Source organism: Zosterops lateralis (genome assembly GCF_965231275.1).
Source record: "Zosterops lateralis genome assembly, chromosome: W".
In the NCBI taxonomy this organism is placed as follows: domain Eukaryota; kingdom Metazoa; phylum Chordata; class Aves; order Passeriformes; family Zosteropidae; genus Zosterops; species Zosterops lateralis.
In genome coordinates, this window is record NC_139801.1 from 13,481,480 (window position 1) to 13,616,138 (window position 134,659).

A 134,659-nucleotide genomic window follows, 5' to 3' on the forward strand; every position below is an offset into this window, starting at 1 on the left:
CTCAGGCCAGCATGAAACAAAGAAAAAGAGTGCAAAAAAGAGGAAGCACTCCCTTGCTTCTTTGTGGAAGGTGTGGACGGCCGAATCACATGGCAGATGTTTGCAAGGCAATCCATGTGAAAGGCCAACCTCTGTCAAAAGGGCAGTGGGGTGCAAAGAGGAAGCGTGCTCGGACAGAAGAGTCTTCCCAGTCCCCACAGCCGATGGAGGTTTGATGGGAAAGTTCAGTCCCACACCCACCTCTCCCTGTCAGAGTCCCTGAAGAGACCAGATTGTTTAATTTGTGTTTGAGTTTTCTGTTCACAGGACAAAGAGTCGGTGGTGAGAAGGCAGTTGCTCTGAAGTATTGAGCTGCCTGGATTTCACTGGACTGTTGCTCTAATCAGAGACTGTCCTGGAACGATTTGGAACGGACATTGCGATTTTTTCCTTTGCTGTTTGGCAGCTGGAATGGACTGTCTTTCAAGATCCATTCATCGCCCTTCGTGACTTGGTTTGGGAGCTGTTGGACCAGGATCATCTGGAAATTTCAGCCAGTCCTGGGAAGTTCCTGTGTTCTGTATCGGAACAGAACTCTGGGGACTGGAGGTTTTTATAACACTTCCAAAAAGCCAATCCTCAATTGTGAATCTGAATGATTGTTTTCTGTGATTCATTTGTATCCTGCAGGTATCACTGGCTGATGAATGTCCAATTCCCTTGCATGTTCTGGAATGGGTCATTTTTGCCCCATCTGCCACAAGGCGGCAAAATATTGTTTGAAAAAACAAACAAAACAATAATAATAATAATAAAATGTTTTGTTGAGCTAATTGCTCGATTTCAGCTGCAAAAAATGGCAATCAATCATTTTTGTATGAGCTCATTGCTCGATTGATAATGCAGGCAACAATGCTTGTGAATTTGATGGGTGCAGATTTTTGTAAAATTCATGCTCTCAGTATTATGGGAGGAATTTGAATGGAGCTTTGCAAGCAGTGTTTTTCTGCCAAATGCTCTGGAGCCATGAGCTGTTGCGAGTGGCAAGAATCCTTTGGATTTTTTTTTTGCGGCCCAAAGATATTCAGAAATTTAGTGCAAGAACCCACTGTCTTTACAGGCAATTTGGGGAGGACGAGGTAGGCCAGTGTTGCTTGGAAGGATGATTTTGAGGGCAAAGTTTTGGAAGCCCCTGAGGATGGGCAGCCCATTTGGTTGTATTGGGGCTGCTGTCATGGCATTTCTACAGTTTTCCCAGAAACCTTTTCATTTAGTCACGGACTTTAATTTCTGTGGCCGACATGGCACACAGATGGGTTGTTCAATTTAAAGGGAGTCAGCAATGTTGTTTTGTTCCATTTGCTGAAAAACCTGCGTTGGGCCACAGAGGCCTGGTTCTTCAAAAACAAAAATGGGGAATGCAGGGTGAAACCCCGCAAAATTAATTGGCAAAGGCTTTGCATGCCATAGAGCACCTTACAGGTGCCACAGAATTTCACTAACCCTGCAATGTGAAAAGCAAGAAACTGTGACCGAATGAAGATCAACAGTTGTTCTGGTTTGGGTTGAATTAGGGGAAAACCTTCAAGGAATCCCCTAATAACAAAACCTCTACCACCCCTCCCCCCAACCCTGGGTTTGGGAAGGAATTTCTTGAACACAAAGTGGAAAAAACCGGTTTATTAACAAATGAATAAACACCCCCCGACACAAGGGAAAAGAAAGAACAGAAAAAGCTCAGGTTACTGTGAGGGGGAGGGCGCGCAGCTTCTTTTACAAGCCCTGGCGATCCTTTTCGGACTCTTCCAGCCAGATCAGCTCCGGGTGCCGGTCCTAAATCTTAAAAGGGGGGGGGGGGGGGGGGGGGAAAGGGAGAAGAGGAAAAGGAAAAAAAAAACAAACAGAGCACAGAGGCGGCAGAAAGAAAGGAAGAAAAAAACAAAAGAACGAAAGGGCAAGAAACTAGCAGAAAATTGCAAGACAGCAAGCGCCTAGAAGCAGAAAGCCAAAGCCAAAGCCAAAGCAGCAGCCGAGCAAGCCAGCAGGCCAGTGCCCGCCCCCTCTAAAGGGGACGGAACACCTCTTAGACATAACAAGGGAGTCCACGATATGGGATTATGGGATAGAGAGCACTGTCAACCTAGGACAACAGTTCATTTTCTTTTTTCCTTTTTTCTTGTTTTTTAAGGTAAAAGGGTGAGATGTCACCCCTGCATTTCTTGCTTTCGGGTGTTTGAGTCTTTGCAGCAGCTTCTCACACTGCTTCATGTAAACAATATTGTGTTTCTAGAATTTATCTGTATGTTTTGCATTCTTGTTCTCTGAGAGAGAACTTGACTGATGGTCATATTGACCAATGGAGTCAGGAGGTTGTAACCTCCTTGGGCCAATCTTGGCCCTCTGTACAAAATGTATATAAGCTATTGGAGTCAGATAATAAGGAGCCTTCCATGTTTCACCAAGCTGCTGCCTGCCGTCCTCTGTGAGGGTCCACACCATGTCGCAACGTGTTGCCCCTCTAAAGGCAGGGGTAACACGGACCCACAAAAGACAGCATTGAACTGGCTATGCCCTAAGGTGTTGGCAGACAGTTTCCTGCATCTCGCTGTAACTTGGAGGGTGCCCAAGAAGGGGGGGATACCCCTGGATCGGGCCAGCCTGTGTGAGTTTAAGGACACCCGGGAGGGTGAACTCCCGGCTCTGCAGTAACAAAGGCAACAAAGCCGATTGTTCCTCCTCCTTGACGGTGGACCAGGAAGAGCAGTGGCGGCTCAGACCATCCCTCGAGCTACTCCTTGAGAGCTGATCAATAAAGGCATTTAAAGGAGGAAACATTGTCTCCTGCCCGTTATTCTTAACACCCAACACAGCATAATCTATTGGCATAGCTGGATTCAGAATGTCCATCCCAGACCTCACAGAGCCTGTGTAGAAGATGACGTGGTCTCAGAAGGATGTTGGGACAACAGGCAGCTCTTTCAAATGCTGTTTATTGCATAGATGATGTAACAGCAGTCCTGGGTCGTGAGTGCCAGAGCCTAGCCTAAAAGCTGCCAGCTACAGCTTATAGGCAAGCCTGAAGCCCCCTTAGTTTTCGTTATAATGCATTATATATTTTTCTCTACAGGGCATCTTAATACATACAACCAATCAGCATCATACACAATACCTTTACCATACCTTCTATCCTAGCTATTATCATTACCATACAATAGTTAGTACTACCTGTGAAAAACGAGGTTCACGTTTTGGTAAATTTTAAGAAATATGTTTAATAAAAAAATTAAGACAATTAGGAGATAAAAAAAGCAAAGTACGGCCAGCATTTGACTTGGCATTTAGCCAAGTCCACAATCTGCTCTTTCAGAGACATTCATTAAATACCCTTTCTATTGTATCAGTTTGTGAATATTCATATTCTTCCATAAACTAGTTTCCATATTCCAGGAACTGTTTTGCATGGTCCCTCCTTGAGTCCGCCTTTTTAGAGCATGCATGTTTCTTGGCTGTGTCTTCATTATCACCTCCAGCTTGGGCCTTGGTCCGTGCTTTCTTCAGATGGTAGATGCTGATAGTTGGTATATCAATAGCAGAGTCTTCTTTACATGTTCACTGGATGTTATCCCGACCAGACAGTTTAAGCATACTTATATCAACTACTACCACTATGTCTAATTTTCTTTACTAATAGCAGAAATAAAAAACTTATATCCTATATTCTTACCACAACGTTATTAATCATATAGCACACATCTTGCAAAAAGCCAACTTGATAATATACATTTATAACATACCCAATCACAAAAGTTAGTATGTTACAGTTTAAGCTTAAAGTTGTTTTTCCATTTTCTTGCACTGGAAAATTCCTAAATCTTTTCTCTAGTCACTACATCAGCATGTCTGTTTACCTATGGAATCTCCTGCTTTTCTTGGGAATTGTCTTTACTTGGTGTTATAAACGAATTAGACAATTTAATAATTAAAGAGAATTTATTGAATAATCATAGTATAAGTTTTGAAAAATCCACAAGCAAAACAGTGCCGAGCCTGGGGTCAACACTGGATGAACAACGATTTGGACTCTATCGCTCTGAATTCCCCCATAGTTCACAAATTCTGCCTTTGCAGGGTTCTGTTTTTATACATTTTTCTGCTGAGCAGGGGTCTTCTTGCTCTTTTGTTGCTCTTATCCTTTTAGCATATCCATGTATTTTCTTTTCTTGCTGCTAGTCTGACAAAAAGTTTTCTCTGAAGGGGTGAATAATTAATTTTCTTTACTGGAATTCTGTTTGTGAATAAACATCTTTGGCAATGAATAGTATCTTATCGTGGGTGCATATTGAATGCATATAACCAGGGCCTTGTCAGACAAAGAAATCCTTTGGAATAAACATTTTTGGAGACAGCTTATCCTCTCTTGGTACCCTCATTTCTCTTCCCTTATTACCTGATGCAAAACACTTTTCTCCTTCACCAGCATTGGTTATACAAATGCTGTAATTTTAATTCTCTAGCACAAAATATTTTATAACATATATTACACTTGGTAAAAACATCTATCTTTGTTTGTGGTCAAACATACCTATGCTCTAGCCAAAAAAAACTTTCAGCTCTACTTAACCTTTGCTTCTTTAGGTTATCCAGTAACTGCTACTTCAGCAGTTTCTAGCTTGAAGCTTCTTTTATTCTTCTATATCAAAACTGGCTTTCATTTCTAAAGAGCCTTCTGCTAAGCATTCATTTCTGTAAAACTTTCCTGTTAAACTTTCATCCTCTCCAACAAGCCTGGAACCTGAGATTGGTTAAATATAAGAGGGTGGGTTTTTTTTTTTGGTTTTTTTTTTTACATAGGTACTGTCTTCAAACACACATAAACCACAAAATCAAACAAGTACCCCAATCTTCCTTTGTACCATAACTAATTCAAGACAAAATAAATATTTTTGATATCTGTTCATTTTATTTAGCAATATGAATTGTTCAGACTTTGAAACAACCTGCCCTAATTTATCTTCATCCTGCTGCTTTTTTCAGTTCCTTAATCCTAATCTCAGCTGTAACATTACTTGTAACAGTAGTCACAAAGCTAATACACATTCATACCTTCCTAAGAACTAACCCTGAAATATTCCCTATAACTAACATCAGCTTCCATCACATTTTCCTGAGCTTAGCAAGATTCTGCAGTAAAATGAGCTTCAAACCCCTGGATCTTCCTAAATCTAATATTAAAGTATAGCATTAAAAATAATCTAATATATTTCAAGGAAAAAAAAACCAAAAAAAAAAACCAAAAAAAACCAAAACAAAACAAAGCACCAAAGTTTGTCCCTCCCTTAAAACCACTACTTAAAAATTTCTATTGTGCTCTTCAGGCTTTACTCTCACTAGCCTTACTCTTCCCCTCCACTCTATTCAAGTGAAGTGGTTTAGTGGTGGACTTAGTAGTGCTAGGTTAATGGTTGGACTTTGATGATCTCAAAGTTCTTTTCCAACCTAAATGATTCTAAGGTTCTTTATCTCTATCCTGCTCCCTTTCCCCCCCTCAGTTGCTGTTCTTCTCTCCTTTTCCTTGTCCCTGTGTTTTCTGTTTTTCTCTGTCCCATTCCCAGCCTTGTGCTTTCCCTGTACAACACCACCACCAAGCTGGTTTCCTCTTTCCTCTCTTCCTCCTCCCCTCATCACAGGCCCTGCTGCTTGCTCTTGATGGACTCCCCCTCTGTCCAGCAGCCCATTGCTCCAGGAGCTGACCAGCTGTCAGTTCCCCTCCAGACTGACCACTGCTGTTCCACAACCATGGAGGTGTCCCATGGGCAGAGGCAGTGGCAGGGCCCCCAGGTGAAGGAACTTGCTGAAGGAACTTGACATGAGCATGACAGGATAAACCCTTATCAACTACTCTTGCTGTCCCTTTGCACTGGGCAAGGGGCTGTGAGGGAGCCCTGGGCAGGAGGTGATGCCCAAAGAGAATCAGACAATGGCCTCCTGTTCCTGCTGGGCCCCAGCTGTGGGGCCTGATGACATCTCTAGTCCTGTACTCATGGTTCTTAGACAGATTTTTATGTCTCTGGGTCACATTTTTGTTTTGGTCACACAAATACAGATACATAGGGGCTTGAAAATACAAATACAACTTTTGTACATATAAATTATATAAATGAAACTGAGAGGAATGACAGACTTTAGAAACAAGCAGTGGGTCTGCTGGTAGATAAAACTAGCACTGAGAGATAAAAGAAACAATGGGAAGGATTCCACTGATTGATGAATGGAAAAGAAGATATTTGCCTTTACAAACAAACTGTAGGTTTGCTGATAAATGAAATTGGATATTGAAAGATGAAAGAAACAATGGAGAAACCCCATAAATTCCGTAAAAATTAAAAGGGGAGTTATACATTAAAGGGGAATTTTAGGTATTAGGCACTCTAGGAAGTCTGTAAGTACCTCAGCGAATGGGGAAAGGGAGAGGGAAATGCAGCCGGGAAATTCAGTTAAATAGGAGGCTGCACCCTCCAAAATTTGAGAGACCCCAGGGGAAATGCCCCATGGCCTCTCCCTTTATTTGAATAAAGTAAAAGGACTCTGGCTCCTTTTTGGACATAAACCTCTGGTGTTTGTGGATTAATTTTCCTAACGAAACAATAAAGGGCTTGAAAGCAGGAGAAAATACGTTCTCTGTGAAGGCAACAGGAATAGCTCTGCGTGTTCAGAGATTTTGTGTCACTGCAAGGCTGAGCGCTTGTCTGGGCCCTAGATCGCTGCTGCCATCTGGTGACAGCCCGCAATACTGCAGCCTCCCGTGGGGCTCGGTGCTGCCGTTGACAGGCCAAAAGTGGCACTGCAGCCGCGGAACGCCTCGCGGCTGCCACCTGCACATCAAAAGTGGCTCTGCAGCCCAGAAATCAAACCCAAAAACTGTGCGCGTCACTGCGACCTGGCAGTGCCCATGCACGCGCCAGGCCTTTGTACACTTTGTACACTTCGTACACTTTTTACATTTTTTAAACCTTTTTTACACTTTTAAGCTCAGTGCCGCTGCCCGGAGGGAAATCCTCAGTACTGCGAGCCGGAGCCGGCGCTGTCCATGGCCACCGCTGCCTCCTGCCGGCCCTGCTGCCCGCCCGGGGCCCGGGAGCAGCGTGGCAGCACCGCGTTCTCCCTGAGCAGCAGAAATCCAGCACTCAAAACCCACAACCGTCTCCCCTCCGAAGCCAGGCAAAGAGTGACCACCCCCAGTTAAGAAACTGACAAAACAACCCCGCTTCCCTCTCTCCCCCAGAACCATTTCAAGGGTATGTCAAGGCACTCTTTTGTCTCTTGATCACTATTTTCCATCTCCCTGACAACAAATGCCAAGAAATTCCCTGGAAAACCCCTAACCTCCAACACACAGAAACTCAAATAGAGAAGTGGCATAGCTGAGATTTTTTCCACAGCTTGAATTCAGTGTGTCACATCATCACTGCTTTTCTCATTCCCTGTGGCTGGGGAGCTTCTTAAAGCAATAATGACATTTTCACTAGATGTGAACAACAACTGTGTAAAAGCTTTTCAGTTACACATGATAGGGTAAGACTCATAGCTTCCATAAGTGAATATAAATTGGTCCCTCCCACTAGACCTGGTTGTGCAGTCAGGGACCCAAACCACAGGGACTGTCACCACCAACAGGACACTGAACTGTCACACCAGCCTTTGCTTCTTCCAAACAGCTGCTGATATGTTGTCTGTAACACATCTTACAGGCTATAATTTATTACAAAGTATTATTTTATTAATGAGCAATGCTGGGAGTCTTTTTACTTGATGTCTTGTTAAGAGGGAAGTTATTTTGCTCATTAATTACAGGTACTAGATGTGAATGGGAGGAAGGGCTTTTGTTTTCTCTCTGTTCCAGCTAGCGAACCACAGTATCTAGTGAGAAGAAAAGGAAGAAGAGTCATGCAGAGGTAGATCCTGGGAGATTGAAACTCTGCCTTGTGGCCTGCCTTGAAGATGCTGGGGATGCTGGTGCACCTCATGCAGAGAGCATGCAGCACATACACAAACTCTGCCAGCAGATCCCAGTGAGTCCCCATTTCACAAGCTGGAAAAAGGAGCCATGCCTTCCCACCAGGAGGTCCTCCAGACTAGGCTTGCAAGTGGCCTTCTGTCGTGGTTTGAAAGCAAAATGAGTGAGAGGCTCCAAGTCAGAGATATAATTTAATAAGAAAAAAAGGTAAAAAGGTAAAAATAAAATAAATGTGATAACACAAAGGACCACTGACAGAGTCAGAATACAACCTGAGCAGGATGATGGAAGCAGTCCAGATGAGATGGTCTTCCTGAAGCAGTGATCCTGTAGAAAGGTCTGGTAGCTCTGCTCCTCTGGGAATCCAGTGGGTCAGGGCTGCTTGCACTGTCCCACATACCAGCTTATATCCAGGTGAGACTGCTTGGCTCCTCCCCCTGGGCAGAGCATCTCACAATGGGATGAGGAGTGTGAAGTGGGTCCTTGATGGCCCATTAAACAGAGATAACTCCTGGAGGGAGTTACCTGTGAGTCATGGGCAAGGCATTGATGGGCCATTAGCAGAAGAGGCAGGGGCTTGGGAAAACACTGCCCCACCTGGTTTCAAAAGTTCATGAAGATGGTGATAGAATAAATACTTTGTGTACTGCCTACACTGCAACCCAGGACACCTTCAAAGGGAGAAAAAGGAAGATGGGACCCTGTTGAAGGATGGAAGGATGAAGGCCAGAGCAGTTGGATGTTCTTCAATTATGTCTCAACCCGCCCTCACCATCACGCTGGGAAAAGGGGCCCTGGGGTTGGTCCTGGGCAGGGCTCATGTCCTGGCTGCCAGAGGGATTCCTTCACCCAGACCACAGCACAACAGTGCCCACATCACTAGTGTCTACTGAGGATGGAAGGGTTTGTCCTGTGGCTTCTGATTCCTGCCCATGGCTGTGGCTGTTTTATCCCTGCCACCCAGGGCAAACCTCAGGCAATTCTGTGATTTCATTCAGACACATTTATTCTAAGTGCATCCTCATGCCATCCACACTCTGCTGAGGATATTTCGTTTGGGAATTTCTCCTTTAACTCTTTGAATTCCTCTGTAAATAGGTAGCTGCCTTTACTTAGCAACTGCCTGAGTCATTTCCTTCCTAAGCAATCCTCTGGGTTCACTCTGCAGTACTTCCTCTTCACATTTTCTACATCTTTTGATATTTTTCCTTTTTTAACTGAGGCAGGCTGTTAAAAATAGCAACAGGATTTCACAGTGTATTTGTAAAGTCGATACTACCACCCCAAAGATCTCTATGCCCCTTCTCAGAATAATTTCCATTTTTGGTTGTATAGTTATTAAGTCTTGAGGCAAGAGAAAGGTTGCATCTTAGTGGTCCTAAAAAAAACCCCATCTTAATGAAGATAAACTGCTTCAATATAATACAGGTTTCTGTTTTGAAATATTACTGAAATAGTATTGACATAAACAATCTTGTCAAAATAGGAAAAACAGATTTAAGGGATGAAAGCTTTTTGCCACCTTTTCATTTTCACCAGATGCCTGGAGGATATCAGAGAATCATAGAGGTTGGAATTTTTAAGGTTGGAAAAGACCTCTAAGATGAGTTCGACTGTTAACCCTGCACTAATCCATGCTTCCAAGTGCCACATTCACACATTTTTTTCAGAACTCCAGGGCTGGTGACTCCACCACTGCCCTGGGCAGTCTGTTCTGGTGTCTGACAACCCTTGCAGTGAAAAAAAAAAAAAAATAAAATTTCTGATATCCAATCCAAAATCTATATACATACATACATATAAATATTATATATACTGGTTTTCAATACACTCTTCTACACTAGTTGACATAAACAATCACCTAGAACTGTCTTAATATGAGTTTATTTTTCACTGTAGAGAGATACCAAATTTCCAGGATGTGAAAGCCCAAACCCTGTAAGCCAGTGGAACAAGATGTGCTGTACTAATAAAGATAATTTCAGGGAAAAAAAAATTTAAAAAAAGAAAGAGAAAAAAAAGAGCCCTGGTTTTAGATAAAGGAGGAGTTTGGGATTTACCAGCTGCAGTAGCATTGCTTTAAGAAAAATGTGTCCCTGTCCCATTTCAGGGCAAGGACCTTGCTGAGACTATGGAGAATAAGGCTTAAATATGAGACTGTGCAGGTCCTGGGTCTAACCCATCCTCAGAAATGGTCAAGGAAGCCTCTCTGTCAGAAGCACCTCATCCAGTCTGTCACTGCTTTGGGCAGAAACAAGCCATGGCCAAAAGTGTGTCTGGAATTTCTGGGACACAGGAGATGCTTAGATCTAAACCTGGATCTGATCCCTGCTGAAATATGCACCTTTGCAGCCCCTCAGAATGTCCCATCTGCTCTGTTCAGAGCATTTGGGAACTGAAGCAAGCTTTTAATTGTACTCTTCTAGCTCACTTCTACTTAAGTTTTGCTATAATGTTTGTACATGAGAAGGAGTGATAATTGAAGGGGTGGGGACCCTGCTCAAGTCATAAAAGTGTATATTCAGCTGATTTATAGCAGGTATTAACCAGGGCCTCACTAGATTGTTCCCATTGTGTCTTAGGTTGTAATGCAAGATATAACAAAAAGTATGTATTCTATTGCCATCTGTTAAAACAAAGTGGGGCAGTGTTCTTTATCTCTTCCATGACCCATCTTCCCTTCAGGAAGATGTTGTTAATCTGTTGTTAATGGGGCATTAAGGCTCACTGCATGACTGATAAAATTACATCATCCCATTGTGAGATGCTCCACCCAGTGAGAAGAGCCAAGCATTCCTACCTGGATAAAATCTGAGACTCAGAACACCAGGACAGCCTCTTTCCACTGAATTCCCAGAGGAAGACTGGACCCATCTCACCACCACTTGGCCTTCAGAGGAAAACTACATCCTTCTACAGGATCATCTCTGCTCCAACAGAACCACATCTGTCAGTCCAGGAGGACTTAATTGGACTGCTACCAACACCCTGACCAATAGGGTGTCAGGTTGTATTCTGACTCTGTCAGTGTTTTCTTTTTTTGTTTGTTTGCTTTTTTTGTACTACTACATTTTTATTTAAATTTTCCTAGTAATTAACTGTTATAGACGGCCTCACATCAATCACCTTTACACAGTCCATGCAGGGACCTCTTGTTACCTGCCTGTTAAAAACTGATCATTTAATAATAGTAATTTTGATTAATTAAGTCTTTTTCTTAAGTGGAGAATATGTCCTTTTTCTCTGGTGTAAAGCCTAATTCTTTTGCAGCTCATAGCCATTTGAAATGTGTTCTGCTAGGAAAGCTAGAAAATGCTTTCTTAGATTTTAATTGTGAAGACTTCACAATACTGACATTAAATAAAAACATGAAGCCAAAGGTGTTGGAGTCCAGGGCATTCCTTTGGTTTCCCTGGAAGATCACAGACCTTGGCAGAGGGGTCTGGGACCTGAGCAAGAGGATTTGAAACCTGGACAGGGGGGTCTGTCCAGGGGAGGTGCCTGGCACAGAGCCCAGGAAGACACAGTCTTTGATTTCAGTCTATGAGAAAAACTTCCAACGCAGAGAGAAATTAGAAGTCACAAATGTGTGACAGACAGTAGTGTAGTTTATCACCGGGTGGAAAATTTTGTAGTTTTGGGTTCTTAGAATTGGGGAATAAGATGGAGGATTTAGGGTGGAACCCTGGGTTCTTCTTGTTCTCCCTTGGCATCCATCTTCTGTAGTGACGTGGGCACAAGGTAGTTTGAGGGGATTGGGTCAAATAGAAATGACCCTTTTAGTATAGGTACTAGGCATTGGTATGAAATTGTAAATAATAGACACATAGTTATCTATATAAAAGCAAAGCAATGCCCCATCATGGAGAATTGCATAGTGTCTGAACTGCTGTGAACATCTTGGTTGGGGACAAAGAAATTGTAAGATAAGAAATAATAAACATGCAAGAAACCAAGAAAAACAAGACCTTGAAGACTCAAATTCATTCTCGCACCAAGCACAGACTCAAAGCCCTCAGAGGGCAAAAAAGACTCTCCTAAACCACCACCAGAACCATCACCTGAATCTTGGGCAAAGAAAACCTAAACCTGAGAAAAGGAACCATGGAATGGCTAATTTTTGAGGGAGACACAATCAGAAAATGCTCAAGGAGAAACATCTGGCCTTTCTCTTCCTGTTCCATGACACCAGTCAGAGGTTTTTATGAAGAGTAACCCAAATGGGAAACCTGCCCTGTGCTAGACTCACATATGGGCCTTTATGGTGCAGCCCCAACAGCATACATCCAAGAGCATCTTTGACCCTGGGGAGAGAGGAAAGCAAACTGGAGGAAGTCATCCTAAAACACTTGTTAGTCCCCACTCCCCCTACAAGCTGCTTGGAACGGCAGCTAGAAGGCATTGGGATAAAGGAGAGATTTTCAGGTAAGTAGATGCCAAAATACTGCAGAAAGTTAAAATTTGGATTAAATTAGCTTCAGCTATCAAGTGTATTCATAAAATTAATATTAGATTTTTGGTGGATTTTTGCTGCTGCTGCTGCTGAAAAGCCATTTCTTTGTCCTCTCTTCCTTTGTGAGTGGGACAGTGTAACCATCATTCCCAGGGTTCTCCTTGGCTTGAGTTTACTTTCCTTTGGAATGGGAATGGCTAGCCAAAGGCAGCACATTGCCTGTGCCAAACCTCTGCAGGGAATCCAGACAATGTAACAAAGCTGTTAAATCCAGGCCCACCAGGAAATGTAGGGAAAGCAGGTGGCAGTCTGAAGCAAAGTCTACACACAGTCTGGGAGAGGGGAACTATTCCTGACAAATCTTGTTCTTACTGCAGGCAGAGCCACTCTTCAAACCCCAAGCAAACATATCAGCTTAGGGAAGCAAATACTTCAGACCAAGTTTCTTTCTGTCCTTGTGCTGAGAACCTTCCCCATCATCACTACAATCTGCTCTTTATTCTTGCTTTTTCCAAAGGCAGTGAGGCAGTTACCAGGGACTCTCCTGTTCTCTGCCAAGGAGCTTTGCACAAAATAAAATTTGCATGACTGGCTTTTCTTCTATTTTGTCCAAGGAGACTTCCTGGACAACCGATCTTTCAAAAGCAGCTACCTTCAAACTGTTACAAAGAAAAACATCTAAGCAGTGCTAAGTTACTTAGAAATATTTTCATGCTCAAACAACTGAAAAATTATTCTGTATTCTCATATTTCCCATAAGTGCTCACTTCTAGGCAGGAATCAATCAGATGGATTTTTAGATCATTACATAGATTTGAGAAGTCATTTAAGAGTCTTCAAAAAATGTCTTCTCAGTCAGATGCACAGTACTGCTAACAAAATACTGTAACTTACATCAGTGATTTATCTCAACACCACTTGGAATAATAAAATATTCATAAAAAGCCCTACTGAAATATATTATCTCATCAGCACATGGTGATAAGATTAAATTGTTTGGCGTTAGAAGTGATAAGGATTACCATAGCAGTGTTTAGCTTGTTGAAATCATATTACGTAGTATCATTGATGGTAATCACATCGAAATTCTGGATAATTCCAAACGATTCAGTAATAATTACCAGATTGTGCTGTAGGCAAAGGGAGATGCTGGAATCTGCACAGCCAGTGACAAATTTGTACGATGACTCAGTGTGATGGGATTTGTACCTTAAGAAAATTGACTGAGCCGATTTCCCTTAGTCTTTTCTTTGGGGAATGTACTGCTCCCAGTCAGAGCAGGACAGGAGGGAAACAAGTATGGAAATTATTTTAAAAGTTATCCAGCTGCTCTACACTTCCTGTAGCAAATTCAGGACCAGGTTTGGCTTCTTTGGGGTAGGGAGCAGCCTACTGTGGTCTGTGTTTACCCATTATTCCTGCAGGCTCCCAGACCATGTGGCAACACAAAAAAATAGCCAGTGATGACACATGCAGTGAGAACTTGAGCACAGAGCATCTCAGTTTGGTTGAACAGATGCAGCTTTGACACACACTGTTAGGCAGCCACTTTCACAAGAAGTGGCCTAAGAGCTTAACTTTTATAATTTACTGTTATTTGTTTACTGTCTTCAGTGTGCTCAACCTCCCAGACATACCCATACACATACACAATACAGCAACTGCCAAACTCAGAGAGCTTATGCTTGATGGAAAGCCACTGAATAAATAAGTAGATACATAAACACTGAAAAGACAAGATATGGTGAAAACAGACTTAGTTATCCCTATTTTGACCCCTGAAAGAACTAAAATTTGTATGGGAATATGTTTCCTAAGACAAGACAGGTGTAATTCCATGAAGTGAGAGCTGGTGGGCAGGTACAGGATGGCAGATAGGAAAAGAGTGGATCAGTTTCCATATGTTACATGTGCATGTTCTTTCTCACTTAATTCCATTCTGTGTAAGTTGGTCTCCTGCTCTTACTAAACTATTATACAGAAAGGATGATCTCAGAGACAGAATTGGTGTCAGGCACTGAAGCGTCAAACCCTTTCTGCCAGCCAACCAAGCAGCCACATGACCACCATGTCTTCCCTTGAACTCATTTATCTTTTGTCAGTGCTTAGAACACTCTGTCTAATTTTAGAAGGCAGTTCTGCAACCCTTGCAGTGAATAATACTTGTTCTGGCCAATAGTCCCAAAATGCACAAGTAGGAGTGCCAGAATCACAGAGCTGAGACAGAGCTCAAGAGGTCATGGAGTCCCTCTGATCAGACCTGTCTTTCTGGGCTGACACTCACCCAGACACAGAATCCCCATGCTGCAGCTTTACTTTTCCCCAGCAATCTATCCCATTATTACTTCCCTACCCCTACATGACAATATTTTCCTTGAAATCAAACAATCTTCCCTGATTAAAATCATGTCAATCATCTTTTATTACCTATTTCAAAGAAAGCAGATTATCACCCTTCATTTACCTCTTCATTAGACTGAAAAAAAATCCAATTCTTTAACTTTCTTCATTCATCCTCTCATTATTTCTTCTGATTTGCTCTAGATGTTCCCCAGCTGGCTTGTACCTTCTCAGGCAGCATATTCTCAGGCTGATCCCCAGCACTGCTGAGCAGAGGGGGGCTGTGTGTCCCAGAGCCCACCCTCTGTCCCTGCTCTTGGGCACTTCTCTTTTCACAACACCAGGCCACTGTTGACTCATGCTCAGCTTGTGACATCCCAGATTATTTTCTGCTCTATCTGCTGTTTAGCAAGCTGTCCTCTGTCATGCCTTTCCACACTGAATTGTTCTTGTCTAAATGTTTTCTCTTGCATCAGTCCGTATTTACACACATCTTCTCCTGGACTGTATCTCTAACTTTCAGGATCATTCTGAATTCTATGCTTGTACTCTACCATATCAGCAGTGTATACAAATGATAAAGGAATGTGTCCCATTCTATCATTCAGATAACTAATAAACATACTGGGCCAAGGACAAACTAACGTCTGGATTCTGCATCTCTTCTATTAGGCAATATTGTCTAATAACTTCACATCTAAGGAATTATTCACCCAGATAAATACAAGTGAACTTGAGTCAGAGCTGAGAAATGAGATCCTAAGCATACAGATGTATTAGTAACACCAAAGTTTACAAGTATTTGTCCCAGCAGGAGAGTAATAAACAAGAATATGCAGTTAAAGCCCATTAGGAAAGAATATTGGGTAGCTACAGTAATTTTCATGCCATCAATTTTCTTTCCATCAGCTATGACAGTTACATTCACCACAGGAAACCCACTATAATCTGTTACAATACAGTCCTTATACTTTTGGACTTACAACATTTTGAAATACTTGTTCATAATTTTTCAAAATCCTACACATGGAAATAAATATAACAATACATTTAATTTCCCTGGTTTCTTGTTTTAGCTCTAACTCAGCAAGACTGACACAAATAAAGTTGAATACACATGAACATTTTACTGTTAGATACTTCAATGACCAAAGGAATTAGGACCCGTAATCTCAGAGAAAATCTGGGGGCTGTTTTCTTGAACTAGAATATAAAAATCATTATACCAGATTTCAGACTGAGTCCAGACAAGCACAACATCTAATATTGTATAACAATGTGTACTTTGGGAAACAGGGTAAGGAATAAATTAATAGGTGGGTGCTTCTTCCTCTGACAACCTCCCCAGATCTATCAGTGGCTTAGGTATTTTCTGAGCATTTCTTTTTGCATCTGGGTCATCACATGAGCAAGTTTCTACCTGACTAATTTCAGCCACTATTATTCCAACTACTTTCAGTATTCCTTAAACTGAAATGGATAGTATAACCCCCTGGAATCTCACATTGCATGCAGTGCCAGGGTTCTATTGATTCTGAACTCACAATACCAATATGCACCCATCAGTGATTCTGCTTGAAACAGATTTGAAAGATTTGTCAGAAACTATCACTTGAAAACTAAAAAGTCAGAAGAAATGACTGTAAAATCAAATTATTCATTTATCCAAAGAGACATGGAAAAAAGGGTAGTCTTTAAAGGTTTAGGATAAATCAGCTACTACAATCAAACCTGCAAATTCTGCAAAATTGAAAGGTGATTCCAAGTGCTGCTGAAGTCACGTGAGGTCAAAATTTTAATGAAGTTCCACAAAAATGCATAAGCAGTAATTGCATGACTGAACTGAAAATCTGAGAACAAGGTCTAAAAGAAAATAAGATGAATGTTACATTTGCATTGGTGCAACAGTAGCTCAAACATTCCTAAACTGCTCATCAGAGAAAGATAACACATTTTCCACATTGGGGCAGATTTTCTCAGCTCAGTTCCTGTGAAACTGTAAAAATAGTAATGTAAACATACATATAATTAAAAATAAAAATAATATATATATATATATAAAAGAAACATAAGTAAAGATAACATATTTGCTTATCAAGCAGTATGTAGATACACGGAGAGCAGGGAGGGACAATGCCCCACTTCTACCTCGAGTCCTTTAATGTCTCATGAATTTCTATGTGCTCGGCCTTTTTATTTTAACTTCACAGCCTCCACTGCACCACCACAAACATCCTGAGTGTGCAACACTTGGTTTATTTCCCTTCCTGCATTTCATACCTTCTACTCTGAAGTTTTGCATGTGCAGAATGTCAGGCATGTCAAATTACAAGCAGTGAGACCACTCATATATGTGTCGGTTGAAATGGAAAGAAAAGAAAATGCAATCTCATTTGAAAATGAATTTTAGTTGCCCATCCTGTTTGCAAGCATCCCCTTCAGTGTGATTGCTCCCATGCCAGTTGTTTCATCTTTCTCAGAGGAACAAAAATGTATAAATAGACTCTGACCCCATTTATTGCACAGTGTGTTAAAGAAATGGGAAAATTAAGGAAAATAACTGCAACCTAATAAAAATTCAGAGGCACCTCAAAACATTAATGACCACTTTATTATTTCAGATATGGAAGTTACAGATATGGGAAGTACAGCCCCATAACTAGAAATTACTTTTGGGGCTCGCAAAACATAAAAATTACATTCTATCAGTTAGTAACACATTAGTTTAGGTTGGAAGAGACCTTAAAGACCATCCAGTTCCAAGTCCCTTACAGTTATGGAATGACATTTGCAGTTGTGGGGACACAAATTACCCCTGGCCTGTGAGGTATCTGGGGAGCTGTCCCTTGCCCATCCAGCTTGGAGTCAGCCAGCAGTGCCAGGCTCCCCTCAGCACCAGCCATAGAGGGACCATGACGGCTCTCATGGGGCGGCCAATTCTATTGGCCCCTTTGGCAGATGTTCATAGAATATTCAAAATATTCAACCCCTAAGCCACTAAACCAAGAGCGTATTTAAGAGGTTTCTGGATCTGGCACTGGGTGATGTGGTTTAGTGGTTGCAGTGCCAGCGCTGAGCGGATGGCTGGACTTGATCTTGAAGGCCTCTTCCAGCCTTGACAATTCCATGTTCCTAAACCACATCACTCAGCACCAGATCCAGACACCTAAGCACCTCCAGGGATGGTGACTCCACCGCCTCCCTGTGCAGGCTATTCCAATACCTGACCACCTGAACAGTGGATTTCATTTTTTCTAATCTGAATCTCTGCTGTCGCCGTTTAAGGCCGTTTGCTCTGGTCCCCTCCCTGCAGACACCGCAGAAGAGACCGGCTCCACTTCACTACACCCTCCTGTCAGGGAGTGATGAGGTCCCCCCTGAGCCTCCTGGAGCCCTCCGGCTCCCTCAGCCGCTGCTCATCAGACTCGTTCCCCAGTCCTTGCAAGAGGCTCGCTGCCCCTGGCCGGACCTGCTCCCGCAGCCCCGTCCCTGTGGAAGCGCAGCCCAAGGGCAGCGCCCGACGCTGCCGCGGCCGCCCCGGATGGACGCGGAAGCGCTCTCGGTGCCGGCAGGGCGGGAGCGGGCGGAGCCTGCGCACTGCGCCCCGCGGCCCACCCGGCACTCCCGTGGTCCGGCGCTGAAGATGGCGGAGGGTGGTGTGGCGGCTCCGTCCTGCGCTTCTTCCTCCTCCTCCTTGAAGGGGCTGCGGGAGCAGATGGGTGAGAGCGGGCAGGGAGGGGTAGCATGGGGGGTGTGTGTGGGGGGGTCTGGCGGCCCAAGGGCGCGGCTGGCGCCTGCTGCCCCCCCCCCCCCCCGGCCGCCCGGCTGGACGTCCGGCCCCATTCCGGGGCGGGGAAGGGGCACCGCGAGTGGAAGCCGCCGGGGCTGGCCGGCCCCAGCCTCGTTCCCCGCCCGGTCCGTGCTTTCCCGCAGCTCCAGGCGGTGATTGCTGGCTCGGGACCTCCCGCAGCTCGTGGGCAGCAGCAGAGGCGGCTGCGGGGAGGCTGCGTTACACGAACCGTCCGTTTTTTACTGGTCCTCGAACTTGTCGGTGTCTGTGGTGGCTCTTGCTTTCAGAAGGTTTGCTCTAGCGATGTGTTCGGTCCCAAGTACAGAAGGCAGAGACAGCCCCTGGCATTGATTTCTAATCAAAGATTGAATCATGCCATATTTTATTTTTTTTACTGATGTTATAAGAGGGCTAAAGAAGCTCCGCTTTGGTTTTATCTTTGGTTGTGTTTATGTGCCTATTTATACTTAAGGTCCTTAATAATATATTCTGGAACGAGTATTGTGCATGCACGATGTGTTTGCAGCATAATTTCATAGTACATCTCCACGCAAAAGCTTTGTGGGTGAGCCATTAGAAAAGATAAACATTTTCTTATCCCAGTCACAAAAAAAATAAGAGACTTGTCATTTGATCTAAGCTAACTAACTAGGACTAGATGCAAAAACTACTCTTGAGAGCCTCTTGCATGATTGTTTTCAGTGTATCTGTGTAATTACATAAAGAGGAGTGCTGGTAAGGGGTCCTGAATGCACAACTCTTATCTGGCATTCTTCTTCAGTGTGTTGGGTGTTGGAAATACTATTTAATTACCTGTTGTTTCTGTTTCAAAATTAAGACAGTTTAGTGCTCCAGAACGATAAAGATCTGCCAAAAGATAGCACTTCTCACCTGCACAGGTTATGTCTATTTGAACCTTATTCTTCCTGCTAGAACTGCTGAATTTTATTTTGTGTATTGGATGCACTTACATGGTGGCTGCTAAGTTTTTCTAAGGATGGGCACCCATATTTATTGACAGCTGTCATGACCTAGATTTAGTCCCAAAATCAGAGAGGAAATGCTCCTTGGGCCAGACAGCTCCATCCCCCTTCATATAGGCACATGCTGTAATATGCACATCATGCTGCAAAAACAACCCCCCTCACTAGATCCTGGAAAGGCTAGACCTTGAACTTTTTTCTCTGAGGGGGTAGAAGTCACTGAACCAGAATCTGAACTTCAGTGTACATAGTATGCATTTGTGGCAGTTATGTGCTCAGATAAACTTAGTGATAATGTGCAGTGAATCAATGCTGTCTGTGAGCTCACAGGCCCTCTGCAGCTCTGTTCCTGACTTCTAGTCAGTAGCACTCCCTGGAGAGAGCAAATGATTAGAAATCATCCTTGCAATCCAGTGGTTGACAGTGGAATTTGCAGGATAATTTGCCACAGTATTTGCTGCTCTTTGGAGAAGTTGTGAGCAGCAACCAAGTCTGGTATCACAGCTGTTTGGAGAAGATGTAGGGAAAAAAAAAGACACCTGAAGGAACCTCAGTGTTCAGTCCCACGCTATCCTTCAGTGTGTTTGGGGAGGGATGTAACTTCCCGCTTCTCTGAGCTCAGTTGGCTGTGTGGAGGTCTCCTCAGTTCCAAAATCCCTGCTAACTAGAATGCTTGCACCCAGCTTCTGCTGCTCTGTGGGCAGTTGCGTGCTTTGCTGTCTTAATCAGTCTGGAGAACAAACATCTATGCAAAATAAATACAGTGTTGTGTGCCCTCAGCCATTTGTTGGTGAACCTCTGCCTGGGAATCTCACATTTAAAGACAATAAATAAAGAGTATCTTGCTGAGAAACCACAGCTCTTTCTGGCAGCCTGGCTAAGAGGTGTGCATACATACTGTTTGTATAGTCACCTTCTGCATGGGTACCTTTGTGAGTCTTTATTAAAAGACACTTCTGGGTTCTTGTTCTGTTCACTTCTGCTCTCTGTGACCAGCCTCTTGATACTGCTTTTCTCTGTGGGCGATTGGTGTTTGTTAATTTTTAGGCCTTGCACACCTAGAATCCCATGGTGCCACTTGTAACTAACTTCCAATTTCGTATGTTTGGCAAGAAAAATATTCTCTTAAATTCAGTCTAGTACTGAGGTAAAGAAAAGGTGTTTCTCCTTTGAGTATCAGCTGTAATTATGATTCTGCAGGCCAACTCATGGCTGCAGTGCCAGTTCTACAGTTCCTTTGTAATAATTTTCTGCCCTGACACACTTGTCCAATCTTATTTCCTTTATGTGGATGACAAAAAGCAGAATTTGCTACTACAACTAGAAGGCAGTTAAAGGTACAACTAGAAGGCAGTTAAGGTTTCTGAACATCACTGAACATTAAAAATGAATTGCAGTTGTACACTGAACCAGCAGTGCATAGATAGCAGTTACTTGCCTCATTTTTGTTATCCATGCTTGCTGCTGTCATCCTTCAGGGATGAAAAGGAATTTTTGATCCTGTTCTAATGCTATAAGTACTGCTGAACTTGTTAAGATGTGAGAAGAAGAGAATAGTTAGGTGCATGTGGTTTATCCAGGGAGGTTTTCCTTGAGTGGTGTGGGTAATCAGAGGAAAAATACCCGTAATTTAAGCTGCCGTAGCCTACTTTTATTGTCTTCATTTTCACTGGAATACTGAAAACTCCTGTCTTTTGTAGTATGGGTGGTAGAGAATGTTGGTGGGTTTTTTTACCAGAGCTTGGTAATCCTGTGCTGTTGCCAGGATTTCCACTCATGTATTGAATTGCTGTTGCAAAGGTTGTTCAGAACAGTATATTTAAGTGCTGTTCATATATATTTTCCTTTCCAAGACCTGCATCATCTTTTGGGAAACCTGTCTCAGGTTTGGGGAAAAAAATAAAGTGCCTTTTTCAACAAATCTAGCTGCAGACATAAATGCCATGACCTGCAGGTCCCAGTTTGATTGGAAGTTTTCTAATAAAACAACAGCTTCATTCCATGTAATCAGTTTTTTCTCCCTGTGTAAGTGATACTGTCTGGCTTTGTCTATTTTGCCCAGACCACAGTTCTTAGCAACAGCTTTACCAAGTGCATGTACACAGAATTGGCATGAAAAGAAGGATGGATGGATGGATGGATGGATGATTAATAGTGCAATTTCATTGCTCAAGCGAGTAGTCAGGGACATACACAAATTTATCTGGTCTCTAAGTAACAGTTATAAAACATAACTTAAGAACACAAGCTTGTACCCACACCTGTAGGAGTACTAGAGAACTCTTGGGTACAGTCTTTGTCTCACAACAGAAGATGGTCAGAGCTGTCTAGAGGAAATTATTTGGTATCCAGAAGCATCTGTCAGTCAGACAATTGATGAATTGACCTGTGCATCAGAGCTGCTTGCTGGATGAGAGACAGAATTTACTTACGAATTTGGATCCTTGAAAGCCTTTGGGATTTGCAGTGTAGTTGTCAGTAGAGGTGGGCTTCAGATCTTGCCTGGGAAACAGCAAGATAAGGAAACCATTCCTTTGCCAGGTTTCTCACAACGTGGGAGTGCTACATGAAAAGCATCTTGAGCATTCAGTTGTTGTCCTACTTGGTGATGTTTGAATGAGTGACTGGTACAGGTTCCATCTGTGGAGCAAAGGCAGCCCATGACTGGGGTATTCAGCTGATGATCACTGGGGCTGGCTTCAATTTCTTGTTTTGTCAAACTCCTCAGAACTTTGGAGAAAGTTTTAATGGTTTTTTTGTGCTTCATCTTTTTTCCCTGCATGAAAGACTGATTTGCACAGATCCAAGGCGATAAATGCAAAGAACTGCACAAAAATTGGATTTCATATAGATCTCAGTGGTGGGAGAACATTCCCAAATCAGGCTAAGAACTGAATGTAATTGTGATGGCTATAAGCCCTAATTTCATTTTTTTCTTGTTCAGGGAAATACAATTGTACAGGGTAGGGATAATTTCATGCTGATTCATAAAGATGAATGGTGTGTATTTAGGTGCTTAGCATTCTGAAGATTACTTCCAGTTGTAGGTGGTTTATAAAAGGTTTTATTCAAATTTAAAACTTTAAATTCTTGAGATTTCTCTAAATGCATTCAGGAGAGATATCCTCTTTGTTGTAAGGAGAAAAAAAGCAAACAAACAAAAAAAACACCCGAACCATGTGCATACACAGCATATTTTTTTCAGTTTCTTTTGTAGTGTTCCATTCTGTACATATTTCTTCATGTGTTGAAATTGCAAAATATAAATTTGGCTTCCATGCTTCAATTCAGATGAAGCTATTTAGCAAATAATGACTTGCAAGGGTCATAACTCCAATGGTGAGAGCCCAGAGATGCTGTGGCTTACACTATCCCCAACTGTGCGTAGTCTTAAAATGTGACTGAAATTAAGGACTGCTGCTTCTTCATACACTTGTGTTTTTCAAAAAGAAAACGGGAATATTTAGAGTACTGATATGTTATTATTTATTTTCAATTCTTAAAGGTGATAAGAGAGTAAAGAAGGGTTACTATGGGTTACTATAAGATAAATGGAAGAAATAATCTAGGTTAGTCATAATAATAGGGGTATCAAAAGCTGCTGGTTGTCTTTAAATTTGATTAAATAATTGAAGATGTTTGCAGTCCTCTTGTGAAAGGACATCCTGACAAATAAAATTCTGAGCATGCAATTTTAATGACTTCTGTGAATACGACTTACTGAATTACTTGTAGTACTTTAAAATCCAACTGGGACTGCAAATTTCTTGTCTGCCACAAATGAATTAGTGCCATTTATCTTCCAATTATGCAGCTCACAACCAGGTTAATCTTAATTGATGATATACTTTCATTGTGTTCGCATATGCCTTTCCAATAATCAAAACCTTTCTAGGTGCTGGTGTTCAAGTTTTTTGCAGTGTGGGGTTCATGGAAGAAAAAAATGTTGCTCAGAATTGCTTTTGCGTGAAAGAGACAGAAACCTCCACTGTGCTGCATAATGCTTGTGCATAAAGGGACACAAGCCTTTGCTTTTAAGGAAGGCTGGCCTAGTTGCTTGACATTTGTTTTCATCTAAATTATTTTTATATTCCAGTCAGTTTGGAAGTTCCACTATCTAGGTGAAGGATCCCCAGCTGATGTTGCCTTTGAAGAAAACAGTTACCACTGGCCATGCTCAGAATACCTCTCTTTTCTCATAGTGTTTTTTGCCTTCATAATTCACAGGGAACTTCTAAAATACTCTTTTATGAGTACTTAACTGACTCTTAATTTACAGACACTCTCTGTTGTTTAAATGCACTGACCTGAATCTTGGGAGGGAGCATAGATATTGTAGTGGCTTGTTCTCTGGACAAATGTTTCAGAGTTCCAGGTGCTAAAATTCCTCTCCCAAGCCCAAGAGGGCTTGGCTACAAGAATATAGAAATACTGTAGGGATCTTTATATTTAAAGAACATAATTTAATAGAATTTATTATTTTCAAACCTTATCCTCTGTTTAGTTTTGCCAAGAGAACTTCTTAGAGGAACATTTTTGCAGCACAGAGTTGATCAGTAATATGTATGTTGTGTTCTGGACATTAAAACCAAGGACACTCATCTCCAGACCAGATCAGTGAGTGTCACCTTACTCACCTTCAAATTTCTTTAAAAGACTCTCTGCTACTGGGTAATGGATTTAGAAAAAAATATAGTCTCTTTATATGTCTCTTTAGATCTTTTTCCTGCTTGCTTTTTTTGCACCCATTTGCCACTTTTCACTTATCCTTCAAGCTCTTTGGGACAGGGACTGATTCATGGTTATTTTGCTGTGGTCTTACATTGCATGTAATGGAGTGTCCCAGAGCCTTCATTTTTTAATTTGCTGGGTGAACTGTACAGCTTTAAGAAAATTTGCAGTTTATTTCTTTTTTACATTTTGTACCTCCCTGTTCTGCTTTAGACAGAGGATTTGCTGCACTTAACACACTGTGGACCTGTCAGTGTCCTGCATCACTTTTCTGTATTGCGTGATTTGATTTGAGACTGGCCTGCTGGGGGTAAATGCCAACATCAGTCTCTCTTCTTCTGAAACACACAGACAAGGTTTGAATGAGCTCTAAATTTTCCATGAGAAATTCATCAAGTGTAAAAGGCAAAAGCAGTAGTTTTCACTGCTGTCTTGTAAAGGAGCTGCTATCCTTCTACCAAGAGAAAGCTCAAAATGGTGTTTTCACAGGGTTTGTCTCAAGTCCGTTGTGACTCGCAGTGCTAGGCTGTGGTCTGGGCTGGCATTGTTTGGGCCGGGTGAATTAAACAATAGCCACAGCCTGCAAACAAGAGGACAAAAGCGTTTTCAAGGCCGTGCTTCTAACAAGTAAAAAACCCCCAGACTGTTCAGGAAAGAGGGAAGTCGTGAGGTTAGCTATTGCCAGTGTTATGGATAGTGCACTGTAAGAGAAACAATACAATGAAAAAGCAGATGTGAAAAAAGAGAAGAGAGCAAGAGTTTTTCTTGAAATTACTTTTTGCCATGGCTGTGCAGGAGTGTGAAGAGGAGTCAGCGTTAGGCAGGCTCTGGAGTTGGAGGAGTAAAGCAGAGAGCTGATTTCTGTCTGTAGCTTTTGTCAATGCTTGAGCTAGAATTCCAGTGGCAACTGAGCTGTGCAGAGGAGGTTAAAGTGGGACTGCTCTGGCATCTGTGAAGCCAGTCCAGCATTGAGGGACAACATATGTACTCCTGAGGCACTGGAAAGTGCTATTAAATAGAGAAAATTATTTGCACAGCAGACTGGTTACTGATAATTTTCCACTCTGTTTAAAACTCCACCCTTTTACCTTTTGGGTCCTTCTGTAGCTGTTAAACCTGTGTCTAATTCTGTCCAGCTGGGAGTGTTAAATCTGTATACACCTATATATAAGCATTTATGTCACATAACAAGTAAATTTCACAATTAATCCACTTGAAATTATTTAAGGATGTATTTATTGCATAGACTGCTTTCATTTTAATCCTGTGTATTAGGATACTTTGGAATTTCCAGTATGCAGAAACAGGTAAATATTTCTGCTAAACTTTAAGGTTCACAAGGATCTTTGTGAGAGTAGAATTTCTGCTGTCATTCCACTTAATTTCTCTCAAGAGATGAATAATAATACACCTCACTAATAAAGAACCCCAAATTGTGGAAGCCAAATGTCTTTTCAGAGAAGGGGATAGATTTAGTTTGTCAGCCCTGTGTGTACAGTGCAGACAGTGCTTCTTATTAACCATTTGATGGCTTCTGCAAGAGTTGGTGACATGTCTTTGATTTTTCTGAGCATTGTGCTGGCAGTTGCTTTTTCCATTAAATAGCAAGAAGCATAACTCGTGGCTGAGCAGTGTAAGTGAGATTAAAATAAGAAAATACAGTGACAGTGGGAGTCAGTGAGACTCCACAGGTGTTTTCAGTAGTGTTCAGACAACTGAAGGTAGTAAGGATGATACTTGTCTAATGTGGCTGTTGAGCAATGGTGTAGCATCTCTGACTGTAGAAAGTTTCTGGAGATGGCTGCCAATTCTGTTAAGGACAAATTTCAATGCCTTGGTCTGTGCTTGTATTACAGTCAAGTTTGGTTTAGATTATGTGCTTCCCCTAGGGCAAAGTGTACGGAGATCAATGCAAAAATTAACTAGCAACTTTCCTGGTGCCTTTCTGGTCATGCCCTAGGCTGAATGAGTATCATAATATGTCTTTGAGATTGCTTCAACTGTATCTTTGCATGTTTCCTTATAAGAAATAAGTAATTTTGTTAATTATGTGATTAAAAAAAAATATTTCCAGGTCTTAATCTGAATGTGGATGTTTAAAGATAAGTAAAAACTTAAGTTCTTGCAAATATGTCTCAAATACTTATTGATGGAGCTGCTAATTCATACACTGCAAAGGAATGCTTGTGTTGGGTTTTCCAGTGGGATCAAAACTTGTGATGAACTGAAGAAATCACTCTGAACTGCCTTGAACTTTGGGAGCAAAACCAGATTGTTGTACAGAATTAGCTGCAGAAATGGTCTTAAAGGGAGGAAAGCACATAAAGGCAGTAAAATAGGTATCCCATGTAAGGAATAAATATAGGACAAAATTTGCAAATGGAGTCTGGGATAGGGATAAGACAACAGGAAGCTCTTGTAGCCTGCTGAAGCTGAGTGTGCACTGCTTTATAGAGATCTATGTGCTTCCCATCTGGTGGCTGCCCAGACAAAACAGAACCATCTGCCTTCCAGCTGGTCTGTCAGAAGGTGCCTACCAGGAAGCTCACGTGTTTTCTTGCAGAGCCTACCAGTCCTCACAGCCCATCTTTGGGCTGTGAGGATCAACGGGGAAAGACAGAAAAGGGGAAAACAGAGAAAAGAGGAATGCACACAGAGAGGGCTTTCTCTTCATCATTAGAAACTTTCTGTGTTGTCCACTTGTTTGCGTGATGGTGCATCCTTCCTCTGGTGTTGTCTGAACAAGGAGTAGTGGTGTAAAAACCAATACCTAATTTTTCTTAAAGCTTCAAACATATGATCTTGCATCCGTTTGTCTTAAACTATGTTAATTAATGAGTGGAAATCAGCTTAAAAGGCAGTGCATGGAAATCTCAAACTTGAATGCTGACTTTCCTCATCTTTCCTGAAAGCACGTACAAAACTTATTAAAAGGATCTGAACACTTATTGGCAAACAGTAGCTCTGTAGTGGAGCATGACAAAAATGGTGTCTTGCAGATTTGGCACAGTTTGCTATAAAATCAGAGATATTTTGCTGGAAAGTTCACTTTTGATTCATGGATTGCTTCTTATTGCCTTCTTGTTGCCTGCTTTAAACTTTTATGGACACACTTAGAATCATAATAATGTGTAACATTCAGGAGCCCTCCTTAACCCCCCCCCCCCCCCTCCCGTTTCAGAGGCTTAGTCTGGGATTTTTTTGTCTGCTTTGCATAATGAGTCATTAAATCATAAGAAGCAGAAGGATTGCTGTGAAAGTCAGCACATTCTGCTCTCCTCTGTAGTTCTGCAAGGGAAGGGAAGAGTGAGTGGGGCAGCCTCCAGCCAGGTCACGGACACTGAGAAGGCGATGGGATGGAAGCCCTGAATCTCGCTGGGTAAAGGGATGGAGCAGCTTCAGTCCCTAATGAGGTTTACTAAGAACAGCAGTGAATTCTTTGCCAGTCTTGGCAGGGGCCAAGGGTATTAGCCGTGTGCAGGGGTTGAAATAGAAATTAAGGTTTCTTTTTAGCACTGGTCTCTTCAGGGCATATTGGAAACCTGATCAGGGAAGGGAAGTACTGTCATGCTCAGTATGAGGGAGGCACTTCAGCACCTGCACTGTCAGTGGATCGTGAGCTGGAAGTGAAATTTGGAGAGTTGGATTTATCTAGAATGTCACCTCCTGGTGCTTCTGTGGGTTGGTTTATCTCCAATTTGCTTGGCCAGACCTGGGGTGCTAAATGGTGATGAGGGTGCAGAAGAAAAACTGCTTCCCAAATTACCTAATAATTTCATGGTTCAAATAGCTCTATTTTATTATGCATGAATGCAGATGATATTATTGGCCTCATGCATGGCTTATATTTTTATTAATTTTACCTGGAGCACATAAAGGTAGACTACTGTAAAATAAACACACACATTATGCTGATCACAAAATATTGTTGTGAAAGATTACTGTGGGAGGGCAAGCTCAGAATAGAAATGAGATTTAATTTGGCTCTAAGAGAATTTTTCTTCTCCAGGGAGTTTGCTGAATATGTCCATGAAGGCACACCCCCAGTAATGCAACATGTGACACAGATTCTAGTGAAATGGTTGTTAACTGGTTTCCTGTTCTGGGGTATCCTGATTCATTACAGAAGTATTAGGCTTATTTTACAGAGATATATTTTGTGGGAAATTCTTTTCCATGAAGCTTCGCTCCATAGCAGACCGCTACATTCATTATGGAAAACTAGGCAAAGAAATTATAGGTATCTGTGCCAAAAAACATTTAAATATATTAATTATAAAGGTTTCTTTTATCATATTAAAGCAAAATAAGATAGATATTTTTTAAAGATTGTGTGGTGTAGCAATATGCAATGCATTTTCTTTTACTGTAGTAAAATGTGGACTTTGAAAATCACAGTTTTGTACTGTAAATTTACCATGAAATTGTCAAGGGCCATAAAACCTGTCTGTTGACCAGGGACTTGGTGAAATTGAGCTCACATATCTCAGGGATGTATCTAATGTGATGTCTGTTCCCCTTTTATTAATCCTTTGTTCAGATCCCCAGTTCACATTTGATTCTGGGTTTCTGTTGGTTAAATGGATCACATCCACGTGACACGAAGCTGCACACCTTGTGCCTTAAATCTGCTGCTTTCAAATGTGCAAGCACATTGTTTCTATGCAAATAATGAAGCATTGAAGGAGTGAACATAAAATATTTTATCTGACATACAAAAAACCTTGATGTGCAAAGTCCTCTGGCTGGGTATTTCTAGACATTTTTCTCCTGTGTCCTCTGCAAGCTGAACTGTTTCTGTAACCCACTTTCCTGTTTTATAGAATCTCAAGTAATCTTTTGCAACCTTAATTAATTAAACTGACTAATTGCTTTGCAGATGTGACACATTTTTAAATCAGTGCCTTCTAATAATGAACATTATTTCAACTGTATGTTTGTTTTTGATTGAGTAAATAAATACATAATCCCCCATATCCATTATGGCTGGTTTGTTCTACAAGATTTCCAATAGTAAAATACTTCTGCAAGTAAAATAAAATTATATTGTACCTGTTTAATTGCAGGTTGCTTCTTACTATAACTTTGTTATGGAAATTTGGATATTTAAACTTTGAGAGTTGAGGCAAAATACCATTGCTGGTCTTAACTGAAGCTAGTTTAGGTGCAGAGTGAATTTGTTCTGTTGGGATAATTTCCTGCCTGGGTTGAGTTGGCTCAGGCTGCCTGGGCACCCCTGTCTCCCCTTGAGGAAAGATGTACCTGGATTTCTGTATTTGTCTGAAATCTAAGTGGTATTTGAAGAAGTTTATGTTCCTTCAGTTTTTGTGATGTACGAAGGTGTTATTGGATATGAATGCCCTGGTTGTACATTTCTGCTCTTGGAACACCTGCAGTGGGCTGCTTTTCCTCTGGCTGTTTTCACTTCTATTTGTGTTAGAATAGATAATTCTATTGTTCTCCGTTTGGTGGTTTTTTTGGGCTGGATTCCCATCCATGTGACATGCAACAGTGTACAAAAATCAGATTTTTGTCTGACTTGCCTGATCTAGATAGTGAAAATGCAGTGAGCCCTTTTCAAGCTGTTTTTTTGCCAATTGGTAATATCTGGTATATCTGGTCTCTGACTTGTTTGAAAAGAGCCTCAGAGATGTATAGGATGGGGTTGAGGAAGACTTGTTTGCTGCTGCAATGAAAAATTAATTCAAGACAAGGCAACGGCTTTGGGTGACAATTTGAAGTTGCTGAATAAGTATTGTAATCAGCATTTATCACTGAAATCACATGGGATTAAACACTTTGAGGTGATTGTTCTTGGGTACAGCCTTAGGGAGGGTTATTACCATGACACAACTAGTTGTCATGGCAATGCATGGAGAAGAGGGAGACTTCCTTCCTCTTTTGCATTCAGCACTACTCTTATTAAAGGGAAGTCAAATCATTGACAAAGTTGTAGTCTTCTTTTTAAAAATATAACAGCAAATTGTACTATTGGTCCTTCACGTTCTGGTTGAGATCACAGCATGTTATGTGTTCCTTTTGTGGATTTGCCTTTTGCCTCAACTTTCTCATGTGTGGGTGGTTGTATTGTGTGTTCCCTTGCTTCCCCTGAAGTTGGGGTTTTCCATGGAACCCAGCTGAGCTCCCAGTGTCTGTCAGCCAAGATGAGAACAAGGTGGCAGTGTGTGAGGACACTTCTGTTTGAGCTGTGCAGGGCACTGGGGTAATGTTGTCTTACAGGTTGCCCTGCCTGCTTTCCCTGTAACATTTCACCTTCACACCCTGCAAGGTGATTAGTGAAGGTTGATACCAAAACAAAGAAAATTTGGGAAAAGTGATACAGTAAATTAGTCTCTCTGACTTGTTAATGGGTCTTGTTATTTAGCAAAATTAATATTGGTAGCATTTCCTTTCTGTGTGATTATCTGTGAGTTGTAGCCTTGTGTCGCCCTGATTTTTCAGCCTTCTGATGTTTTACATTTCTGTACTGGAGTTTCTCACACATTGTAACATAAACAAAGAATGATGTTTTGTAAACTGCGCATTCCTTCTTGGAGGAAGGACAAATTGATGGACTTCTGGTTTGACTAGTGGGGTCAGAGGGGTGTCAACCTCATCCCCCAATCGCTGATCAAACCCCAAAATCTATTTAAACCCAAATCCCAAATAAACTTTCTTGTTTCTCGTCTCACAACCTCATGGTGTGAGTGTGATCTTTTCGTGTCCATCTGGCAACGGCCCTGCATTTTGCTGAAGTCACCTTGGTGAAACTCAGATGTGGTGAATGGGTCTCTGCACAGATGCTCAAATTACTGTTTTGGAGTCTAATTTATAACTAAAATTTATTTTTGAAGATCCAGTTTCAGAAGTATGTTGTAAGCATCCCTTAATGGTTTACTTTATGCAGCTAGTCCCCTTTCTCTTTCATGTCATGAAGTAATGACAGGTCTTCATAGACCTCTCCCTGCTTGGATCCCATCAGAATATAATTCTAGCAGTGCTAATGGACTATTACATACGTGTGTCCAGCCCACAAATGCTCATGTGGTAGCAAAGAGTTTTTATTATTAAGTGTAAGTCAGACAACTTTGCAAAATAATGGGGTTTGTCTTAGAAGAGTTATTAAATAAGTTTGATCTTTGAAACTTTATAGTCTTAAAACATAAGGTTTGGTAAATGTTTTTACAATGAAAAGCTATGCCAGGTCTCAAGTCTCATTTGACAAGTTTTTCCTTACAAGTTGAGCAGCCCCCGGTTAGTTTTTTAATTAAAGCATCAGCACCCTCAAATAGAATTTTATGTATTTATTTTAGGTATTTATTTCATGAGTTTCAGGTGTAGAGCTTTTCATGTGGATTGATTCTTTCTCACAGTTGCTGCAGCCCAAGCCATAGCAGAAGAAAGAAGAAGCCAAAGTGGCATTAGCCCTCTTTCAGTCCAAACCTCAATAAAGACAGCAACTAAACCAGGTATAATTACAAGTCATTGCTCTTAATGAAGTGCTGGGCTCACAAGGGAGAGTTAGTAGGGATTGAAAAGAACATATTTAGAGAGGTTTGGTGCTCTTTCTTCAGGAAGCATCAGAGCACCTGGTAGATGGTTTGTAGGTCTGGTTTTGATGACAGTTTTCTGCTTTTGACTGGCTCAGAATTCAGTTGAAGTTGCCTGTCTTGTAAGCAGGGCATGACAACAAAGATAAACGATGGTAACTGGGCAAGTTACCGGCTCACTTCTTGCTGAAATTCAAGTTTTTATACCTGCAAAGACTGCTTAAGTCTTGATTCTGCTTAGTCTGCAAATGAGCTGTCCTACAGTGCTCTGAATTTATCATGACAGGTGAACTATCTGTTCCCAGATGACACTTTCCTAAATTCCTGTCATTCTTGTTCATGGGAGTTAATATGTACAAGAATGAGGATCAGAGCTGAATTTGGAATAGGGTATGTTCTCACATGTCTGACTTCTTAGGCTTTCTTTTGACTATACATATTGAGCCTTTAATATGATGTCTGCTTTCTCTTGCACCTATTAAAAATAGTATTGTGAGGGAATGGAAAGGGAGAAAAGGAGGATGTTCAGCTTTCTATGAATTTTTCAGATAGTATCTTTAATCTCTATATAGAGTGTGCAGTGATTTGGTGGTGTGTGCATCTTTCAGGAAGTTTCATTCTCCTTTTGATAGTAAAGACTTTTGACTTTCAATTTAAATTTGAATGTTCAAATTCATTGACAATTATGTGTCTTTGATTTTTGTTTTGACAGTGATAGATGGTTCCATGCTAAGAACAGAAGAAAGGCAAAGACTGGCCAGGGAGCGTAGAGAAGAGCGGGAAAAGCAACATGGTATTTTCATGTTTCACGTTTCACTTAAAATATAATTTTCTAAAATATTTCTGTTAAAGGAATTACTGTCCCACTTACTCCAGGTTCTGTCACTTTTTGTCAGTATGCTGGGGACAAGACACAAGGTCTGCTCTTGGTCTTGTATCAGTGTCCATCTGTGAACCTGAATGAAGAAGTTTTGGATTTGAGAGGAAAACACTGTAGAGAGCTGTAGCTTGTTGAAGCTCTATGTCACTTCTGACCTTCTATTTCCTAGTGATTACCCAGCAAATTTAGCTGATTCCTTATTGAAAGCCTTAACAAAAACACTTTCAAAAATAAAACTTTTAGCTTAGAACTCCTTCCTATAGCCCTGAAGACTGACTTTTGGAGAATGCTGATTCAGAGAAAACCAAAAAATATTTAGCTACTTGCATGGCTTATTTGCCTTGAACATTGCTTCCCTTGTTTCCCAGCACACTGAAATGACTCCTATATTGAAGTGTCAGCAATATAAACTTTATCTTAGCAGGGAATCTGAGACTAAAGAACAGCAGAAAACTATTGCCCAGCTTTATGCTGTTTGTGATGTGAATCAGTGCATGTGTGTGTAGCAGGAGATGAAAGGCTCACAGTGTGCCCTGCAGTCATGGATCTTGGGCTCCCAGCTTGTGAGGAGAGATGTCTCTCTCAGCTGCATGTTTGTTTCTCAACATAAAAGCAAAGACCCACAACAACAGGAATTATTGTGTTATCCTAATATGGGAACAGGGTAGTATGATGCATATAAAATTCAGAAATATTTTGGGGCCCTGTGTGTAGATGCTGCCTGTGCATTGTTGGTGTGATTATCTGGTCTCTTGGTTCATTTCATCTGTCTGGCCATGGAAAATACCCTGTGCATTCTAGCTTTGTGTCACAGGACCTGAGGCTTCTTGTTGAACTGTACACAGCTGTTCCTTGGTGGAGGCTGCAGAGAATAGTGATATAACTATTTTGAACTCCGATGCAGGAACTGTAGGGTCTTCCCATCTTGTCACTCAGTGCCTTAAATATTACTATATTTTGTTCTAAAAGAAAATGCAGCATAGAAAATTCTACTTTTTGATTTTTAATTTACTGCTTCCTTACAGAGACATCACTATTATGTTGATAAGAAAAGTGTATGCTTAATATAGGGAATATACATATCCTGATATTCCTGTCTAGACAGTAAAGCCTAGTGGCAGACAAAGTTCTAATTCCACTTCCAACCTGGGGACAGAATTAAAGATGAGTCTGTTGTCATGTGTGATGTCATCCACCTCTGGAAGCTCATCTTCCTGTACATTTTCACTTCACGTGGTAAGAATTCTGCTTGGATAGTCTCTTGCTTGTGAGTTGCATTGCAATATCAATGAATGGCTAAGTTTGATTTTAATTTTTTTGTAAAAATATTCTTGCAGCTGCCAAAGAGACACAAATCCTTGAAAAGGAGAGAAAAGCAAGAGTCCAGTATGAAAAACAGTTAGAAGAAAGACAGAGAAAGCTAAAAGAAATGAAACAAAAAGAGGAACAACGGAGGGCAGCAGTAGAAGAAAAGAGGAAACAAAAAATAGAGGAGGAAAAGGTAACACATATCAAAGTTCTATAGTTTAAAAGAACTGCATTGTTTTCCTACATTACCGTGCTCTGGAGTGGTGTGAATGAGAAACTTAGGGAAATGATGAATGTGTTAGAATATAAAAGTGTTTTCCACATCTACAGTGGGCTATGTAGGCATATGTCCACCTTCCCTGTAGAGTGTTAGCTACAGCTGAGGCACTCAGGACTTCAGGAGCTGTGGCTTTTTGACCGCTGACTATTTTTCACATGAGCAAAACCCCCACCCCATATTCCTAGATTTCCAGATGCCTTCAGAGCACTTTGTAGAGCCTGTCTGTAAATCAGCATGAGTGACAGGTCTTAGACTTCTGTTATTTCTGTGTCTTGCTTCCTTGGAGCCCTGCTGTGGCCTGAGACTCACATTCTCTTAGTTCTTTTAAATCAGAATTCATTCCTGTATGATGAAAGGTGATGATGTTATCTGTGTATTTGTCATTTGCTGCTTTGAACTGTGTAGTGACTGTTCTCACTGGCCTTTGCTCTGACTGCACATGGACAGGCAGAGCAGTGTTTGAGTTTGGGACTCACTCAATGGATAGAAGCTGATAGCAGAAATAAATACATGAAGTTATTCTATCTTTTGACAAGTAGCTCTGTTAGTGCATATTAAATGTGCAAATTCTGAAAGGGTTCATTTCCAGGGTGTCAACAATGAAAGCATCACACATCTGTGCTTTTGTAAGCTGGTTGTAAGAACTTGCTGCGGGTCATTGGTGAAGAGCCTATAAGCCTGGCTGGCTGTTGCTTTGGAGTCCAGCGTTGTTATACTGTTCTAGCAATCCATCTTTGCTGCCCTTTTTGACTGGCAGTATTCTACACTGGTGTTTGGTTTTCTGTAATCAGCTCCTGGATATGATCAGATTGATATTACATTTGAACTTTATGGAATAGTTTACATTGCTAGAGAACAGAAATGTTTGGGTGGGCTGTGACTGCAGTCCAGTGCAGTGTCATTTCTTTAAGCATCTACCCTATGCAAAAAGCATCCCTTATGCTTCAAAAAGGTGTTACCTTTAAATTTATTACATTTATTCATGTAGATTTGAGGATGGTAGATATGTTTTAAGTGGCCACCAGGATGAATAATCAAGGAAGACAAGGACTAGCAATGAGGTGTTAACCTTGTCTTTTACTCAGTCCCTGGAGATGACCTACATAGAGTTACACGTGCAGAATCTGGAAGATGGGAAGACAGTATGGATTTGACCTGTTAAACCTTGCCTTTAATCAGAAAGTGAAAATAGATCTTGACTTTGGTACTCTGACACGAGGAAAAGATACCAGCAAGATACCATATACAGTTGTACATTTGGTAGATAGAAGTACATCAGAATACATAGTCCCCAACATTATTGTTAACTTATTCAGCCAAGTCTCGTTTAGTTAATCATCTAATAAGGTAGAAGCAGCAGCACAGTAGCAAATACTGTGGAAAAGGAGGTGGTTCTAGAAGACTTGAAGACCAGTAGCCATGGTGAGGATTCAGATATTTGTCTCCCCACACCTCCTCAGTTATTCTGCACATCTATGCAGCTCACTGTATTGAGACCTTGAGCTCATTTCTGTCATTTGTAAAGTGAAGCCTGTCTTTAACTCTGACTGAAGAATTACTGCACTGCAGATACCTGCACAGAAATACAGTCTACAGATTACATAATCTCTGGGTACTTTGGCACCTTGGGTAAACTCTAGTTCAGGTTTCTCTAACAGAGGGGAAGCTAAGCTTTATATTTCAAACAAAAACTTTTAGTTTTATCTTTTGTCAGTGAGCAGAACCCTCCCTTCCTTCCAGATTTACATTGTGTGTTTTTCACAGTGACTCTTTTAGTTTGTGTTGTGAAATGGTGTTGAAAGAAGGTGAAAGGCTTGTGTCCCCAGGTGGGAGAAATGGCTGTATAATGAGTTCCCTTGACATCCTACTGTAGTGTATCCGCAGCAAATACCGCTTCAAAAGATCACTTGGGATATAACTATTCCAGAAGAGAAATGTGTTGTTGACACGTGTGGAAACCTGGCTGGCAAGAAAGAGTCTAGCATGGTTACAGTTCATCATTATGCACAAGAGCTAAAGCTCCCCTGCTGGCAGTTACTAGTTCTGGAGACAGCAGCAAAAGCTTCTTTCAGCCCCCTTTGTCCTGTCAGCAATGGTTGCTGAGGCCTGAAGATGATTGGTCTTCTTTTGCAGTTTTGCCTTTATGTCTTGCTGTTCCTGGTTTCATCACATCTCTCATGTCAGTGTCTGTTAAGACCTGGGTCATTGTTTATATAGTTCTTTGAAAACACAAATAACTTTATACTTGGTATTTTATAATGGAGAATTTTTATCACCTTTTAGAAATAACTTCATCACATAAGTAGTTTCAAGGGTAACCGATTACTTTTACTCAGTTTGAGGTTCATCCCTATTTAGAAAATAAGTAGTGCTGTTTACTGAATAGGAAATCTGTTTGGTGGCTATTTTAAGTAAAGAGTAGAATAGATTATCTGTGCTTTAGCTCAACCTAATCATGTTTGCAGTGTTTTGAAGCCATTAATTGCCTTCAACATTCTTTGCATGATAATTTTTGTAACAAAAGCTTGGTAAAACAGATTATAAATCATACGAGGGGGAGGGGTCTGTATTTCGTTTCCTGGTGTGGCTGTGGTTAACAGTTACAAGCTTCATGGTGATGTTTGGTAGGAGCGCTATGAAGCAGTTCTGCATCGCACCTTGGAACGGAATCAGAGACTGGAAACACGACAGAAGAGATGGTCATGGGGAGGGTCTGTAACTCCAGACTCAGAAGGCAAAACAGGTAAGCAGCACTGTTTCTAGTAGGACTAAAATCACAGAATATTCTGTGTGAACACTGGCAGATGCAGCACTATTCATAGAGACCTGGGCATCCTTTCCTATCTTGGATCTTAAAGCAGGATCTATGGGTAGCTCATGGGAAAGTGTCATATCTGTACTTGCCCTGAGATGCTGCTCAGACTTAGAGCTATTTTTGACCTTGGGAAGAGCTGGAGAGAAGCTCCACAGGAAATACGGCACGTGACAGCACTGCCAGTCCTCAAACATCAGATAAGGGGAATTATGATTTGTAATATTAAGATAATTCAGAGTCCTTCAAATGCAGTTCATGTAATGGAGTGCTAAGACTGGTGAGAAAACCAAAAATACCCAGTTGTACTCTAATATCTCATCTAAAATGTTTTAAACACACCCTTGGAGTTACAGAATGCTGACTGATTATTTGAATGCCCAGAAATGGGTAAGGAGATGCAGTGGACAGTCCAAGCTTCTTGAAATATGGATTCTATTCTGGATTAGGTGATGCATTTTAACAGTCTTTAATTTGAACTCAGATAATTTCCTGTTTCACAATTAACTGTTTCTGCTTGTAAACATCCTGAAATCAGACCAGCAAATAAAGATTGCAGTGGAAGGGATCTTTTCATCCGCCATTTAACTACCAATAAATAACATAGGTTATTGGCCAGGAATAAAATAAATCAAAAAAAGCTTCAATTCAGCCTATCTTCTGTATTGGTGGAATTGTACTGAGTGTGGTACTGTCATTTTCTGTCAGGTTGAGTGTGTGTTTGTAACGTGTTTGAAAGTGCTTCGGTATTAGTTGTCATTATGATATGCAGCATCCCCATTTTTTGGTTAACTTGCATTTTTTTGCTATTTGACCTCGTGACCTAGCTTACAAACCTCCTTTTTCAGAACAACAGAGTACAGATGAAGGTGGAACTGGTGATATTGATTTCTAAAATTTTCTTTTTCTGTTGTTTTACACTCACTACTAACCTTTTAAACTTGAGTTCCTTGCACGGTAAGGAAAACCATCTTATAGATCTTTTCCTGGATCTTGGCCAGCTGTGCAACAAATGTGATCCCTAAGTAAAAAGCAGCCCCCCTCATTTTGGCTATCCCTCCCAGCTAATTCAACTACAGCTTAAGTCATGGCATCCTGAGGGAATTTTCAGGGAAAGGTTATGTGTATTTAGGTTTTTAAAGAGGTCTGGATACAGCACAGGGAAAAGAGAAATTCCTACTGGCAAGTATTTGAATATAAATTAGTTCAGTGGTCTAAGATTTGGAGGGTTTAAGGGCAATTTCAGACCGTTTCATTGCTTCCTAATTTGCAAAAACTACATGGTAGGGCTTGGTGTGTTTCCTTCTTGCTTTGATTTACCAGCAGTTGAAGTAACATTTGCAAAATCAAATTATATTTTGGTGAAACTTTGTGAAAGGGAATGGGTCTCTTGCGCAATTTGATACTTTGTCCGTGAAGGGTTTTGCAAAATCAGAGCTGTCCCAATTATCTAAAGATAATTCTATACATGAAATGTGTTTTCATTGGATTTCTGGCACTTTCCAGTGCACAGACTGAGCCATTCATAGAAATGCTTTGGATCACTGATACATTTGTTTAATAAGCAAAATTGTTTTTTGTAGCTAGATTGAGATGAAAACTCTCAGCTGAGACTCAGCTGAATCTGAATCCTGAGTCTGTGCCTGCCCACAATGCTACTAATGCAGTGCATCTGTCTGTGACACAGATAAGTGAGATTTGAAAATGCAGTGTAGGTCTGACTGAGTATGATTTAACTACGCTGGCAACACAACAGAAGCATGTGTATGATACAGGTTAGCATGTGGCCAGAGTCTAATAAGCCACATGCTAATGTATCAGTCTTTGAGGGTCTAGCTTTTGCAGAGAAGTGGCTGAAATTAATTAGCGAGATGGCTCTTCAGAGGTGTTTTGTAAATCAAAAAGGTTTAATAAAGAAAAATATTAAAATAACAAACGTTATAGAAAAGAAATGAAAAGCCGAGCACAGGTGTCCGAGAAAACCTGACACCCTGTTACAAACACTCCAAAAAGCCCCTCACTCCCTTTGGGTTCCTTCTTAAATACTGAATGTTCTAGGAGAGACAATTTGGCTTGCTGCCAATAAGATCACCAAGAGGCTTTGACTTAGACTCAGAGCCCAATCCATGCCCTTGTGCTGGCACTGAGCCAATTACAATGAGAAAAATACAGAACTTTCTAGTTAAACTTCCTAAAATGTCTAAAAGTAAACTGAAACTCCCTATTTAGAAGCACCTGCTAGGTGTGAGAAATGCATTTCTACATGTGTATTTTAGTTAACTTTTCCTTTACCCTGTGATATATTCCTTCTCCTGCCCTCATCCTGGGGGCTTTTAACTAGCTCAGTTATTAGGAGGATTTGGAGAGAATTATATCAAGGATGAGGTGAGATATCTCAGAAGAGGCCCTTTCCCCGGGACCTTTGTCCCAGACGTTTATTCTTCGAGTTTCCAGGGGGGAAAGAGAGCGAGCAAAGGAAGGGGAGAAAATTTATAGCCTCCCAGCTCAGAGGAGAGATAGCTGGACCACAGCCAATGGGGTCAAAGAAGGAAGTAAGGGTCACTCTAAGTGGTAAGGAACTCTAGGGGGTCAGGAGGGAGAAACCATTTCCCTAGAGAATTACAACAACCCTGCACATCATGAGCCCCTAATTTTGTCCAAAATCAGCCAGTTTGGCTGGGTTGGTTTATCTGCTTTACATGTATTCCTTGGATACATATATAAATCCATTTACTGTATCTCACACTACCAAATATCATTTAACCTTAAAACTGGGAAATCATATTTGCCTTACATGTTTAAGAAAGCACTGGGTTTTATTCTACTAACAAACACAAAATAATGTTCTTTGCTCTCCTGATTTATGTGAGGAAATGAGCCTTGTTTGTCCTTTCTGTTGTGGAGGAAGATCTTCAGTGCTGCTGACGCACATTTAAAATAAAATATCTTCCAACACAAATGTTCCTGATATAATAATAGGTGCTTAAACTGTGGATTTATTTATTCATTATTTAAAATCTACCCAAGCCATGTGAATACTGTCCTAGGGTGACTTTATGATGCTTGTATCCCCAATCGTCTGTTCTGTTTGTGCTGTATATTGTGTTCTGTACCTTTAAGACTGGTTCTGAGAGCGAAGCAGGGAAAGAAGTGCGCAGTTTGTTTGAGAAAACAGCCTTCACTCCTACATTCTTTTCTCTGGACTCTGTTGTGTTCGTCGGAGGTACAGACAGTGGTCGGAGAGAGAATTTTTTTTTCCTTTTAGTTAGTTTAGCTAGCTGAGGCAAAGAAGCCTCCTGGACTGTTTTTTTTTCTTTTTTCTTGGGACCGTTTAAATCTGCTCTGGACTGAAGAACCCAGAGGACGACTGGGATCTTGCACCTGTGGCCCACCGGGGCCTGGACCTCGGCATTTTTCAGTGCCGAAGGGACTGGGACTGATAAGAGACTGAGACAGCTGACCTAACTAACAGCAAGGGCTTCTCTCAGTTTTTCCATCTCTCTTCAGAGCGGCAAGAGGTTTTGTTGTTTCATATTATTCATTCCTTATGCCTGTGGGCATTTTGTTAGTTAAATAAATAGTTTTTTCCACTTTTCTCCAAGGAAGTTCTTTTCCCGAACTGGCTGGGGGGAGGGGCCGTTAGGGTTTGCTCCCCAGAGGAACCTCATTTGGAGGTTTCCTCCCAAAATTGCCCTAAACCAGGACAGATACTTAAGTCCAGCTGGCTTTCTAAAAAATCCTTGTATGGTCCATTTTGCTTTATATTTGCGTATTTTCTGGAAAGACAACAATTACCTTTTTTTTACTCTGAAAAATGACACCATATGAGTTCTACTCCATTACATCATTGTGGCTGAATAGTGCACTTTCTCTAACTGCATGTCTGGAGTAATTTTCAATGTAATATTATATTTCCACTATCAAATTCTGTGGTAGATTTGGGATTAAAGCCCGATTTCTTAAAATGAGAACCATTTGGGGAACTGATTTCAAATATTCTTTAATAATTTTAGGACAAAAGGAGTTCTTGTCTATTGTAGTGCTGTGCAAAAAAAATGCAGAATCAGATATGTCTTCCATGAACTGGGTGTGTCAACAGTAATATTTAGGAACATTGAGTAGCAGAGCAGAGGTTTTGGGTGATAGTGATCTCTGGAAAGTGAAGTCCATGTAATAGAACATTTCCCTAGCCATCAGCAGTTCTGTGGGATGCTGAGTGTGATTCATGGGACCACAGCAGGGATCCCACTGATGGTGAAATATAAAAATGGATGAAAGCCCCAGAGTCACGTCTTACATTAATGGCATTGCTGTCAGTGCTAAGATGCAAGCAGGGTGTGGGTCTGCCAAGAGAAATGTCCAGGCTGTGCAATAAAGCATCCTTGATCACAGTCCTGGTAAAGGGGATGTTTTAGTCGTGCCTCCTGAGCAGAACTAGAGGTTCAGGTGCATCAGGACTGGAGACATGCTATTAGAATAGAACTGGAGCTGCCAGAGTCTCTCCTTGCTAAATAAAGATCTTCCTTGTCCTAGTAGAAAGTTGGAAGGAAGTGAGAGACAGCTAATCTTATTTCATGTAGCCTAATGTTATCCAGCCTCAGGCAATGCTGCAGCACCCTCTCTCAGTGAAACTCTGTGAGGATTGAAAGCTCCTCACTGAGTGATTTTCTTAAGATCCCATGTTTCCCAGCTCCTTGCCCAGTTCCAAGTCCTGCTGCATGACAGACATGCTTTCTTCAGCTCTGCTGTTGCAGTTTGCTTTCCCCTTCCATTAGAAAAATAGAGAAGTTGGTGTCACGTGGGCTGTGTGCTTCTTGCATTTCAAACCCCTTGATGGAGGTTTTCTAACTTTCCCCCAAAGAAGATATTTGAGGTACTTTTTCTAACGGTGTTTTGTAAATAGCTGCATAACCAGACTGACTGGCTCAGGAATATCCTGCCTGTCTTCTAAAGCTTTTTTTTCTAGAGAAAGGAGCTTTAAAGTTTGCAGAGGCTATTCTGTGAGTGAGGTAAGGAAAAAGTTGAAGCCATCTGATCATGCAAATGTATTGATCAAAAAAGCATTGACCTCTGTACCTGGCTCCCAGTAGGTGATAGACCAAATCTCAAATTTCATGCAAGTGCTGAAGGGCTAAATTGAACCAAGAGAAATTTGCATGAAGTGTCTCTGTGATGTTTGGAGGCCTTGGACTCAGTTGAGTTCAGGCAGGAGACAGGATTTCCTTTTCGAGAGCAGACACTAGAGGGTAGCCTTCCCCTTCAAAAGCACCCAAATACATGAATTATGAGCTTCCTGATTACCATATATAAAACCTCTTAAGACTGTTCAGTTATCCCAGTTCTCAGACTCCATTCATAAAATGCCCCTTTTTTTTTTCCTTCCGTTATGTTGGGAAAGCATCCACTAAGCTCAGATCTTCATTTCTAAACTAGATTCAGATCTCCCTCTTATCCCATGGGGACTTTGCTGTCACAAGAGCTTCCCATAGGGGCTGTCCATAGGAATCCTTATGTCCTGGCTCTGGCTATAAGGGACTGTTGTAGCATGCTGGCAAAGGGAAAAGATGTTGCCTCTGTAGTGAGTAGTGCTGCTGTGTCCTTTGGTACTTATGCACTAATGAGTTCAGATTAATCATCTTTGCTGTCTAGAATGTCAGTAAAATCGATTACTTGTGTTAGATATATAGAATTTTGTGTTTGTTGTGCTGGTCTGCACCACTCTGTGTACATTAATGTTTTCTGCTTACTGAGTTTCTATAGCAATAGGTATGTGCTTTTCCAAGGCTTTCACATTCTGGAGTAGTGTTCATCCTGAAAGTACATTATTTGAAATTAAAAAGCAGGTATTTATCTGCTTGTAATAAGCTTGCAGTTCTGCCACACGAGATGTGATTTTTATGTATGTATATGTGTCTGTATACACATACCAAAAAAAATTAATGTCACTTGTGGCAGTTTTTTTTCTGAAAAATTGCAGATTTGATAGGAAACATTAACTTAAGAGTAGCTTTTAGAGAAAAATTGGCAAGTTCTAAAATACAGCAACCTTTGTGAAGCAATCAGAAATAGGAATGCTTTCTTGCCTTTCTTTAGGACTTGTTTTTATTCCTCCAAAATAATTTGGTTTGGTTTGGATTTATTAACTAGTGATTAAAAAACTGGTTTTGACATACCTATGTGACAGGAATGAAGAAAGAAATTTTCCAGATTTTGTTGCTATTTTCTGCGTCTTACCAGTCTGGTAACAACAGACAACCTCAGTAGCTTTTGTCTTTACATGTTAGGAGCACAGGGTTTGAAAATTCCTGGTTTGCACATATATGCATAAATCCTGGCATGACTCCACTAAACTCTACTTTTTCTGTGCCTGTCCCAACTGGTGCTAATGGTATCAAGCCTGTTTGAAGGAAAACAAAATCATTTGTGTTTCTCATCAAACAAAAGAGGAAATAGCTTTCAGGATGTAATACTTGGAGAGTGAGCTCTCAGCAAGATGTGAAAGGCTCAGTATGAAGGCAAGTTCTAAAGTTATCACTTCTCTCCACAGCCAGCAAACGCTCACCCTCCACAGCCAACCTCAAACAGGCAGAGGCTGCCGTGAGCAAATGCCTGTTGTCATCTGCAGCTCTTCTAAATGCCTCAGATCGAAGTAAGTGTGGGTGTGAGGCTGCTGGGAGCAGGGCACTGCTCAACTGTGGCTGGGGAGGAGACAGGAGGTGGAGTGAAACTCCTCCCTCCTCCTCTGCTGTATGACTCACTTCATATTTTGATCTCAGATGCATTTCATGCAATTTGTTAATTCAGCTTGACTGTTCAGGGCTTTGACCCAGTTGATGTGATCTCTGTTAGAGGAGAAGAGCAATGGTAAACGCTACTGTTATTTTATTTTTTATTTCTGTAATTCTGTTTCTAAAGTCGAATCTTGGTGAATCACAGATAATTTCCCATAATCTCTATGGATTTGCATGCCTTAATTCACACCCTAAAATTTCAGCAAAATAGTAATAGTACAAAAATAAAGTTTGCCTTGTTCTGTTAGATAACTTCAGTCATTTGATTGCCAATGGGAAGGAAAAAAAGTAACTTTGACAAGGAATTGTCCTAATATACTTGTTAAGATAAATAAAAACTATTTGTAAGAGCACATATTTTGGCTTGTTTTAGCATGAGATTTTGTTATTTGGAATCTTCCCAGAGTTTCATAGGAACCTGCCTGTATCGCAAATATGGAGGTTTTTGCTTTTGTTTTTCTGTTTGTCTAAAATGATGAATAAGCTAAAAGCTGTTTAATACAAAAGCAGATTCAGCTAGGTCTGTGCTGCAGTGTTCTGCTAGTCTGCAGCCTCTGATCAAGCAAACTGCTGAAAGAATCCCTGACACAGACACAGCTAAAGGTGGTTTTGCTGGTTCATTGGAAGGTGATGCAGCAGAAAAATTTGTGCTCATACACTGTATGCCTGGTGGGGAAATCAGTGACTATATTTATACTGGCAGAGGCTCTGAGTCACTGGAGGCTGCTTGTGATTTTAAATTATATTTATGTATTATGTGTCTGCAGGGTTCAGCTCTGGATATGAGTCAGAAGCAGGGCTGTAAAGTACAAATTAAACCTCTTACAAAGGAAGTCACTAATTATCAACTAATTGGGATTGCTTTCAAACTTACTGTCATACCCTGAAATCTTTTGTGAATTCTTAGTCGCTTTGGAGAAAATATTCTCAGGTGGCCTGAAATACAATAAATTTGGACAGGATTCCAAGTGATCTATGTGGTCAGGATGTAGAGGTTGACTTAGAGTGATCCTGTGCTCTCAATCTGACACTTAGGGAGAACTGTTTGTTTGGTAAAAAGATGGGTAAATTCACAGGACATTAAATACAGTCACAGAATGAACCAGATTGCTTCTGTTGTGCATGTGTGCCTGGGAGGGTGAAGGAGCAAAATGTGGAAATGAGATGATGCTTGTCCTGGATCAGTGGAGTATCTCCACTAAACACTGTGTTCTGTGTTAATTCTAGGCTCACTCATACTCATAGAGAATGTGAGCAACTGTCTTTTAAAATTCTCATGTATTTTAAAAGGTGTCCAAGGATGGCCTCAGTAGTTCAAACAAGAATCTGTTGTGGCTGACATCCTGCTGCTGTGATCAGAAACGTGCAGAAATAAAAGAAATAATGCTTTATATAAAGCAGTTCTTCACTGATCCAGTTTTTCTGCTTCTGAAGAATTCAGTATTATAAAGCAACTTAATCATTCCTCTCTCTGTCTCAGGGAAGTGGGGCAGGTGCTGGAGGGGACCTCTGGGCTTTTCAGCATAATTAATCCATGCACTTTCACTTCCAGGTACCACAAAGAGAAGTGCCTCATTAAACAGACTGAATAACAAAGTCCCTCCACATTCCCAGCAGTCAGCACCCAAAGGTTCACAGGTGGAACAGAAAGGTGCTAGAAACCAATTTGTTTTGAGAATTTGGAGGCAGTAAATGGGATATTTGAAGATGACTTTAAACCATATCCCAGTTCCATTATAAATGTTTTCACTCAGGCCTTCATGCAGTCTGTGCACTGTGCCATAAATATTATGCACATTGCAGTGCCAGATATTGGGTAACTGTCTCTAAACCAGCCTTATTCCTCTGAAAAGTGGAAGGGTGGGGAGAAAGTAGACAAATGGTAGCCAAACCATTTAACTCATGAAAAAATAGTGCTTCGTAATGCTACATTGATGGTTTTAGCTGATTAGTAAAAGCAAAGTATGGGATGGCAACTTAGAAAATCATGTTAAAAATAATCTTCCTTACGCTTGGTCTCTAGGAGGAACAGAAAAGAAGAGGAGCACATCTTTGAGTAGAATGAGTAGTAAACCCCAATCCTCTCCAGAGCTAGAAAAAGTGAAAGAAAAACCAGGTGATTGTTTCATAAAACTGAATATTTTTAAAGCCTTTAAAGTTTGGATAGGCTTGATTTCACTGGTTTCCTAGCTTCTTAAATTTCTAGGACTTTTTAATGGCTTTTTAGTTACCCAGTGTTAAAGATAAAATGGTAGAAGTTCAATTTTTACTTCTGGACAAAAAAAGAAATCCTCTAAGAAGGCCTTTGTTAAATGGCACTGCAAGCAGATAGCAACATGTCTCTGCTTAAGAAAGCAATCTATTTGAGATCTGGTAGGTTTAAGGGTCAGAAATGATAAGAATGTCACTGATCTGTTCACTTTTTAGTTAAATCTTACCTTTGCTTTTTTGAGTTCCCTTTCATTATTCAGTTTAAAAGCAACTTCTCTGTTCCTGCTGCTGGTGTAAATCATGTACATGCAGAAGGAAGAAACCTGTTCTCACTTCAGTATCTTTTGGTCTGTGTATTCCCCACTAGGTTACAAATAACCTCTTTCCTAGGAACTCCTCCTAAACCTGAAGAATAGCACCTTGTCTGACATGTTTTTCCCTCTGAGTTAACAATTCTGACACTTTCCTTTTTAGCAACTGTTGCCAACAGTTGAAATTATTTCTGCTTCAGAATCTTTCCTCTATGAGAGAATGATGGGTGCTGTCCATGTGAATCTGTGTGTGCAGGCAATGCTTGACCATAACTGCTCGCTTTGACTTGCAAGTCTTCTGTTTATTATTTCAAAACAGCCTTTCCTGCAATCTAGAGAATGTAGCTCTGAAGAGCTCAGTCAAAAATGTCTCATACTTTGACTGGATTCAGCATTCACTTCTGTTGTACATGTGCCAGTCTCTGCACATTAAAATGACTTCTACTAAGCAAGGCAAGAACAAGAAGTGCAACATGAGAGATTGCAGTGTTTTACTCTTCTGTGCTTTTAGTTTGGAATTCCCCCTCCATGACTTCAGTATTGTTCTTCCAAAACCATTACGATTTACAACAATGCTCAGTCTTCCTTTGCTTTGTACTGCTTGTCTTTTCCATGATATGATTTCATGTTGGATCTTTTTTGATTTGTTCCTGTCATCCAGCTCGTCACTCCCAGCTCAGTCCCCTGGACAGTAGCGTAATCAGCCGCCTCCTGGCCCCCACACAGGCCTCCCTAGCTAGGAGTAAAAGTGCTGCTACCTTGTTGGCTGATGGACAGGACCCTTCAGGTAATAGGAGGGCAGCAAAGCCTCAGTCTTACACAGTTGCTCTTCAAGCAAGAACTTAGATGATAGCTGCTAACTTTGCTACAGTTTTGTCTGAATCAGACAGTTCATACATGGTTGTGTGTAATACTACTTACCCAGTATTTTCTGTGGTCATTAATACCCAATTCATGTGCTATGTTGGATGTTTACTTTACAAAACCATAGAATAATATTGACTTTTAAACTCCAGTGCTGGTTTACTTGCTCTGCAGAGAACCAGATGCTGGTGTTCATTCTGGGACTTTTGTGTGTGTGGTTTTTTTTAACTGACATTCTAGTTAGAGCAGTACTAGGTAATGAAAGGAAAAAAAAAACCCTAACAAACCTATAATTTCAAAGTGCAAAACTTAAATTTCTTTAGGGGAAGAAACTCTTGCCAGGAACATGACAATAGGGTTACCTTAAGATAAGTACAGGGGGGCCTGAACTGGCTTCGTTCAGCTGATAGGAAAAGTCAAGGTATAATAGGAGAAGAGAGAAACCCTGGCTGATTCAAGCAGTTTTGTGTTGGTCCAGACTGACCTGATATGTCCACACCAGGGCTCAGTTTACTAGAGCAGGAATTTGCATCATGGGCAAGCCCCCCTAGTTGCATCCCACATGTCCTGGAATTGTTACTGGTTAATTAATAATGCCCCAGTAAATGCATCTCTGGAACCAATGTGGAGTCCTTTCTCTTCTTTTACCTTACAACTTGTGTTCCCAGTTTTGCTTGTTTCTTCTTAAGTATGAAATACCATCTTTATTTTTTATTTTACACCATTTCACTTGGTCCTTGTCAGTAACGGTGACATTTCCACACTGTTCCCCTTGTCTAATAATCAGTTTTTATTTTTTGGTTTGTAGTCAGTAGTCATATTTTTACACACCTGTGTATGTGCTGCTTTTATTTTACCATGAATACTTCAGTTCATGTCATGTGGGGAAATGCCATCTTTTTTTCTATTACTGTTAGCATGTGACACTCACTATTGCTGAATATAAGATACGTTTTTATAAGTTTACTTAGAGATACTTTTTTCATTTCAGTAGAAAAGTACCTGTGCTTTAACACAACCTGTGCACAAACAGAATGCAGGTCTCCTTGCACAAATGCTGCAAATACAAAAATAAAATGTATTTTCCATAAAGTTACAAAACTATGTGGTGCATTTGTCACAATTTATTTGAATTATAGAAGAATCCAATATCCAGTTTTAGAATATTTTTGCATCTATATGTGCTTTTCTGTCTGTGATCATGTTAGTAAAAAAGTAATAAGATAAAATTTCTTTCAATATCTTATATGTGAAGAGATTGACACTTCAGGTAGGAAATGTATCATAGTTAAATAGTAGACCTTTTTCTCTTGATAGATTTCTTTTAAGAAAGAAGGTTTCCTCCTTGAGTATAGAGGAAACATGCTTAAAATCTGAACCTCTCATGAAAAAATTGTCAGGAAAGATGCTAAGCCATTAAAACTGAAGCATTTGTGATCTAATGCAACTTTACTAAAATTAAAGTAATGCTGATGTACTGCAAATTTGGTCCATTTTTGGAAAATAATTTTATTTTTATCTACTCCAGACTGCTGCTTTCAGAGTGTTTATTCTTGGTGATGTTGCTTCCCAAGTACTAATTGTGTGGTGGTGTCTGTCCGTGACCCATTGCACTGTGCACTGCCTGCGGTGTTTCCCTGTACGGTTTCTAACACACACAATCTCTCTTTCTCTTTTTCTCCCTCTTCCTTATCTCCTGTTCTTATGCTGTGCACTTGGTTCTCGTTTTGTCTTTTCAAATTCCTAACTTTTATAGAATCTCACCTCTGTCCTCGTTCAGCTTCAGCCAGTTCCATCAATTCTCCAGTCCCAGCTCCTAAAGTGCCGGTGCGCAGCCGTAGCATCGACAGGTTGAAATCCTCTGTGTCTTCATCTGATGCAAGTTTGCCTGATTCAACCCAGGTTTGTTGAAAACCCACAGGAATTAAGTTTCTATTAATCTGGGAGATTGGAACAGCTCAGGATGAGATCCTGTTTCACCTCTTTGCTGCTGCTTTCAATAAGCATTAATGAAATATCCAATAGCATTTGCCAAAAAAAATACAGAGTATTAAAACCAAATTGAAATTTTATGGTACTTGCTCTCCCTTGTATCTTGAAGGCATATTGTTTGCTGCTTATGGTTCCCAAAGTTCAATTTATGTAAAAATTAAACACAGACCAGGTCTGTGTTTTGGAACATAAAGGAAATTCAAAGTGTGTCTTGTTGAGCACTTGTTTGTTGGAATAGCAGCTCCTCTGTCTGCAATGTATTCTAGAGAGTCAGCAGTATTTTGTTTTTGTGTATCTTCTAGAAATCAGAGACAGAAAAACCATCCCCAGGTTCTGGTTTGAGGCGCCCTCCCTCACCATCCATGTCTGCCCATAGAAGATCCCTCTCTCCTGCTAATTTGGTGAAGTGTCCTCCATCCCCTTCTGCAGTCAGGTACATGTCCAGGTTGAACCCCTTCTGCAGTCAGGTATGTGTAAATGCCTGTTATTCAGCACAAAATGAAGGCTTCTTCCTGTCTCAAGACAGCTGAGCTGTTAGTTTGGATGACCTATGCTATACCTTGTTTGTACAGAAAAGACTTCATTTTGGGTCCAATTTCCCTTTCCCAAAGAAGGGATGCAGCTTTTATTTCAACTTTTGTTGTGCAGACAAAACACACCTTAATTTTCTGTGCAGTCTGTGCACTAAGGCCAACAAAAGCCTGCAAGCTTTTGAATAAACTGATCCACCTGTATTAGCGTAGGAAGTTTCTTGGATTGGAATCATGAGGTTCATCCTAGATGTAGAGTAAGTGGAGATCTGGACTAGCAATCCTGTTTTGATGTTACCCCCAAGTAGCAAGGCTGGGCGCCCAAGGTGTCTAGGAATCCTGGTTTGAGTTTTATGGGGAAGGCACCAGTAATTTGTGGGTGGATTTATTTTTAAAAGTGAAGTATGTAATATAAACTAAACAAAGGAGACTGCTTTCCTCAGATGCATGGTTGAGATTTTCATTGTTAGCTCTGAAAAATATTCTCTATTTCAACAGACAGAAGACTCGCCCCCCTTCACCTGGTATGTTGAAACAAAGGCCACTGTCTACTCCAGTCTCTAAATCAGCACCCATCCAGCGTCCATCTCTCACACCAGCTGTTATAAACATTAACAAAAAGAAAACTGAAGCAGAGAGCAAACCAAAGGATAAGAGCACAGAAGGAATAGGACAAGAGCAAGGTGCTTCCCCAACGTTGGGGAGGGATGCAGGAGCAGCTAGCACAAAGACCAAAGAAGGTGGGTGTTTCTCAGTGTCTCACTCCTGCTCTAGGCCGCTCCGGTGTGTCCTAGGACTGGGGAAATAACTGACTCATGAGGCATAGCACTGGAGGGTAGGATACTTTAGGGCAGAAGGTGTTCATTGCTGATTATATAATAATTTTACATGGTATGACTTTGGGATGTGACTTTTCATGCAGTAGTTTATTTGACTTGGTGTTGGGGGTTAGGTTTGCTCCTTTTTTACTTTAAAGAATTTTTTCCCCATGAGTTACCAAGGAGACTGAATGTTGGATACTTAAGGGTACTTGACCAAAACAAAGAGCTAGCCAAAGGTTTTGTTTTTCTTATCTGTTGTAACTCCAGAAGGGAGGGGGTAACTGCCTTCTCTGATAACAAGCCAGCTGTTAAAAACGGGAAAAACCGGGTGGGGTATTATCTCTTATCTCTGCTCAGTCTTTTACTATCCCCATGGGAGTATCTTTTGTTAACGCACCATCAAAAGCTCACCAATGGCATAACACATTTCATCACCCTATTGGGAGATGCTCTACTAGAAAGCAGAAGAGCAACCATTTCCACCTAGATAAAAAGGAGCCACAGGTATCACCAGGCACTCCGGTGTTTCCCACGGGACTCCCAAAGGAAGACCTGACCCATTTTGGGACCCCTGGCTCCACAGGACCATCATCTCTGCTTCCAACAGGACCACATCTGCCACTCCAGGAGGGCTGACTTTGGACTGTTTCCAACGCCCTGATTAACAGGGCGTCAGGTTGTATTTTTCTGACTCTGTCAGAGGTTTTTTTTTTTTTTTTGTTTTTTTTTTTTTTTTTGTTCTGGGATTCCTTGTTTGTTTGTTTGCTTATTATTTTGTACTATAACATTTGTATTTTTAATATCTCTAGTAAAGAACTGCTATACTTATTCCCAAAATCTTTGCCTGACAGCCTTTTAATTGCAAATTTATAATAATTTGGAAAAAGGAGGGGGGGGGGGGGGGGCTTGCATTCCAAGGGAGGCTCCAATCTTCCTTGGCAGATACCTGTCCATTCAAACCAAGACAGATTTTGGTGCCCAACATATGGCACGAGGGCATTGAGAGGAAAAAAGGAATAGCAGTTCTTAGGTGACCTAAGTTCTTGTGTATAGAAACCTCGTTGGTCAGCATTATGTGGTCCAGTTTTCCCTAGTTTGGGTGGCATGTCGTTGTGGCTGTATTTCTGCCATTTGCAGGCCCTTATCTCAACATGGGCCCTATAACTAAGGCTACTGTGGCTGTCATCCAGTTTATTTTATCGGTGAATAAGGTGAGGAAGTCATGGATTTTTAATTTCTTCTGGAAGGCAGGCACCTGGATTCAGGGCTATCATACACTAACTGTGTGTTCTTGGGGTTACTTTAAGAATGGTACTTTCTGTGAGGAAATGACAGCAGGGGAAGTTTTCTCCCAATCCTTCACCCAACTCTTTGAGTCTACCTCACCAGTTTTTAAAGGGTTTAAATCTTCTCTGAATGCTAATATCATACAGTGGCTGGTGTTGCTTATAGGCCTATTCTATTTAGCATTCAGAGATAAGGGAAGATTGACCTGGATAACCACCCCAATACCTACTCCACAGAATAGGGATGCAACCCCAGAGCCTGACCCTGTCCCACGGCCTGCCTCAGAAAGGACCCACCCGGATTGGGTTGAGGTTCTGGTAAAAGAGATGCACGAGATGGGACAGATGCTGAGGGAGTACATTTGCCCAGCTCATGGGAAACCCTCTCCCTGCCCCGAAAAGGCAGAGTCTGATGGTGCAGCAATGGAACCCACAGACGTTACAACTGTCCGGGTTCCAGCTGAACCACAGGGGCAGCCACAGCCAGCAGCAGTTGCCCCTGTGGAAACAAAGAGGTCTAAGATGAAAGTGATACAGTCTGGTAGTAAGGATAAGAAAAAAGGGCCTTCACAATCCACAGGAGAACCACAACTTGAGATCATCACAGAGTCCCTGTCGTATGAAAGTCTACGTAATCTGCAAAAAGATGTTGTACGACGGGGACATGAGGCTTATACAGCCTGGCTACTTCGGGTCTGGGATCTTATGGGTACAGACGTACAACTGGATGGTGGTGAGGCAAGGAATTTGGGACCCTTGACCCAGGAGTCAGGTATAAATCAGATATTTGTAAGGGAGCAAGGGCCCCTTTCCCTTTGGGAATGACTTTTAACAAGTGTGAGAGAGAGATTTGTCCACAGAGACAGAATACAGGAGCACAACAATAGACTGTGCTAGAAGACCTTTGAAGAAGGGATCCAACAGCTGAGGGAAGTGGCAGTGTTGGAAGTACTTTTTGGGAGGACTGGACAGCATGATAATGACCCCGATAAGGTGAGATGCACAAGGGCACATGTTGTGGAATCTAGCAACTCATGGGCCATCTCAATATGCCACATTCCTCACAATTAATGCCGAGGACAACCAAGAAACAGTGGGTTCTGTCGCCAGCAAACTCAGAAGTTATGAAAGTATGATCAGTGGCCCAATGCAGGCTCATGTCTCTGCTGTGGTGAAGGAACTCAAAGAGGAGATGAGGGAGGAGATGAGGAGAAACAGTTCCCACATAGCACCGGTGCGAGTCACAGGCCCCAGAGTCAGAGCCTAACGCCCCCCAGCTAGAGAGAGAGGGTACACCCCATGAGCTGACCTGTGGTTTTATCTCCGTGACCACGGGGAGGACATGGGAGTGTGGCATGGGAAACCCACTTCTGTCCTGGCAGCAAGAGTACGTGAGCTTAAGGAGAGAAACACTCACCGAGGGGGTTCCACAAAAATGAAGGTAGCCTCAGCCTCCTATGACCAAGCTGCCAGGTATTACAGAGGTGGGGATGCTGTGTCGGACCCCCTTGAAGGAACCCCTACCATGTATGTCCAGGAAGAGAATGATAACCAGTGCTAGAGGGGCCCTGCCTCTAGCCAGGAAGAGGCACGAGAAAATCGAATGTTTTGGACAGTGTGGATTCGATGGCCTGGCACATCAGAGCCACAGAAATATGAAGCTTTGGTCGACACTAGGTCTCAGTGTACTCTAATGCCATCGGAACATGTGAGGGCAGAACCAATTTCCATTGCTGGGGTGACAGGAGGATCACAGGAATTGACTCTGTTGGAAGCCGAGGTGAGCCTGACCAGAAAGGAGTGGCAGAAACATCCGATTGTGACCGGCCCGGAGGCCCCGTGTATTTTGGGCATAGACTTCCTCAGGAATGGCTATTATAAAGACCCTAAAGGACTCAAATGGGCTTTTGGGATAGCTGCTGTAGAAGCAGAGGGAATTAAGAAATTGAACACCTTGCCTGGACTATTGGAGAACCCATCTACAGTAGGACTCCTGAAGGTAGAAGTGCAACAAGTACCTGTTGCCACCTCGACGGTGCACCACCGGCAGTATCGGATAAATCGAGATGCCATGATCCCCATCCACAAGATGATCCGAGAGCTGGAGAGCCAAGGGGTGGTCACCAAAACCCACTCGCCCTTCAACAGTCCCATCTGGCCTGTACACAAGTCTGATGGAGAATAGAGACTGACTGTGGTCTACCGTGCATTGAATGAAGTGACTCCACCGCTGAGCGCTGCTGTGCCGGACATGCTAGAACTCCAGTATGAGCTGGAGTCCAAGGCAGCCAGGTGGTACGCCACTATTGACATTGCTAATGTATTTTTCTCCATTCCTCTGGCTGCAGAATGCCGGCCTCAGTTTGCTTTCACCTGGAGGGGCATGCAGTACACCTGGAACCAACTGCCCCAGGGGTGGAAACACAGCCCCACCATCTGCCGTGGACTGATCCAGGCTGCACTGGAAAAGGGTGAGGCTCCAGAACATCTACAGTACATCGATGACATCATTGTGTGGGGGAAGACTGCAGCTGAAGTGTTTGAGAAAGGAAAGAAGATCATCCAGATTCTCCTGGAAGCCGGTTTTGCCATCAAGAAGAGCAAAGTCAAGGGACCTGCCCGAGAAATCCAGTTCCTAGGAGTAAAGTGGCAGGATGGACAGTGTCAGATTCCCACTGAGGTCATCAACAAGATCACTGTGATGTCCCCACCGACCAGCAAGAAGGAAACACAAGCTTTCCTAGGCACCATAGGCTTTTGGAGAATGCATATTCCTGAGTACAGCCAGATTGTGAGCCCTCTCTACCTGGTTACCCGCAAGAAGAATGATTTCCACTGGGGTCCTGAACAGCAACAAGCCTTTGTTCAGATCAAGCAAGAGATTGCTCACGCAGTAGCCCTTGGCCCAGTCAGGACGGGACCAGATGTGAAGAATGTGCTCTACTCCGCAGCCGGGAACAACGGTCTGTCCTGGAGCCTTTGGCAGAAGGTGCCTGGGGAGACTCAAGGCCAACCACTGGGATTCTGGAGTCGAAGCTACAGAGGGTCCGAAGCCAACTACACTCCCACAGAGAAGGAGATTTTGGCCGCCTATGAAGGAGTTCAAGCTGCCTCAGAGGTGATTGACATGGAAGCACAACTCTTCCTGGCACCCCGACTACCAGTGCTGGGGTGGATGTTTAAAGGAAAGGTTCCCTCTACCCACCACGCCACTGACGCTACATGGAGCAAATGGATTGCTCTCATCACACAGCGCGCCCGTATTGGAAACCCAAATTGCCCTGGGGTTTTGGAAGTAATCACCAACTGGCCAGAAGGTGAAAACTTTGGTCTCACAGATGAAGAGGAGCAGGAACAAGTGACAAGGGCTGAAGAAGCTCCTCCATACAACCAGCTGTCAGCAGAAGAAACATGCCACGCTTTTTTCACTGACGGTTCCTGTCGCATCGTAGGGATGAACCGGAAGTGGAAAGCAGCCATATGGAGCCCCACACGACAGGTCGCAGAAGCCACTGAAGGAGAAGGTGAGTCAAGCCAACTTGCTGAACTCAAAGCTGTTCAAATGGCCCTGGACATTGCTGAAAGAGAGAAGTGGCCAAAGCTCTACCTCTACACTGATTTGTGGATGGTGGCCAATGCTCTGTGGGGTTGGCTGGAAAGGTGGAGAAAAGCCAACTGGCAGCATAGGGGAAAACCAATCTGGGCTGCTGAATGGAAAGACATTGCCATTCGGGTAGAGAAGCTACCTGTAAAAGTCCACCATGTAGATGCCCATGTCCCCAAGAGTCGGGCTAATGAGGAGCACCGGAACAACAAACAGGTAGATCAAGCTGCGAAAATAGAGGTGTCAAAGATAGACTTAGATTGGGAACACAAGGGAGAGTTGTTCCTAGCTCGATGGGCCCATGATGCCTCAGGTCATCAGGGCAGAGATGCCACCTATAAATGGGCACGAGACCGAGGGGTGGATTTAACCATGGACAGTATTTCTCAGATTATCCATGACTGTGACACATGTGCTGCAATCAAGCAGGCCAAGTGGGGGAAGCCCCTATGGTATGGTGGGCAGTGGTCCAAATATAAGTACGGGGAGGCCTGGCAGATTGACTACATCACCCTTCCCCAAACCCGCCAAGGCAAGCGCTATGTGCTGACCATGGTGGAAGCCACCACTGGCTGGTTGGAGACTTACCCTGTGCATCATGCTACTGCCCAGAACACCATCCTGGGCCTGGAAAAACAAATCTTATGGAGACATGGCACCCCTGAGAGAATCGAGTCGGACAATGGAACCCATTTCAGGAACAGCCTTATAAATACCTAGGCCAGAGAACATGGCATTGAATGGATATATCACATCCCTTATCATGCACCAGCTGCCGGGAAAGTCGATCAGTGCAATGGACTGCTTAAAACCACCTTGAAGGCACTGGGCGGGGGGGACTTTCAAGAACTGGGAGTTTAATTTAGCAAAGGCCACATGGTTGGTAAACACTCGAGGTTCCACCAACCGAGCAGGTCCTGCCCAATCTGAGCCTGTGCAAACAACAGATGGAGATAAGGTTCCAGTGTTACACATGAGAGGTATGCTGGGAAAAACAGTTTGGGTAAATTCTACCTCTGGCAAAGACGATCCCATCCGTGGGGTTGTCTTCACTCAGGGACCAGGTTGCGCCTGGTGGGTGATGCAAAAAGATGGAGAGACCCAATGCATACCTCAAGGGGACCTTGTTTTAGGGTGAACTACCCACAACACTGTGCCTGTATATATTTTAAAGGTTTAAGCTCAATGTAATAATGTTGGTATGGGAAAAAAAATTCGGGGTGGATAATGTTGGGGGTTAGGTTTGCTCCTTTTTTACTTTAAAGAATTTTTTCCCCATGAGTTACCAAGGAGACTGAATGTTGGATACTTAAGGGTACTTGACCAAAACAAAGAGCTAGCCAAAGGTTTTGTTTTTCTTATCTGTTGTAACTCCAGAAGGGAGGGGGTAACTGCCTTCTCTGATAACAAGCCAGCTGTTAAAAACGGGAAAAACCGGGTGGGGTATTATCTCTTATCTCTGCTCAGTCTTTTACTATCCCCATGGGAGTATCTTTTGTTAACGCACCATCAAAAGCTCACCAATGGCATAACACATTTCATCACCCTATTGGGAGATGCTCTACTAGAAAGCAGAAGAGCAACCATTTCCACCTAGATAAAAAGGAGCCACAGGTATCACCAGGCACTCCGGTGTTTCCCACGGGACTCCCAAAGGAAGACCTGACCCATTTTGGGACCCCTGGCTCCACAGGACCATCATCTCTGCTTCCAACAGGACCACATCTGCCACTCCAGGAGGGCTGACTTTGGACTGTTTCCAACGCCCTGATTAACAGGGCGTCAGGTTGTATTTTTCTGACTCTGTCAGAGGTTTTGTTTGTTTTTTTTTTTTTTTTTTGTTCTGGGATTCCTTGTTTGTTTGTTTGCTTATTATTTTGTACTATAACATTTGTATTTTTAATATCTCTAGTAAAGAACTGCTATACTTATTCCCAAAATCTTTGCCTGACAGCCTTTTAATTGTAAATTTATAATAATTTGGAAAAAGGAGGGGGGCTTGCATTCCAAGGGAGGCTCCAGTCTTCCTTGGCAGATACCTGTCCATTCAAACCAAGACACTTGTAGATTCAAGTCAGGAGTTTTCATTATTACTACTTGTACTGTAATTTTAAGTAAAGCAGAAATCCTCTTTGCCTTTTGGGCTTCAGCTGCTGTAGCTGAGGGATCTACTAGCTTAGGTTTATAAAGTCAGTAGTTAAACTACACAAAGGTCTTTCAGTTTAGTTGGTAGTTTTTAAAATGCTCCTGTAGAGACCTTCTTGGAGAACAAAATCAGCTCCTGTTCATCACAGGATGAGAGAGAGTTTTCACAATGTTTGAAGGCTGCCTTGGCCTAGATTTCAACAAATGTGTAATCATTGCTGCCTTGGGAAGACTGATCAGTTCACAAGTCACACTGAGAAATTATCCTGGTAGATTAAGGAGGGCCATATACCGGATAAGCAATTAGTGTTCTAGTCCTCTTCATTGTGCCACATGAGCCTGGCCTCTGTCCCTCGCTGGGAAAAATGCCAGTTGCCATCTCCAGCAGAATCTGGGAGAGCCTTCTGATGAGGTCTGGCAGGGAATTCACTGTGCAGAAGGACTTAGGGGACCCTTGACAGGAAAAGGAGGGATCTTTAGAATGTAAGTTACAGCCAGTGGGCAGTACTGGGAGTGAATCCCTCAGACACGAGGTAAGTGGAAACATGTGCTTGCTGCACGTTACTGCATGTGTGGTTCCTGTGTGCTTTCCTGGGCTGCTTTCTCTGCCACTTCTGAGGCTCCTCCTGATACTGCTTCTGTTGAATGTGAAGAAGTGTCATTCAGCTGAAGAACTCATGGTACAGCTCTCTGGGCATGTGTTCCTATGGAAGGAAGCCTGGCTGCCAGAGGTGGATGTTTGTATGAAGTCGCACATCTGTCTTTGGTGTCACATCCTTTGTCTTTGCAGTCAGAACGTCCATCCCTCGATGTGCTGCCATGCTATTGATAAATGTCCTGTGTGCTTCAGAGCATCATCACTTCTGATCAATGTCATCAGTTGATTGAAACCTCCATAACAATGTGTCCTAGTCCTGTATCTTCCAGTTGTTCTGGAACATCTGTCCTTGTTCCTTGGATGCCTGATCTCTCTCCTCTCTACACTGACTTTTGAAACTTTATTAACCCAGTTTATCTGTTTCCCTTTTAGTTTATTTCTAATCTCAAAATAGTCATCTTTGTAGTGATTCCTACTGGGGCTGGGCAAAGCTCTTTTTCTTTGACACATAGAACAGAAGGAAATAGTGGGCAAGTTCTTTAAAATAAGAGATGATTTAATTTCTCTCTTTGAATGTTTTGGTACACTGCAATATTGCTATGTGAGGCAGAATCTTTTTTCTTAAGAAGTTGCTTTCGGTTTACAAGGCCATTTTCATTTTACATGTCTGTGTCAGCAGTTCACCCCATGGGTTGGTGCAATTTCCTGTCCCAGACAGCTTCTGAAATCATAGCACACCAGTGAATGGCATGTGGCAAATCAGTCTCTAGGTCTTGTAGGTTTAGCCTAACTTCAGCTTTGCGCACTTGTATCTTCATCCCATCTCTTCTTCAAACTGAACTTGTTTGCCTGTTGCTGACAGCAATCAAGTTTTTGTCTTGTTTTTTGTGTCTTCCTACTGCAATATACTGTTCCACAGTAAAACACTTTTTATTTTTCAGTGACTGGAGCAGTTGTCATTTCTGGCAGCAGCCTCTCGCAGCTTCTCTGACAATTAAAAGGCTTGTTCAACTTAAAGCATAAGAAGTGCTCCTTCGTGAGCTCTCCCCTTATGCGTGATGATAGGTAATAAACTATTATGGAGCCTCGCATTTTGTATCTGGGTATTGAAGGCTTTGAAATATGATTCCTAGGTTAATTGTGAATTACTTACCCTGAAATCTGTTGGAACCTTTCCTCCATCCAGCTAGTACTACATTTTGCACAGGTTCAGAGGTTGTTTCTCTTGCCTTTTTCTCTTTCCCCTTCCCTTACAAAAAGGTCCTTTGATAAAAAGACTGTTCTTACCAGTAATGACTAGGAGTACAAGGAAAAGGAAGTTGAGTGTAAAAGACTGTCAGAATTTTCTTAAGGTGTGTTAGCAGTCATGTTGGGAAGTCTCATGTCCTGCCCTATGGAAATAGGCTGTACAGGGGTACATGGAGATTAAAACAGTATTGAAGTACCCATATGGAAATCATCAATAAATCTGCAGAAGTGAAAATGCAGTGGGAAGGTCCCCAACCCTTTCTTCTTGTTTTTTATTTTCCCTGTTCTTTCCATATCTGCAGTGTTCTGAACTGTTGTGACAATACCAGATATCATATTTAAGCTGTCGTTATCATGTTGTAACCCTAGAACTTAAAAGTCTAAAAACTTTAGGCTTTTTGCTGAGCATTAGGTTGTCTTATTTAAGTTCAGTTTTGAGGAGGGGAAATAGTTTAAACCTGACATTAAATGTCAACCAGATTTGATACAACTGGGAGAGATTGCAAACGTGCAACAAAAAATGGCCTCTGCTGTAAAAAGTGAGTAGTCTGAACAGAAAGTACACTCTTATGGCAGAGGAAGAGCAAGACATTTTGAGTTCTTCATGGCTGTGCACTGGCAACAGTAAATGAAACCTAGTAAGTTACAGAATATAGGAAGAAAAGCATCTGCCTGTCATGAATAGGCAGATCTGCTAATGGTTCTTATAAATGCAAAATGGTCTTTCTTGCCCAGGAGGAGGAGGACCCCTTTTGACTGAGTTCAAATTTGGAACAGTCATGGCTGATTTTTGTTAGTACCAACATGACTGCAACTTTTTCCCACATCAGAAGCAATGTGTTGTCTGGGGAGGTGGTGTTTTCTCAGCTTTGGATAAATCTAAATGTTAGAACACTCTCTATGCCTGCACTACATCAGTGCTGAAATGCTTTTCCTAGGACTGCAGGAACAATTTTTATGCATAAAACCCAGCCATGATTCAGCTGCTGAGAGTTTGCTGTGTGTAATTATACCCTGCAGCTGCAGGTAGTGATTATGTGTCCATGGAGCCTAAGCAGCTTTTCAGGTATTAAAGTTCCTAATAATGACATTGTGTTTGGAATGATTTGTCTTCTGGTCAGAAGTAAAACAAGTGGTCAAGCCCTGATGTCATAGTTCATTAAAATTACCTTGACTTCAAGGCTTTATAAATGTTAAGCAAATGTGTATGTGCTCATTTGTGAAATGTTCAGGAGAAAGGCAGGTCCTCACCAACATTAAGATGCTGCTGCTCTACTGACATCAAGAGCTCATTCTCTGAATATTCAGATGATGAGTTCTTAAATCACATTCAAACAGAAATATTTCTAGGGAATGGGAATAACTGATAGAAATCAGAGTTCTTTCAATATATACATTGAGAGCAACTGGATGGCAAGATGGGTCTGTTTTGACTTTTTTCCTGATGTTAATTTGTAATAGTGCCTCTGATGTTCAGACACCAGAACACCAGGCAGGACATGAAGAAACATAAACAGCAGGACCTGCAAAGAGCTACTTGCCTGGTGGTTGAAACTGTTTTGATCTCCATGTAAACTGGAAATTGATTTGTTGCTAATGTATAGAAATATGATATTACTGAAGTCATTAGCATATACCTTCTGGGCCAGATAAAATGATGATTATTTGCACTCTAAATACTCTATAAATACAAAGACATGAATGTTAATGTTATGAAACAAGAAAAATAAAAGAATGATAATTTCTTCTTTAGGGTCCTGTGCATTCAGTTTTATTAGAAGGAAGTGAAAGATATTTCCTAAAGCAGTTTTTTTCCCCAGTTTTTTTCTCAGTGTTCAAACATTACAGAAATAAGGGTGTCTTATCAGAGACATGTTTTTAAATGCTGTGATAATTGGAGAGTATCTTTAAGTGTATCATCTGGATTATGGCTGGATCAGTCTTGAAGTGAGCTGGTACTATTTCAGTGTCAGTGAGATATTGTGGCTCTGCATCTTCAGGGCTCCCCTTTGGCTCTTGCAGGCCTGTTACAGATAAGGGTGCAATTGCTGTGTGATGAGCACTGACTGAAAAAATAGTGAATCAGTTGGCCATAAGATCTCATCTTGATAGCATGGGGTTAAAATGTTTCTAAAAATCATGGGAATTGTATACAATAGATTCAGGGGAGGTGGAAAGAAAGGTTGGGCCTGGATGGGCCTGGGAAGGGAACCAAAACTACGTAGGCCCTAGAAACGAAGGTTGGGCTTTGTCTTTACTAGATCATGTGAAACTGCACCTGCATAATCATCATATGATAAATGATATGATTGTTAAATGTAATGATTGTTTGGCAATTGAATATGATTATTGTTTATTCGTAACAAGAATCATGAGAAACGATGTTTGGGGGACCTGATGAAAACTACAAGAATTCATACAATAGAACAATATGGGTTTAATAATTAATATGTAGTTATATAACAAAAGGGTATAAAAACATGTCCATCTCAAATCCATGTTGGAGTCAGATTTGGGTTTGTACCCTATACCCCTGATTCCCAGAGCTCTTCAATAAAAGCACCTGCATATAATCATTCTGTGATTATGTGTTTCAATGCTAACAATCTCATAGCAATAGCATCTTTCTTAATTTTAAGTTCCTGGAGCTTTCTAACAGATTCTTTCAACCTTTGCAGAATCAGGTAGCAAAACAGTAGCAGGGACCACCACAGCTGAAGAAGCTGCTAAAATCTTGACAGAGAAGCGACGTCTGGCACGGGAGCAAAGAGAGCGTGAAGACCAAGAAAGAATTCAGAGACAAAAAGAAGAAAGGTAACAATTGAGGGGAAGGAAGGGATGCTTTCAGTGGTGGGGTGTGGTTGGAAGGGACACTCCATTTGTATATGTTTTCTGAGTTTTAATTTAAGTTCCAGAAAATGTTAATATAGTTCCTGAAGCTGAGAGGCACTGGCACCAACCTGGGGCAGGTTGCTGTGTGCAACATCAGTTTATATCTTAGTATATATGTAATGCACAGTCCCTGTGAAATCACTGCTTCTTTTTCCTTCCAGACACTAGTGGGGCTTTTGTTTCAAAACTAGAATGTGCTTTTTGCACCACTTGTGTTTGGTTTGTTTGTATTTGGTTTGAAAGAGTTAACCTCTCTGTATTAAACTTTCCTTTGATCAGTTTAGGCAGTGGTTTGATGGTACATTAAATCTCACTTTAGTGATATGAAATATCGATCAGGAATGTTGCAGACAAGTAATTCAAAGTGTTAAATCAGTGTGCATTTGGTTCACTGCATAGAAGTTGTTCAAAATAAAGGGTTAATTTAATGCTGACTAACTTTATTCCAGATCAGGGGTCACCTGTCTGCTTTTATGAACATGGTGGAACATCAGATTTTGTCTGTTTCCCAGTTGTGGAGATGAAGCTGTCAGAAACTTGCATATAATCTGCTCTAGGTGTTTTATCAGAAATATGTCATCAGATCTGCTCTGTATATCTCAAGAGCTGGCAGTGTGCACCTTCAGTGTATCTCTGAATTCAGGCTATAGAAGAAACAGTCTTTTAGGAAATCCCACTAAATTTATGTTTGATAGTGATTATAAGCTTCATTCATGCCGTGGTTGCAGATGGTTTTTATTAAAGGGTCATTGCTTAATCCAGTTCTCAGTCAAATATTTCATTATTGTAACAACCTGCCTTGACTTAATCAGCAAAGAGCATTTACTCAGATAATTTTCAAGTTATTCTGATTTTCCCTTTGACAAGTCTGGATGGTGGCATTTGTAAATCCACACCATAAAGTGTCTTTTATGCAGTTATTTTTGACTGGACTGCCTAGAACTTTCTTGCTTTCCTACTCTGTCTCTTGTGCATGCACACTTTTAAAGAAAATAAATACCCAATAATCTGTACCTTGGAAACTCTAGAATCAGAGAAGAAATGGCTAGGAGAGCAACTGAGGAAAAAGCACGACGGGAGGAGGAGCTCCAGAAGCAGGAGGAGGAAAGAGACTGACTTATGAAGAGCAGCAAAGACAAGCTGAACAGGAGAGGATCCGCCGGGAACAGGAGAGGATCCGCTGGGAACAGGAAGAGCAGGAAAAACTTGCAGAGCTTCAACAGCAGGTCTGTGGTTCCAGCTGTGTTCCTGGAAGAAGCTGCTGCTGTGTTTTCAAGAGGGTTGTCCTTGATTTTTCTTTCACAGAATGGTTTTGACAAATCTGTCAGGCATGATGTGAGGCTGAGTTCATCCTGTCTGAGATGGATTTGAGGCTGTCTGTAGGTCCTTTCCTTGCCCTGGTCTCTGATTTATTTTTTTTTCCTAGCATTTAATAAATTCAAGCGTGGGAAAAAGCAGCTATTTTTGGAATATTTTTTAGCCATCAGGGATGCTCTTTTGCATATGTAAAATATTTGTACTGAGCCCACTTTGCCAGCGGACTGCTATGAGTTACAAGGAGATGGTCTGTCTGGAAAGTAATCTGGTTTCCTCTGATTCGTCTCAAAGAAAGATTGGTAGTGTTTCCAAGTCTGCTTTTCCTGTTGCTGAAGTCTTCCACCGCAAGTATCCATGTATCTTTACAAAGGCATCCTTTGAACTGAAGGGAGCAGTTCTGCAGAAAGCAGGATTTCCTTAAATTAGATTAATTCTGAAAACTAAAGCAGTTTTACATTGAAATTATTTGTGTTCAAAGAGCTGTATCTTATGAATGGCTTTGCCATGTGTCTGTATATTTGTTTAAATGTTTCTTAACAACAGTTACTCAGAGTGTTTACTATGTTTCTATCTTCTTTCCAGTTATACTGGAAAAGATTTTCCAGTGTAGAAGGAATAGAAGATGTTCAGCACCAAGTGTCTTTGTAGCAATACCTGACTGCCAAGATTTTAAAGTTAACCTTGACACATTTAGAATTTAATTGTTGTCTTTTTACTTTATAGATTGTCCTCGTTAGCCAAATGCTCATCCCAAATCATAGTTTGAACAACAACATTCAGTAGCTCAGCAACATTCAGAACATTTGCATCACCTCAATATAGTTGGTTTCAGTTTCTGAATGTCATAGTAATATATATTTCATGTCAGTAACTGGATAATTGACATTTAGTTGTAATGTGTGGTCATATTAAATAGTGATTGTCTGATGTTCCTGTCTGTGTTGAACCAAATTCTGTAACTGCTTTTCTTTTTACTATTGGGAATGAAGCTCTCTGTTTTATTTTCAGAGAGAAGAAGCTGAAGCAAAAGCTCAAGAAGAGGCTGAAAGACAGCGACTGGAAAGAGAGAGGATTATGCAGCAAAATATGCAGGAAAGGCTTGAAAGAAAAAAGGTAGCCTGTTTTGAATTCTCAGCCTAAAATGAACAGGCAAATTGTCTCAGATGCAATTAAATAGAAGTGTGTATTTTTGAAGACTGCCAACTCTGGATTGTAAAATTTAAAAACAGTGATGAAAATAGTACAGTCATGAAATCTGAAAATATGTTATGATTGATGAATTTTAACCAGAATGCTGAAATATAAAGCTCTGTATGTCATTGTAAATGTTCTCATGTTTTAACAGAGAATCGAAGAAATAATGAAAAGAACACGAAAATCGGATCAAAACGAATCCAAGGTACTTTTTTGTTTGGATCTGTATAATGACAGAATAGGACTTTTTGCCTTGTATCCTGTCTTCCTCTGTTATCCTTATACAAAATGGCTTCCACAGGCTTCCAAAGTTGTGGTGCACCAGAATAATTTCCAGTAGCTTGCCATTGCACACATTCTGCTGCTTTGCTTGCTGTGTGAAGTGTTTTTGTTACAGTTTTGTTCAAGGCCTATAGACACAATGTTATCTGGTGTTATCACTTCCAGATTGGTTTTTAAACCACTGTTTTAACCAAACACTGGTTAGTAATGGATTTTTTTTAACTGTGTGCATTCTGCCAGGACTGTTTTTTCCCAGAAAACTTAGATATCTGGCATCATCTGTTTTCTTAAAGTAAGTGTTGGATTCTCTTTGGATTGCTATTGCTACAGTAAACTGGATGTATTTTTGTTAATGCAGTGACCTAAGTTTTATGAAAAATCGTGCATATTGAGGAATAGTTGTTCTTCTTTGAACATTCAAATATTCAAGTCTTCCAATAGCTGAAAATCAATAAAAATTTAGCACACACCTTGGAGAAATGAGGAGAAAAGGAACTCAGGAATTGATAGGTAGGTAGTGGAAGTGGGTCCCACAGGCTCTGTCTCAGTAGAGCACATGTTGCTGGGTGACCTGGTTGTCTGTGAGCCTTTGAATGAATGCGGCCTCACTTCTGGGCACAGAATGGTCTTGTGTGGGAGCTGTGACTGAATTTGTGAAACTGTAGAGGACAGGGAGTTGTTCCAAGTAACACTGTGGCAATTCAGTTGCAGAATGAAGGGAAATCTGCCTTGGAGGTGATGGAGGGAGAGGATATTGAAGAGGAGGAAGAGTTGGGTATTGAGAAGACTGATCAATCAGGTAAGGAAGCTGAGTGAGGCAGGCCTGGGTGGCAGTGATCTCAGTGATGTTTAAGCTCTGTTGAAAAGGTCTGTCCTAACAGCATTGGGATGGTCTGAGACACCAGTCCCAGAGATGCCAGGGTGACTCCCTTCTTGAACAGAGAATCAGTCAAAAAGATTCGAGAGTGAAATGCAGGCAGGATGCTTTCATTTTACAAGTGGATTTTTAAAGATGAAAAACAAATTGGTATAGGCAGGTTGTCTATAGACAAATTAATCTATTGAAGCCAAGTGCCTCGGGTTTTGGCTAGGAAAGGTTATTTTGGCACTTGTATTTTATTCATTTAGAATAGCAATTCTGCTACTCAAGTTCTTTTTTCCCTTGTATTTCATTTTTTCTCCCCCTCAACGTTCAGGAAAGCTAAATGGTGTTGACTTGCTCCAGGAAGTCAAGGCGGAGGCAGAGGATTGTTTAGAGACTGCACAAAGCATGATCTCTGCAGAATCTGAGGCACAAGATGAGTCAGAGTTGAAGGCCAGTAAAGTGTTTATGAATGGAAGTGACTTGAAAAGTGACGAGGGGTCTCTGTCTGTTACTGAACTAAAGGATTCCAGGTGAGTCTGCTGTGCTCTAGGAGCACTTAGCTCTCACAAAAGAAAGCTCTTGTCTATGTTTAAATTAAATGCAGTGCTGTCCTGCAGCACCTTGCTGGCTTTGTGGTGTCTGTGTGCCTTTCTCCAGCCATGTGGTGTGTGCTGTCAGCTCACAGCCTCACACAGAGCAGTTAGCTCAGGATAATTGTTTGTTTAGATGGCACCATATTAACAGTGCTGCCTTTGCTGAGAAGTGAGACACACAGCCAGCAACATGGCAGTGTTAATTATAAAAACTGACATTGGCTTGAAACCTTTTCCATTCAAATGCCTTGCAGTTCTTCTCATTAACAAAACATTAAACAAGAGGGAGGAGGATAACACTGGAAAGGAAGAATAACCTACAGAAAGCTCTAGAATGCTTTCGGTTGTGCTGAAACACCAGATACAATGCAGAAGCCTCCCTTAGTGAGGAATTTGGGTTTTTTACTATTTCAAATTTTATTTTTTTGAACATAAAGCATTTTCATCCACTACTGGAAAATTTGTCCTCTGATGCTTGTTCCATTTGCTCATCTAAATGCTAATGATTTAGAAATGACATTGTGAACACTTTTTTAAAGTGGTAATAAATTAATGTCATTCCTCTAGTGATGGAATATAAAGACATTTCTATGATTGTCCTAAGAATGAATGAAAATTGATCCGTAATTTGGCTTTAGCTTTTGAATCTGTTTTAAATATTGCTGGTCTTCTGAGACTTAGTTTTGTGTTAAAAAAGTCTTAGCTGGAGAAAAAAAAAAAAAAAGGGAAAATGCACCCTACAAAAATCGAAACTTAATGATCAAGGCTTTAAACTTGTTATTTTCTTATATCAAATTTCTAGAGCCAGAAACCTTACCTGAGAGCTGTTAGTACAGTAAAAAGTGGGTATGTATTGCTGAGTTGTTCTTCCTCATTGGCTCTTGGAGAGGAGATCCTGTGTGGCAGCTGGAGCTTGTCTGGGAATGCCCTGTGGGATATTCAGTGCTTTGCAGAGCATGCAGACTGTTAAATTGTCTGTCCTGGAATCAGTGTAAAGATTAAACATGTGGAAACTGCAATACAAGTACCCATTTTCTTTTTTTTTTTTTGTAGCCATCCTGCAAAAGAAATGGTTATCAATGACTCAGGGAAGTTGGGTGTTCATGAAGCTGATCATACAATTGGACTTATTCAGAATCTTAATGGAAAATCTGGTTCATGGACTTTTGAGGACTTAATTGACATTGGAGTACATTCCAAGTCAACCAAACTGAGCTTGGACAGCATCTCTTCTGGTAACTGTAATCAAAACTTGAATGATGCTGCTACAGTACCTTCTAGTCCCAAATTGGCTTTTGAGGAAGACGGTGCAGTGAATTCATTGACCAAACCTATAGATGCTTCATCAGGTAATCCAAGCTGACTTCCCTGTCTCTCTTCCCCTGGCTAGGGAATTCACTTCCTTGTGTTTTGCTCTCCTTGCCTTAACTACAGCTTCTTATTTTCAAGGCACTTTTTCCAATGTGTAGACTGGAGGGAAGGCTCTTTCTTTAGCGCTTTTAACTTGAATTCTGTCAAAAAGAGTCACCAACTGATGCATTTTTTGGGACTTGCTAAGGCCCAACATTAAGGCTCTTCCAAAGACACAGCTGAGCCCTTGTGAAGTTCCAAACGGCATTGAAGCTCATACATTGTAGTTTAAGGTTTTTCTAAGATACATTAAATGGCACATGTTACTTTTGAAGATACAAAACAGTTTAAAAGGTGTCTGATGTAACTCTACACACCAGACCTTTCCACTCCTAGGCATGTTCTGGTTTTGATGCTGACTTGTGTGATCTTACAAGGTCTCTTCAAACTCTTAGCAGTGCTTAGCTGTCCTCTCTACTTACTGTAGAACAGTCTTTCACTTCACTGAGGCAAGTAACACCAACCTGAAATTCCAGAGATGGTTGTGTTACATTTTAGGAGGAGTAGTAAAGCTATACACACACAAAATATTCTGAATTTTCTGAAAGAGGCAGGGCTGCATCTCAAGCCACATGTACTTGAGAAGCCAAGCCCTGATGCAGTACAGTGCATAGTGTCAGAGAAGCTTCAGGAAGCCAATTTATGTAAGACTGGACTTCTCTGGTGTTGGAGCCAAACCCCAAAGGGCTGTTTTCACAGGAGATCTCTTTCCATGAGATAAATAACTGTGTGATCAGTTGAAGTGAATGCTAGTGGATAAACAAGCCTTGCTATCCACATTTCCTTCCAGTGATGTGTAGCACTTTCTTTGATTAAAGTGTAGCACTTTTCTAGACTGAACTGTTTCCCGAGTCTCCTCTGTCACTCTGCGTCTTGTGAATTTGAGTTCCATGGGCACACCCTGATGGAGACTTCCCTTGAGGCCACAACAGACTGGGCCATGGGAATAGACAAATTTATTGTGGTTCTGCTGATCACTTTTTGTTGTGATCAGACTCATTAACTTTTTAGTGAAGGAAGTGTGGCCTTTTATTTTGAACTTGAAAATTTTTAGACATAACACAGTTTAAGAATTCTGTACATAACTTTGAAAACTAATATTCCTGTAAAAAGAAAGAAAACCTACTGTGCTGGTTTTGGACTGTAAGTCACCAAGTGGCTCTGTGCTCACTCCTGGATGTAGACTGACAGTGATGATGGATGCATGTGGCATACACACAGGTATGATGGTTAAATGTTTTCTTCTCTTTGCTCTTTGCACAGAACTGTGAACACTAGAAAACTGGAAATAATCTGATTGCACTTCAGTAATCCAGTGTTTTCTCAAGTACCGAAGGCCTTGTTTTGAAAAGCTGCTTGTTTACCTTTATCCATCTTCAAGTTTGCAAAAAAAAACACCAAGGGAAGGATGACGAACTTCTAATTTGCACCTTGAAACATTTCAGGAAAACTGTTGTGCTAATGTTCTTTTTTCATTCATGCAGCTAATTGTTAGATAAGGTTTCCTAATTCAAATATTCCTTGTTTCCCCTTTACAGACTTTACAGTAACCTGATTGAGTCTTTTTTTTTTTTTTTTTCATATCAGTATCATGTAGAACATGCCACTGGAGGCTCCCCACTTAGCTGCAGACTTGGCATATTTCTAAAATGATCTTGATGAAATAAGACTCACTCAGTGTATGTTAAAGCTCAAATCCCTTTTTAATGTCTAGAAAAATGTTGCTTGTTGGTTCATGTGCTATTTAAAAATGCAAAATTGAGTATCTTTAATTTTGAATGGAGAAGAAGAATTCCTTATTATCTAATGTGAAAATATTGGCAGTTTCAAAATGCAAGTGTTGTACCATCACTAATATGTTTTAATCTATTGGCAAACATCAAAACATTTTTCAGCATGTGCTCTAATATATTACAAAAATGTTGAGTCCCTAGATTTGTCTGTCAGTGCAGTTTAAGGTGTCAGGCTTTTAAAAATTATTTTCCTTTTGAATTAATTATTTATCTACACTTACGGAAGTATTATTTTATTGTGTACATAACAGTATCAGACCATTGAAGTCATGTTTTGTTCATGTTAATTATTCTATGTGTTCCAGTTCCAGCTCTATAACAATGGCTGCAAGGTGCATATATATTTCCCTTCCCCTAAAGCCTGCATTAAATAATCTATTTAACCTGAACTTGCCTGCTTTTTTCAGCATGAAGAGATTAACGAAGCATCTTCTGAAAATTGCTACTAAAAGTAATAATGCAGCCTTGTTCTGATGTCTCTTGTAACAGATAGACTGGATAGGTGATTACTTTAAAGAGTAGCTGTCTCAAAACCTGCTACAACCCATTGGCTGATCCCTCAATTCCAGTGATGCATCCAAGCAGCAGCTGTGTTTGCAGTGGATTTGCTGGAACTACACCTGTTCTTTCCTCAACACCTCAGTTGCAACAGGAGCCCTCAGTCTTCTCCCTCTTGCTGTTCAGGAATACTGTAGCACTCTTTTAGACTTTAGAGCAGTGCCTTAGGTAAAAGGAAAACTGTATTTTTGTATGATAGCTGTTTGTTCTGGCAGAGACAATCATTCTAACAAAGATGCCCATATTTTTTCTGTGCTGAGATTTGTTGGATGGTCTGATCCAGCCCTGTGTAAATACATGCACACAGTTAAATAAACTTTGCAGTTGAACAATGCTTTATTTCTGTAATGTTAAATGTGACCTTACTAGGCCCCTCCACCCCTTGCCATGCCTGACCTGCCTTGGGAAGCACTCTGGTGCTACTCTAACTGCTCCAGCTGCAGATTCCCAAACTAGCAGCCTCTGGCAGTTGCATCTGTGTGGTTGAGAGGGGATTTGCACTAACACCTTCAGCTCTTGCTGTATTTGTCTGTGCTGATGGCGTGTTCTGAACTGAGGAATTCTTTAACATGCTTTTCCCTGCCAGCCTTTGCCTTTCCCCTGCAGCAGCAGCAGCATCTCTGTGTTGTGAGGGTGAGTCCAGCAGTGGAGCAGTGACCAGCAAGATGTTGCCTTTTCATTTTCTTGCAAGAGTTTGTTTATCAATAGTTGAAAGGGAATGGCTGGAGCAGATCCAATTGATAAAGTATTTCACTACCGTGGGAAAAAAAATCTCCTTAAACCAGCATTCAGGTCGCTGAAGTGTGGTAGATCTGTGCATGAACAGTGGCTGTACATATGCTCTCCAAAGGGCTTTTTCACACAGGCCTGTTTCTGGCAGATGGTCCAGTGTCAGTTATATATTTAGAAAATTAATTAGTTTATGGAAATTGTTGCTTTAGTCCTCAGATATTTAAGGGTGCAATGACAGCACAGCTGACTCATACTTTACCAGTATCAATGCAGTAGACTTGGTTTCAGTAGCTCAGCCCTAAGACACGTCAATCATGTAAGAGGGCAAAATGAAAAAAAATAAAATTCCAGACTATAGATTCCAAGCAGGCACTAGTCTCACTTTTATTCATACACTGACATGATAGAAGAGCTAGCCTTGTCTGAGCTATTTTTAAGGCATTTGTAAATGCATGTGCATGTTGAAAGATTTACTACTTGTTAATGGATTAATAATTGTACATAGCCTTGTTTAAATAATGATATTTAAAAAGCTGATGAGGAAAACTTGCAGGCAAACCATGCAGAAATCAAGACTAAAACAAGTTTATGGAAACTTAGCTAAATGTCACTGCCAAAACATTGTTATGTGTAAGATGAAGCCATTCCATACATGTGCTGCAATGTGGTGGTGTAGAGCAAGCAAAGGTATTTATTAATGGTGTGGTGTTTGTTGTGTATCTGTACCTGTAGAAGCATAATAATGGATCCCTCTGATCCCAGGTGCAATCTTTGCATCTGTGTCAGAGGTGCATGCCTTGTCAAACCCACTTCAGTTAAGTGCCAAGCGTAATCATATACCAGATTACTTTAAAAGTAGATTTGTTTTAGTTTAAGCCACACAGATGATGCAGTGTGTGGATCTCTAAATCTAACAGCATTTCAAGCCTTTATACTAGGAGTTACTTGGAAACAAGGTTAGATTTTTGCAAGGCTACATGCTTTTGTACTCCAGGAGCTTCAAAAGTCAAACCCAGTATATTGAGGCTAATTTAGTTCTTGGACTAAAATGGAAAAAGTTAAAATTCTCAACATGCAAAAACCTACTCTTTTACCAGGACTGTTTGGGAAAGCAGGGCTTTAAAATCCATCTTACAAATGCTCATTTACAGTCGTTTGGGACACTCAGCACAATAAATTTTTCCATTATGGCAAACAAAGCGCTTGTTGGCCAGACCACGGGCACACTTTGTGCATTTAAAACAGTAATCGTGCCAGGATTCATCTTCGTAGTTAACCACACTGGTTCCTCTTCCAAATCCTGCTAGGAGAGAACACAATTATAGGACGGCGATAGTAGCTTTGCCTTGGCTGGGTTATCCCACCAAACAGCACAGCCTGTTCCTGCTGCCCCAGTGCTTCCCTAGGCTTGCAGGCCACAGGGGGTGCCTGAAACACAAAGTGGCAACTGAGGCATGGTTTTGTTGCATCTTTTGATGTTTCTTGAAGAAGAAACAAGCATAAGGCTTACATGGCTTGTCTCTGCAATAAACTTTTTCCTTTGGCTTTCTCCAGCCAACAGTCAAGGAGAGATGTGGAGCAAGGACAGGTTGGGCTAAACACTTCTGGGCTCTAACACTTCATGCTCTAAAATGCAGGATGGAATGTGAGCCTCATGGGACTGGCAGGACAGTACTCACATTTCAGGGCTGAGCTCTGTAATCCAGCAAGTTTTAAGTGTAAAATACATCAGAAGGGGTACAAATGTCCCTTTGGAACAATAAAACACCACTCATTTTAGACTTAAGAGTCCCAAACTAAGATATGGGTGGGGACAGTTCTGGTTGGGGGAGTTTTGAAGGAGGTAAGTTTGAGACATGCAGAGGCTGAAGAGCTCAGCCTCCATCTAGCACAAGCACGTGGCTCAGAGTGAGATCACATGTAAAATGCTGAGATTGGACTTGTGTGCTGGTTTAGCACGGAAGTGATTTTTTTCTAAAAAAGTTATAACAAAAATTAATTAGTGACTGGCTTTGAAGTTGACAGCTTGATTGACCAATTAGAGAGTTGGATACGCCTCTGAGTTACACAGGTTAAAAATCAGAGGAATTCCGAGAAAACTCCTTTTCCTCCTGGCCCCAGAACAGGTAACAGGGCTGACCCCACTCCGCTGCATGGCCCCCAGGGCCTGGCAGGCCAGCCGGGCCCTGCCGCTGCAGCCATCTCGGCCGGGGTGGGCCCGATGACTCCTGGGCAGAGGGAGGGGAGTAGAGTATGCCCTGTCCCGACTGAGCCCAGGCCCAAGTGGCTGCTAACATCTGCTGCTACGCTGCACTTCCATCGCTGCCCGGGCTGAGCCCCCTCCCCCCTCCAGTGGCTGCCAGGCAGAGGAAGGGGAGGGGAAAGCCCAGCCACACGAGAGATCCTGAGTCCACCCCTGCCCTGGCACGGCCTGAGCCTGCCACCTTTGGCCATCTCCTGGGGAAGAACAATCATGCCCTCTGCAGACCTGGGAGAATGTTAACTCTTTCCTTGACAGATGAAACTTGCAAAATATTAAATCCTCTCTCTGAGTGAGAGAATAGTTAGAGTGAAACGTGGAGAGACGTGGCATGAGACAGAAGTCAGTGAAGAGAGAGTAAAAGTCCTAGGTTGGAAGGAGGACGGAGGAGTTGCCTAGTTTGGGCTAGAGTTCTCTTGTGAGGCCATGGAGACTGGACTAAAATATCCCTTTAAACTGTGGAAAAATATGCATTGGGGAGGTGAGAGTACTTAAATTGTAGATATAAGTAAAGGCATTTGTGACGAACTAAGTAAATATTGAAGTAGTTGTGGTCTCATGAGAAGCTTAAACACAGATGAGATGAAGATCTGCCCCTAGAAAGAGAAAAGATCTCCTTTCCTTAAGATGAAAAAATCCTTTGCTTTTGGAGCCATTCATCTTTAAAAATGATACCCCATGAGTATGCATAAGTCCATGGCCCATATGCAGTTGTGGGAAAAACTGCCAATGGGAGGGACTTCACAGTTTGCAGAGTTTTCGAGCAGCTGCGGATTCATGACATGGGAGCCACCAAAGAACTGTTTCTTGTGGCAATGTCTCCATGAGATTTCTAAGAGAGACTTCTCTCCCTAAGAACTAATAAAAGACTATTTTAAAGTGGTGAAACTAAAAATCCCAGGTTTTGTCTCTTTATGTTGTTAGTGGGAAAATTAACAGTTGTAGGGGGAGGAGGAGTGTTTTGAAGGTTTTAGTCTGATTCTTATTTTTTCTCTTGTAGTTTTGTTAATAAACCTATCTTTATACCCTTTTAAGGTTTGAGCCTGCTTTACTTTTCTCCTAATCCTATCTCACAGCAGAAAAAAATGTAAATAATTCTAATGGGCACTCAGACCACTGCACTAATTTTAGGAAACAAAAATTAGCAAACGTGAAACCACTACATGAATTAGTGTTTCCACCTGGTTTCAACCTGAAACCGTCACAGCTTGGGTTACCAGACCTGCTTCTGCTGTTACCCATCCCTGGGCTCTCTGTCTTTGGGGGAATCACTGTCCTGACCTTCAGGACCCACTGCCCTTGAGCAGCATTTAACCCAACATACCTGTAATAGGATTCTTGCATCCAGCACACTTCTTGGCAACACACTCCTTGTAGCATTCAACGCAGTAAAACTGATCCTCCACAGCTGTGAAGCGCTTCCCACCCAGTTGCTTCTTGCAGTTGGAGCAAATGAAACACTCGGAATGCCAAGGCTGTTCCTGGTAAGTGATGCCTCCAGAAGTGATGGGCTGGGAGAGAAAGAATCACAGAATCACAGAATGTGTAGGTTGGAAGAGATCTTCAAGATCATCGAGTCCAACCCAGCCCTAACACCTCAACTAAACCATGGCATTGAGTGCCACATCCAGTCTTTTTTCAAACATGTCCAGGGATGGTGACTCCACCACCTCCCTGGGCAGACTATTCCAGTACTTAATCACTTTCTGTGAAAAACTTCTTCCTAATATCCAACCTATATTTCCCTTGACACAGCCTGAGACTGTGTCCTCTCGTTCTGTCAGTTGCTGCCTGGAGAAAGAGACCAACCCTCAACTGTCTACAACCACCCTTCAGGAAGTTGTAGAGAGTGATAAGGTCACCTCTGAGTCTCCTTTTCTCCAGGCTAAACCCCAGCTCCCTCAGTCGTTTTTCATATGGCTTGTTTTCCAAGTCCTTCACCAGCCTTGTTGCCCTCCTCTGGACACACCCAAACGTCTCAACATCCTTCCTAAACTGAGGGGCCCAGAACTGGACACAGTACTCAAGGTGTGGCCTCACCAGTGCCGAGTACAGGGGAAGAATGACCTCCCCGCTCCTGCTGGCCACACCATTCCTGATACAGGCCAGGATGCCATTGGCCCTCTTGGCCACCTGGGCACACTGTTGGCTCATGTTCAGCTGGCTGCTGACCAGAACCCCCAGGTCCCTTTCCTCCTGGGCACTGTCCAGCCACACGGTCCCCAGCCTATAACGCTGCAGGGGGTTATTGTAGCCAAAGTGCAAGACTCAGCACTTGAACTGATTAAACTTCATCTTGTTAGACTCTGCCCATCCATCCAACCGTTCCAAATCTCTCTGCAGAGCCATCCTATCTTCCAACAGATCGATACACGCTCCCAGCTTAGTGTCGTCCGCAAATTTACTAATGAAAGATTCAATACCCTCATCCATGTCATCAACGAAAATATTGAACAGAGCTGGTCCCAGCACAGACCCCTGAGGAACACCACTGGTGACTGGCTGCCAGCTGGATGCAGCACCATTCACCACCACACTCTGGGCCTGGCCATCCAGCCAGTTCCTAACCCAGCAAAGAGTGCTCCTGTCCAAGCCCCAGGCTGCCAGCTTTTCCAGGAGTATGCTGTGGGAGACAGTGTCAAAAGCCTTGCTAAAGTCCAAATAGACAATAACCACAGCCCTTCCTGCATCCACCAGGCAGGTCACCTGGTCATAAAAGGAGATCAGGTCAGTCAAACATGACCTACCTCTCCTAAACCCATGCTGGCTGGGCCTGAGACCCTGGTCATCCTGTAGGCACTGCATGATGACAGTATAAACTGTTCCATTATCTTGCCAGGTACTAAGGTCAGACTGACTGGTCTATAATTACTAGGATCCTCCTTCCCACCCTTTTTGTGAATGGATGTCACATTGGCCAGTTTCCAGTCTTCCAGAACCTCACCAGTGAGCCAGGACTGATTGTAAATGATGGAGAGTGGCTTTGCAAGCTCATCTGCCAGCTCCCTCATCACCCTGGGATGGATCCCATCTGGGCCCATAGATTTATGAGTATCCAAGCATCTCAGCAGTTCTCTGACTGCCTCTTCTTGGATAATGGGAGGATCATTCTGTTCCCTGACACCATCAACAAACCCAAGAGAACAGTTGTCCTGAAGGCAAGTCGTCTTCCCACTGAAAACTGAGGCAAAGAAGGCATTAAGCACTTCTGCCTTCTCCTCATCTGCAGTTACTAAGTTCCCTCCCTCATCCAATAGAGAACAAAGGCTGACCTTACCTTTCCTTTTACCATTAATATATTTGTAGAAACATTTTTTATTATCCTTTACAGAAGTCGCCATTTTAAGTTCAAACTGAGCTTTGGCCTGCCTTCCTAATTTTTTTCCTACATGCTCTAGCAACCCCCTTAAATACTTCCTGAGAGACTTGACCTTCCTTCCAAAAATGATACATCCTCGTTTTATTCCTAAGTTCCTCCAAAACCTCCTTTCCCATCCAGGCTGGATGTTTACCTCATCAACTCATCTTTTGGCACACAGGGACAGTCTGTTCCTGTGCCCTCAAAATCTCTGTTTTGAAGCACACTCAGCTTTCCTGAACTCCTTTGTTTTTAAGGGCTGCTTCCCAAGGAACTCTCTGAAGAAGTCTCCTAAACAGGCCAAAGTCCACCCTCTGGAAGTCCAATGTAAAAGTCATATTGGTGTTCCTACTGATTTCACCAGATATCAAGAACTCTATAATTTCATGATCACTCTGCCCCAATCGGCCTCCAACCACCACATCTCCCACCAGCCCATCTCTATTTGCAAATAACAGATCCAACATAGTCCTTCCCCTGGTGGGCTCACCCACCAGCTGCAACAAAAAGTTGTCCTCCATGCACTCTAAAAATTTCCTGGACTGCCTCTTTTCTGCTGTATTAAGTTCCCAGCAGATGTCTGGCAGGTTGAAGTCGAGGCATTGATTTAGAAGAATTAAAGACTGTAGTCAAAATAGATAGTGCTGAGATAATGTAGCTAGGACTTCCCTTTTGCTAACAGAAGCCAGACTGAAGGAACTGATAAATCTTAGAAGGAACTGATAAATCATGGGAGCTGTCAAACTAGGCTTTTGCATCCTGAATAATCAATAGACCCCATGAATACAATACAATCATAAATCAAACAGTCCTGGAAAAAACAGGATTTAGCTGTCACGAACACTAAAGGTTAAAAAGTCAAGGGAGGAAGACCCATCTTACTTCATCATTTTGGGACCCCACCCTATAAAAAAAAGACCACCGACCCATTTCAAAGAACAAACTACGCATGCTTGATGGCTTTTTGGGCTAATTACCATACGAAGCGGGGAATGGGAGGTACCAGAGTTATGAATATGCATTTGTAGTTTGTGTATTCAATACTCCTGTAGATAAAAGACCCTGTGATGATCTGTAAATTGCACGTGTGTTTTTGGGAGCGATCCCTCACGCTGCCCAGCGTCGTAATAAACATACACTTTCTAACTTTAAACTGTTAGAGAGTCTTTGTCCGTCATAGTTGGATATTGGTATTAGATCAATATCCATAGTTTTTTAATAAATCAGTCACCTACAAGAACAAGGGCTGACGATCCTGAAATGTTCTCCAGCTGCTTATAGAATAAGTTGTCCACCTCTTCCTCCTGGTTGGGTGGACAATAACAGACTCCCAGTAGGATGTCAGCCTTGTTGGCTTTCCCCTTAATTCTTATCCATAGGCATTTAACTCCATTAGTTTTAATACCTATGGAGTCAAAAACCTTCTTAATATAAAGGGCCATCCCTCCACCTCTTCTCCCTTTCCTGTCTCTCCTGAAGAGCTTGTAGCCATTGAGTGCAGTGCTCCAGCTATGTGAGTCATCCCACCACGTTTCTGTGATGGCAACTACATCATAGCTTTGCTGTTGCACCATGACCTCCAGCTCTTCCTGTTTGTTACCCATGCTACGTGCATTGGTATATGTGATAAATTTTGGGTAAAAATTCGGGTATAAAATAATAACCTGATGTGTAATAAGGAATAAGGTTAATAAAATTGTGAAATCCAGTATAGGGCTAATCGTTTCCCCCCCAGCCTGCCAGTCTCAGTTGCAAAGACAGGATGAACCTCATCAAGCTAGACAAAGACACTGGCCAACCTCGATAAGAATCACTTCCTTGCCAATGCAAGGAAGAAATTCCTTCGTGACAACGATACCAATCTCAACCTGCTGGCAATCCCATCAGCTCTCCGGCGCAACAAGCAAAATGAAATCAGCATAAGACTAACACATGAAATCGACATAAGAAAGAGTTTTTCCCGGAATGAGACAATGAGACCTGACGAGATCCGGGAAGGCCATCGAAAAGAAATTCGGACTATTCAGCCCATCCTGGACACCTGGACTGCCTAAGGGCAGAAAAACCCTATAAAATGCTGGACTGAAAGCTGCATCGGCGTGGATTGGGGAGTCTTGTACCCCGGTGCGGACCCCTATCCACCCAGCGCGGCGCTGACCATTTCCTATTTTTGTGGCTTTCTCATTTTTCTTGTGCTCGATACTTTGTTATTAATAAATTGTCTTTTATTTATCCGATATTTGCCTTTGCATTTATAACAGTATACATGCACTTCAGCTGGGCTACTGATTTCACTCCCCTAACTCAGGCTTAGCACCCTTGGGCCTGCTTCCAGGCAGCCCAGCTGCATCCCCTTCCCCCTTCAAACCTAGTTTAAAGCCCTCTCAACGAGGTCTGCCAGCTCATGAGCTAAGAACTTTCTTCCCTTAACAGAGAGGTGTGGTTTAGAATCAGCAGGGGAGAAGTGACACAGGCATGGGGTGTAGGGTAGGAAAGCTTTGTTATGGAGAGGATCTTTCCTGTTGCAGTGTGCATTTTGGGTTTCCTAAAAAATTTGTATAATTTTTGTATCTGAGTTTCTGTAAAAGGTTTCATTCCTACCCCCACCCCCCCCTTCCCTTGATCACCGTCATTAAGTCACATAATGGCCCTGGCCTAGTCCATTGTATTTTCTCAATACCCTAGCCCAGTGCTTTGTCTCTGCTGATAGCCCCAGCTCCAGTCTTTAAGAATCTATTATATCTTATCTATGAACACACCCAAGGCTCTTGATAGCCCTGGCAGGCCAGATGGCTCAGCCAAAGCTTCAAGTTCCTACACACCCCCTCTCACCCCTATATGGCCAGGTCAAACCCCTCATTTCCATGAGTAACACCCCTGTTCATAAGAGCAGGAGAGACCCAAAATCGCTCTCACTGGCGCTCACTCTCAGACACACACTCAAGCCTTGAACACCTGGGCATCTGCCCTGAATAAACACCTTCTTTACCACCGAGTGTGGGTAGCTCCTTCTCCTAAGTAAGCACGCTTCTGCCTGGGGTCCGGACCTGCCTAAAACTTCACCATATCACGACAGAGCCCAGCTAGCCAGTGGGCAGCTCTGGGAACCGTGATACTTTCCAAAGTTTGCATCAAAATTTAACTGCACAGTGCACTTGAGTCCCTCTAACCTGAAATCCCACATACCTGGCACTTTCATAATGCTTTCTTTTACCTGCAGTAACTGAAATTCCACACTAATCAGTTGCAGAAGTTGTAAAACAGCTACTGTTTCACTTCTTGAATATTCAGTACCACTACAGAACCTAAACTATCCCCAAGGCAAGTGCAAGACTGATATCACGGTTTCTGGAGTGTTGCCATTAGCTAACCCAACCACCCCTGCCCAGATCCTGTAATGCACAGGAACCATCAGCTCTCCCATCATTCCACCAGCTGCTGGCACCAGTATCTCAGGGAAAGAACATCGGCATTGGTACAGCTTCAGCATGGTCTGCCTGCTGGTTCACCCTCCCAGCTCCCAGGAGGCACAGAGGGCTGGTTCTGGAAGCTGCCTCTGCAGAGGGGAAGGGCTTACGTTCTTGCACTTAGCGCAGGTCTTGGCAAACTTGTGCTCATGGCAGGAGACACAGTAGAATTCATCACCCTTGGGGAAGAAGCTCCCAGATCCAATCACTTGCTTGCACTGGCTGCAGGTGAAGCAGTCCTTGTGCCAGACCATCTTCTTGTACTCAACAGTTTGGTCTCCTACAACACATAAAAATAACTTGTGCTGTGAGATTTCAGGCCTGTGACAAAGCCTTCCCCCTGTGCAGTGTAACATCTGTGGGCAAGACCTGTCTATAGCTATGCCCAAGATTCCACTGTAATGCGGACGAAAGATGAGCTGGTAATTTCTGTTTCTGATTTTAGCCAAGGCCTGATAGATTTTCTTAGAATAGTTATCAGATCAGCTGCCTGAGCCTTTTAGGACCTTGATTTACCAAGCAAGGCTTTTGGTAGAAATGGTTTAAGACTGTCATAAGGGTTAATTAGCTACATGAGGGTTAACTGCGAAGCAGCCTTTCAACACTTGAATAAAATGGACAGGTAAGAGCAACAGTCAAAATTTACTATTCTGAGGTGCTCCAGCTTTCCACCGTGATGCCCAAAACCCTAATTGCAGCCTCCACAGCCTGATAAACCACCCTGGTTATGCCCTAGAGCAGAACGTGGCCCTCAGACCTGTCACTGGCACAGTACCTGCAATAATGGGCTTGAAGCAGCCCTTACACCTGGGTGCATCCTCAGCAGCAGTGCAGTTGCTGCACCAAACCTTGTTGTTCTCCCGCAGCATGAAGGGCTCGTTGACCAGGGATGTGTAGCACTTGAAGCAGTTGAAGCAGTTGTCATGCCAGTAGCGGTTCTTGAAATGCAGCTCCTGGAATGAACAGAAAGGGAGGGAGGAAGTGAGAAGCTTTTCTCTCCCCCTGAGCAGCCCTAAAGCTAAGCTCTTGTCTCACCAGTCTGGGCAGTAAAGGATGGATTTGTTGTTCCTAAGTTTGTCTGATTCAGTGGGTAGGGCTACAGCTCCTCTTCAAGCACTTAAGGGAAGGACATTTAACCAAACTCACTGACCCAATCACATTCACTTTGGACTTTCAGGAGGGCAGAAGATGCTTCAAACCAACAGCTTGGAGATTTGAAGTTCTGCAAGTGTGGGCTTCTCGGGTTCTTACATTCCCTCTAGTTCAGGTGTACATTATTATTGCCATAAACATTTCTCTGGCCCTGAAGGTATATGCTAATGACTTCAGTAATATCATATTTCTATACATAAGCAACAAGCCAATTTCCAGTTTTCATGGAAATCGAAACAGTTTCAACCACCAGGCTTGCAGATATTTGCATATCCTGCAGTTTGTTTCTTCATGTCCTGCCTGGTGTTCTGGTGTCTGAATATCAGAGACACTATTACAAATTAACATAAGGAAAAAAAAAACCCAGCAGAACCATCTTGCCATCCAACTGCTCTCTCTCTATATATATATAGAAAGAACTCTTGATTTCCATCATGAAGCAATAAGCATCTGACAAACTGACAAAAATCAGACCTCAGTGCTTTGCCCAGAAGATGAATTTTGCAGGCCCTATGCAGGCCGGCTCCCTGCAGTTCTCTCTCCAGGGCAATTCAGCATTTGCAGCAGTTCATGTGGCTGAATCTAGACCCTGAAATGAGATCCTGTACCAAAGCAGCCCATCATGAGCATCCCTGTGCACGCCTCTGCACCGCTCTTTGCCCAATGAGCACACGGCTGGCAGCCAGAGGACTCCCAAAGAACTGCTCTTTCACAGTAGCTCAGAGCCAGACCAGAACAAACAAGAGAGTGATCAGCATCTGCCTCTCCTTGTCAACCACTGGAGTGCTCAACACTGACCTTGGAGTCAGCCCCGATGGGTTTCTTGCACTCGGTGCAGGTGTTGGCGCAAAACTTCTCAAAGCACTTGATGCAGCAGTGCCGCCCCTCCTTCTGCACGTACTTCTTGCCCTGCAAGGGGTCGCGGCAGTAGTGGCAGTCAAAGCGCTCTGACATCATGCCCATGGTGTAGCTGCCAGGCCCTGCAAGAGCACAGCAGTTGAGGGGACAGCACTGAGGCCCTGAAAGCTGCTCCAGCTTCTTGGGGCTGTGCAGATCAGTAGGAGGAATGTGGCTCAGGAATGAGCATGTGGTGGTGTTATCACACTCCTCGAGGGCTCCTTGACAGAGAAAGCAGCTCCAATCAAGGAGAGCAGTCTCAAATCAGACTTTTCCCCATCTCCTTGTTAAGTGGAACCATGCTAGGCTGGTTTATTTACATACTGCACATCGAGCAAGGGTAATGACACCTAATCACTCCCTGGGAGACCCTTAGTTCATTACCACAGGCCTCAGTGAGGTCCTGGCTGAGGCACTGAATCACTTATGTGCAGAAATCACCAATAAACATGAGCAGAGTGGAATTGTTTCCATATTTCCAGCCTGAACCTGCAGCCAGCTGCAGCCCTCCAAGGCCTTTTGGGCTGGATAGTTGTGCAGCTTCCAGCTGCCCCTTTTCACCAGGCTTTCACATATAAAATCATTAGGGGTGTTATAAATGCAACGGCAAAAATCGGATTAATTAAGAAACAATTTATTAATAAAACAATCCCAATCACCGATAAAGAGAGAAAACCACAAATAGGATTTGCAGCGCAGCGCTGGGTGGATGAGGGGTCCGTACTCTAAGGCACAGTTTTCCCAAATCCACACGGAGCAGGTCGCAGCTCGGGGTTTTATAGGGGTTTTCATGTCCCGAGGCGAAACAGGTGCCCGGGATAGTCCAGCAAATAGTCCAAATAATTTTCAGATGGGCTTCCCGGATTTGTCGAACTTTGCAAATAGTATTCTGGGAAGGTTCTTTTCACATGCGGATGGAGCTCGCCAGTCCATGGTTATTTCAATGTGTATTCCTCGGCGGAGAATTCTCTTTTCGTTCGGGGAGGAATTTCTCTGTCTGGGTATGATGCCGATTCTTATCTGGGTTGGCTAGTGTCTTTGTTCCTCCTGATGGCTCCTGTCCTGTTCTTTGTCCCAGGACTGGGGGACGGCAGAAGCCTGCTTCGGAGGAAAGTTTCTACAGACCGTACCTTTTCACATTTTTTATTAACACCAATCTAACATATATTGCTATATTCTTTTATCACGAATTTTTACCCAATGCCACATTTATCACAGGGGGAAAAAAATCTGCCTCCATGGAGAGATATTTTAAAGTTCACACCATCAAGGTTCTGCCAAGGTTTGATGTTCCACCATGGCCAGGGAGCTGTCAGCGGGTGTGAGGAATCTTAACTAGAGGATTTTCCAATTTGGCTCACATTTTCTCCCCAGACACCCATCCCTTCCTGCACTCCCAATCTCCTGCTAATGCCTCCCTCCATTCCATGCACCCTTCCTCAGCAGAGGCCACCAACACTCTTGCAAGGGGGCTACATGGGCTCCATCAGGATTCAGAGAATCCTGGACTGGTTTGGGTTTGAAGGAACCTTAAAGATCATTTTGTTCCAAACCTCCTGCTATGGACAGGTGTGCCAGCCACTACATCAGGTTGCTTAAAGCCCCATCCAACCTGGCCTGGAGCACTTCTAGGGAGGGAACATAAGAGTTACAGAAGCCCATGGAGTCCCACAGAAGCAGCTCCATCCCTGCCTCTGCCACTCATGTCCCCAGAGCCCCAGCATTGCAGAGCCCATTTCCCTGCACCGCCAACACACAGGGACACAGCCTTGAACTTTCTGCATCATCACCAACTGGATGGGAAATGTGGTTGTGGTCTGGCAACAGGGACTGCCAAGAGGAAATGTCCTCTCTTCCTGACAGACCAGCAGCATCAGCACAGAGCAAGGAAAGGAGAGGACAGAGTCAGACATACAAATTTCTGCTTCCTCCATCACATGGCCTCACCTTGGACCACCCCATCCAGCCCTGGGGGCTACCTTGAAGCCTCCTCCTCACAGAGCTCAGTGGTACAACAGTGCTTATTCCAGCCGTGCTGTTCCAAGCCCAGTCACTCCTGGCTGTGCCCTCACAACAAAGCAGGGTCAGTGGGACCCTGTTGGGCTCACCCTTGGCTGCAGGATGCTCTTGCTCTTGCTGTTATGTCCTAAGGGCCTGTTCACAGATTGTCGTGGACACTTGCCCACCCCAGTAATTCCAGATTTACCATCAGCTACAGGGCCCAACCTCACCAGACCACTGCAGCACACCAGGAACAGCCCAACACTGCTGGGTACAAAGCCAGAGGAGCCTGTTCGTGAACACTTTGCCATCATAGCAGAGAATCTGCCTCATCTGGGCCCAGGAAGAGTGGGACTCACACTGTTACCTTGCGAGTTTTAAAATCCAAAAGTCCTCACACTGTGTCCTCTTTGTCACCCTCTCAGTAACAAAGGGCCAGAACAAGTTGAAGGATTTATATTTCAGAAAGCAGGACAGAGAGCCCTGAAGAAAGGTATCACATGGGGAGGCTGCAGCAGAGGTGGAGGCTCTGTTCACACCCTATTCCTTCCCCTAAAACTAACAGAGGCAGGCTGGAGGCCGAGCTGGTAGGAATTGTACTTTGTGGGGGGACCAAGGTCTAAAAATATTCCCTTGGCAAGGCCAGGGGATGCCATGTCCTGCTGACAGCTACACCAAGGGCTTTGAGGTACCTGTTCAAGCAAATGAAACAAATAAACAGCTGAGAAACATGGAAACTATGTGAGCCACCACCAGCTCTGCAGAGCTCTAGCAAGCAGGTGGGTTTTATTTGGAAGAAATGCTATTGCAGAGTCCAGGGCAAATGGTATTGAAAAGTATCCGATCTCAGGTTTAGGGTTGCTTTCAACCTGAACACATAATCTTAAAAGTATGGCTCAGGAAGGAACATAACCCCGTGTTCCCATGTAACACATCATGTGCTAATATGAGACACATTTATCACAGCAGCTCTGGAGCTCCACAGGCAAATTAACACCGGGCCTGGCAGCCCCTAGACTGGGCTGTGCAAGCAGCTTCTGCCTGCCTCGTGCCATCTCACACACCAGAAAGCCCCTCTCATACACAGGCAGGGGCATGAATGTGCTTCCAGCTTTTCCAGAAGCTTTCTGCCCTCAGCACTATCATTCCTGAATTCCTGATCTGGAGCCAGGAAAGGCACCTCTGTCCCCTTGCCTGCAGTGAAGATGCAGTGGTTGCATTGCCCCTGCAAATGTGCTGGCTGCTCATGGGCTCTGCTCACCTGTGCCATGTCCAGAGCCCACATCAGCCAAACCATTTCCCACCACCCTCCCACAGGAGCAGGACCAGCCCACCCAGGGTATGGTGCACAAGAGCCCTGAAAGCCACCTGTGTGTGGCAGAATGGAGCCCCAGGCCAGTAGCAGCTGTGCTGGGACCACCAGATTATTTTCCCCAAATGGAGCAAACATCTATGGACACTTCAGAGGTCAGCTTCATTTAGCAGCCTACAGCTGGTCCCCTCAGCAGTCCTGTCCCCTCTCATGGAAGGTAAACAAAGCAGATATTTCTTGTGCTCTGTATAAAAATAAATGTATTTCTAAAGCCTGCTTGGAAGCAGGTCATGGGTTTGGAGTTGTTTATCTCCTTAATAACCTCCTTCACCCTCCAGCTGCACCAGGTCCCCAGCATAACTTTCCAGAGCTTCCAGGTAGTATATTAACCCTGGCCTGTCTTTACTGTCTGAAATGTAGGCAAGTTATGAAACTAAGGATACACTGGGTATGTGGAAAAATCATTACTTCCTCAGGGTCCTTATTTAGTGCCCTCATCATCACTTCCCATATGAGCAGTGCAGCAGCTGCTGAGCACAGGGTAGGGATTCGCACCAGGGGTATAACAGTGCAACAGCAACCCTAAACCAGGGAAAGCACTCACCAAACTACCACTAAAACCCAGAGCACTGAACCTCTGTGCTTCTTTTCACACTGCTGTGCTTAAAATGAGAGCGACACATGCAGATGTTTTAGCTTGGGAGTCACTTGAACACAAGTTTCTGTGGCTGTACCTTTACACCAGACTATGGCATCTCCAAGGTGACAGCCCGGTCAAGTGTCTCTTGTTTAGCCCCAGGAGAATCACGTACCCTGAGGACATGCACTGATCCAAACCCCATGTCAGCTTGACACTGAGGCCACAGAATGAGATTTAGAAAGCAGAGAAAAAGTATGGACAGGCTGGAACTATTCCCCCTCCCAGGCATGTGCAGATTGTTCTGCTGGAGAGAAGCAGGTGAAAACAGCAAGCACAGGCAGCTGGGGAGAGGGGTAAATGCAGAATGTGCCCATCCTTAAATAGCCTAGAGGACCCTCAATAAGAGATGAAGAAAAATACAGATACAGCTATACTTCCAGAAACTAATCTCTCTCTAAGCAAGGGATCCCTGTCCCACCAGCCCTGGCAGGGTGTTCTCTAAATGTATCTCCCTGATGGATTTGGCTACAGCTGGAGGGCAGAAGGCCAGGCCAGTGGCCTTCTCAGATATCAGGGTATTTGGCACAAAGACACACTGGAATACAACCCTAACATTTGCCTGGCCACAGAGGTGCCAGTTCACCATTTGTCCCCTGAAAGCATCTTCTACTTTACAAAAACTGCCCTTGGACAGCCACACCTTCCATCCTTCAGAGATCTCAAACACTTGGGCCCCAGGGGCTTCCACACACCTCAAGTGGCACCAACACCAAGCAGACACAGGGCTGACTGAGGGTTAGGGCCACATCTGCACCCTGCAGCATGGCCAGCTTTGGGATGGAAAGGGTACAGACCTAAGAAGTGCCACCCCACAATAGCTGCTGCACCCACACAGCCCCTGCCTCCCACTGGGCTCCTACAATCACCCTGGGCTACTTCATCCCAGTTCAGCCAAAAACCCAAAGCAGCATCATAGTGGTTTGCACAATAAATGTAACCAAAGCATTCAGGGAAGGAAAATGAAGCACAGCTGATAAGGAAAGCACTTAACACAGGCTATGTGTTAATGTCTCTGGGGAATATGTTTAAATGTGATAAACCACCAAGGAAGAACTTGTAGTCTCTACACACAACCAGAGAAACTGTATTTACACTTTACCGATTATTTTGCCACTTAAGAAAGAAGATGAGGTTGGAGTTGTTAACCTTCTGCCCAACACACAGTTGTATATGGAAGAAAAAGAGCAATTGTTTTTTGACTCTCCATTGGTTTTATTTTTTCTCAGCAGACTGAGTACACAGCCCCACTCTGCCAGGCACTGGCTACACCTGCCTGTTTCAGATCAGTCCTGGCAGCCCTGGTCTGTCACCTGAGTGACTATTCTCAGCATTCCTCTATGCAGTGTTGCATGATTTGCTATAAATGCCTGGGAAACCCTTAAAAGAAGGGTCCTGTTAATCCCAAATACAAAGTGACATTCAGGACTGCACTGGCACAATGCCCTGGGCAACAAACATTTGCAAAGACCAAGAAAAAAAAGAAAAAATATCTCTTGTAGGTTGTTTTTGCTGGGAGGGCTGAAAATACCAAAGCTGTGCTCTCCTATTGCCAGGCTGGGGCACGTGTGAGTTTCATACTCTATAATTCAAAAATTAATCTGTTGATAAAATGAAAGCTTCTTTATTTAGAGCAAGAATAGCTCCAAATTCCTCAGGTGGTTGCCAAAAACATTCCCTATGGTCCCATTGCCACCATGTCTGAGCACATCCCAGTCATTACTAAATCTTCACAGTTCCCCAGGGAAGTAGGGACATGCTATTTATTAAAAATCACTGGCCCGGCCCCACAAACACTTTCCCCAGGGATTGCTTTGGCACTCAGTGCAGAGCTCAGCAAAGGCTAACAAGGCACCACTGCCTCGAGTAAGGCTGAGCACTTTAGGCAGAGTTTAAGCAACAAAATCCAAACCTTTCAAAACTAAGAAAATCCTGTTCAGTAACTAACTCTTTGGCTGCATTAAGTTTTGTCCTTTGAGACTCCCCTATTATGTTCCCAGCTAAGCCCTGGTCTGCCCCACCTCAGCAGCTGAATGCCCTTCTCACACCCATGTACTCCCAGGTGCCAAAATGAGATTTCCTCCTGCTCTGGAGGATTCAGCCCCACCCTGAGTGGGCATTGTGATACTCCCACAGCTGCCCTGGGGCTCCCAGTGGTCTGCAGGATCAGACACCATGCTGTGACTGTTTGGCAGCAGCACTCCAGCCTAAGCATCTGCTCAGAACACCCTGCAGCATTTTATATTACAGCACAGTATCATGTCTGTGAGTTCTTGCCCCAGGGGACATCCCCATAGGAAGATGAGAAAGAAAAAATTATATAGCTGGGAGTATAATGGAAGGATGCTACAGCATTGGTCAGTCTTGTGGGCTGAAGTTAAACATCTTCTTGCATCAAATGATACCACAGAAGTCAGATTTTACTCACAATAGTGCCCTGCATAACATGTATGTGCATTCCACAAGCAAATCCTGAGCAGTTACATGCTGTGCAAGCAGCCTCACGTGTGTGCCTTGTCCTGGGAAGCTGAGCAGGAAGCTGAGCAGCAAACTGTGTCTTTTCTCCCCAGTTTTGAGGGGGCTCTCTCTTCCCAAGTCTCACGAGCACCCCTGGCTCCTGGTGTGCAGCAGCTCAGTTTGATGGCCACAGGAGCTGTGCCCCAAACTGACACCCTCTCCCCAGGCACATCCACCCTCGGGGCTGTGTCTCACCAAAAGATGCAATGGCACTGCCACTGTACTGTGGTGTAGGGCTGTGAATACACCCTGGATATGCACAAAAACAGCTTCTAAGAGTGATAGGCTTTCAAAAATCCCAAAGAACTTCTGATTGTCTTCAGCTGTTGGGCTAGAGGAATGAGTCAGAATGGGAAGACGCCACAGAGCTGCATGCCAAGGAGACATGTAAAATATGATCTCAAGATTCCTGTCAGTGTTAATGGAAAAATTAACATTTTCCTATCACTGGTAAGGGTCAGCCCATCTGAACTAAAAGACAAACAGAGAAGAGGGACTAACCACAAACTTTGCACCAGTGCAGAGCAAACCATCTGGGTTTACACACTGGTCTCTCCTCTGCTCTGGGTTTCTCTGCTCACTGCAATAAACTTGCAGCAAGGAATAGCATTGTCCCTCGTTTTCACAAAGTCTTGCTCAAATAACAGCTGAGCCCCAGCCTTCCCACAGCAGCAGATACAAAAACATTTACCATTCAATGCATTTTACAAAATAAATGAGGCCACCACCACCACTCTGCTCCAGCACCAGTCTCCCACACTGGTTATCAGCCCATTTGCCATCAGGAATCACAGCTGCAGATTGCTGAGGTTTAAGTCTGCATTCAAAGTTATTTCTCTGGTACAGGAGCCTTTTAGCAAAACCTTCCTCCCCATTTACCAGGCATGCTCCCACAACACCTGGCAGCGCATCTACTTTACCTGTGTGCCTGTGGAAAGCCATGGTCAGCAGCCCAAAGTCACCAGCAGCCCCTCAGGTAATGGAGTTCACAGTCTCTAGGCTGATAAGTATCTGCCCCATTTGATAATATACATTTAAACAGAGGGTATTAATATGGACAGGACTTCTAGCAGATGTCCACTCCCCTCCCTAGAGGTCACAACCCTAATCCCCCTTGGAAAATCTTACCATTTTAGGTGATCTGAGGGAGAAGAATAGGATCCTGAGACCTCTAGGTCTCTGCAGGCAATAGTCAAATACCTGCCCAGCTACTCAGCACCCAAATTAGTCCCAAAGGCAGAATGAACTCATGAACTTGACCCCATGCTGGTACTATTTGGCCTTGGCTTTAGAGTGAGATTGTGTCTTGTAACAGTCCTGAGCTAAATTACAGACCCAACATTAATGCTGCTCTGCCATGGCTGAAGGGAAGAGGTGGATCACAGCCCTGTGGGGGCCAGAGGGGCTGCAGCCCCAGGAGCCAGCAAGGGGCTGTCTTCTGGCCCAGAAAGGATGTGGCTTTACCCCAGGGGACTCAGCTGACAGCCCACAGAAGTACCAGCTCATACATTCACGGGTGGGTTGGATTTGCTCTCAACATGGAGGTCATGCTGAAGTTTCACTGCCAGTAAAACTGCTATTCCTGGTCCTTCCTCAGCTTTTTCTTTAAGGAAGCTCACAGCATTAACTGCTCAAAGGGAGCAAATCCATGAAGACCAGCACTTAGAAAGATGGATGTCATGATATGGGGCTTCTCTAGCATCTAGCGTGGCTTTAGAGGCACTGGCTCATGCCTCTGTCCTCTTGACTCAGGTGTCCACAAAGCTCTCAGGAAGATCCCAGCTCCATGTCTCCAACCAACCTGTTTCCACCCAAGTCACAGCAGGATGACAGGGAGCTCTGGCTCGGGGTCATTCCTGTGGGGACCCCCAGGCTGCAGCAGCTCCGCAGCCCTGCACTCACTCTGAATTATGCAACTGCTGCCGGCAGCACTCAGGGCTGAGGGCCAGGGATGCCCAGCTGCTAACCCTGCCTCCCCACTGACACACTGCATGGCTGTGGGAAAGTCACTAAACCTCCCTGACAGCCACTGGGAAGAGCCAATGTTTATCATTCTTTACAGGGAGTCCATCATGGTGGTGTCTGGCCTCTGAAGAGCAGCCCTGCCACAGCCAGGAACATCTCTGCTTCCTGCTTGCAGAGGTCCCAAGAGCTCCTCAGCCACACACGTGCAGTCTCCAGCCTCAGCACTGGGCTTGGTGAGTCCCTGAGCCTTTACACTCATCTTAGCCCCCCAGGCAGCACGTGCACAAGCTCAGCATCTCACCAGCATCCTGACATCTCCAAGTTTCCAACATGGCTGGGAAAAGGCCACTCTTGACACCATGCCATTCCAAAAGAGCACAGCATGGATCCACTGGTGCAGCAGATTGAGGCTGGGAAACATGCTAAAATACTAATGCACTGAAACACTTTGGTGAGGAAAAACCCAATGTTATTCTGCCCCAGCTCATCTATAAACTCTAGCAAATTGTTTGCATAATTGAGATAGCAACAGGAACCCTAACAACTGGTATTTTCCTGTTCTAATCTTGCTGTGCACAGTGTAATATTTACAAACGTGAGTTCATTTTTGGCAGAGCACATAGAGTTTGCACCATTAACCATTCTCATTCCTTTCTAGTTCCCTACACAAAGCTCTGGGACTCTCCCATCTAGCTGTCATTTCCTACTTTCCCCAGAATGCTCAGGTATTTCCATCAGAAGCCTTTGCTCCTGTCCTGGGTGATGGAGCAGTGTCTCTGCGAAGTGCCAGTGACTGCCATACCCTGACCGGAGGTGGCTGCAATCAGCAGCAGTTTGGCAGCTGCAGAGGGGTGTGAAGAGAAGGGATGGACACTTGGGCATCACAACATTTCATGTGCACACACACACACACATGTGTGTTCACAGCGCCACAACAGGCTTGGCCTGGAGGAGAGAGGAGAGGGAGAAAGCTTGGCCAAGAAACAGGAAGAAGACCCAGACTTGTGGATGCCTATGGAGCTCCCTGGCACAGCTCACTCTGCAAAGCCTCTGCTGATCCTCCAGAGCAGACTTTAATTAAAAGGCCATTTTGTTTGAATCTCTGGCCTCCTGGTCCAGCAGCAGGAATGGAACAACCTTACTGCTGCTCTTTGTTTCTTGCCTGGTTTTAGCCAGATAACTTCGGACAATTCCCCTTTTCTTCCCAAGCCCCTCCTCATCCACACAAGCTCAGGTGATTAAACACAGCAGTGGTGCAGGTGCAGCACAAGTGCCAAGGAGAGACATCAATACCCCGTGAAACATGTCAAGGAGCAGACACCTCCAGGAAAGAGAGGGTGCCCCAGAATGGAGCTGTGCCAGCCTTGTCTGAGCCCTTGTCTGTGCACCAGGCACCCACAGGTCCCAGAGGGAAGAGTGCTACAAATACACCAGTGAGTGCACAGCAGGGCATAGCAGGCTTGGGATGTCATGTTTTTAACATTAAACCTGTCCTGTAGGTTTTCCAGGAAGTTGCCCTGGACACACTGATACCATCCAACGGGTCCAACTGCAGAGCAGCGTGGCTGGGGCATAGTGTCATCTGCTCGGATAAATAAATGATTCACCTTGTGATTTCCAGAGTATTTTCTTGCCCTAAGAATCCTGCCAGAAAAGGTCTGGGTCTCAGCTTGCTCACACATCCTGCTGTCATTCAACAGGCAGAAACTCCTAAAGAGAGCTGTTCTAACCCAGGCATTGATGAACTATTAGTCACCATCATCAAAGAAAGCAGCAGTAAATACCAGCAGCAGAGCACCTGTGCACCCCCTAAAGTAATGCTGTGCCTCCTGCTTCCATACATGCTGCTGGCAATGCACAGTGCACCTGCACAGAAGAGCACACTGCCATTCACCAGGCTCCCCATAAAATGAGAGTTCCACATTGCTCCCTACCCTTCCTGTCCTGAAGACAGATCAAATTTTTTAAATTTTTATTTTATATGTCTCAGGTTGCATGCGTCTTCCCACAGCAGAACACTCCTGCCCAAAAGATCTCAGCTATAAACTTCCTTGGCTCTTCTGAGGCAGAAATAAAACAATTTTTAAAAAACATTTCTTTGTTTGTTTTAGTATAAAGACAAAGTTTGCAGGAAGACCACCAATTAGAGGGTTGGGTTTGAGAGGAGAGGGGACACAGATACAGCTCTCTCCAAGGAAAAGATCTTTGCAGTTGTAGCTGATCCATCAGAGAGACGACAGAGTCAGCAGTCCCCAATGCCACAGAAATGCTGGACAGGTTTGTCGCAAGGACTGACACTAGGGGCTGATCCAGCTCTCCAAGCACTCAGTATCCAACATCCTTCCTGCTCCCAGCACTGGCAGCAGGCATTGCAGAGCAGTGTTTGCAGATGATATGGAGAGGATTGCCAGGAGATGATGGCCCCTGGTCCCCCCAGCCAGAGACCCTGCATGACACAATCACACCTGAACCAGAATGGGAATTTTCCACCTCGTCCTTTCAAAACTGGACAGTTTCTCTTTGAAGTATCCCAAAAATGCTCTAGAAGTCTCAAATCCAGCTCTGTGTACAAGGATGTGCCTTGGCACCCCTGAAGCATCCCACAGGCACTCACAGGAACACAAGGCAGAGACAGTCAGGATGGACCCACATCCAGAGCAAAAGCAGCAAGGACGTCACTGCAGTGACAGGGGAATGAACATCCCAGGCACCAGGTGAGCCCCTGGTGTTCTCAGGGAACCAGCTCAGAGGGACAGTAGAGAAGGAAAGCGCCAAGACGTGGCAAAGGCACGATTCTTCCATGCTGAGCTCCAGCTCACAGCTGGGTCACAGCAGTGAGCTGTGTCTTTCAGTGCCAAGGAAAGCTTTTTGGATCAGCTGTGAGGGCAGGGGTAGAGGAACTGGGAACAGATTTATAAGGAAGCAGATGCAGGGTGGGCAACATTCAGGAGCTCAGATATAGTGTGAGTAGAAACAAAAGGCAAAAAAGAGACAGGATAAGAAGAGGAAAAAAAAGGGATAAGGGTGTAGTAATAGGAAGGAATGGTCAAGAGATAACAGAGCTGGAAATAAAGGCGCCTGAAAAAAGGCAAAACCAGGAAGAGATATAAACCAAGTCTTTCCCCATCTAAAGCGAGGGAAACCCTTAAAATAATGGGAAGCTGGATGGGAGCAAATGCAGATCCAGCCACTATGGTTAATGCTACGTCTCTCTGTTTATTTCATCTAAAATGGCAGGTTATATACACTTCTATATAGTTTACAGTTACAGTTACATTTTCATTGGCATACAGCACAGGGAAAAATGCAAACAAACATTGCTTTACTTGTTCCTTAAGGTGGCTAAAGTGTTCACACTAATAACTATACTTATTAACCTCTAGAAAACCCACTGTCCCTCATTAACACCTTAACATCTAATTTCAACTGCGCCACAGGCTTCACAGGCTAATTTCTAACTGTGCCACAGGCTTCACAGGCCTCAGAGTGAGGCCCAGGCTGGGGTAGTTCAAACCTCACTCTAAATATAGATCATGCCCTAGTTCGCTAACAAATTCTGCTACACTCATCTGCCTCCATCCACAGGCTGAACTGTTTCCAGGACTATTCCCATGGCAGCTCCAAATTTATTTCCCTGCTGAAATCTGCTCTGTGGCTCCCCTCCACACACACTCCTGACTGGCACTTCTTCCCATCACCTGTTGCTGACATGGCAGACCTCTCACTGCTGCTGAGAGCCAAGTGACACTATAGCCTGGAGGGAGTGTCTGTGCATAAATCAAGAGCTGCTTTGCAGTCTCAAAGCTTTGTTCAGCTCCTGTTCCCCATCCTGGCTATGGCAGTGTGGTGGGATGCAGGCATCAAATAGCTCCATGACAGCACCAGGCTCCAGAGAAGACTGGGGAGAGGAGATGCTGCACCAGGTGCTGGGCAGAGCTGGTATTGAATCAACTTTAAAATAAAGTCAATTTCCTCCTATCCCTGCTCCTCTTTCTTGCATTACAGATAAGATGCCAAGGCTGTATCTCCCAGCACCAAGGATGTTGAGTCCCTGCTGTAGTCCCAACAGTTAGATTTAGACCTTCAGTGCAAACTCAAAAAGAGACAGCCCCAAAAGGCCAAAGATTTTTTTAAAATCTCTTAGAAAGACAGATGTCTTAGTCTTTAAATGCACTTGCTTAAACGTGAGCCGTGTTTCTCTTCCCAGCTCTGTCTCCCATGTCCTTCTGCTGTGAGTGTGCAGGCAGTGGACTGGGAGGCTCAGCAGGCTGCCCACAGCCCCCTTCATTAACTGCAAGATGAAGACCACAGGTGTAAACATGCCCATTGTTAAAAATGGGCAGAGATAATATTTTTCTCCTTAAAATGCCTTTATTAATCAGCTCTTACATGGGTGGCTCGAGGGAGGTTTCAGCCCTTCCGGGTTCACCTTGAAGAGGAGGGTCTTGTTCAGCTTTGCAGTCTTAAGTTCCTGCAGAGCTGGGAGCCCCGCCCTCATTGGGGGTCGTAGGAGTTCATTTTTCATTGGGTTGGTCTGGGGTCTGCTCTCTCTTGGGTACTTTTTAGGTTACAGTGAGTCACAAAAAATTGTTCATTAATACTTTAGGGTATACACGGTTCAGTACTGTCCTTTGTGGGTTTAAATTTTACATTGATTTGTTTTGGTAGGGGGTTTTGGTTTTAAAAGCATCCCAGGGTACACCGGGGTTTCTAATTTGCATGTTGGTGGCCGGGGTCGCCTGGGGGGGGTTGCGTGTGTGCTGTGGCGCGGCAGCCTCATGGCGGTGGCCGGGGGTTGGAGCGGCCCACTCTGGGAGCCGCGCGGGACATGGGGGCCAGGCCACGCCGTGTCACGCTGGCCGCGCAGGACATGGGGAATGGGGCGGCCGCGCACGGGGGAACGGGGTGGCCACGGCAACGGGACCCACGTGGAGGGGGGGGCTTGCGGCGCCACACTATCTCGGCAGCTCGCAGCCCCGGTGGTGGGGCACAGCCTCCCCCCCAGCCCCGATGGTGGGTGGACAGCCCGGAGGGGGGGGGAGCGGCAGCGGCGGCGGCTTTTGCTTTCGGTTCCTCCGGCGGCTCAGGGGGGGCTGCTGGCCTTCAAAGAACCCCCCCCTGCTCTTCTAGGGGAGTATAAATGTGGCTTTCTACTGCTACATTACAGGAACTTACAATTTAAAACATTTAAAACATTAATACACTTATTATACAATAACCAAGGGTTTTAACACTCTAAATTTTCAACATATACTTAGGAGTTTTCTAATTTTTTTTTCTCTCACCCATGAAGGTCATACAACCCTAAGGGGAGACAAAGACTTCCTCTCTACTCCTCTTGGGAGACAGGTCCACATGTACTATCACAGCTTCATAGCTGCCCACTGGCTACTCTGCCCTGGCCACGATATGATGGAGGTTTTGTCAGGTCTGGACCCCAGGCTGGAGCGTGATTGGCGGCAAGGAAGTAAGGGTAGACCCTTGCTTGGGTTTTACCAGGCTTTATTCTTGTCCTTGGAGCTGCCACGTGCCAGTGCTCCAGACTTCGGGCTTCCCCTTAAGAACTCAGAGGGCATTCCCCAGGAGGGGAGAACTCAGAACCAATAGCAGGGGAGGGAGGGTGTGACCCAGAACAGGGGAACTTAACAGAACAAAGGAAAAAGGTGTTGCCCCGTCACCCAGACCGAATCCTAGGGCTTTCTGCCCCAAATCTTTTAGATCTAACAAGGTGATTGACAGTGTCCCTCGGGGAGGAGACCATCAGGGAGTATGGGAAAGGGGTGTTAGGAACAAACCATTTTAAACAGATAACAAAACATAACAAAAACCATACAGAACTTCAGAAAACTCAAATGCACAGCACAACAATGTACTGCTAAGACTGGTCTGATTCAGAAGCCTCATAAGAGCACCGGGCCCATAATTGGGCTAAAAATCTTTAAATACTGCATTTACCTCTTCCTCCTCAGCAATCCTTCAACTGGGTCATGCACAGGCCCACCCAGCAGTGCTGTGATAACTCTCAGTCACTTCTGCCAGGTGATGTGTCCTAAAAGGAGCCATGGGGCCAAACAGCTGCACCACAAGTCAGTTATTCCCCAGCTTATTACCCCAAAGCTTCACACTTAGGGCAGTGGAGCTCCTTAAGGCCATCTTGGCCAGCTTTAGGTCTTTCTTTGTTCAAGTTTAGTTGCACTCATGTGCAGGGGGAATGACCAGTGGAGCCAAATGTGAGGCAAATATTTGCCAGTCACAGCTTTCCCCTCATGGCTTAGCCCTGGCTTCAGAACTGAGAAAATAACTCAAGTCCCTGTCAAATAAATACCACAATGATCCAACCAGGCAGCACGGCAGTCTTTCCCAGGACAGATGAGGTGTGAGGAACAGGCACAGAAATATAATCCTGCCATATCCACACTTTAAATGCTCATGTCAGGGCTTCACCAAGTAGTGAGCCATCAATGAAATAATATTTCAGTGTCCATCAGGCTCTCTGCACTTCTCATAGCTCCCAATTCCTTCTCATGGGCACAGCAGCTGGCTGGGCAATGCTCTGCCTCAGTGAGGTTGAACAGCTAACTGTGGAGCTCATGGAAGGAAGTTCAGCTACTAGTTTGCTTCACTGCTTGAAAGTTGGGTCATTCCTTGGAAATCTACCTACTAGGAGTCAGAAATTAGCAGCTACCCAGACATCAGCTACAACACATGCTCTCCAGCATCCCCTGACACTCTCCTGTGTTCATTCAACAGGACCTGGCAGCGAGGAAGGACTCACAAGGTGGATGCTGCAGGCTCTGCCCAAAGCCTGGGAATGCTTTATGTGTGATGTTTTCTAGCAAAATACCATGTTCCCAGGAAGCTGCTGGGCAGATGGTTCTGCAGACCTCTGTCCTCTGCCCACACAGGACAGTGGCCAAGCCAAATCCCCACACCAGCAGTGCTCTGTGGCACCAAGGAGCCTTGGTATTTCCCCTTACAGATCTTGATTTTCAGGGGAGGAGAAGAAATGGCTGTTTGTGGATGGACTGTGATTCTGGCAAAACATTCTCCAGAAATTCAGCACATGAGAGACACTGAGGATAGAAAACTTCAGCTCAGGTGGTCAGAGAAGGGCAAAGCAAAAGCCCTCCGAAAAGGACTGCCTGGCTAAGGGTGAAGACAGGCCACCTCTTTGATGAGGACATGCCCTTCCAAGCATTGGCATGCCATTTGGGAAGACTCCCTGGCATCCAGCACACCATCAAAGCACTGCCCAAACTTGGCACTGGCCACAGGGCCATGCCCTCAGCACTGATTTAGAGCTGACAGAGCCAGAACTGGCACATGCTTTCAGCAGGAGAAGCAGCCCAATACCCTGGGCAGGACAGTTGCCTCAAGCAAGATTAACGTTTGGCTGTCTGCACCCTCAGTTGTTAGCCAGAGCTGGTGGCTGAAGGGACCAAATCACCCTTGTTATGTGGCCACTTTAAAAATAACCTTTCCCAAAGCCCCACAGTGCATACCCCTGTGTCTGTCTCAGCTCCAGAAGCTGAAGGGGATCAGCTTGCAGGGCTGATGGGTATTTTTGGGCACTCTGACTAACTGTCAGGACATATGCTGAGCATTCTTTACAAGGAAAAACAAAGCTGCAAAGTCTCCTCCAGCGAGGCCTAAGGGGTTGGATTAGTCACAAGAGTTATTTTCATAAACCTCTGCTTTAGGAAGGTTTGATTTAACTTCCAGCTTCAGATAAGTTGCAGTTTAAAATGGAAGAAGAGATCAACTTCCTTGCCCCCAACACTCACCACAGAGGCTGGGCCAGTCTGGGCCACATTGCACCAACAAGGGCAGGAGAAGTGGAAACTCTTCACCTTGGAGTGGCTTCAGATTCACAAGTGCTTCTTTGGCACCACATCAAGTATTTTGCCAGTTGCGTCCCTTTTCCTCCCTCCACTCTCAGGAGTGAGAGCTCCCAGCTCAGACTTGATGTCCTGCAGCCCAATGTGAAGTGCTCCTCAAAGGCCACGTCCCCTGAGAGGAGCAGAGATCAGCCAGTTCTTGCAAGTTTATTCACCATTAAAAAGACTTTGTTCTAAAACCAACCTGTTTTGAGTGGGTTTCTTTGTTGCAGTTCCTTGCTTCTTCTTTCACTAACCTGAGCACCTCAGCAGCACTTCACTCACATGCCAGTTTAAGGCAGCACTCATCCAGTTCACTTTCTCTAAGACAGCAAATAAAGCAACTGTGTGCAACATCTCTACAACATCCTGGGACACACAAGCCAGAGCAGCCCATGTTTCTCCATCATTTTGCTCTCCCTTTCAGCCCAGATCTTTGGGATGTTTTAAGCCCCACTGCTGTCTCAGACCATGCTGTCGGCCCATGGACTTGTGCTTTCCCCTTTCTCTGGCATATATCAAATCTTGCTCTTCTAATTCAGCAGACACACTGCACCAGAAGCACACATATCTCAAGATGACAAGAGCTCTCTGAAGTCTCCACCAGTGCTCTCTGTACATTTTCCCCTGAGCTGCAGAGCAATTTCCACTGAGGATAAGTGTTGTCAATTCAATTTCTAATAACGACATTAAAATTTATGAGCCATTTCTCTGGAGTCAGGGATAATATTTTCAAAGTGCCTGTGTGATACAGGAATGCAAATCTCATTTTTCATAAAGTGATAAGGATTCTGAGTCTCTCTGGAAATATGTCAGATCAGAGCTGGGCAAGGACTACACAGGAAAGCTTTACCTGTAGGGTCGGTTAGAAAACAGATTCAAATGTCAAAAAAAAAAAAAAGGAACAAATATCTTTAAATCTTTCATCAGGGTTAGATTTCAATTTCAGCCAAAACCAGAGTCCCAGCCCAGAATGGTTTTCAGAGCCCTGCCCTGGTTTGTGGTATCCCAGCTGAGTGTAATTATCTGCAGGATAGAGGCTGTTTTGGAGAGGGAAGCAGGGGAATTCTCCTCCCCAACATACTCCCACTCTAGTTTTTTGGTAACCTAGCAAAATTTGAGTTCCTTTAGTGTCTTGGAGATGTTAAGATCAGTAGACTAATACTTGGTAAGAGACAACTCAGGCCAAAGGAGCGTGGGGAGGTGAGGTTACTGAAACTGTTAAATTTAACACCTTCACACCCATTCTCCACAAGGCCAGGGCATTCAGAGGCAAGGGAAGGTCTCCTCTCCCATGCTCCTCCAGAGGTCTCATAGCAGCTCTGCATGTTACAGCGTTTCTACCAGTGCTGACTCTTGGAGCAATGGGCAAAGTGTCTGTGTGGGTACATTCATTAAACACAAACTTTGGAATAAGAAAAGTGAGATACTTAGAAGAGTGTTTGATTTTAAACATAGAAATAAACCAACTGGAGTTGGTAAAAGCACTTGTGTGTTTGATTAAGCCATCCCCTGCTCTGGTGCTGGATTCAGGCCCAAAAAATTATTTTGTTTTCTTTTTCAAGTAGCAGAGAGACAATAAATTCAGGGACAACGAGCAACACAGTCTGCAAAGAGAAACAGCCCTTCTCAATACAACCACTGCAAGCTCTGCTACTACTGCTCACATCCAGCTATTAGAGGATGGGCTCCACGTGACAGAAAAGCAGTGCTAATTGCACACAAATGCCAGAGAAAATTGTCAAAAATCTAAACCAGATGTGAAACAGTGGTTTTCTTTCTTTTAAAACCACCTTGTGAAATCACATTTCATGAGAGCTCACAAGCACTGTGTCCCTCTGGGAATGCTGCAGGACAATGGGGAAAGGGTGAGGTTTCCAAATCATGGAGGGCTTTTCCTGCAACAGCAAGGACTCTGCTGTCCCTTTGGTAAAGTTATACCCCTTGAGACAAATTCTCAGCTGTGCTAGAAGGAAGCCTGGTAGGAAGCCTTGCCTGCTTTGTGCCAGTGCTGAGCAAGGTTAAGCTTGGTCCTGGATCTGCAGAGAACAGCGGTGGGTTTAGTCACCCAGAGACAGCCAAAATGCAAACACACCTTGATACCAAGGTGAAACACTGGGGGAGGACACAGGGAAGACCTGCAGGGATGCCTGCCCTGCTCCCAAATGTTAACATCCAGTGATGCACCCCACAGAATAGAGGTAACACAAAGGAACATCAGACAATGCATGCAAGCAATTCACATCAGACAAGCAGTCTCATCTCCAAAGAGATGCTGAAAACAGAAGATAAAATGCTCCACGTGGCATTTGTAGATTTTAGTTTTTTAGCATCCTGCCCAGCTCAGTTATGGGCAGTTTGGGGCCACAGTGGCTTGGGCACAGGGCTGTGCTATGCAGCAGGGTCACATGGACTCAACCCCAGCCACTGGGACAGCCCAAGCACACCAGAGCACTGCCCACCTTGCAGCTATAAAAGGTGAACTCATGTCTGTCTCACCCAGATCTCACTCAGCTGTAAGTCTTCACATGAAAATCACCTTCTTTCAAATACTGGACTGCTCTAAGAACCAGGCTTTCCTGAAGCCTCTCCCTGAAGCTGATGGCTGAATACACTGGTGGCACTGAGAGCTGCCTGTGATGCTGAGGGGCTTGGTCATGTCACCAAAGCATTTCCCACATGGCTCCAGAAAGGAGCTGGAAAAAATCCACCCACAGCCCTGGAAGGGACTTGCAAGAATGTCACATAATTTACTGATCTCTCATGATTGTAAAATTATAATAAAAGACTTCCCAAATACAAAATACCCCTGCTGAAACCAATCTCTTTTTAGAGATGTAACCTTCATCCCTTGTTTCAGAAAGCTATGAAGTTAATCCAAAAAAAGGATCATGTTTTTTCATCACGTGAGTAGGTTCACAGCGACATGGAACTGCAGAAAGGTGTGAGGGATGGCTTTCACTCACACACACCACAGGTGAGCCCTTATGGCAGCCTCCTGCCACCCCAAACAAGTGTTACAGCCTCTCCAGCATATTAAGAGTAACCACAGGGATGCTGTTTGCAATCCTCTCCAGCCAAAAATCAGCAAATTTTTCCCCAAACAAGAATGGTGTGTTCCCCACTCACTGCGAGAAACCCATCCTACCACAGGGACAGATCCAGAGTTGAAGTTTCCACCTTCAGCTATAAATCATTAAGGTGATAATGGCATAAGAGAGAAAGGAATATTATGGCAAGGTGTGGATGACATGTTCTGGCATCCACCAAAGCAAATCCAGACAGAATTTAACAGATTTGCATCCTCACTGAGTGCCCTTGTGCTGCTGTGAGGTGAACATGGGCTGCCCTCCAATCCTGATCCCATACTGTCATCCTGGCCATTTCCAGTTGGAAAATAAGTTATACATCAAGTGGCATTTACCTGGCAAGCTGTCCCCTGGGGAAGCATGACTGGCTTTCAATGGGCAGAGCAAGGGTAGACAGGAAAATATATTTGCATGTGTTGAGTGAAATACATAGCTCTGTGTATTTTTAAAGTGAGATGAGACCAGGGAGAGAGAGAGGGAAATCCTTGTACCCTGGGCTGTTCATTAGTGCCTCTCCATAGTACTGTCAGAAACAAGATCACATCAGGACAATGCTTAGAGATCACCGGGGAATTTTTAAGTGGAAGCAAAGCCACTTAATCTCCAGATTACTATCTCAAATTATTCAATCCAGATGAGGACCACACATCTGTGTTCTGGAGGTGCTGCCTGTTTGCATTCCCTCAAACCACTGACTGTCCTGTGGTCAATGCTGTACCAAAGAGCAGGACACGGTGTCAGGCCCCTGGAATGCTCTCAGGATCCTGACACTGCTTCTGTGGGCTCTTCAACTGAATAGGCATCAGTCAGAAACTCATCAAACTCATCCACTGGATGAAGTAAGTCAAGCTAGAAAAATCTCTGTAGCACACAGCAAGAGCATTGTGAGTGCACACAGCTGTCCCAAGGCAGCAGTTTCCTGGGATGCTGCAGCCCTGGGGATGACACACCTAGCAGGAATTTTAAAGAGCTCTTTGCTATCTCAGTGCAATGAGATGAGGGGAAAACCGAGGCACAAAATGAAGTGGAAAAGGCTCAAGAGTCCAAAAACGAGACAATAAGACAGAAGCTGGAAAGGGAGGCAGGCAGTGCCTCAGAAGTGACTAATTCCAAACCTTTGCTCCAGCGTTTATTATAGAAAAGAACAGATAAGAAAGGCTGATGGTAACAACTACCATGGGCAGCCAGTCCCAAGGTAAACAAACAGCAAATGCCTTGGGAGCAGCCTGCCAAGTCCAGATGGTCCCCACATCTTGGGGCATTTCTTTAAAAGAAAGGACATTATTTTTTGGAAAAGATGAAAGTTTACAGCAAAGTTTTACAGATATGAAGGTTTAGCAGAAGGCTCTCTGAATGTGGAACTTGTAAGTGAAATAGAAATGAAAGCAAGTTTTGATATAGAAGAATAAAGGATGTCTAAATTAAGAATTGCTGAGCCAGTTGTTACTGGACAACTAAGAAAGCAAAGGTTAAGTCGAGTTGGAAAGAGGTTTTATGGCTAGAGCAAAGGATATGTTGACCACAAACAAAGATGTTTTTAGCAAGCAAAAAGAGGTCTCAAGAAAAGCAAAAGATACTCTAGGCAAACAAAAACATGTTTTTACCAAGTAGAAAAAAGGTCTAAGAATATTCTACTGCAAGAAAACAGAAAAACAACTTTAAGCTTAAACTGCAACATAATATGGTAATGCTAGTTGTGATAGGCTATAAGTAAATGTAAAGGTATTGTATATGGTACTGTTATAAACGTAACAGCAAAAATTGGATTAACAAAGAAACAATTTATTAATAAAACAATCCCAATCACCGATAAAAAGAAAAAACCACAAAAGGATTCACAGCGCAGCGCCGGGTAGAAGAGAAGACCACACTCTAAGGCACGGTTTTCCCAAATCCACACGGAGTAAGTCGCAGCTCGGGGTTTTATAGGGGTTTTCATGTCCCGAGGCGGAACAGGTGCCCTGGATAGTCCAAATAGTCCAAATAATTTTCAGATGGGCTTCCCGGATTTGCTGGACTCTGCAGACCGTATTCCGGGAAAATCCTTTTCACATGCGGATGGAGCTCGGCCAGCCCATGGTTATTTCAATGTGTATTCCTCGGCAGAGAATTCTCTTTTTCGTTCGGAGAGGAATTTCTCTGTCTGGGTGCGATGCCGATTCTTATCTGGGTTGGCTAGTGTCTTTGTTTCTCGTAATGGTCCTTGTCCTGTTCTCTTTGTCTCAGAACTGAGGACCGTGGAAACCTGGGAGGGAATAGTTTCTATGGACCATACCTTTTTATATTAACACCAATCTAACATATCTTGCTATATTCTTTTATCACGAATTTTTACCCAATGTCACATTTATCACAGTACTGATTGGTTATTATGTATTAAGATGCTCAGTAAAGAAAACTATATAATGCATCGTAATCAGAGCTAAAGTGGCTTCAGGTGTCACCTATAAGCTGATGCTGACAGCTATAGGCTTGGCTCTGTTACCCACAACCCATGACTGCTGTGACTTCAGTCTATGAAATATACAGCACCTTTAAAGAGCTGCCCGGAGTCCCATATCTCTCGTTCAGACTCTTACAATTATTTTCTCCCACCCCAGCATCCTCCCAGCAGTGAGGGGGGGTATATATTTAGGGTAGTGTCATAGTTAAGGGGATCTTTGGTCAGAGACCACTGGAAGCACATGAAAACTGAATATTCCCATACAAAGGCTCTGTTATAAAGACATATTATATGTTTGGGTTTTGCAAATATTAAAATTAATATTATATGTGTTATGTTAGAAAGTTATGCTGTATTAATATAGTCTCTTTTAGTAGTGTGATAAAGATAGTTTTTAGGCTATATCATATGCTTTTTGTAACTAGTTCAAAGAGAAGTGGGAGAGGCAATTAAGAAATTCTTCACATCATCCTATCTGGATAAAGATAACAGCAAGGACACCAAAAAACTCCAGAAGGAAGAATTTATTGCCTCCATTATCAAGGGGCTTGCGACTTTGTGGAGCCACTGGAAAGATTTATTTGCAAGAAAGAATGGTGGGGGAGAAAAGTTACCATTAAGCAGAAATACCTAAAGTCCAAAGAAATGTTTAAATCATGTCCGAAATTTATGAATATGCAATAACCTATGATATTTAGAGGAAAGATCCTTTGTTAGCCACGTGCCTTGGTGCGGAATGCCAGGCACCCAGACGTCTGTAACCTTTTGCTCTATGTCTCTTATTGTCTTATTTTTTTATTATTAAACTTTTAAAATTTTAACAAAAGTGAAATATGTTTTTCACAGCTCTGAGGAAGATCTGGGAGCCAACTCCCTACAGGAAAGTCAACTAACAACCACTGTAGACTGGACCAGTCATGGCTTTAGTGTGATGAACCATTTCTATTTTTCTTAGCAAAAGAAGTGTAGTGGTGTGTTTTTGTTAAGTTATTGTTAAGTTATTCTCCCGATGGTTTGTTCCTGTTACCCCCCGAAATGTTTGGTTTTACCCCAAGTTTTCCCCTTCCTTGTCCAGCTGTCACTTACCCCTTAGACACACCTGTTACCTTATTCACCTGTTGTCAATCTCCCCAACCCCCTGCCCTTATTTCCAGACTTCCCTGTCAATCCCTGTTAACCCTACCCCCCTGTCTGGGCTCCGCCTGGGAATTCCTTGATATCCCGTTGGTGCACGTGACCTTTTCCACTCCCCTTGCCTTCCCGATAGGCTGTTAGATCGTGGGTCCCTCCTCACTCCCCTCCCCGTTGTATCCCTGGTTGGCTGGAAATCCGTGATCTCCCCCCGTTACTCCCCCGTTTAAAAGACAGTGTAAGCGCGGGCTTTTATGGTTTTCGCCACGGCACCCCTTGGGGGAATAAACCCATTGAGAAGCACGTGAGATACCCTCTCTCTGTCCTTTACTCCGATTCAAGGCGTATCACAACCGAGAGCCGTTGAGAACAGCCATGCAGCCGCGATATCGGCTGTGCCGCTCCACTGCTACCCGAGCCCGAGAAACGGCGAGCACGGGAGCGGCCACTCCAGGCGCAGGAGTCGGGGATGTGTGAGCTAGCCGGGCGTCTCCGCCCCCTTGCGTCAAAGAAGAAAGGCATGTCCAGCACTCAGGTTCGTATGAGAAAGTTTTGGAGGATTGAGTGGATTTTTTTTCTCTGTCCAAGCAAAACAGCAAGAGCAGGTCTTGCTCTGCAAGAAGCTCTGAACTCCTCTGCAGCTGAGAGCTGGTGTAACACAAGAACCCTCACTCTGGGACGGCTGCTGCAGTGCTAAAGGGACCTTGAAGCAAAATAGGTGGATTATTGATAGATCCCTGCATCAACTGTGCTTCCCTGCAGGAGTCCCTTGGCATATGGAGCATACGCAATTTCTTGTGAACAGGGGTCTTTTAAACCCATCATTTCAGCAGACAGACACCGCTGGAGACAACCAGTATTTGATTTGAAGCTCCTTCGCATGTCAAAGCATCGTAAAGCATGAAGGTCTCTTATGTCTTGAAGACAACTGGGAGGATTTCTAGGAGACAGTTTTCAATTCCATTCGGTCATTTTAGCTATTTTTCCTGTTATTTACCTCTCCATCCACATCACAATAGAAACAGGAGAACAGATTCATTTCACCACAGCTCTGTAGTTCACCAAGTAAACTGGCTCTGAAACATTTTGATCCAAACTATTCCATCTCAAGCTATACCTGTTAGACAGCCTCTTGTGAGGCAGATTTTAGTCTCCTCTTTTCCACTCTGCTGGTTTCCCCTTTCCAGGGGTGGAAAAGGATTAGAAACAAGGAAGTAAAAAAGCTGCCCTGCAGTGATTCTTCCCAGCAGGAATAGTTTTTCCCTGTTCTTCATTAGATGTCTGGGTGACAAGTGGCATTCTGTATTTGATCCCAACAGATCACAAATGCAGCTGTGTCCCACCACTTTCAGTCCCTCACAGTTCATGACCCTTGGCTGCCAGCTCACACCACAGACAGCTCTGCAGGAGGGATGCATCCCAAATGACACCAATCACTGGGGTCACCTCAAGGAACAGAAAAAAGATGAGGCACATCTGTGGAACAAGTGGGTCTTCTGAAAACATCAGTCCAAAGTCAAGAGGGTTTGAATTTCTTATTTACAAAAATAATGCAACTCTGTAACAGCATCCAAACCAAAATTGGAACTCTGCTTGAAAGTTTCCAGTCAGGAACACAGCAAAATAGCTGCCCTTCCACCCTGGATTGCAGCTCCAGGAACTGCCAGGAACCCTGCCCTAGCTCTCCAACTTCTTCCAGGGAACTCTAGTTCAGCCTTTTTTGAAAGAGTGCTTCTAAACCTGTCTATACCATTCCAGCATGGCTATAATGCAATTCTCACCCTACTTTGATTTTCTCCAAAGCCTTAAATGTAATTTTAGCCCTGTCTTGCCATAGGACACAAACCCCATTTCCCATCTATTCTGATGGAGATGAAAATGTTGGAGAAGAAGAAGAGCGAGCATCCATCCATCCCTTTGTCCCACAGAAAATGCCACGCTCTCTTGCTCTGAGAGGAGGAATTTGCTCTGGCAGCATTCTTGGCACTACACAGACCTGAATCACTCTGGAAGTATCAAGGGCCAGCTCTTGCCTCAATGTGTGCTGCAGGGAGGGCAAGCACTGCCCCATCAAGGACTCTTTTGTGGCTTTCTAACAGCAGCTCGGAGCAGAGCAAAGCCTTTGCAGGAAATACTCCGAGCAGCAAAATGAGCCATTTCTGGTAGGAGAGTTTTGCCTACAGGCCTGGGGAGATTTTGCAGAGAGAAATGCTCATCAAACACCAGCCTTGGCCTCTTGGCTCCAATTCATTCCTCCAGAAGCCACCTGAGGTGATATTCCCAGAGCTGGCTCTGGGCTGCTCAGCTACAGAAAGTCCCAGTTAAAGCACATGGGGGAGAGGAACAAGCTGGGCTATGTCCTGTCTTTGAACCCCAGGGAAGCCCCAGTCCCTTGGTCCTACACCCAGCCAAGTGGCTGCAAAAAGGGGTTTTAGTGGACCCAAGGACAAAAGAACTGAAGCCAGAATATATGGCACAGTCCTTCTAAAACCACACTGCAGAACTGGAAGCATGCATTTATCTAAATAGCATTTAATTCTTTAGAGTCCCAGTGTCTCAAGAGCCATCTGCTTAAAACTCCTCTCCAGAGTATATAAGTGAAATGAGGCCTCTTTCTTCCTCCCATGCTCCCTCTGCCAAAATCAGACAGAAATGACTGATCTCAGATATTTCTGCTTTGTTACTTTCCCTGTCAGCATTTCTATAACAGGAAATGAAATAAAAAGATATCCCAATGAATCAAGTTGTAGTATTTTGACTTACAATGCATTTTCTTTTTATGAAATCACAGGTCAGTTCTGGGAAGGTTTATTGCATAGACATGATTTCCATTATCTTTTCAAGCTAAAGTGAGTCCACCCTGCTCAAGGTATAGAAATGAATCTGAAATCTCAGCTTTGCTACCTTTGCTCTCCTACCAGCAGGGCACAAGGTGACAGTGGCTGGGGACCACGAGGGTGACAGGCAGGGATTGACTGCTTGGCTCAGCTCACCACACATCTGCATCTCCGTGTGACCCTTGTGGAAGCCTGGCACCAGAGCCTGCCCATGGCTCTCCAGGGAGCTGGTCTGATTTAGGAGCAATCAAATCAAAACCAATCAAAATCCTGAGCAAACTTCGCACATTGCTGCTGGTGAGGCTTTTCTTGCTGCGTTTAATGCCACTGGGACTTCAGGGCTAAGCAGCACCACAAAAAGGGAAATGCTAAACACAGGCTTGTGTGATCCTTGTCTCATCAGCAAAGATCAGAGGAATTTTCCACCTAAATCCCCCAATCCTTCCATTGTCTGGTGAATAAACTTAAATGAACATAATTCACACAGACTACTGCTGAGGGGACAGTATTATTCCTGGCTCACATTTGCCTCTGCTCCATTTTGTGGGACCTCACCTGCAGAACTGCATGAAGCCCTGGGGTCCCAGCACAGGGAGGACACGGAGCTGTTGGAGTAAGTCCAGAGGAGACAAGGATGATGTGCTCTAAGGGATGCATCTCTCCTTTGGAGACAGGCTGAGAGAGCTGGGATTGCTCAGCCTGAAGAAAAAGCTCTGGGAAGGCCTTATTGCAGTATTGTATTTCAGTACTTCAAGGGGGCTCACAAGAAAGATGAGAACAAACTTTTTATCAGGGCCTGCTGCAACAGGACAAGGGCAAAGGTTTTAAACTGAAACAGGTTAGATTTAGACTAGATACAAGGAAGGAGATTTTTACACTGGAAAAACCAGTAAAACACTGGCACAAATTGCCCAGAGAGGTGGTAGATGCCCCATCCCTGGAAATGTTCAAGACCAGGGCTCTGAGCAACCTGGCCTAGTTGAAGATGTCCCTGTGGACTAAATGGCCTTTAAAAGTCCCTTCCAACCAAACTATTCTGTGACACAAAAGGAAGTAAGTTGCCTCCTGGGGGCAAGGGGGTCAGCTCCTTAAAGCTTTTGTTGCATCCTAGTGCAATGGGTGTGGACTGCAAGCCATATTCATGTGGTAAGGATTTAGATTACAGATGAAGTGCATCCTACAGCATCACTCCCCTATCCACGGACATGAACAGGGACCTAACCAGGCTCCCCCAGCTGCTTCCTACCATATATCTCAATTTTTCCATTCACAGTACAGTTTGATGGAAAGGCTGCTTCCAAAATAAAGGCCAGCCAACATGGGCAGGAGTGTGTTTATTTTCAAGTGTTTGAATACCCTAAACGTTGCCTCCTTTTGAACAGCTGCCATTGTTTACATCCATGCAGAGAATTATACCAGCATACAGGGAGACAAGCCATCGCTCACAGCAGGGAATAACTTCTGTTAGAAACAGTTCAAGGGCCCAGTCCTAAAAACCTTCCCCAGCCAAAATTCCCAAAGAGCAGTGCACGTCAGAAACCAGCAGTAAAATCCCAGCCCTGAACTCGTTCCTCAGAGCCACAGTCCAAAATCTGAGCAACTGGCTTTCTGCTGCACTGAGATCTGGAGGGGTTTGGGGGTTCTTGTACTTGTGGTGCTAGCTCTGAAACACCTACCCACATTTTTCTCTCAGGTATTGGCCGAAAAGGAATTTTTATATACTGAGCTCCTTAAGGAAAAATTAGGAATTGGTTTGTATTCAAGAATGCTGTGTTTGGGAAAAAGAAGAAAAAGGTGTTGTCACTGAAGTATGTGGGTGCTTTTATCATTACAAAAGAAAGTTGAAGTTTCAAAGCCATATTTGGTTGCTTGATCAGCTATTTGCTTTGTACATCATGGCTTAAGAATTTAATCAGTTTCCTTTCAGAAGTTTTTTTGTTGTTTTTTTGGGGTTTTTTTTAATAAAACACTCTTCCTCTCAAAACAGGGTAAAAGGCTATTTGGTAGGTGGATTGTTTTTATAATTTTCCCCACTCCACATGCTAGATTTCAGTGGTTTAAAAAATAGTCACATCCCATTCTCAACCACAGATGGGCTCCTGCTTACACAACACAAACTGGACCAGAGTCCCATTCATTAACTTATCTTTTGACCAATTACTAAAGAAAAGATTAATGACAGAAACACCTATCTTGCAAACACATGGGCAAATACAACTTCATTCATGCAAGTGACTTCCCAAATCTATATCGATACAGGGGTGCAGCATTTGTGCAAAGCTAAAGGTGTTTGCATTCACATGGGTGCAGCTGCAGGAACTCTGCAACTTCCTGTTATTCCATAATACAGAAAGAGGAAAGAATGATAATTATTAGGCAAAAGCTTGCATTTCCATATTCCCCAATTCTGTTACTGCCAGCCTGCTCCCAGGATTGTTCCTCACATCACCTGAGAGCCCACAAAACAGCCTCTGCTTTAGTTATTTCCTCCCCAGCTCTCATTAAAAGCCTCAAAGAGGCACATCTGATCACCTGCCCAGGAAAGCACAGACCTGACAGCTCTTACACAACTCAGTACCACTGCAAATGCTCCCTAAGCACCAGTTCAACTTGGAAGTAAAGAGAAAAATTGTATTTATACCCCAGCATCTGCCAGTACTTTCAAAGCAGCCACCATCCAGGAGGGAATATGCATATCAGAAAAAGAGGATGCAAGAGAAATCAGAAGCAAGAATGTAGATAAACCCCATTTCCAAAACAACCCATAAAACAAGCAGTTTCTGAGGTTAACTCAGTGAACCGTGGAGAAATTGCTTGCTGGAGAGTGTTTCAGAAGTACATTACACACCCACAGGCTTCCCACTCCCCATCCCTGCTCTCACAAACCCTTCTGCAGCACAGCAGTCACAAGGCAGAGAAAAGACCAGCATCAGCCCTGAAATCCAATGATCTGCGAAGCGTGGGATGCTGAAACGCTCCCTGCCCTGCTCAGCGAGACGATGCTCGAGAGGGAGAGAGGGAGGCATGTGCTTACTGGCTGCCGGAGAGCCCGGGAGTGCTGCGAGGCAGCTGCTGCCGGGAGGAGGGAAGGGATGGACCAAGAGCTGCAAGCGGCTGCAGGACAGACACGGGAGCACTTTGGTTTGGGGCTGGGCTGAAGATCTGTCCTTCGAGTCGGAGTACCCCTCCTCTCGAATGCAGTCCACGTCCTTTTAAATAAAAAGAAAGGGGGAGATGTAGTGGTGTGGGTTTGGTTTTATCAGTTTTATGTATGTATTTGTTCCTTGTATTAAGTTCATTTTTATAAGTTATAATGGTTTGCCCCATGCACCCATGTTCCACCCTCATTGGTTTCATCCCAACCCCAGTTCTATGTCAATCAGAAGTTATCCAGCCCCTGGGCCTTGTCTGTCACTTTGGGGTCTCTCCCAAAAGTCTGGAAAGTTCCAGGAAAAACCCCAAGTGATTGGACAAGACTTCAGCTGTCTCCCCACCTGAGTTATTAATTTGTTACTATGTATGTCATTTATCCAGAGAGCCATGCCCCTTTGGCCCCTGATTTGTCCCCAGTTAGACCCATCCCTGAGTTCCTCCCCCCAATAAAAGGTGTTGCATTGGGGGGTTCAAAGAGATTCTTTTCCCTCGTTTTTCCCCCGCTGCTTCTGCTGAGGGGTATCTGCTGGGGCAGATACCCTGATGAATAAAGCCAGCAGTTAACCCAGAACAGCCTCCTCTTTTTTCCTGCCGTCGTTGCTTCACTCCTTCAAGCAAGACAAGAACTCACAGGGTCGGTGAGGTTCATCCTGCTACCGAGCCGTGCCCCCTTTACTGTTGAGGTGTCAGGGCTAGCCAAGGCAGAAAAAGACACCTCAGCAGAAGTGCATGGAAAAAAAAAAAAAGTTAGTCCAGCCCGGAGCACCGATCCTGCCAGGGGAGCAGGGAGCACCTGGAAGTGAGGAGCTCCTCCCAGGGTCACTGCACCATCCATGGGGGGAAAACCCCAACCAGCAAAGGCACTTTGCCAGCAGAGCTGTTCCGAGCCTCCCCACAACAGCACAGCGCTGTCATGGGAACCATGGGATGCAGCAAGCTGGGAACAGCCTCGCTGATCCAAAAAGTGACAGCAGCTGCACTCCCAGACAAGGAAAATGAGGCACAAAATCTTTGCAGGAGGATGCCTTGCCAGGTTCCTGTCCTGTCCAAACAACTCTCTGTCAATGCTAAAGCCTTTCCTGGAAGCTCAGTTATACATCACCTTCAGGTTCATGGACAGAGTTTGCAGGACACAAAACGAACAGCAGGGATGTATTTCAACTGAGAAGTCTGCAGGGAGGGAGAGGACCCAGCTGAAGAGAGCACAGAAAAAAATATGCCAAAAGAAGAGCATTATCTTCAAAGCAGACATGAAAAAAAGTACTGTCAGGTAGCAATTCATTCCTATTGTAAATAAATCTGCCTGCGTGTGCTGCATCACACCAGAAAAATCTCACAACATCCACATTTGTTTCCTTTTCTCCCTTTCTCCATCCCCCACTCTTCTGAGTTTATCCCACTTTCTTCCATTCTTCTGCTATTGGACACATGGCCCAGCAAGGAACTAAGTTTGTTTTTCAACAAGAGGTGCTTGTGTTGTAGCACTTTCTCTATAAACAGGCTTTTGTGGTGCCTTAGAGAGCCACCACAGAGCTCCTGACTAATGGCAGGAGAGGCCGGTAGGTGTGCTGGGCATGGCACCAGTATCCATGGAAAGCAGACCATTATACTTGGGCCAAGGAATTTCTCTTTTTAGTGAAACAAAAACATTGTGTAAGAGTGTTATAAATGTATATTATCAAGTTGGATTTTTGCAAGATGTGTGCTATATGATTAATAACATTGTGGTAAGAATATAATTTTTTTATTTCTGCTATTAGTAAAGAAAATTAGGCATAGTGGTAGTAGTTGATATAGTATGCTTAAACTGTCTGTTTGGTCGGAATAACATCCAGTGAACATGTAAAGAAGACTCTGCTACTGATATACCAACTATCAGCATCTACCATCTGAAGAAACTATGGACTAAGGCTCAAGCTGGAGGTGATAATGAAGACACAGCCACGAAACATGCATGTTCTAAAAAGGCGGACCCAAGGAGGGACCATGCAAAACAGTTCCTGGAATATGGAAACTAGTTTATGGAAGAATATGAATATGCAACAGATTGATGCAATAGAAAGAGTATTTAAAGAATGTCTCTGATATGGCAGTGTGGACTTGGCTAAATGCCAAGTCACTCGGCCAGCCGTACTTTGCTTTTTTATCTCATAATTGTCTTAATTTTTTTTAATTAAATCTATCTCTTAAAATTTACTGAGAAAGTGAACTTTGTTTTTCACAATTTGGGTACTCTTGCCAGGATATACCTTGTCCCTGAAACCCCAGGAAATCCAGAGCAAGGGAGGTGCTCTGCCTGGGTTTTTGGCGGCCCAAAACTTTGTTTTTCCTGGTAAGAATTGGGGATTGCAGGTTAACATCCAAAGAGACAAGCAAGGAGAGAGAAAAAGCAAGTAAGGAAAAGGGAAAAGGCTCCCTAAAACTGCAGTATTTTTTGCTCCGTAAAAACCTTGTGCACAAAGAACCTGAGAAAGAAAAAGGATTGTATTTCTTAGGGGAGCGGGTTAAAGGGGGTCTGTGTGGTGTGTGAATGAGACACTGGCTGGGTACCCCAGACTGGTGAAACGAGTGTGATGGCTTCTCATGCTGCGGTTCCGTTATCTTGCGAGAGGAATGGCCAGTACAGAAGCGAAGCAAAAGATAAGAAAGGAGTAAAAGTGACCCCCGGGTGGCTGGGACGGGATCCCAGAGAAAAAAAGGGGTTGTAAAAAACCCCGTGTGGCTGGGACGGTCCCAGGGTGGGGTTGGACCCCTCAGAGAGGGAGCCGATAGTTTTCCCATACAATCCACTGGAAAAACGGGATAAAAGAGGGGATCCCCTAAATGTTGCCAGGTTGAGGGTTATGTAAGACCCAAGAGCATTTGGGGTTGGCCAAATATAGGTATTTTTCTTTTTTGCCAAATTGAGGAAAAAACCACAAAAAGGCTTGCAAGTGTAAGGTCCAAGACACCTGGGCTTTAAAAAAGCTGCCAGGTTGAGAAACACTAGAGGCTTGAAAAGTGTGATAATCCAAGAACATCTGGGGGGTAGTCAAATACCTATGGGTAAATACTAACAAATAATTTTTAAAGGTACCAATCTTTTTGTGTTGTCTTTGTGTAAGTAGAAGTAAGTGCAGCTGAAGAGAAGGTGTGCTTGTTGTGGAGTTTATTTGTGTTAAAGAAGTGAATTGTTGAAAGAGTTAAAATGTCTGAATAGAAAGGAGAAGGGAACTGCAGGCCAGAGTGGAATTCTGAGGAGTTGTGCTTGCAGAGAGAGAGAATTGCAGGAGAATTAATGAAGAATTCAAGTTTAGGAAAGTAGTTTGTAATGACAGAAACGCTGGAAACAGAATGGGAAGGGGAGGAGGGGGAGGGAGATAGGAATCTCTTTGAAGCATTGGCCCCTGTGCTGCTGCCTGCCCGAGTGCTGCCTGCAGCCATGCCGTGCTCCATTTCTGGGGCTGCACTGCCACCTGCATTACCATTCACCTCAGCCCCTGCACCAGCCCTGGCCCCACCAGGAGCTCAGTCTCACCCAGCCTTAGCTGCCCTGACCGCGGCTGCTCCGCCTGCCACGCCAGGGGTCCCATTGACTCCGACCACTCCACCGCCGTCCACTTTCCCCGCAGCCCTGTCCTCACTTGCTTATGTTACAACAGAGGCGGCTCACACCCTCTCCTTCTTAAAAGACTCGGCTTAAAGTCCTGTTTTTCTCCTCTCTGCCTTAGAAGAATTAATCCATGAAACAGATTCTGTTCTTATATCTGTAATAAATTACTTTCCCTTTGAGACAGGAAGCCTAGTTAGAGTCCAAAACTGTCTCAATTTGAGTTTTCAAGACAGAAAGAAGGGAGAAAACCAAACTCCGACAGAGTTACATCCAAAAGAAAGACAAAGAGTTTGGTTTTCAAGAGATGAATATTTTATAACGCCTTTAGTGACTTTAAAAATAGGTCCTAAAGAGAAAGTATTCCAATTTTTGGTTGATCTTAAAACAGAGAAAACACGTATCATTAAAAACCAAATAGGATGTAAGGTAAGTAAAGAAATCTCAGAAATAGTGACTGCAGAAGGGAAAAAGTTTGAAGCATCTATCATAAAAAACGTAGTAATTAAAAGGAATACCAACATATGGATGGGAAATATATTATTAATGCCTGAATTGGGTCTTAATGTGTTGGGAAAAGATCTAGGAATATTATTAGGAATGAAGGCTATACCAGAAGAATAATGAAAGTTTGGCAAGAGTAAAATCATCTTAGAAAAAGAGAGAAAATGTATTGATGGTTTGTGAGAAAAACTTACAAAGAAAAGAATGTGACTTTAAAAAGTGTAAAATGTTTACTGATTGGGGATAATACATACTTAGAAAAAAAATTAGGAGAAAAGAGGGCTGTTTGAAAAAGGATTAATGCAGTTTTACAGATTAATGGAGAAGTTCATTTTCAAGAGTTTTTGTTGTTGTTCTTGAGGAATGTATATGTAATATAGACTATTGGTTTAATTTTTTTGAGAAAGTGCATAGTATTGTGTTGTTGAGAGAAGGAGTTTTCTGTGCCTTAAGGAAGGGAAAAGGTAGTGTTCAGGCTGTTAGAGACAGTAGAAAACAGAGACCAAGCGATAACTAAGTAAAATCCCAAAAATGAAACAAAAAATCAGTCTCCTCTGCCCCCGCCACCCCCCCTGACCGACCCTGTTCCCCTGCTGGCCGCCCCCCCGGTACGCGGCCATCCCGCCCGCCCCGGACCCTGTACCAGCGGCTCTCCCCCCGCACGCTGCTCCCATGCCGCTGGCTGTCCAGCCGTCCATAGCTGCTGTGCCTGTTTGCTCCAGGCCAGACCGCATGGCTGGGGGTCACTCTGATAGACACGAAACATGTTGCAGCCCCAGTTCCAGCAGCATAGGCTGCAGCAGCTCCGCTGGAAATCCCACCTGTCTCAGCCACAGCTGCTTTGGCCACCCTTCCCTTGCCCAGGGCTGCTCCAGCTGTCCCAGCCCCAACAACTCTGCCCTTGAGGGTTTTGGCTGTGCCAAGTGTAGCCAGCAGAGACCTCGTGCAAAAGATTCATGCCCCGATTTGGTTTCCGACAGAAAACCCTGTCCCTGTTCTGGCTGCAGCCCCCACTAACCCCTCCCTCTTCTTTGAGGACTCAGCCCCGGGGTGGACGCCTGCCCCCATCCCTCCCTCTCTGCCAGGCTCAGCCTTTGCCACCATCCCCATAGTAATGACAGCCACTGCTAGCCAAGAGACTTCTCCTCTTGAAGGGGAAACACCATACCAAGATAAGAAAAAAACAAAAAAAAACTAAAATAGAAAGATTAATTTATTCCCATTACGAGAAGTTCCTATGGGAGGGGGAAGCACAGGGTTTGTAAATGACCCTTTGACTTCTTCAGAAGTCAGAAATTTTAAAAAGGAAAAGGGTTGATACATGAGGGTCTTATGTTAGAGGTCTTCCAAAGTTTTTTTGAGAATTTTGGAAAATTTTAGAGGTTTTTTAGAGGTCTTAGAAGTTTGTTTTTTTTTATTTTAGGGGCATTAAAATTGCCTAAAGAGATAGCTATAAGATATCAAAGGGGGGGAGGACCTAAGAAATAAGAAGGTATAGTTTTGATAGAACAAGAGATTGGAGTCAAAAGAGTTGTGAGAGTTCTAGTGTTTGATAAGAAGGAATTGGAAGCTTTAAAAATGTGGTGAGGAAGAAGAAGGAATTATGGATGAGATTGGAATTTTTCGTTATTGAGAATTTTTTCTAACAAAATTAGTACTCAAATGAGATGAATGAGATGTGTGTTAGGAGTCCAAGTGTAACCCAAATGGGAACCTGAAAGTAATACTCTAAGAGGTAATGTTTAAATTGTGAAAGTGTTGTTTATGAAGTAAAAAGAAAGGAATATTAAAAAGGTATCTCTTCACAATTGCAAAAATGAGGACAGTTCTTTAACCCCACAGCAAGAAGATGCTTTTTCAAGTTTTGCAAACAACTGAAGCTGCAGTATGACTGACAACTAAAAAAAAAAAAAACAAAAACCCTGCAAATTTTGAATCAACGCCAACAAAATCAATAAACCAGTATAAGAACTTAAGAATGAACTGTAACATCCAAACCAAGTGATACCAAGTTGAATTTTCGTCCTAGGTTGTAGTGTAGGATGTACACAAAGTATTTATTCTATCACCATCTTCATGAGCTGTTGGAACCAGGTGGGGCAGTGTTCTTCCCAGGCCCCCTTCCTTTGGGGTGTCTTCTGCTAATGGCCCATCAACGCCTTGCCCATGACTCACAGGTAACTCCCTCCAGGAGTTCTCTCTGTTTAATGGGCCATCAAGGACCCACTTCACGACTCATCATCCCATTGTGAGATGCTCTGCCCAGGGGAAGGAGCCAAGCATTCCCACCTGGATATAATCTGGGATTTGGGACAGTACAAGCAGCCCTTATCCACTGGATTCTCAGAGGACCAGAGCTACCAGACCTTTCTATGGGGTCACTGCTTCAGGAAGACCACCTCATCTGGACTGCTTCCATCACCCTGCTCAAGTTGTATTCTAACTCTGTCAGTGGTCTTTTGTATTATTGCATTTATTTTATTTTATTTTACCTTTTTACCTTTCTTCTTATTAAATTGTATTTCTGACTTGGAGCCTCTCACTCGTTTTGCTCTCAAACAATGACATATTTTAAACAGAGCTGACTGGTAATGAACTAGAAAAGACTCAAGTAAATTTGGAAGTTTTGGACAAAAAACTTTCTCTGTTTTACTTCTCTGCATAACACTTAAAAATCAGTCCAGTCTGTGATAAATTTTGGGTAAAAATTCGGGTATAAAATAATAACCTGATGTGTAATAAGGAATAAGGTTAATAAAATTGTGAAATCCAGTATAGGGCTAATCGTTTCCCCCCCAGCCTGCCAGTCTCAGTTGCAAAGACAGGATGAACCTCATCAAGCTAGACAAAGACACTGGCCAACCTCGATAAGAATCACTTCCTTGCCAATGCAAGGAAGAAATTCCTTCGTGACAACGATACCAATCTCAACCTGCTGGCAATCCCATCAGCTCTCCGGCGCAACAAGCAAAATGAAATCAGCATAAGACTAACACATGAAATCGACATAAGAAAGAGTTTTTCCCGGAATGAGACAATGAGACCTGACGAGATCTGGGAAGGCCATCGAAAAGAAATTCGGACTATTCAGCCCATCCTGGACACCTGGACTGCCTAAGGGCAGAAAAACCCTATAAAATGCTGGACTGAAAGCTGCATCGGCGTGGATTGGGGAGTCTTGTACCCCGGTGCGGACCCCTATCCACCCAGCGCGGCGCTGACCATTTCCTATTTTTGTGGCTTTCTCATTTTTCTTGTGCTCGATATTTTGTTATTAATAAATTGTCTTTTATTTATCCGATATTTGCCTTTGCATTTATAACAAGTCTGTCAAATCCTCCTACCTCTGTTTCTTCACAGCTAAAAAGAAAATGGACTTTTAAGTAACTCTACAAGTGTGGCTAATTGAAATTGAAATATGTAATATTGTTTTGAAAGTGTTTATGTCACCCCATTGTATAATATTGCAAATACATAAAAATCACAAGAAGAGGACTGGCTACATATCCCTAGCATTTTGGCTAATTTATTTTAGGTTTTATACCTTACAAAACAGACAATATGTTTTTGCCTCTTTTATTTTCCCTATTTTTTGTGTATTTAAGGTAGCTCTTTTATACTAACTTAAAGACATTTTATTACTTATTAATCTGTTTTGTTTAAAGAAGGAGGGCAAAGAAGAGCGCCTATGTAAAAAACCAAAAGGATATGTTAGTGCTCACAGAATATAGGGTGAACTACTACCCAACAGAGTAGTAATTAAAGAGTTTTCAACTAAACTTGTACTGTGTCAGAGTTAATACAGGAGCAGTGATTCTTTTGTATACACGCACAAATATGCAGATATTTATAACCAACAAAAGACATTCTTCAGTTATGCTAGCAGTATTGTCCCCACAAAAAAAGTACAGTTAATTACTGATAGAAATCTAGTTTTGTCAAGTTTATTCTCAAGAGCAAATTTTTCTTCTACTATTTGAAAGTCACAAAAATAAATATAAAGATTTGCTCTTCTAAGTGGGTGGGTCAAAAATAATTTAGAGTACTAATTATATAACTTTATAAGGTGGAAAACTTTGTCATTCGCCTCTTAGACAGAAGTTGAGATATTGGTTGAGATGAGTTTTTTTCTTTTTTGGGGGAGTTCTTTGTGTGTTTGTTAAGAGACTTTTAAAAGTGTTTTGTTTTTCTTTTTTTATATAAGAAGATGTCAGATTTTTTTCTTGTAGTGGAGTATGAGGAGAGATAGTATGAATGACAAGATACTTGCTGCTTTGAAATATTATTGTGGTATATGCAAAATTCTTTTGGTCATTTTGTTTCTTTCCCTGCTTGATGACGTTAAATGGCACTAAATTATTATAAATTTTGCAAAAACTGTTTTGGAAGTTTTACTTAGTTTTCCAGCTTTTTGCAGATGAGACCTGTCTCACAAAACTAGTGGTGTTAATTGCTGTCAAAGGGGGTTCTCATCAAAGTTTCTAAGGAGTATCTAATCTCTCAAATCAATGCATAGCAAATTGAGTGTTTTTGCCTTAGATAGAAATAAATCCTATAGTGTATGTATCTTTCTGAGTTCTCCTAAAATAGTAAAGGAAAATCTTCTAGAATAACAAGAATTCATTGTCTTCCTGCCCCAGGAACAGGCTGGGCGGAGGATCTGCCCACCAGAAACCTTCAATATGATAAAGCTCTAACATCGGAATATTTATTAAGTTAACAAGTTAAAAATAGCCCATAAATACCTAAATAGAAAAGAAAGAAGTAAAGGGGTAAAAGTAGTTTCCTTTTTTTTACACTCTGTAGTTTAAGTTATTTTCGTTGTTGAGTAAATTTTTTCTCTTTAAGTTTCCTTTTAACCTGTCCTATGGTCCTTCTGAGCTTGGCTGTCTGGCTAGCTTTGCTCTTCAGATACCATACAAACAAATTAATCCTTTGGGTCCAGATTTCAGACAGAGACGTGACCTTGCTTGGAAGAATGGAGCGGACTCACACTTGGTGTTACTTAGGAGGTGTTTATTCAGGGCGAAGGCCCAGGTGGTCAAAGCGTGAGTGGAGTGTGAAAATTCTAGCTTGCCCTTATCAACATGGGCGTTACAGATGGAAATGAAGTGGAGGGGTTTAGGTACAGGGGGGCTGGACTTTACCAAACAGGGGAAAAAGGGGTGTGGATGATACCCGAGGCCTGGCAGAACCACCTGGCTTCGCCAGAGCCATCAAGTACCTGGGAGTGTCCACAGATAACATACAATAGGTCTACAATGGCCTAGGCCAAGCTATCAGAGACATACAACAGGGATGGCCCGGGCCTATTATGTGAGTTGATTACAGTGATCAAGTGAAACGGGTGGGGGTGGATGAACACTTACAGAAACTTAACAAAAATTACAGACATTTTAGAAAACCTAAAATGCACACTGCAACACTGTCCCTCGATCCTGGTTACAGTTTAAAAAGGTGGAGGCTTTCAAAAATTAAATGGCATCAGAGGTAATTCCCTAGAGAGGAAGATGACACCCTAATTTCAGTAAAATGATCATGCAGGAGAATCACAGTACATTGAATAGCTGAATTGAAGATGCAGTTATTTTAGTTTTACTCAAAGTGCAGCTTTGGCCAGCACAATTAATTGTCAGTTCTAAAAAGATTTTGCAGCTGGCCTTTGGATTAAAAGACTTTACTGCCTTTTAGTGATGCATGTATACCTATATCCTGGTAAATGGGGATGACTAGTGCCCGTTGAATGGGAAAATACCTAAGGAACGGTGGGGAAATTACAGTTAAGAAGTGTCAATGACAATTTGCCTGGAAACTAAGAAAAAGAAAGTGACAAAGAAATAGAAGGCAAGACTGAGTTAGCCGCTGTACTTGCCACCAAGAAGATCATATACTCCTGCTGCGGATTGCAACCCCATAGGCATGGAAGATGGAGGTATAAGCCATACTAGACCTCTGTTATTCCTTTTTCTGTCACTCATTCTTTGTCTTTTCCCATATGGGATATCGGCAAAATCATGCCACAGATGCTATAGAAAGTTGTATATGAAAAGACACCAAAGTTCCTTTCTTATTACACATACCCATATCAACAGTCACTGTTATAACCCAAACAAATTAGATAATTGTATTCATAATGAGACAAAAATATTAGATTGCGGAAAACTTGGGGACCAGTGGTGACAGGTTGGAAAGTAAGTATCCAAAAGGGGAAAAGATGGATTTGTTTCACATATGCTGTCGGGAGTAAAGTCCAAGATTTAGTAAAAGAGCAACTGATGAATAAAAAGACAAAGCTAGCACAGCAATCAAACCCAGTACAAATTTCACTCCAAGATTTGTATACAAAATTAGACCAGCAATTAGAAAAAGAAATAGATATCTCGAGACTAGGGAAAAATCTATTTGTGGAATTGGGAGAAAGAATAAGTGAGGAACTTAACATAACCAACTGTTGAGTCTGTGGAGGGGCTTTGATGTCAGAGGAATGGCAAAAAAAGATCATAGTGTTAAAGAAAGAAAATAATGTAAAAGATCCCTTAGAAGAAGCAAATTTGATCTGTGAAAACATTAACAAATAATGGATGCTAGAAAACAAAGAATATGGCTCAAGCCAAATGAATTATAAAAGAAAGAGGGAGGAATTGTTATAAATGTACATTATCAAGTTGGCTTTTTACAAGATGTGTGCTATATGATTAATAACGTTGTGGTAAGGATATAAGTTTTTTATTTCTGCTATTAGTAAAGAAAATTAGGCATAGTGGTAGTAGTTGATATAGTATGCTTAAACTGTCTGTTTGGTCAGGATAACATCCAGTGAACATGTAAAGAAGACTCTGCTACTGATATACTATCACTGTTCCCAGACTGCCTTCAGGCTTTCTGGGCCGTCGTGATATCGTGAACTTTAGGCAGGTTCAGACCCCGGCAGAAGCGTGCATAAATCAGAGAAGGAGTGACTCACAATCGGTAGTAGAGAAGGTGTTTATTCAGGGTATAAAACCCGGGTAGTCCAGGCTTGAGTGTGTGTCCGAAGGTGAGAACCCCGAAAGAGGCCGAATTTCGGTCTCTCTTGCTCTTATCAAGAGGGGTGGAACTGAATACAAATGAGGGGGAGTGACCCACAGGAGGGGATGTGACATTACCATTTAGGGTTTGAAGGGGGTGGGATGTTACCTGAGGCCTCCCTGGCCATCTGGCCTGGCAGAGCTATTAAGATGCTTCGGAGTGTCCACAGATAAGATACAAAGTTAGACAATAACCTAGGCCAGGGCTATCAGAGACATAATAGGGAAGGCCAGGCTTCATACAATAGGAAAGGCCAGGCTTATTGTGTTACTTAACGACTGTACTTAAGGGCTGTGAGGGCTGCAGGAATGAAACCTTACAAAACCTTAATAAAATTTATACCAAATTAAAAAACTTAATTCCACACCACTACAATATACCAACTATCAGCATCTACCATCTGAAGAAAGTACGGACCAAGGCCCAAGCTGGAGGTGATAATGAAGACACAGCCAAGAAACACGCATGCTCTAAAAAGGCGGACCCAAGGATGCAATAAAAAGAGTATTTAAAGAATGTCTCTGATATAGCAGGGTGTGGACTTGGCTAAATGCCAAGTCACCCAGCCAGCTGTACGTTGCTTTTTTCCTATCGCCTAATTGTCTTAATTTTTTTATTAAATCTATCTCTTAAAATTTACAGAGAAAGTGAACCTCGTTTTTCACAAGAGCAAATACACTCTCTTTATAAAAACATTTGTTATGAATAAAAATGGGCGGAGAAAATATTAATCTCCTTAAAACGCCTTTATTGATCAGCTCTTTCAATATTTGCTCGAGGGGTTTTTGGCTGCCCGTGCGCCGTGAAGGAGGAGGGTCTTTTTCAGCTCTGCTGCAGGCAATTCAACAGAGTTGGAGAACTCGCCCTCGCTGGGAGCAACCCCAGAGTTCTGAGTTTCCTTTGTTTTCTCCGGGGGTCTCATCTCTGGTTTGGTCTTTTTAACTTACAGCTAGTAAGCAAAACCGGAGAAATTAGCTCTTTTGATACTTCAGGGTCCACACGGCTTAGAATTGGTTTCTGTGTGTTTCAATTTTGCTTGGTTTTTATTTTATGAGGGGTTTTTTGGTGTTAAACCGTATCCCGAGATGCACCTGGAGTCCTTTATTTGCATGCGGGATCAGCCGGGGCGGGCACCTGGAGACTCTAATGACCGCGTGGCAGTTTTGCCGCAGTTATGGCGTTTCGGGGGTCTCACGCTGCCTCACAGCGGCGGCAACGTTTGCGGGGGTTCGGGCCGGGGTTTGTGAGGTGGTGGTGGAACGTGGCGGGCGTGTGTTTCTTTCTTTTGGAACGGGGCGGCGGTCTGGGCGCGTTTTGGGGACGCGCTATTTGGCAGCGGCAGCTGACTGCGGGCGGGCTAAGCCACGTGCGGGCTTTGGGGCTTCTCTGCGGCTGGGCTTGAGCTGAGCAGCATGGCGGCTGGAGCTGCGCCGGCAGCGGCGGCATGGCGGGCGGCTGGAGCCGCGTCGGGGCGGGCGGCTGGCTGCGGGGGTCGGGGCCGGACAGCCCCGCTCACTGGGGTTTCCGCTGTGGGCAGGGAGAAGCGCCGGCTCTGTTCGCTCTCTCCTCAGGCCGCCGCCACGCTGCAGCACAGCGCCGGCGGGGACGAGCTCTGCTGCAGCGACTCGCCCCGGGAGCGGGGGGGGAGACCGGGGGCGAGGCCCGCGCCTCGCCTCTCTCTGAAGCCCTCCTCTCTCGGTCCTCGGCGGCGGCAGCGCCGGGCTGCTCCGCCAGTCTCTTTCGCTCCGTCGTTGGGGGTGGGGGGGGACACGGTGCCGGGCTTCTTTGAATGGAGCTTTTTTTTGTTTTTAAGGTGGTCTGGGGGGAAGGTGCCACGGAGGTGGCTTTTCACTGTTACATTACAGGATAAACATTCTAAATTTCATTTTTATCAATTCATATTTTTCTGTGTCTCTGTTCATTCAACAGGTAAGTCCCACAGATTCCCCCAACACTGCATCATCCATATTTACAACATCCCTAGCAGGGACAAGAACACTGGGCTGCCTTGAGGTTCAAGGCTCAGATGCCACCACTTGCCAAGAACAATTTCAGGCATGCATAAAGCACAGATATGAAACACCAACATCATTTATGACTATGGACTGAAGTTTACACTTGATTTTCAAAGGAATCCAAATACCCATTTCCAGCTCATTTTTCCAACAGCTCTCCCAGCAAGCATAAAACTTACTCACCATTAGCAAGAGCTTTTCTCTAATGGCTGTAACCAACCACCAACTACAAGAACATTAGCAGAATCCCCCTATCTCGGGTTTTATGCTTTTTTTCTCTGCCTGAGATTTCAAGGCTGGTGGTTCATGTGGGTTCGAGTGGGTCTTTTTCTGTCTCTGTTCTCTCTGTGACCTCTAAAGGATTTGAGTCTGTGTCTCTGAGTCTGACACGGGGCTCGGCGCGAGAATGATGTGGAGTCTCAAGGTCTTGGTTTTCTTGGTCTCTCACGTTGTTTATTAATTCTTATCTTACAATTCTCTGTGTCCAGCCAAGATGTTCACAGCAGCTCGGACACGATGTGACTCCCCCCATGATGGGAGGTCACTCTGCTTTTATACAGATAACTACGTACTTATTATTTATCATTTCATACCAATGCCTATCACCTATACTAACAGTCATTTCTACTTTGACCCAATCCACTGAAACTACTTTGTGCCCACGTCACTGCAGAAGATGGATGCCAAGGGAGAAGAAGAACTCAGGGAACCACCCTAAAATCTCCATCTTGTCCCCTTGCATCTACATTCTAAAAATCCCAAAACTACAAAATCTTCTACACAGTGATAACCACACTACTGTCTGTTACACATTTGTGACTTGCAATTCTTCTCTGTGTTAGAAGTTTTTCTCATGGATCAAAATCAAAGACTGTGTCTTCCTGGGCTCTGTGCCAGGCAAACCCCCCTGCACAGACCCCAGACCCTCTTTCTTGGGTCCCAGGCCTCTCTACCGAGGTCTGTGACCTTCCAGGGTGCCCAGAGGGATGCCCTGGACTCCAACACCCCTACCCCTAAGGTGTGATGTTTGTTACATGTTTGCAGCTGCAGAGCTCCAGGATTCATGAGAAAATGCAGAGACCAGACCCGTCAAGGATGGGACATTCAGACAGAGCATTCCCAGTTAGATAAATCAAGCCAAGAGCTCCAGGAGAAACCAGAGTTGTAGTGTGTCAGGATACAAAGGTAAGCCAGGTGTTGCACAATTGTAGGAGAACATCACCAGGGAAAATTACCCTGCAGGCAGCTCCTGTGGCGCTGCTTCTTTCAAAAGGAGTTCTCCTGCCTCTGGCCATAAATAGAAATAGGAGGAGAGAGAAGTGGGAAGGGCTTTGCTCCAGGGGTGTCTGTACCAATAGAGTCCCTTCACCACAGACCAGCCATTGCCCCTGCCCCCACAGGAGTATTTGGGGACTAATCCTGCACCTCTGCAGTTGCATCTTGGAAGGTCCTGACCAGATGATGCATCCTGGAGAAGCACAAGTGCTCTAAGTGCCTGACAGCCCACCCACAGCATAACAAGCATCCCATATCTGCAGGCAATGTCATCAGACTGCTATCAGGATCCTCTGCCTCTTAGTTAAAGTATTAGATGTCTTCCACATACAACACAAACTGGAGGTTTCATGGCCCGACCCTAAACACCAGCTACCATCAAAAGCAACTCCTAGGCAGTACGTCTGTCAGCTTAATAGAGTTGCAGCTAAATAATAAATTCATCTATTTAATGTGGGTCTCACTGGTTACAGCAGAGCAGGCTGTTATTTGAGTAATTCATTGCTCTCATTGGATTGCAGTTCAAGGCTTCATTCTGCAATTGCTGCATCCTTTAGATCCCTGTTGGATTTACTACCTAGTCCCATGTGCACAATGCCACATCCAGAAAAAAAAAGCAGAACAGTCTGCAAAGGCACGTGGAAGAGAGCAAGTACTTTACCCCATCTTCAACATGGCTACTCCTGCCAGAAAGTATGTGTGTGCAGGATCAGACCTTAAAATGACCAGTATACCTGACAGAGAAGAATTTAAGCACTCCAAAACTTGCACTTATCACAGCAGCAGCTTTATTCTGTTTGGAAAAGAGCACTGGATGGTTTAGAGAGCAAGGACAGCACACAACCAGAGTCAAGGAACAGGCACTGGGGCACTGCCACATTACAGATACGGTAGAGCACTATAAAAATCTCTGCCAAAGCATTGGATTAAACAAGAATAAAGTGTAAGAATGACATAACTCATTGCAAAGGACTGAGTCAACTGAGTCAATCCCCTGCTACCACCAGTGCTTACTAAAGAAGATAATCAATTACCCCGCAAATTGATTTTTGGCAAACACTGTAAATAAATCTAAAAAAGAAGGACTCAAATGATCCAATACATCCTTGACTAGTTATCCAAACAAAATGAACTATAAGCAGAAGCACTTAAAACCGAGTTGGTTGAATTACTCATTCAAATCTATCTGCTAGGAAACTTTATTTGGAGATAGTAGAGTTTGCAGAGGATGTGGAGAGGCTGCTCTACAGCCAAGTGCTCTCCAAGAAATCCCGAGGACAGGACACCCCCAAAGCCAAGTGCTCACCCCAGATCAGGGATCATCTGCACCAGTGGAGAAAAAGATGTGTTTTGATTCATCCTTTGGGTCTCTGTGCTGATTCCATTAAATCCCTCTGCAGCCACAGAGGGGGAAACCCTTCCACACTGTGGGGCCTGGTTTTGGCAGTGGAAGGAAGCCAGTGCATCTTGGGGTGAACCCCTGCAGAATGCCCTTCATGTGCCCCATGGGTGGGTTTGGCTGTCCTGCTTCCTACATGCCAAGCTGGGGCTGGGTGTGACATGTCCTATCCATGGTGTCCCCTAGCCAGGGCTGACAGTGGTGACAATCACCCTGTGTGAGATAGAGCTGCCCCACTCACCTGCCTTAGGTGGGACACCATGGCCACACAGAGCCACAGCAGCTCTTCATATCAGCAGAGATAATTTCCACATAGAAATCTTCCAGAGCCCTCCTCTCCCAGTGAACCACTCAACCCCTCCCTCAGCTACCTCAGCTCCGATCCCCCTCATTAAAGTAATTACCAGTCATTATCCCCTCTCACCCCTTTGTGCAAAACAGCTGGGAAGGGCTCTTTTCCCCTTCCAAGTTGCAGTCTGAGGGATGCAGCTATTTTGGGCTTAAGGTACCATCACAAACCCTCTTGACTCCCTATCCACACTGACTCTGAAGGGTCACTGCCCTGTTAATTCCCTAATTGACAGGCTCCATCCTCCTTTCACGGCACAGCCACCTGCTTTCACCAGACTCTGAGAGCAGGAAGCCTTCCCAGCAGAGGCAGCCACACAGGCTGGCTGCTCCTATGACATCTATGTCCCTGACTGTGTAGAAGTCATTCGTGCCTTGTTTTGGATAGGTTCCTTTTCCACTGGAATATAAAGCATCTGTGGCTCACACAGGCCTCCCAGCTGAAAGGAGAACTATCATGTTAGAAAGCTGATCCCTTGAGGCCCCAGTGATGGCTCCCTCCTCAATCTGTCTTCTGAATTTTCCAAAGTCTGTTTTCAGCCCCAGGTACACACCTTGCCCCTCAGTGAGTCATTTCAAGAGATCCGAGAGAGAGAGAGAGAGAGAGGAAAAAGAAGAAAAGAAATAGGGAAAGAGATCCATCAGTCTCCACACCCTCAACCATCCCACTATTCTGCTGTCCTGGGGGATAACTGGTGGCCAGATGGAGCCTCAGCCCTACAGGCAGCTGGAACTCACCTGACACCAGCTAATTACCTCGCAGCCATCAGCACAGTCTCCAGGCAGGCAAAGTAATGGAAAAGCTGAAATACTTCAGAGTCATTCCTCTCTGGGAGTAAGGGAGGGGCTATGGAAGGTTTGGAATGGTGTGGTTAAAACATCAGTGATGCAAAGCCTTTTCCATGGAGTTTAAATACATAACACACTGCTTTCCAAATTGATGCAAAGGAGAGCATCTATACCTGTCGGCCACATACCATGGGCTGTGATCCTCAGTGGGAGCAGCCAGGCTGCCAAAAAACAGATATGTCTATGCTTCTGCAATTCCTCCTATCAGTGTGGTTTGGAAATCATACACATGCAAGGGAGTGAGGGTGAAATTGCTGAGGGGCATCAGTAGATTCCTCTACATCACTGGTTGAGCAAACCAGAAAAGGACCAAGTTGTCCTGGCCCCAAGTTGCACCATGGGAGGTTTAGATTGGACATTAGGGAATATTTCTCTGCTCAAAGGGTGGTCAAATATTGGAACAGGCTGCCCAGGAAAGTGGTGGAACCACTGTCCCTGGGAGAGTTCAAAAACCATGTAGATGTGCTTAGAGACATGGTTTAGAGCTGGGATTGGCAGTGCTGGGTTGATGGTGGGACTTGATATAAGCTTTTTCCAGCCTTTATGATTTTATGATTCTTTTAATTTAGTGGACAAAACAGCAAGCCACAAAAAAAAAAAAAAAAAGGGATTATGATTGTATTAGGTGACATGCACAAGACTACTCAGCTTTCCCCAATTTAGTGTCAAAGTATTTCTATAGCATAGCCCTAAGATACCATCAGCAAACCTAGATCAATGGATCAAAGGAAATTTCCAAAAGCTGGACAATCACCTCCTGAGAGCCTGCTAGTGAATAAGTCCATGAGTAATTACACTGGCTGTGTTATTTGTGACATCACTGCTACTCAGATTTTCCTGAGTGACACCAGAATCTTGTGAAAAACGAAGTTCACTTTCTATGTAAATTTTAAGAAATAGGTTTAATAAAAAATTAAGACAATTATGAGATACAAACAAAGCAAAGTACAGCCGGGTGACTTGGCATTCAGCCAAGTCCACACCCTGCTATATCAGAGACATTCTTTAAATACCCTTTCTATTGTATCAATCTGTTGAATATTCATATTTTTCCATAAACTAGTTTCCATATTCAAGGAACTGTTTTGCATGGTCCCTCCTTGGATCCGCCTTTTTAGAGCATGCGTGTTTCTTGGCTGTGTCTTCATTATCACTTCCAGCTTGAGCCTTGGTCCATACTTTCTTCAGATGGTAGATGCTGATAGTTGGTATATCAATAGCAGAGTCTTCTTTACATGTTCACTGGATGTTATCCTGACCAAACAGACAGTTTAAGCATACTATATCAACTACTACCACTATGCCTAATCTTCTTTTACTAATAGCAGAAATAAAAAACTTATATCCTATATTCTTACCACAATGTTATTAATCATATAGCACACATCTTGCAAAAAGCCAACTTGATAATGTACATTTATAAATCTGCACATGGAGAAGGGATCTAGCTAAAGATTGTTCCCACCTTTAAAAAGCAGCTGCAGGGATGGCTCAGCTATCAGATTAAGAGGAGCAGCTGTGACAGCCCTCTTGGTGTCCTTTGGCAGTCCAAAATGCTTCTCCCAGAACAAGTTGCTCCTTCTGTGCATGGAAAATTACAAAGGTGACTCCCATTTATAAAAGATGATGCACCAGAGCCCCACAGGAATGGACCCATCTGTTGACTGCAATATGGCTACATTTGGAAAAGGCAAGAGAAACTAAGGTTTCCAACTATCTTTCCAGCAACAATTTAAGTTTTCAAGGAATGTTGGCAGCAGTCACAGCTACTTATCTGCAGCTTGCAAGGGGCTATTCAAACATGCCAGGTTTTCTGCCAAGGGTAGGGCTTGAGGTTTTCTGCTCTATGGTCATTTGAACTTCAGCATTTCCATCCACATTCATGTGCTGGGTCCTGGTGTGTTTTCCTGCTAGATCACAAGCAGGGATGTGGGAGCAGCAGGCAGCTTGTGGCCACAGGCATCACCCCATGTGGGCCCACATCCCTGGGACAGGGCAGCCCTGTGAGTGCACAGCTCTGCCCCTGCATCCCCACACACCAACCTCAGGGCTGTACAAACCCTGCCTAACCCTGAGCAGAGCCCACAAGCTGAAGTGTGGGGAAAAGCCTGGCCAAAAATATTGTTTTGCTCCTGTGCAGTTACTGCTCTTTCTAGAACTTTTCAGCCACCCTCTGCTGAAGTCAAGTAAATTTCCATTGACTTCAACAACTGCTGGGGCACAGTTTGCTTAAGTGTTTCCAGACTTTGGCCCTTCCAGCAAGCACTTTGGCCAGACATTAAACAATATCGGGAATCCATCAAATATTTGAGTATTCGCATAGGCCAAACAGATAAAATTTGAGAAGAGGTTTGGTTCTTGGTCCTTATCAGTTATCAATTCCTGGGTGGATACTTATTGAGAGAGATTTAACAAAGGTTTTTAATAGCAAGTAGGTAAAGAAATAGCAATATAATATAAGGTTTTCCTTCAAACAGAGCAAAGGGATTTGTGATGATACATATTATAGGCACATGTATATCTTTATCTTACTATACATAATTACCCTAACATTGGTCTTTCACCTTGGTGCGAGACTCACCAGGAGTTTCATGTTCCAGATTTGAAAATATGGCTTCCAGGCATCAGGCCAAAATAAAGCTTCTTTATTAATTTTAGCTTTAGATTTTAGTCTAGGAAAAAAAAATCATTCAAGGTACCCATAGACTAATATAAGTAAAATATATGTTTTAATAGCAGAGGAAATTTTCAAAGCATGACAAATTTCATTTTGCTTGAGTCTGCAGCTAAAATCAAATCAATTAGAAAGCTGAGGACCATGAAGAAATACATACAACTGGATTAGATCATTCCATGAACATGAGAGACAACAGGCTGGGGCTCACAGTGTTTACTGCAGCTCCGGGCACCAAAATGAAATTAAATTCCCCATCATGGTACAAACTGCTTGCTTGACTTGGGCTGAGTCACAGCCCCTCAGCCAATACCTGTCTGGCTCCAGGGCTGCTGGGAATGCTGTGAACACACTCCAGAAAGGACCGGTGGTGCTCAGTGCCTGCAGTCCCTTGTTTGTTCACCTGTCAGCATGACCACAATGGAGGGATTTGCTCAACGTTCCTGAGGTTCCTGTGTGTACACAAAGACATAATAGCATTTTTTGCTCCCCTCCTAGGGAGGCAAAGATACGTGAAGGTTTAAAATGCAGGCTTTGCAACAACAGACAGGTAGTAAGAGGACAAGCTTTCAGACTTAAAAATACCCCATGGAGAAGATTCTGTTTCCAGAGCAGAGCTGGAGACATGGAGCCACTGCAATAGACTCACACAAACCTCTGCTGCCACAGCATCTTGCAGGCCATGGGATGGGATGCAGAGTCACATCCTAGCCCCCTCCAGCACCTGCCACCAGCATGTCCTTGTTTCTCTGGATGCAAAGCCTTGAGCTGGGAAGTCTTAATAAATGTTCTGCTGGCTCCTACATAGTGATTTTCTGTGACTCACAATGCCAGTGAAAAGTATATTTAGTGTCATAGTTAATGGCATCTGAATCTATGCAGAGGGTTAAATTTGGTGTGCTCCAAGGTACCAACCTAAACAATCCATATGGTGCCCGGGGTTACACCAGGAGCAAAGTGGAGAAAGCAGCCACTTGTCCAAAGCTGTGGATGAGCTCTGTCCCAGGGCTGGAACTGAACACCAGCCGAGCTCACCACACCCAAGTGCCTCTGCATAAATAAAAGTCTTTTTTTCTTTTACATGAAAGCACTGGGAATCATACTTACTGCTCAGACCTGCACTAATGATGATGTGGAAAAGCCAGGTCACACCTTTCCACCTTTTCTGCTCTCTCCTTGTGTCCAACAGCACTGGCTACATGAGCATTTTGAATTTCTATATCAGATCTATTTTCCTTTGCTTAAAAAAAAAAAAAAAGATTGTATTAAAATTATAAGATTATTGATGGAAAACTTAGTCACAAATGAGGTTGAGCTTTTTATTCTCTATGCCAAACAAATCAAGGGAATGGTATCCCATTAAACTATATACTTCATGTTAGCTTCACACTTAGGCAAAAAGTAAATTTGTGCAAGATTTCCAGAGGCTTTGTTTTACAAACAAAAAAAAATAAATAGTCATGGGAAATTTACAAACCATTTGGTACTAAGGAAATTATGAATTTCCTTAACTCAGTGTGCTGAAGGAGCTGCAGTAAATAGCTGTCAGGCAGCTTTCTTGAACAAAAGATTTTAGACTTGATACCCAGCTGTGAAGGAGATTTGTCTGTGCCAGACTTTTGTTCTCCTTCCAGTCAGATGGGATTTTCAACTGGCTTAGTTTAGCTGGCACGAAGGGAACATGGGTGTGTTGCCTTTGGTTTAAACCAAATTTTCTGGGAATTATCTCTTAAGTAAAAATGACAGAACTCACTTCTTTGCTGCGTTCTGCTGCAGAAAAGTGATTTAATGATGATTTGAAGTCAAACTGAGAGACCCAAGAGAAAGATCTCAGACATATGCATGGCTACAGAGAAGCTATCTTCCTGCCACTTGCAAACTGAAATAAATCTCTTTAGTAAAAGCAGATTGGGATTTTTTTCCTTTAGCAGCTCAAGTGAGGGTTGGGAACAGAAGAAGAAACTGAATCAACAGCAGGAAAAAGATATTTGGTATTAGATACTCTGGATCTGAGGAAGAACATTAAAATTGTGCACAGACTGCTTAGACTTTGATGAAACTGCCCCTCAGGAGAGCAGCTTCCTGCCATGAGGGGTGACAGGGGCATGTCCCAAGACAAAAAGGGCTCTGGGTGCTGCACATTCCCTTTCTACCTCCCTCACACAAACCTGAGCTGGTCAGTGAAAAATGCTGCCATTTGGGGGGCTGGTCAGTGCGTCTCCCTCTTCCTGAAGCTGCTGGGTGAGGTGAAGGTCCTGGTGGGTGCTGCTGTGATGTGGCAGCACAGCCAGACCCAGCTCTGGCTGCAGGAAGGGTCAGTCAGAGCCCTAGTCACTGCTGGATGTCACCACTGCCTCCAAGTGCCACAGCATTGCCCCTGGCTCCCTGCAGAGAGAATTCTTCCCCTGCCAGTGTCCCTGGCAACTCAGAGCCACAAACATCAAGTGGTAGGAGCCAGGAGGGACAGAGGGATTGGCCAAATATGAAATCTGGTGACTGACTATAAATATTTACACACTGCGCCTCAGCTTTACTCGTTCTGCTGCATCAGAGGCACGGCGGCCATGGAGTCCAGGTATTAACTGTGCTGCATGTTGTGCTCCAGGACTTCCAGCAACACCATAAACTCCACTCAGTGTCCTGAGGCAGATCCACTCCTGGGGAGACCAGTGGATGCTCCTTTTCCCAGCCTGAGGAGCCAGTGCATCCTTCTCTGATGGTGGTGTATAGAAGTTTTGCTCCTGCTCCCATGACAGTCCAGCCAGCTCTGCAAACAGAACTGCTCCAGTGCCATCCAGGCAGGACTGCCTGGCCCCCAGCTGGGCTCCTCTCCCTAGAGCAATGGAATTCAGTCTTGCCAGCATTGCCGAGGCCAAGTGCTATCTATGGAATCTCAAACTAAATATCTGTAAAGCCAGGATGATCCATTTTTCCAGGGAGTTTTTTCACTCAACCCCTACACCCTTGTCATGAGCACCATCAGTCTATTATCAGCTCTGTCATTGGAGCACAGATTTTAGCTGAAGCAACAAGTCTCTGAGGGAGCTGAGTTTAGGAATGTCACAGTACCACTGGCCTGGCTTCTCTCTAGCAGGACAATAGCCCTGAGCCCTCGTAGGCATCTGACCAGAACTGAGGTATTTTATCAACAACAAATATCTCAGCAACAAAGCTCCAGCCTGTGCAGAGCAGAAACCAATCACAAGGGAAAATTGTTTGCCTTTTGTAAGAATTTGGACATTTTTGTGTGAGCAGCAGACACAGGTCTGGGGTCCCAGGGTGGAAAACACATCCCAGGCATATCTTGTGCAGTTTCAGAACTGTGTCACTTGACCTGCCTTGTCAGAGGAATCCTTGATTTTGCACTTTGAGAAGTGGGCACCAATGCAAATAGTGACCTCAGACCACAGACATCATTTAGTTAAACAGCTTTAGGATGTTCAGGGCTATTTCAAAGCTAAAAATTAATGGAGAAGCACATGGAGAAGGGAAGAAATTTGTATTAAACCTGGCCCATCTGTCACTGAGATACACAGACATTTTCAATTCTCTTATTGCAGATCTCAAAAGCTTCAGAACCTGAGAGAATTCACATAACATATCCAAAGCACCAGTGATTAATATT

At 43.4% G+C, this 134,659-nt stretch overlaps 2 protein-coding genes across 4 annotated transcripts; one reads left to right on the plus strand and one right to left on the minus strand.

The window, feature by feature from the left end:
- Nucleotides 1-18,404: 18,404 nt before the first annotated feature.
- On the plus strand, nt 18,405-71,387 carry LOC310922147 (uncharacterized protein). Its single transcript, XM_083882549.1, is given in 22 exon segments — nt 18,405-18,505; nt 31,664-31,759; nt 32,553-32,633; nt 34,058-34,221; nt 36,937-37,051; nt 37,969-37,989; nt 43,668-43,769; nt 45,464-45,562; nt 45,935-46,027; nt 47,095-47,220; nt 49,054-49,199; nt 49,592-49,722; nt 50,318-50,559; nt 62,200-62,335; nt 63,442-63,515; nt 63,518-63,639; nt 64,739-64,843; nt 65,076-65,129; nt 65,912-66,005; nt 66,403-66,601; nt 67,718-68,013; nt 69,338-71,387. Coding segments are annotated over 22 exon segments (2,580 nt in total). The 5' UTR covers nt 18,405-18,429; the 3' UTR covers nt 69,346-71,387.
- A 129-nt stretch (nt 71,388-71,516) lies between these two features.
- LOC310922148 (four and a half LIM domains protein 1-like) lies at nt 71,517-90,092 on the minus strand. 3 transcript variants are annotated; one of them, XM_083882552.1, is made up of 6 exons: nt 89,947-90,092; nt 82,193-82,374; nt 81,018-81,195; nt 80,353-80,522; nt 74,742-74,928; nt 71,517-72,460 (listed from the first exon to the last, which is right to left on the minus strand). In XM_083882552.1, exons 2-6 carry the CDS (start codon nt 82,355-82,357, stop codon nt 72,303-72,305), a joined length of 858 nt encoding a protein of 285 aa, XP_083738678.1. In that variant the 5' UTR covers nt 82,358-82,374; nt 89,947-90,092; the 3' UTR covers nt 71,517-72,302. The 3 variants fall into 3 exon arrangements, with proteins under 3 accessions (XP_083738678.1, XP_083738676.1, XP_083738677.1); XM_083882550.1 differs by lacking the exon at nt 89,947-90,092 and adding an exon at nt 89,739-89,907; XM_083882551.1 differs by lacking the exon at nt 89,947-90,092 and adding an exon at nt 89,739-89,904 and having other exon boundaries at nt 71,517-72,457.
- Between the last annotated feature and the right edge of the window lie 44,567 nt (nt 90,093-134,659).

Excerpts from the sequence above, each read along its gene's own strand:
- LOC310922148 (XM_083882550.1), bottom strand. The coding sequence starts at position 89,760 with ATGGCTTTCCACAGGCACACAG. Across the intron at positions 81,196-82,192 it reads CCATCGGGGCTGACTCCAAG|GAGCTGCATTTCAAGAACCG; the intron begins GTCAGTGTTGAG and ends TGTTCATTCCAG. Across the intron at positions 72,461-74,741 it reads ATGCAAGAATCCTATTACAG|CAGGATTTGGAAGAGGAACC; the intron begins GTATGTTGGGTT and ends GTTCTCTCCTAG.